The 122,294-nt window shown below is 39.3% G+C and overlaps 2 protein-coding genes across 6 annotated transcripts; one reads left to right on the forward strand and one right to left on the reverse strand.

The window, feature by feature from the left end:
- The first annotated feature begins 26,021 nt into the window (after window positions 1-26,021).
- On the forward strand, window positions 26,022-104,906 carry TNPO3 (transportin 3). The gene is made up of 23 exons (XM_079149820.1): window positions 26,022-27,944; window positions 51,729-51,929; window positions 53,062-53,135; window positions 54,613-54,769; window positions 64,215-64,358; window positions 66,715-66,890; window positions 67,485-67,623; window positions 69,554-69,700; window positions 71,920-72,027; window positions 73,978-74,069; window positions 75,949-76,088; window positions 77,290-77,481; window positions 80,396-80,487; window positions 82,512-82,588; window positions 84,721-84,781; window positions 86,376-86,516; window positions 88,243-88,359; window positions 89,524-89,618; window positions 91,786-91,942; window positions 93,223-93,390; window positions 95,097-95,209; window positions 101,858-101,949; window positions 103,780-104,906. The coding sequence occupies exons 1-22, from the start codon at window positions 27,825-27,827 to the stop codon at window positions 101,916-101,918; spliced, it is 2,772 nt and encodes a 923-aa protein (XP_079005946.1). The 5' UTR covers window positions 26,022-27,824; the 3' UTR covers window positions 101,919-101,949; window positions 103,780-104,906.
- Window positions 104,907-110,107: 5,201 nt separating this feature from the next.
- Window positions 110,108-121,333, reverse strand: IRF5 (interferon regulatory factor 5). 5 transcript variants are annotated; one of them, XM_079149800.1, is made up of 9 exons: window positions 121,198-121,333; window positions 116,278-116,483; window positions 113,241-113,430; window positions 112,835-112,890; window positions 112,393-112,426; window positions 111,944-112,213; window positions 111,314-111,706; window positions 111,105-111,223; window positions 110,108-110,897 (listed from the first exon to the last, which is right to left on the reverse strand). In XM_079149800.1, exons 1-9 carry the CDS (start codon window positions 121,238-121,240, stop codon window positions 110,652-110,654), a joined length of 1,557 nt encoding a protein of 518 aa, XP_079005926.1. In that variant the 5' UTR covers window positions 121,241-121,333; the 3' UTR covers window positions 110,108-110,651. The 5 variants fall into 5 exon arrangements, with proteins under 5 accessions (XP_079005926.1, XP_079005927.1, XP_079005928.1 ...); XM_079149801.1 differs by lacking the exon at window positions 121,198-121,333 and adding an exon at window positions 120,905-121,123; XM_079149802.1 differs by lacking the exon at window positions 121,198-121,333 and adding an exon at window positions 120,732-120,864.
- Window positions 121,334-122,294: the final 961 nt, after the last annotated feature.

Consider the following 122,294-nt stretch of genomic DNA (forward strand, 5'->3'; position numbering starts at 1 on the left):
ACCCCAGCCCCTACTTTTTGAGGAACGTGGCTGCACTGTTACGTTTTACAGTGCTGGGAATTGAACCCAGGTCCTCATGTATGCTAGGCAAGCGCACTACTACTGAGCTACACCCCCAGCTGTCTTTTTTTTAGTCATCCTAATGAGTGCACAGTGGTATCTCACTGTAGTTTGTTTTTGGTGACAGCTTATTGAGACACAATTCACATAACATGTACAATTCACCTATTTAAAGTACATGCAATAATGTGGATGAATCTCAAAATACCAACTGAAATAAACCAGACAAAAAGTAAGCTGTATTATTGCATTCATGTAAAAGTCTAGAGAAGCTGGACCTGGTGGCATACTCAGCTCCTAGGGAGGCTGAGGCAGGAGGATCACAATTTCAAGGCCAACCTGGGCAACTTAGTGAGGCCCTGTCTCAAAATAAAACAAATTAAAAAGGTGGTAGGGACTTGGAATATAGCTCAGTGATAGAGCACTTTCCAACACAGCCAAAAAAAAAAAAGAGAGAGAGAGAGAGTTAATATATGTAAGATACTTAGATCAGTTCCTGGCACTTGGTAAGCATAGTTAAGTGTTTGCCATTATTTATTTTTGGAGCAAGAATGGGGATTTGCCAAAAACTGGGCAAACAGCTATTTCTGGGGATGAAAGAGCTTTCGAGCTGTTCAGGAAATGGCTTGATCATGTTTCCTCTTTGTAGTAGGACCTATTGCTCCTGGCCGTTGGGCCCTTCTCTTGCTACAATTCTGGTTGCTTATTTTCCTTCATTGTGTATTTCTTTCCATGGTACCTATAGATATTGGTGGCTTGACCAACCAGTTGTTAAGGTAGATTAAAAAAATAGTGCAGGGGCAAGATTGATTGCATGGAATTGAAATAAGCTCTGAGGCTTTGAACATTTATTATGTGGACCTGAGGAAGGAAATGGTTTTTCCAGCCATTGTCTGGTCAGAAATTTGTCAACTCACTTCTCCTTGAGTCACCAGTGATGTGAGCAGACTTGAAACCTGGGGTCTGAAGCACTGTAGGATCTTAAACTGTGGCCAAGAAGTAAAAAGTAAAGGGGAATAAATACCATGCATACTAGTTAGGATTGGGTTTGGGAGTAACTGAAAAATAACTGGAACCGTTAAGCAAGTCAGAGTGTATTGCTTTCTGTTACAAAATTCTAGAAACTGGTGGTTTCTGGTAGTAGGGTACCACACAGAATCAGGCACCCAGGCTGCCTCTAGGGCAAGGGGTCTTTTTTTGTTTTATTTTTTATTTGTTCTTTTTAGACACACATGATGGTAGAGTATATTTTGACTATTATACATACATGGAGGAGAACTTCCATTCCTGTGGTTGTACCTGATGTGGAGTTACACTGGTCATGTATTCACATATGAACAGAGGAAAGTTACGCCCCATTCATTCTACTGTCTTCCTTATTCCCATTCTGCCCCCTTCATTCCCCTTTATCTAATCCAGAGAGCTTCTATTCTTCCCTCCCCAGACCCCTTTTTGTGATATAGCATCCTCATATCAGAGAGCTCAGTCTTTCTTTTGGGGGGGAATTGGCTTATTTCACTTAGTGTGATAGTCCCTAGTTCCATCTATCCAACAAATTCCATAATTCATTCTTCTTTATAACTGAGTAATATTCTATTGTGTATATGTACCACATTTTCCTTTTATGTATATGTACCATTCATCTGTTGAAGGACACCTAGTTTGGTTCCATAGTTTAACTATTGTGAACTGAGCTGCTCTAAACATTGATGTGGCTGTGTTGCTGTAGTATGCTGAATTTAAGTCCTTTGGGTATGTGCTGAGAAGTGGGATAACTGGGCAAATATCCACTCCAGGTTTTCTGAGGAGTCTCCATACTGCTTTCTGGAGTGGTTGCACCAATTTGCAGTCCCACCAGTACCTTTTTCCAGGGCAAGGGGTCTAAACCTTGAGAGTGTCATGACTTGACACTTAAGGACGACTTTGGCAGTCTGGACCCTTTTTCAGAGTAATGGCTTAAAACACATAGCCTAAAAGATATGGGAATAAAAAGAAAGTCAATTATTTATTTTTAATAATGGTTTTTAAAGTATGATTTAAATTATGTTTTTTTTTTTCAATAGAGAGAACTGAACCCAGGGGTGCTTTACCACTGAATTATATTCCCAGTCATTTTTACTTTTTATCTTGAGAGGTCTTGATAAATTGCCAAGGCTGGCCTTGAATTTACAGTTCTCCTGCCATACCCCCCAAACAGCTGGGATCATAGGCCCAAGCCACCACGCCTGGCTGATTTTAAATTTTGATACAGTGCTTCGCTGTTAACATGTGAAATGAGTTCTGTAGCTGATCTAATAACTACCATATTTTCAAATAATGATGATCATTAGATATATCATGATAACTACAATTGTACTGTGATATGGAAATGTGAAATTTACTGGTAATACACCTTCAGTTTTTTTAATGTTGGGAAAAAAATGTGTATTTAGAATTAGCCAGATGGACTCAATTATCCCAATTTTGAGGGCAACATCCAAAGCATCATAATCAGAAGCCAGCAAAACATATGCTGCCTTCTCTCCATCAGGCCTGATCAATGTCATACAACTTCTTTACCACCTGTTCGATCTGGTATTTGTTGGCCTTGACATCCACAGCAAACACAAGTGTGCTATCATCCATCTTCCTGGCCCACTCAGTGATCAGGAGGAACTTGACAGTGTGGTGGTCAACTTGTTCCTCCTAGGAGCACTCTTCCCAGGATATCTGGGCTCCCTCTGGAGCCCCTATGTCTTGGGCCATGAGGAGGTGGGTGGCAGCATAGAGCTTCTTCTTTTTGTGACTGTGAACCCCTTTCAACACTTCCTTCTTTACTTTCAAAGTTTTTGCTTTGGCTTCAGCCTTGGGAAGGGGCAGGCACTTCCTTCTTTGCTTTTGGTGCCATCTTAGTGAAAGGCTACTCCTTGGTTTTTTGACGACATTCATAACTGAAGAGCACCAATTTCAGTTAAAAATTAGTGAAAGTAATACCATGTAAGTTCACAGACCTCTTTATTCTACCCAGAAGCTCCAGGGTTAGAATCCCTGTTCTAAATCATTGCTCTGCTAAGCAAACCTACATTTCTAATGATTTGAGATAGCCATCAAATCTGCTTTCTGGAAGCAAGATGGAAGAAGGCAGGAAGAAGGAAAGACGTGCACAAGCCAGATGTCTTTTTTTTTTTTTTGGTACCAGAGATTGAACCCAGGGGCACTTAATCACTGAGCCACATCCCAGGCCTTTAAATTTTTAAATTTGAGATATGTTCTTACTAAGTTGCTCAGGGCCTCACTGAGTTGCTGAGACTGGCCTTGAACTTGCAATCCTTTTGCCTCAGCCTCCCAAGCCAGTGAAATTACAGGTGTGCAACACCTCTCCCAGAAAGCCGCAAGCCAGATATCTTTTTTTTTTTTTTTTTTTAGGGTAATGCTGTCTGTTTCATTCTATTATCTTTCCGTCCCCCATTCCCTCCTATTCCATTTTCCTCTATACCATCCAAAGTTCCTTCATTCTTCTCTTTCCCCTGCCACTTATCGGACATATCGTCATCCATTTATCAAAGAAAACATTTGGCCTTTGGCTTTTTGGGCGTGGCCTATTTCACTTAGCATGGTATTTTCTAACTTCATCCATTTACCAGCAAATGCCATAATTTTATTCTTCTTTATGGCTGAGTGATATTCCATTGTGTGTATATTCCACAGTTTCTTTATTCACTCGTCAAATGAGGGGCTTCTAGTTTTGGTTCCACAATCTAGCTATTGTGAATTGAGCAGCTATGAACATTGATGTGATCAGCATCACTGTAGTATGCTGATTTTAAGTCCTTTGGGTATAAACTGAGGAGTGGGATAGCTGGGTCAAATGGTGATTCCAGTCCAAGTTTTCTGAGGAATCTCCACACTGCTTTCCAGAATGGCTGTACCAATTTGCAACTCCACCAGCAATGTATGAGTGTGCCTTTTTCCTCACATCCACGCAAACACTTATTATTGCTTGTGTTCTTGATAATAGCCATTCTAATTAGAGTTAGATGAAATCTTTAGGGTGGTTTTAATTTGCATTTCTCTAATTACTAGGGATGATGAGCCCTTTTTCATATATTTGTTGATCACCTGTATATCTTCTGTGAAGTGTCTGCCAGTTCCTTAGCCCATTTATTGATTGGGTTCTTTGTATTTTTGGTGTACAGTTTTTTAAGTTCTTTATAAACTTTGGGGATTAGTGCTCTGTCTGAAGTGTGTGTGGAAAAGATTTTCTCCTACTCTGTAGGCTCTCTTTTTACATTATTGATTGTTTTCTTTGCTGAAACAAAAGCTTTTTAGTTTGAATCTGTCCCATTCATTGATTCTTGCTTTTATTTCTTGCGCTATGAGTGTCTTGTTAAGGGAGTCTAAGCCAGATATCTTTAATGAAGGATTCTAGAAACTGCTGCAGAATACTTCCACTAACATCCCAGTGGCTAGAACTTACTTTACCTTGCTACACTCTGCTGCAAAGGAGACTAGGAGATGGTCTTAGTTGTGTTTGTTATAAAAATGCTAAAATTCTCTTACAGTTCTATATTAGAAAGGAGCGCATTGCATCATAGAACGGTTAGCAATCTCAACCACATAATTATAGAAAATTAAAACAGTAAGACTTAGTTAGGCACTATGGCACATGTCTGTAATCCCAGTGGCTAAGGAGGCTGAGGCCAGAAGATTGCAAATTCAAGGTCATACTCGGCAATTCAGCAAGACCCTTAGCAACTTGGTGAGACCCTGTCTTGAAAAGAAAAGGGCTGGGATGTAGGTCAATGGTTAAGTGTCCCTGGGTTCAATCCCTAGTACCAAAAAAAAAAAAAAAAAAAAAGAAAGAAAGAAAGAAAGAAAAGAAAAGAAAAAGAAAAAGAAAAACAAACAAAAAATCAGTAAGATCAATAATTATTGAAGCATAAAGGGGAAAAGACTGGCTCCTAGGATTTGATTGATTAATTAAAAGATCTAAATAAATATCTGCTTGTCAGAAGGAGCATTGCTTAGCCTGGATTCTAGGAAAAGAGCACTTCTAGGAATCAGACATAGGTAATACCCACCATATGCTCTCTAGGAGTAGGGAAAGCTCAGTCTTTGGTCCTGACAAATGTTCTCATAAGAACGTAGATGGGAAGCAGGGGGTATAACCAACAGACTGTGAGTAAACCAGGTCATGCTGGTAATACCACCTCTATTATTGGACGACAGCTGTCTTAGACTACTCTGTTGTCATTGGGCAGTGACTTCATCTAACTCCTCTGGTGCTTTCCATGGCCACTAGCAGGCAACCTGCCTGCCGGAGAGAGAGTGTTGAAAGACTTGGTGGGGAGGAGTAGCTGACCTTGCCACAGGTCCATTTCTCACTGACTGTGAGTGAATTGACAATCTGGTGCTGCTCTCTGCCTCTTGTGTTCTTTTCCTGGTGTGAGTCTGTCCTACCACTGGGCATTGCCAAGGGCAGGCCTCTGGTCCCTTAGAGTGGAAGTCCTGATCCTGGACTGGGGTCATTGTTCCCAAAGGGTCTTTCCCAGCTCCAGAACATTTTGCTGAGATGAGACTGCCATCAGCTCTCAGCATTTCTAGAATATATGGAAGACAGTGTTTCGTTACCCATATTTTATTTTTTATAATGATGTGAGAAATGGGAAGAGATACTGTGAGTCCTGGAACAGATACTAGGTTTCATATCAAGAGACTTAGGTCTAAATTGCACAACTGTCAGACTGTACCTCTCTGAACCTCATTTGTAAAGTGGGCATAGCAAGAGGTGTCTTGCCTACTGAAACCTTTGCTGCACAGAGTGAAGCTCCTCCCACAGGCAGATCGCCTCCATGAACACATATGGCATTCAGAGCTAAATATGCAGTAATGTACTGGCTACCCATCATAGTGCACCTTATCTGTAACTTTCAACCGTAATGTTTAATTCACTACACTCTCCCACACCTGTACTATGTCAGATAGTCTACTCTACCTCATTGCATAGAAAACAAGATCTTCATCCTCTGAACTTATGATTTTTCCCCCTAACATATTCTTCTTTCCAAAATGAAAACAACTTTTAAAAAATCTTAAATATAATATATACTTGCAGAGAAAATGCATGCAACACAGAAAAGTAAAAAGAGAATAAGAATCTCCCTAAATCCCATTACTCAAAGGTAATTACCAGGCACACCTGGGAGCTCTCCCTCTAGCTGGCTCTGCCTTTATTGACATCTTCAAATATAACAAAGGGCAGAAAATCATAATCATGGGAACACAAAAGGGCAAGTCCTATACTCCTTTGTGTATAGTATTTAAATATAATTTATTTTCTTTTTGCAGTAAGGAAAGGTAACATACGCATGATTAATAATTCAAACACTAAAAAGTATACAATACTGTAAAAGGTCATCTTTCTCCCATTCATTTTTCTTTCTTTCTTTTTTGCAATACTTGGGACCTTTTTATTTTCTAACTTGAACAAGGTCTTGCTAAATTGCCAGGTCTGGCCTTGAATTTGCAATCCTCCTGCCTCAGCCTCTCAAATCGTTGGGATTACAGGCTCTGTATGCCTTTCTGCCTTTCTTGATTTACATCATCATTCCCTAGAGGGGTCTATATTACTACGATCTTCTGTATCTTCCTGGAATTTTTATTTATTTATTTATTTATTTATTTATTTATTTATTTATTTATTTTTGTTGTTGTTGTTTAGCACCCTATGCCTTTGGAAGAACAATTTTTAAATTTTTGTTTTAGAGGTCAGTTGTGGTGGCTTATGGCTGAGGATTGCAAGACTGAGGTCAGCCTGGGCCAATTAGTGAGACCCTGCTCAAAATAAATAAAAAAAAAAGAAAAGAAAAAGAAAAAAAGGTCTGGGACATAGCTCAGTGGCAGAGAGTTTGCCTAGCATATGCAAGGTCCTGTGTTCAATTTCCACTACTGTAAAAAATTTTTTTTACAAACTAACAAACAGCAATATTGGTTTTTGTTTGTTTTGTCTTGTTCTACAAGTTTTTTTTTTGTTTTTTTTTTTTGTTTGTTTGTTTTTTTGTTCTACAAGTTTTAACACATGTACAGATTCCTGTAACCACCTCCCCCATCAGGATGTGGAACAGCTCCATAGCCCCCCAAAACCCCTCCAGGGCTATCCTTTCATAGTCACATTCTCTCTACCCCATGAAATCACTGGTATGTCCTTTGACAAGAGTTTGTCTTTTCAAGAATATCCTAAAATGGAATCAGCCACTATGTAACTCTTAAAACTGGCTCCTTACACTCAGTGTCATGCCTTTGGAAATCTACCAAGTTGTCACCAGAGTCAGTAGTTTGATTTTTTTCTGTCATTGGATAGATTTATCAGTTTGTTTATGGTTTTAGCCAGCGAACAGCATCTGGGTTGTTTCTAGTTTGAGACAATTATATCTTTTAACTTGTGTGTGTGTGTGTGTGTGTTGCTGGGGATTGAACCCAGGGCCTTGTGCTTTTGAGGCAAGCTCTCTACCAACTAAGCTATATCCCCAGCCCTTGAGACAATTATGAATAGAACTGCTGCAAACATCTGGGTGTGGGATTTTGTGTGCATGTTTTCATTTCTCTTGGTAAAATATCTACGAGTGGGTTTGCTGAGTCATGCGGCAGGTGGTAGCTTTAAGCTGCCAAACTCTTTTCCAAGTGGTTGTGCCATTTTGCATTCCTGCCAGCAATGTAAGGGAGTTCCAGTTGCTCCGTGTCCTTGTCAGCACTTGGTATAGCCAATATTTTGGTGTATCTGTGGTACTGGGAATTGAACCCAGAGGTGCTTTACCACCGAGTAACATCCCCAGCCCTTTTTATTATTTTTATTTTTTGAGACAGAGTCTCACTAAGTTGCTGAGGTTGGCCTTGAACTTGTGATCCTCTTGCCTCAGCCTCCTGAGTCACTGGGATTACAGGCATGCACCTACACCTGGTGGGATTGTTAATTTTTTTAAAAAAATTTTGCCATTCTGTGAAGTATGTAATGGTAACTCATCATGGTTTTAATGTCTATTTCCCTAATAGCAATGATGTTGAGCATCTTTTCATGTGTTTGCCTTCTATAGATCCTCTTTGAAGAATCATTTGTTCAAGAATTCTGTCCATTTTTAAATTGGATTGTCCATTTCTTACCTCTTTTGAGAGGTCATTATATATTTTAGCTGCAAATTCTTTGCCAGACATGTGATCATTTATCATTTTAACAGTTATCATTAACTGTTAACTGTTATCATTTTAACAGTTTTTGTAGAGTAAAAGTTTTAAGTTTGATTAAATCTGAAAGAAATATATATATATATATATTTAGGATTCTGGGGATCAAGCCCAGGTTCTTGTGTATACTAAGCAAGCACTTTACTGCAGAGCTATGCCCTCAGCCCTGGAAGAAATATTTTAGTATAAGTTTGGTTTAGAGGTAAAATCAATGTCCAGTGTAATATCCAGTGTCCCTGCTCTGTTGATTGGTGATAACCAGTGGGCACCTGCTATGGTTGGCATGTAGTTTGTCTTCCAAAGATTCCTGTGTTGGAAACTTGTTCCCCAGAATAGCAGTAGTGAGAGGTGGTGGACCTTTAAGACGTGGGGCCTACTGGGAGGTAATTAGTTCATTGCAGGCAGTGTCCCCAGGGGGAATTAATGATGTTATCACAGAGTGAGTGTTTGTGAGATGGGTTGTTTTAAAACAGGGAGCCTTACCTGCCAAAACTGTCTGACTTCCTCTTTTGCCATGTGATCTTTCCCTCTCACATGCTTCTGCCATGTTGCAATCCTCTATGATGTTATCATACAGGAAGAAGCTGACCAGAGTTGGCATCATGCTGTTTGGATTTTCAATCTCCAAAACTGTAAACTAAATAAACCTCTTTTCTTCATAAGTTACCCATCATCAGGTATTTTGTTATAGCAACATAAACTAACATAGCACCTAAAAAGACCCCTTTTAAGTGCCTTCTCTAGCTGTCTCAGTGTGTTACTTTTACACCATGCTGTGTCCCCCACAAAAGACATAGGTTGACACCTAATCACCAATGTGATCATATTAGGAGGTAGAACTTTTGGGGGGGTTATTAGGTCATGAGGGCAGAGGCTTAATGAATGGGGTTAGTATCTTCATAAAAGAGCCACCAAAGAACTGTGTTGCCCCTTCTACCATGTGAGGACACAACAGGATGGCATCATCTGTACATCAGGAAATAATCCCTCACCACATACCTAATCTGCCTGTATTTTAATTATGTACTTCTCAGGCTCTGAAACTGCAAGCAATAAAATTCTGTTGTGTGTAAGCCACCCAGTCTATGGTATTTTTTAATAGCAACTTAAACAGACTGACATACTACTTTATCAAACATTCTTTATCATGGTTTTAACAACAGTCATGTAACTTTTTGCCTTAAGACATGTTTCAAAGTTGACATTTTGGGGAATGTGCCCCAGACGAGCAAATGTTCCTGAAGCCAGGCTTATCTCCTGAAGCCTACAGGTGAGATGAAGAGAGGAAGCTCTACTCCTGTGAGGAAGGAGCGGAAGAAAGAAAGAGGAAGCTGGCGAAGGGAAAGTTCTGATCGTACCTGTGGCCATTCCAAATAGTCACCAAACATTTCCAGAAATAACTCATGAGTGCTGCGAGTGATTCTGTTGAGATGGTTCTAGTGATGGTGAATCCCACATGGAATTCCTTGAGAGCAGCTCCCAAGGCAGCCGTGAAGGAAATGAGAAAGGGAACTCTGGGAACTGGCAGAACCATGTAGGGATATTCTCAGATTTCAGTAGACTAGGACCTAGTCAGAGAATCTGTGGAAATTCTTCCAGATCCTAAGAAAGTGGGAAGTTCCTGCTATTTCTGGCCGGTACATACATGTGTAAATACCAACATATTATAAAATTCACAGCAACTGGAAGCACACTACATATAATTAGGTAACTCATTTTTCACACTCAACCATATATTAACAAATGTATAATATCTTATCGAACATAATATTCTATCAAGCTGGGTGTAGTGATGCATGCCTGTAATTCCAGCAACTTGGGAGGCTGAAGCAGGAGAATCACAAATTCAAGGCCATCCTCAGCAACTTAGTGAGTTCCTCAGCAACTTAGTGAGATCCTGTCTCTAAATTAAAAAACAAATAAATAAATAAAAATAGGGCTTGGATATTGCTCAGTGGTAAATCACTCCTGAGTTCAATTCCCAGTATCTGCCTCCCCACCAAAAAAAAAAAAAAAAGACATAATATATTATCACTTATAAATGTATTATACATTTATTTTATTTTGATTTTTTGTGATGCTAGGGATTAAACCTAGGACTTCAAGCTTGTAAAGTAAGTGCCCTACCACTGAGTCACCTCCCTTGCCTTATGTGCCATAATTTTAGATGTAAGAAAGTAATACGGTTTGGATCTGGAATGTTCCCTGAAAGTTCACATGTTGAAGACTTGGTCCCCATTGCAGCAATGTTCGGAGGTGGGGCTTTGGGAAGTTTTTGGCTCATGAGGGTTCAGACTTCATCAATGGACTAATCTATTGATACCTGAATGGACTCCAGGGAGGTGGTGGAAACTGCTGGTAGGTGGAGCATTTTTGGAAGAAGTAGGTCACTGGAGGCATGCCCTTGGGTACTATAACTGGTCCCTGCCCCACTCCCTGCCATGAATTGAGCTGCTTTTCTCTGCCACCCTCTTCTACCATGAGTTATGGTCATGACTACATGTAATTAGTTACCTATCAATAGGTGACTGTTTATGTGGGCAGTGTATTGTCAAAAAATTGCTCACTTGGATTATGTAGTTGCAATAAATTTCTAGGAATTTAATTTATTGGACAAGGGTTATAGATATTCAAAGTGTTGGTATATGTCACCAGAATGCCCTTCAGAACTGCAAGATGATGACCTTTCCCTCATGATCTTGACAATATAGAAAAATCCTTTCTAATATGTAAGACTTGGTCCACTTTACTGCTTTTATTTGCATTTCATTGACTACAGGTGAGGCATAACTATTTTCTTGTATTTATTAGTAATTTATGTTTTTGATAGCTTGTTCATATTCCTGTAAACCTGGTTTTCTAAAATGACACAAGACATAGACAGTTATAGTAGGTGAATTATTGATTCTTCAAGGAGAAAGGAGCAGAGAAATAGAAAAACATAACATTGCATAGTACAAAAGTGTCTTATATATTTATTTTTTAATTTGGAAACTGTGGTGAAATTAGCATAATTGCCCTGAAAAGTTTGTTCAAGGTTATTTGGACCAGCCAGCTGGAACTGTGCCGACTCTGGTAGAAGGATCTGTAGCAAGCTCCACCTCCCCAGGGCTTCCTCCTCCTACAGGGTGACTGCATCTTCCCACAGGTCTCAAAGTCTCCAAATACTGGGAACTGGAGTTGTTGACATCTCCCCTGAATACCAGAAACCCCCATCTGGACTGCCTCACACCCACACAACCCACATGTTCCCTAATCACAGATACTTTCTTACATTTGCTCCATAACAAAGTAGATCAGAGAGGGCCAATGTTCCTTCTGTAAAGGATAGATTTATCTTGTGCACCCAGCAGGGTACCTGACCCCCCTTACCTATTTGGGTAATGAAAGGGTGTGGTTTCCCCTGCTTTCTCTTGGCTTGTTGACCCAATGCTATCGTTTGGATAAGTGTCCCCTGAAGCCCATGTGTTAGGGGCTAGGTCACTGGCCTGTGATGCAACCAGGAAGTGGTAGAATCTTTAAGAGGTGGGGCCTAATTTGAGGGCGTTAAGTCACCATGCATGTGTTCTTAAAGAGGATTTGGGGACCACAGTCCTTCCCCTCTCTCTTTGCTTCCTGGCTGCTGTGAGGTGAGCAGCTTTCTTTGCCATATACCAGGCCAAGATGTACTGCCTTGCCATAGGCCCCGAAGTATGGAGCTAACAAACCATGGATTGAAACCTCTGAAAACATAAGCCCAAATAAATCATTCCTCCTTATAAGTTGATTCATCTGAGGTATTTATTATAGTGACAGAAAGCTGGCTAACATAACCAGCCTTGAAAGAGTTCCTCTTCTTTAATGAAGCTTAATCCATAACCCATGCCGAATGACATATTAGAAGTAATTCTAAATCCTGAACACACAGGCGATGACCCAGAAAGGCTCATATGCCATGACAGAAGCACAATGAGAGTCACATGATCTACTGAGCAGATTATTAAACAGAGATATATAAACATTTATATAAATTAAACCTAGGAGATGTATTAAACTCAGCTAAACCTAGATACCAATTGTTTCCTCTTTTTAAAAATCTATTCTAGTTTTCTCTCTTTGATTTCAAGCCACCACAAGATGAGCTGTTCTGCTCCCCACCATGATGTAAGTTTACAAAATAAATAGTAGGTTATCTACTGCTATGAGACAATATTTCTTTCCATGGACACTAAAGGAGTCCCTACAAAGATGTCTTCCCTTCCCATAAGCTCTAATTCTTTTTGTTGTTGTTTTTGTTGGGGACATTTCAGGTTAAGACACTAGAAATAACATTATTTCATGTTTTCCCACCAGGAAATCTAGGGCTGAGATGCCCAGTACTCATGCCCATTCATGCTGAAGGAAAAAGTCAAGCAAACATCCCAAATAAAACATTTTGGAAAGAGTTATATATTTATTACTTCCCCCCAAAGCATCAAAGTCATACTCATGGAAGGGGAAATATTAGAATTTGATTGAATTTCCTTACACTTATTTTACAGACTCTTTTTGTTGTTTAAAATTACCTCTAGTGGATTCTGCTTCCTTCTTGTCCTGAGCTCCTTTCCTCTGTCATGCTCTTCCACCTTGATTTTCTGCCTTATCTTGGGCCCAAAGCTATGGAGTTGACTGCCTATGGATTTAGACTTCTAAAATCATGATTCAAAATGAACTTTTCCTCTTTATGTTTTTCTTGTCAGGTCTTTTGGTCACAGCAATGCAAATCTAACTAAAACAGAGCAGTGGGGTCTTTTCTATGACTAACCTGACCATGTGGTTCAGAAGCCTTTGCAGCTGATTTTTGGGTTAGTGTCTGAGAAGTTTAAAGACACAAGATGGAAAAGCTTTAGATTGTTGTAAGAAAACTTAATGAGTGATTCTGGTGGGAGCTCAGAAGACCAGAATGCCAATAGAACTGTGGACAGTAAAAACTGGCTCATGAGATTTCAGAGGAGAAGGAAGATTCTATTGAAATGGGTCTAGAAGCCATTCATGTTATATCATGTCAAAGAACTTGTCTACATTTTGCCCAGGTCCTGAGACTTTTCGTGAGACTGAATTTAAAGGTTATAGACTAATCAATCTGATGAAGGAAATTTCAAGGCAGCACAGCATTCAGGGGGTTGCATGGATATTGCTTGTGGCTTTTAGTTAAGTTTACTGTGATAATCAGTAGCAGAAAGCAAAGCAGAAAAATTTGAAACACATGCAGTTTGACTTGAAAGTATGAGTAAAACTGACCTAAACAAGTTGTGGTTGATAAAGACATTACAGTCACTAAAGAGATGCTAAGTACTTTGCACAGAGATACTAGGAAATACAGCCTGAGGGCATCTCAGGAATTGGAAGATCACACCTGTCTCAGACTCAAGGCTGTAAAAGAAAAAATTCATTTGAGAAGAGACCAAAGGGGCACCCTGCTTGCACAGAGGTCCTAGGAAATTTTTTTCACCACGTTCAGACACTCAGGGACTCCAAGACTGCTACAACCATGGTCCCAGGAGACTTGGCTACTGCTTGAGATGGTAGCAGACCTTGGCATCAACCAAGTGGTGCTGGTTCTGTAGGAATGCAGGATGCCAGGGTTAGGAGATTATGGAGATTTCAAAGGAAGACCTGGGAGGCCAGGTAAAGTACAGCAGGTTCAGAGTCCCTGCAGGTTCTCCCTGAAAGGGTGATGCCTAAAGAGGTAAGGAGGCCAAAGCTTCAGTGGAGACCCCTGAGATTAAGAGATGCCAGTAACACAGGGCATCTGTGGGAGAAAGGATTCCAGCAGAAACAAGCCAAGAGAGGGCTGCAACCAGTAAGATCATAGAGGCAGAGCTACACAAACCCTTTGGAGGCACACAATGCCATGTGGCCCAGTTGCTGGATGTGAAGCTACAAGACTTGTTTGCTCAGCTGGATTTTGATCAGGATTTGGTCCTTTTCCTTCTTTCTATGTCCCTATATCTTCCTTTAGGAATAGAAATGTTTAATATATGCCATTTTTATATTGGATATATGTAACTTGCTTTTGAAAAGAGCTAAGAGTTTGTCTTGAGTCTCAAAAGAAATTTTGGACTTGGACTTTTGAGTAATGTTGGAACTATTAAGACTATGGGGACTCTTGAAAATAGATTAAATGCATTTTATTTTGGTTCCAGGGATTTAACCCAGGGTGCTAAAATGACTAATCCACATCCCCAGACCTTTTTCTTTTTCTTCTTCTTTTTTTTTTTCTTTGTTGGTACTGGGGATTGAACTCAGGGCCTTATGCTTGTAAGGCAAGCACTCTACCTACTGAGCTATATCCCCAGGCCCCTTTTTGTTTTTTACTTTGAGACAGGGTCTCACTAAGTTGCTTAGGGCTATACTAAGTTCTGAGGTTGGCTTTAACTCACAATTCTCCTGCCTCAGCCTCCGGAGTTACTGGGATTACAGGCATATGCCTTTGTATCTATACTAAATGTGTTTCAAATTGTGAGATGGGTTTGAATTTTAGGGGATCAAAGTGGAATGTTATAGTTTGGATACAAGGTGTTCCCAGAAGCTCATGTGTAAGACAATGCAAGAACACTCAGAGGAGACATTTAGATTATGAAAGCTTTAACCTAATCAATGAATTAATCCACTGATATGGATTGGGTGTTTCATGTAGGCAGATGGGGTGTGGATGGAAGAGGTGGGTCACTGGGGGCATGACTTTGGGGTTTATATTTTCTCCCTGGTGAGTGGAGCTCTCTCTGCTTCCTTGCTGTCATGTCCTGAGCTGCTTTCCTCCATCATACCCTTCTGCCATGGTGTTCTGCCTCACCTGGGGCCCAGAGCTATAGAGTTGGCCATCTGTGGACTAAGACTCCCAAAACTAAGCCAAAAATAACTTTTTTTCTGCTCTACGTTTTTCCTGTCAAGTCTTTTTGTCACAGTGATGCAAAGCTCACTAAAAAATTATGGTTCATTGGTACATTGTTCTGAGTAAAAAATTTAAGGTCAAATAAAGGAACAATAAAAATGTTGGTGTCTGATTGAAGAGAGAGATTGGTGGAGTAGAGGAAGTGGATAGATGGGGAAGGAGGAGCGCTGGGAAAAGGGAGGACTTGTGAATGAAACTGATCAAACTATCCCATGTACATGTATGACAATACTGCAGTGAATTTCACCTTTATGTGTATCTATAAGCCACTAATTTAAAAAGCTATAAATAAATAGAAGGAAAAGTAGTAGAGGAAGAAAACAGGGTGAGGGAAGAGGGGAGGGCAAAGGGTGTACTGGCGATTGAATTACAGTGGATTATGCTTTATGCTTATATGATTATGTCAAAATGAACCCCAATAATATGTATAACTATAATGTACTAATAAATTTAAGTAAAAACAAAACAAAAATTACCTCTAGTATGGGGCCAAAATACAGTGGGACATGGCATTTTTAGGTTAAAGTCCTATAGAAACAAAATATAAATAGGGCTGGGAATATAACTTAGTGCTAAAGGATCCTTGGGTTCAATCCCCAGTACTTCATTAACTAATTAAATTTTAAAATATTTTAAAATCTTAAATAACTTTTTACTGTGGTAATAATGCAAAACATGAAATTTAGTGACTTTTTCATGTCTAAGTATACAACTCAGTAGTGCTAAGTGTATTTATATTGTTGTGCAATGAATGTTCTGAACTTCTTCATCTTGTAAAACTAAAACTCTGCACCCATTAAACAATCCTCCATCCCTCATCCCCATCCACCCCAGTCCTGGCAACCATGGTTTACTTTCTGTTTTTGTGAATTTGACTACTCTAGATACCTCATATAATCTGAGTTATATAGTATTTGTCTTTTTGTAGTTGGCATATATTGGGTTGAACACTAATCAGTGTCTAGGGAAGCTTGCAGTGAGATAAGATCTAAACAATCTCATAAGGGAAGGAGTGGAGAGGGAGGGTTGGCTACTTTCCTTATCTCCAATGTTTTGTTTTGTTTTTTGATACCAGGGATTGAACCCATCCCCAGCCCTCCCCACTCTTTTTTTTTTTTTTTTTTTTGAGACTGGGTCTCGGTAAGTTGCTAAGAGCCTCGGTAAGTTACGGAGGCCAAATTCAAGCTTGTAATCCTCCTGCCTCAGCCTCTCCAGTCACTGAGATTACAGGCATGTATCACCATGCAAAAGCCCTTATCTCCAATATTTAGGTGAGGATCAAAGCAGAGTGACCCTGATTGAAAATGAAAAGAATGTGCTCATAAAACATCTGAAGGACTCCACCTGCACAGTGAACATGCAACCGGTCCTGTATATTTTCCCCCTGCTTATAGGTGTGAGGTGGTCCTCTTTGTATTCCCACCCACCATTGCTGAGGAGCATGTGAGTAATAAAATATCCAAAACCTCTCTGTTGAGTTGTCCTAGTTCTTTCTTTGGAATGAGTAAATAGTATTCTTGGAGCGTGTGCAGCCCTGGGGTTGCACAATTGGCTTGGTTGGCAGGATCCCAGAAGTTCACTCCAGAGTTGGGAAAGGGCATGGAGTCTGCAGGCGCAGATCCCAGTCTGGCCACAAGTGTCAGTGTGCCTTGAGATGGCGTCTCTGTTGGAGGAGTGGGAGCAGGGCGATGCCCTGAACATGCCAAGAGGGGTGCTGCAAGTGCTGGAAACCAAAAGTCACCACCTGGAAGTGAAAAACAAGTGAGAACAAACAATGTCACTGTGGTGGTGGATGACCCTACTAGGTGCCTTAAAGTTAGCCTCGACATGGAGTTAGCTCAGTGCCACAGAGAACAGGCAGAGTTCAAGCTAGAGAGGCCCGTTTTGCACAGGTTGACAGCAAGGGTGGGCTGTGGAGGCATTTGAAACTTACAGATGACCGCCTCCAGGTCGTGATCCATCGCCATGCTAAACCAAGGGAGCATCGCAGGTCCAGACCCCATGTTAAGGTGCAGGTAACCAGCGAAAACTCAGATGTGGGACCCACTCAGGGAGTCCACTATCTCCAGTGATTCAGAAGTCAAGGTAGAAGACAAAACCGTAGTGGAGGCAGGAACTATAATGGTCCAAAGGTTAAAAATGCTCCTGAGGGAGCCGATCCAGATCTGCTCCCTTGCCCAGAGAGAGATTTACATATTTACCACCATGAGACCATGAGATCATATATCCTAGGAGTTTGTGGAACTGGGGTCCAAGTTTGGGCAGAAAACAAAAGAGTACCTGAATGGCTGCTGTGCTTGTGGGAAACGGAGCAGATGGGATAACGGTGAATGGTGTAGAATTATCTAAAGTGGCTTCAGGAATCACTTACCTGCTTACATCAGCGGCTTTACACCAGTGCTGCCGATGAGAGTGTGGGGTCATTATGAGCTTGGATGCTCCTTTCCACTCACAACATGTGGCCAAATTCAGGAGATATTGCTATGCTCAGAGGTACCTGGGCCTCCATGGAAGCTATTTGCAGGAACTGGGAACAAAATATGCTATGTATGTGCAGCCTCTTTTTTAATTTTAACTTTTTTTATTTTTATAGACTGCATTTTGATTCATCGTACACAAATGGGGTACAACTTCTTCATTTCTATGATTGTATATGATGTAGATTCATACCATTTGTGTAATCATACATGTACATAGGGTAATGATATCTGTCTCATTCCATCATGTTTCACACCCCTGCCCTCTCCCCACCTCATTTCTTTCTGCATAATCCAAAGATCCTCCATTCTTCACTTACCCCCACCCCCAAGCCCCATTATGTATCATCATCCATTTATCAGGGAAAACATTCCGTCTTTGGTTTTTTGGGATTGGCTTATTTCACTTAACATGATATTCTTCAATTCCATCCATTTACCTGCAAATGCCATAATTTTATTCTTCTTTAGGGCTGAATAATATTCCATTGTGTATATATACCACAGTTTCTTTATCCATTCATCTGTCGAAGGGCATCTAGGTTGGTTCTACAATCTAGCTATTGTGAATTAAGCTACTGTAAACATTGATGTGGCTGCGTCACTGTAGTATGCTGATTTTAAGTTCTTTGGGTATAAACAGAGGAGGGGGACAACTGGGTCAAAAGGTGGATCCATTCCAAGTTTTCTGAGGAATCTTCATACTGCTTTCCAGAATGGCTGCACCAATTTGCAACTCTACCAGCAATGTAAAAGTGTGCCTTTTTCCCCACATCCACGCCAACACCTATTATTGCTTGTGTTCTTGATAATAGCCATTCTGATTAGAGTTAGATGAAATCTTAGGGTTGTTTTAATTTGTATTTCTCTAATTACTAGAGATATTGAACACTTTTTCATATATTTGTTAATTACCTGTATATCTTCTTCTGTAAAGTGTCTGTCTAGTTCCTTGGCCCATTTATTGATTGGGTTCTTTGTATTTTTAGTGTAAAGTTTTGTAAGTTCTCCATAAATTTTGGAGATTAGTGCTCTCTCTGAAGTGCATGTGGAAAAGATTTTCTCCCACTCTGTAGGCTCTCTTTTCACATTTTTTATTGTATTCTTTGTTAAGAAAAAGCTTTTTAGTTTGGCTCCATCCCGTTTATTGATTCTCGCTTTTATTTCTTACACTTTAGAAGTCTAGTTAAGGAAGTCTAGTCCTAAGCCAACATGATGAAGATTCCGGCCTACTTTGTCTTCCATTTAGTGCAGGGTCTCTGGTCTAATTCCTAGGTCCTTGATCCATTTTGAGTTGAAGTTTGAGCAGGGTGAGAGATAGGATTTTAATTTCATTTTGCTGCATGTGGATTTCCAGTTTTCCCAGTACCATTTGTTGAAGAGGCTATCTTTTCTCCATTGTATGTTTTTAGCTCCTTTGTCTAGTATGAGGTGACTGTATTTATGTGGGTTTGTCTCTGTGTTTTCTATACTGTACCATTGGTCTACCCGTCTGTTTTGGTGCCAACACCATGCTGTTTTGTTATTACTGCTCGGTAGTATAGTTTAAGTTCTGAAATTGTGACACTTTCTATTTTGCTCTTCCTGCTCAGGATTGCTTTGGTCTCTTATTCTTCCAGATGAATTTCATGACTGCTTTCTCTATTTCTATGAGGAACATCATTGGGATTTTAATTGGAATTGCATTGACTCTATATAGTGCCTTTGGTAGAATGGGCATTTTGACAATATTAATTCTGCCTATTCAAGAACATGGGAGATCTTTCCATCTTCTAAGATTATGTGCAGCCTTTCTGAGGACTGGACAGTATGGGATGAGAGATACAGTGTCATGAACAGTCTCTCTGTCCATTTATGGTGCCATGGTGTCAATATTATTCCCTCCAGTAAGCAGCACAAGTGATAGTGGATCTAGGGGAGATGGAAAGATTGTGGCAGAAAATATAAGTCTATAAAATCCAGCCAAAACTGGAAGGACTTCCTCAAGCCTCCTGTAAATAGATGTGGGTGGACTTAGCAGTGGCAGGGGTGGATAAAAGGAAAAGAGATAAATGGCACCCCAATACAATAATGGAAGTAATTGCCAAAGGACAAGAGATTTTAGCTATTATTTCTCAATAAGGAAAAATAAGGGAGACAATCAGAAAGGTAGAATGGACTCCTACTCCAAAAAGAGACAAAGACAAGTCTTTCCTCTTAGGAGATGTAAGGAAAGCAGAACCCTGGGCTCCTCCTGAGGAATCTTTGTGCCCTTAGGTGTGGGACACCTGGGAAAGGTCAAGGTCCAGGGATCTGAGCCATGTCTCTGGACCAGAGGCCTTATATAGAATTGGCAATATATTGGTCTTCCAAAAATATTCAGAGAGTAGCAGCATTTGTGGATGCAGGAGCTGAGTTTACGTGGATATATGGTAATCTGACATTCTCCGGCAGTTAACTGCTATCAATGCTATCAGGCGAAAACAGTGAGAATCTGGGCCACAACATTGACTCTGCTGCTTGGATGCCTTCCACCCACCCCCTACCTGAATATTTAGCAGGTGGTGATATCCTGTGGGGTTAATGCCTCAGACTACAGGAGGGGAGTTTTGTTTGAGTTGCTGGGAGATTGAGCATGTGTCAACTGTAAAGCCAATATTAAGTAGGCATGCTAGACACCCCCTGTTGTTTTGCCTGCACCCTGTGGAATTGTTGCCACTAAACAACATCAGCTCCCTGGTAGCCATCAAGAAATAATGGAGATCCTATGTGAACTGGCCAAAGTAAGCATAATTCATCCAACCCACGGTCCTTTTAACTCCCTTGTGTAACAAGTAAGAAGACCGAATGGAACTTGGTGCATGACACTGAATTATGGGAAATTGAACAAGGCGATCCCTCTGCTTTATGCAGCAGTTTCTAGCATAACCACTGTTCTAGCAGAGCTAAGTATGCAACTGGGAACATATGACTATTTGCTGGACCTTGTTAATGCCTTCTTTATCGTAGATAAAGCCCCTGAGAGTCAAGACCCATTGCTTCATGTGGGAAGGCCTACAGTGTATGTTATGGTGTTACCTTAAGGATATCTCCATCACCCCACTTTGTGCCATGGTATGGCAACAAACCTGGTGCTGACCTTCACTGGTAAAAACGTTCACATAACGATCACATCCGATTCTCTTGCAGTGCTCAGCAAGGCTACTGCCACACTTTTGACTCATTTGCAAAGGAGAACCTGGGCTGTAACCCCTGACAAAGTGCATGGCCCTGGCTTATGGTGAAACTCTTGAGTATTGTCTTATTGGGCAAGATAAAGCTCGCACCTCAGGCTATGATAAATAAGGTGCTTTTGTGTTCCCAACACAGTAAAACGAACGTGAAAACTTGTGGGACTATTGGGTTATTGGAGGGCTTTCTTCTCTCATCTGACCCTTACATAATTTGTGTTAAGAGTATGGAACTGGACTGACCAGCATGCTTTTAATCAGTCCTAACATTCAGTAAAACAGGTGCAAACTCTTGAGACACTAGACACATGGAAACCTGATGAGCTTACCATCCATGTTGCCCTGGATGACTTTGGATGGGGTTTATGGCAGCAGATTAAGAGACTTAAGACTCCCCCACTCCATCACATGGGGCCCTGGGTTTGGTACAAAGCACTGAAATAAAAAGTGGCAGGCATGGTGGTGTACACCTGTAATCCCAGTGACTCAGGAGGCTGAAGCAGAAGGATCACAAGTTTGAGGCCAGACTCAGCAAATTTAGCGAGTTCCTAAGCAATTTAGTGAGACCCTGTCTCAAAATAAAAAATAAAAAGATCTGGGGATGTGGCTCAATAGTTAAGTGCCCCTGGGTTCAATCCCTAGTACCTGCCCCACCCCACAAAAAAGATCATTTTATTCTATATGTATTTGTTGGATTACTTTCCTGAAAAGGGAGCTAAACCGCGGCCATGACAGGCTGCATTTAGGGCATGAAAGATTTCAGGCCTAGATAGCCGATACCAGGAAGGCTACTAGATTAGGACTGGCCTTTGGCAAACAACCAATCGGGAGCTAACAAGCCAATGCCTAACATTCCAAACCATATATGTCAATATGTTAAGACCTGGGTACCCTAAGCCAATGGAAACATGCCAAACCTCACATGTTGGAAGATCAGCCGACTGTGTACTTTGCTTTGTTCAAATTTCCCGCTCTACTGTGGAGCTCATAAAAATCCCACTGAATCGAGACTCTCAGCCAGTACCTGCTGTGTCAGTGAATGCTGTGAGTCGGAGCTCGAGCTTGCAATAAAGACCCTTTTGCTTTTGCATCGGAGAGGGCTCTCTGGTGGTCTTTGGGGTTCGCGATCTGGGCACAACATTCCTTTCTCTCTCTCCTTCTCTGCCCCTCTCTGTGACTGTGTGTGTGTGTGTGTGTGTGTGTGTGTGTGTCTGGGGATTGACACAGATCCTTTCCACTTGCCAGGCAAGTGCAAGTGCTCTACCACTGAGCTACATTCTCAGCCCTGAATTGCTTTATAGTTGTTTACCCTGAACCGATTCCCAGGCACATCCACTTTATCTTCACTGGTCTTCCTGTACATGGGGTGAGTAAATATTATGAACCTTTTTGCAAGGGAATGCAGCTGAGGAAGGTAGTTCCTTGGGTGGAGTCCCATGCAGAGGTCGGATGTTTGGGAGAACCCTGTTCCACCATGCCATCAGACAGAGAGAAGAAAGGTCATTTCTCTGCCAACAGCCCCAGTGGCGCCTTTTGCATCTTGTGAGGGAAGTGCACTCACTCACTTGTCTCGATTGTTGGGCAACAATTTGGCATTTATCACCCCAGCACCAAAGCAATGCTTCATAACCTGAAGTAAACTGGGGGAAGTGTCAGTAAACTGAATATAATATGAATTGCAAAAATTAATCGTGGGCTAGGTACGTGCATCTCAGTGGTACAGCATTTACCAAGCATGCTCGAGAGCCCTAGGTTCACAAACACACACAATTAATCTTGTTGGAAAAAAGTTGGTTTCCCCCTCCTCTACATCAGTCTTCTAAAGAGAAAGGCTCAACTGAAGAGGAAGAAGATCTAGAGTGAGAAACTTAGAAGGTCTAGGGAAGAAGATCTGTGAGTGACAAAGGAGGAGTCAGGGGCACGATGACTGAACTGTAGGAGTTCTTCTTCATTTTCCTTAGGTTCTCTGTATCATATATCCTTTTCTGTTAATGTTCTGAAAAATTCAAACCTACCCAGTGCTTTTCCACGAGCATTTCAGAACATCTTTGAGGAAGGCTGCTATTCTAGTCAGCTTTGGGGTAGCTGTGAACAAAAGACCTGACTAGAAACAATTCAGGAGGAAAAGTTCATTTTGGCTCATGGTTTCAGAGGTTCAGTCTGTGATCGGCTGACTCCATAACTCTGAGTCCCAGAGAAGCAGAATATCATGGTGGAAGGGTGTGGAAAAGGAAAGTTGCTCAGGACAGGCCAACCAGGAAAAAGAGAACTCTGATCACCAGAAACAAAATATAAACCCCCCCAAAGCCATGTTCCCCAGCGACCTCCTTCCTCTAGCTACCCCTATCTCCTTAGGGTTACCCCTCAGTTAATCCATATCAGTGGGTTAATCCACTGATTAGGTTGTAACTCTCATAATCTAATCATTTCTCCTCTGTACATTCTTGAATTTTCTCATATGTGAGTTTTTGGGGGATACCTCATATCTAAACCATATATGCTGCTTTTGACTGAAGGCAATTAATTCGTACTCTCATTATTCTACAGAAATTCACTGTTTCTATTCATCCTCCTCCACTCCCAGCCCCTCCCGCAGTTTGAATTTGCTTTGCAAATGAAATCTGGTGAAAACCTGGCTGTAACTCTGGGCAGCTCTGAGTTGGAGAGACAAAGGAGGATGCTATCCTGAACTTGAGAGTCTCAAGTGTGGGTTCAACTAAGGAAAAAAAGATTTGTTCCGTTCTGGGTTTACAGCTGTTTCAGGTTGTGCAGCTGGAGGAATTTGGTCCAAAGTATGTTCCCTAATTAGTCAGAAGAGGAGAGGTTGTGTCTGTGTGGTCTTTTCTTAGCCAACATCAACCAAGATTCAGTTAACACTGGCCCCTGACAGGTATGACTTCTTCAAGCATATACTGTATTGTTTAAAGGACAGAGGAAAAACAGCTATGTTGTTTTTATAAAATGTGCTTGTTGAAAATGTAAATAATCGTTATAAATAAAAATTCAAATCATATAAACATTATTAATGCATTCAAAAATATTTATGCCAGGTACCATTCAAAGCACTGGGCATATGGTAACAGCCAACACACTGCCTGGAGCTTACACTTTAATGGGGAAGTCACAAAAAATAAAAAAGGTATGAAATGTGTCATGTGGTAATAAGTGTGATGAAAAAAAAAATTGCAAGTATAAAATCCTATCACCAGAGATAACCATTGTTAATATTTTGTTGCCCATCCTCCCAGATACCTCTCCTTGCCTACATGCAAATATAGACATATTTTTATCCCAGTGGGTATTTTTACATGCTGATTCATAACCTGTGTCTTTTTTCCAATGGCCAGGCATCTTTTCATGACAATAAACAAAAAATTTTGTTTGTGTTTCCAGTTTTGAACTTTTTTAAACTTCGAAAATTTCAAACATACATAAAAGTAGCAATGATGGTAAACACTTACTTATCCCTTGTGTACATAAAAATTGTTAACATTTTGCTGTGTTTACTCTAATTAATTTATTTTTGCATATGTTAAACTCAATTACCTGTTCCATTTCCATCCCAACTGGGTGAATTGCAATTAAATTCTGACACTGTTTATCTGACTCCACTGGTTTAGGGCTCAGTCCTCCACAAGATTCTCCTAATTTCAGATATTGGGTGTCCCCAGACCATTTGCACTTTGACCAACTGACTGCAAATTCAGGGGTTTCCACAGCCCCTAATATCAGGTAAAATTTGCTAGAATGATTCAGAACTCTGGAAAGTACAATACTTATGGTTCAAGTTTTGTTATAGGGCTGGAGTCATGACTTAGTGGTAGAGTGCTTGCCTAGCATGTGTGAGGCACTGGGTTCAATCCTCAGCACCACATAAAAATAAATAAATAAGTAAAATAAAGGTATGGTGTCCATCTATAACTAAAAAAAATATTTTATAAAGGATTCACACTGCAAGGTGAAGCCCAGGAGGAAGGCAGTTTCTATGTCTTCTCAGGGAATCAATATGTTCGTCAACCAGGAAGTGCTATAGAGCTTTGATGTCCAGAGTTTCTGGGTCTCTCTCTTTTTTTTTTTTTTAAATCTGGGTGTGACTAGTGTTGGCATGATTGAAAAAATCAGTGTCAAGGGACTGAATCATCTCCATTTCCTCTCCCCTCTTGAAGTTCTTCCCAGAGTTCCCTTTGGAACTCTGGCTTAAAGTTCCAACCTTCTAGTCACATGACTGGTCTTTTGTGACCAACTTGAAGCTACTAGGGTCTCTCCAAGAGTTACTTTATCACCATAACAAAGACATTGCTATCACTTTGGAAATACTCAGAGAAGTTTTTTTTTTTTTTTGGTCTGTTTTTGTTTTGAGGTGGGATCTCCACCAGAGTCTAGTCATCCTGTTGCCCTGATCTTGGACTTACAGCTTCCAGAATTGTGAACAAATAAATTTCTGTTGTTTAAGCCACTAAGTTTATGGTATTTTGTCATGGCAGACTGAGCTAAGGCAGCAGAGTATTCATCAAAATTCTTTTTTTCTTTCTTTTTTTGTCAAAATTCTTGATGGCAGTAACAGGAATTCAATTGGAATTAGCTTAGGGGGAAAAAGTTCCTTCAAGAAACTCTAGAAAGTTTTTTGCTGTTGTTTTTTTATTTTTATTTTAGTACTGGGGATTGAACCAGGGTGCTTAACCACTGAGCCACATTCTCAGTCGTTTTTGTTATTTAGATACATGATCTTGCTAAGTTGCTGAGGCTGGCACTTTGATGCCTGGGCTGGTCTCAACCTCCTGGGCTAAAGCAACTCTCTTACCTCAGCCTCTCAAGCAGCTGGGACTTTAGGAATGTGCTATCATGCCTGGCTCATGGCAGTTTTGATTTGCACTTCTCAGGTAACCATCATTTTAGTGCAGTTGCCTATGTTTTCCAGAGAAATGCCTATCCAAATCCTTTGCTCATTTAAAAAAAAAACAACAAAAAAACTGTGTTATATTTGTCATTTTATTGTTGAATTGCAAGACTTCTTTATATATCCTGGATACTAATCCCTTAGAAGACATATGATTTTCAAATATTTTCTCCATTTTTATGGATTATCATTTCAATTCTTTGAGCATGTACTTTAACACATCATTTTTAGTTTTGATGAAATAAAATTTATCTATTCTTATGTTGATTGTGTTGGTGCCATATACAAGAAATTATTGCCTAACCCAAGGTTATGAAGATATACTCCTGTTTTCTTCCAGTTTTGTAGTTTTAGCTCTTACATTGAGGTTCTATGATCTTTTTAGAGTAGGGGTATGAAGTCCAACACCATTATTTTGTTTGTGGATATTCACAGAACTTTTTCACTACCTTGAATTTCTAGTTTCTGTTTTGCTTCTCCCATCCTGGAGCTGGGAATTGAACCCAGGGCCTTGGGCATGCAAGCCAAGTGCTCTACTACTGAGCTACATCCCCAGCCTTGAATTGCTTGTTTTTCTTTGCAATTAGATTGTAAATTCCATGAAGGCCAGACCAAGGTGGTCTTATTAAAGATTAAGGTAGATTAAGCATGAACCAAGTTTCTTTTCTTTGTCTGAAATTACATCAACTCTACAATAACAGTTTTATTTATCACGGTGTGGTTAAAATTCGTTGACAATAATTTGGAAGAAAACGACCACACAGAATGATAGGAATTGTACTACTTGACAGTATTTGAAGGGAAACTGATCTAGATTTGAATATTTTCACTTAAAAATGTGTGACCTTGGGCGAATTACATTACCCTCGTTCTCTTGGCCTTTAAATTCTCACTCTTTAAAATGGGGATTTGGCAAGGTTTTAGCTATCATAACGACAGTGTTTTACACATTGTAAGCATTTATCAAATAGTGCAAGGGAGTAGGAGCAGTGTTGGGGAACCCTTTACCATGCTATTATTTTTCGTGCCAAATTTCTCCATAGTGTGGGTTTTTATTTTCTTTTGTGAACTTGAGAATTATTAGACTACTGATTTTGGATTCAGAAAGAAAGGCATACACGTAAATACAACCCAATGTGATAATGGCCCTGCAGATGGTGCATATGCTCTGGAGTTTGGAGAGTCACGTTACAAGGAGTAGAATGAGACTCCTTTTGGGTTGAAGAACTTAGTTGAAAACGAAGGCTGAACATAGATTGTAGTCGTTTTGGATTTATCAATGTGGCACGTTTTAGGTTCGTAAATAATTATTGGGTTACAAGTCTCCACTAGGGTCTGAATAGGAATCGTGTTTTAAGTCATCTCAATCTCCGGTACAGTGGACACCACAGAGTTGAATTGACGCGCCTTGGTCACCGACCCGAAGGGATTCTCAAGAGAGGGATGAGGAAGTTGGGAGGGAGAGAGATGAGCTCGGACCCATGCCAAGGAGGAAAGAACGGCTGAGGTACGTGACACAAATCAATCCTAAAGCTCAAGGTGGACGTAGAAAACTACACTGTACCCCTTCTTCCCCACTCCTTGCCTGGCAGGATCACTTCCGGGAGGGGGCGGGGAGACAAGAGGAGGCGTGCCGGGAAGGAGGCCGTTTGTAGAGCACCAGACGGAAGTGTGCCAAAGGTACTGGGCTGTCGCTTCCGGTCCGGTTAAACGCGGCTTAGGTGCGCAGCGTGGCTGGTGTCGTGCGGAGATCGGCCTCTGAACGTAAATGAGCAGGTGAGGAATCAAGAATCAGCGTCCGGATTGAGGAGTCTGGATACCGGGGAAAAGACCCGAAAAAAGGCCAGGAACTTGAATACAGTCTGTCCGCTGTTTCCGAGGGGGCAACTTCCACGGTGAACCCCTCTGCCCTGGTAACGGCCAAAGAGGAGGAGATGGCGCCAGTCAGGGAGCGGCTGTGGCCAAGACAGTAAGGAAGCGCGAAGGCGGAGCAACCGGGAAGCCTCCTGAGAAGAATCAGAACCGTCGCTGTCACCACTGCCGCCACCACTATGGAAGGAGCAAAACCGACATTGCAGCTGGTGTACCAGGCAGTGCAGGCTCTTTACCACGACCCGGATCCCAGCGGAAAGGAGCGCGCCTCGTTTTGGCTTGGGGAGCTGCAGCGTTCGGTGAGGGGCCCATGGAGGCCGTTCTGCGTCGCGGGGCCCAGAGCGGGGTGGGACCTAGGCTCGAGGGGAGAGCCTGAGTCGGCGGTTGCCCTTGTGAGGTCCTCCTTGGGGAGGAGCTGCTGTTGTGGGGTGGGGCTGCGAAGCTACATCTCTGTCGCTTTTCGGAAACTAGTCGCAGCTGATCGGTCGCGAACTGGCCCTTTCCTCACCCCGTAGAATGTGGTTTGTAGGTCCTGAACTCGCTTGTGGCGTGGGTCCAGCCCTCTTTAAGTTCTGTCCTAGCTGTTGCTCCTTAGACCATGCTTTTCTGTTTTGTTTTCAACCAAATCAAACCTCACAGCTTCTCCACTTTCCACTTAAGGATGCTCTATCCGTCTCACCTCCACGTCCAAGTGTTGTATGTGGCAGTTCTTCCCAAACATGGTAAGGTAGCCACACACCTCACTACTCCTGCCAATTTTCATTCCAGTTCTGGTCCATTCTCGAAACTTCTCACGTTTCTGGATTCGAATACATGGGAATTTTCTCTTTGCTTTGGGGAGTGCAACATAATACAGAGAGAAAAATACCAATTTTGGTTTCAGAAAACCTTTGGAGTTCTCATTTTGCCTCATATTAGTCCTCTAACCTTATTTCTCTTTTAGTTTTTTTTTTTTTTTTTTTTTTTTAATTTTCATTAGTTGTTGTTGAACCTTTATTTATCTGTATGCGGTGCTGAGAATCGAACCCAGTGCCTCACACATGCAAGGCAAGCTCTCTACCACTGAGCCACAATCCCAGCCCCAGGTTTTTATTTATGAAATGGACATCGTAGCTATCTCTGTGTGAGCATCTGGTGGAGTGTTCATTTGTCTGTTACATCTATTATATTGCCTTGTTCTTCGACTCCCATATTTTATGCTTCATCCCCTAATTTTCAAACCCACTTGTACTGTGCTTTATTTCTATAAGTATGTATAATTGGTGATCTTGCTGACGTGGGATTTACTCTGAGTTGTGAAGTACCTTGAAAACTGATGAGGCTGAGAAAATGCTCACCGTTACTTTTTATGTTTGTGTGTTGCTGGGAATCAAATCCTAGGGCCTCACTGCGTGCTGAGCAAGCAAGTGTTCTACCACTGAGCTACATCCACAGCCTCCTTCATCTTTCCCTTTATTTTTGTGTTTTATACTCCCAAGCATATTTTTTCTCTTTACTATCTTCCTTTGTATATGTTTAACTCATAAATGATATTTAAAGGTGTCCTGCCCTATTATTAAGTAAGCCAGTAGGCCGGAAGTGCATACTACATATTTTTAAATTTGCAACTTTTACTTTGAATATGACACTTAAAATTTGGGGATTAAGTCCTTGTTTACTTTGTGGGAATACAAAGAAATAAGGCTTTACTGTAGACAGCATGCATAAGGAAGTTGTTCACATATGTGCACCTTTAGAGTTTAGTTTCTTTGATTTGGAAATTCACAATTCCTTAACATCCGTATAGTTTTCTAAAATATAAATAATAGAAAAGTTAAATAGTATTACAAAAGGGATACTAAATACTATCCCTGCCAAACTTGCATATTGTTGTGTGTATTTTAAATCAGTATTTGAGTCCTTATCTTGAACCAACAACTGTGCTGGGTATTTGTATTTTTAAACGAACCAGAAAATAATCAGTGCTTATCCCATAAGGGTAATTGTTATGATTAAACGAGGTTATATCTATAAAGAGCTTTGAAAAGTTCTTCAGTATTGCTGAGCACGGTGGTGCACCTCTGTAATCCCAGCAGCTAGGGAAGCTGAGACAGGAGGATGGCGAGTTCAAAGCAGCCTCAACAAAAGCAGTGCTAAGCAACTCAGTGAGACCCTCTCTCTAAATGAAATACAAAATAGAACGGGGGATGTGGCTCAGTGTTTCACGTGCCCCTGAGTTCAATCCCTGGCACACCCCCCCAACCAAAAAAAAAGTTTTTCAATATAGAGTTTAAATTATGTTAGCAGTTACTATTTAAATATTAGTAACTTTTCTTTCTGCTATTCTATTATCACCATCATTATCATTATTACTATTGTTATTACTTGGGTCTCAACAGGAACAGATGGCACACTTGACAAGATAATTGGAGGAGAGTTTACTTTGTAAAGGTACTATTTGTAATGTTGCAGGTATAATGATACCCAAGAAATAGTGTAATAATCTGTAGTCAAACTGTCAACATCACTTGACTGGAGTGATTACTTGGCTGCCTTGAGAGTAATGGTGGGTGATTTTCAGGTGAAGGGATATGACTAGTTTAATGTCCCTTCAGGGACAGAGTCGAAGGATTGAATTTCTTTACTTTATTCTTCTAATTTCCTACTGGGATTCCCTATTGGCCAAACACAACCAGAAACCAGGGGACCTGGCAACCTGTTGATAACATATATGTAGGTCAGCCGAGTGTAGCAGAAATGATGGTAGAGAAAGGGGGAAATACCAGCACAGTCACACACCAACATTTTTAGGTACCTTTAGCATCTAGATTGACAGTGCGGCTAATACTTGGGCCTTTTTTGATTCTTTCTTCATTTTTTTAGTGACCTTGTCACATAGTCAAACCCTGGATCTTGCCATTACTCAAAAGTCACCAACCCTCCAAATCACTTTATTCAGACGTTCTGCTCTGTTCACAATTCACTGATTTTCCAATTTTCTGGCTCAGGAATCTCAAATATTGGAATTATACAAAATTTTAACTTTTATCAAAATTTAAATTTTCTTTCTAAAAATTAAAAATTTTGCATAACTTTATTTTCGTGGTGATGAGTACCTTTTTTTCTTTTTCTTTTTTTTTTAACATTTGTTTTGCTTTCTGTATATCTAGAGTAGTTCATCTCCAAATCCCTGTCAGTAATGTAAATATCTTCTTTGTGTATTCAGGCTGGCAATCTGTTCTTTTTGGCTGAAGGAATCATCAAACCTGAGAACCCTCTGTCCCCCTGCTCCAGTAAGACTTGGTTTTTTTGTTGCATAACTATTGTCCTGGGATCCCTGCTTAATATTAGCCTAGGGAATTTCCTTCACTTTTTTTTTTTCTTTTGCCGTAGTGTTGATTGAACCCAGGTGTGCTCTACAACCGAGCTACATTCTCCATCCGTTTTTGTATTTGTTTTGGAGCATAGGTAGGCAAGTACTCTACCACTGAGCTCAGTGCCTCTAGTCCCTTTTACTTTTTTTTTTTTTTTTTTTTTTTCAAGATAGGGTCTTGCTAAGTGGGTCTGCAACTTGAGAATCCCTGCCTCAGCACCTTCAGTTGCTGGGATTTATAGGTACCACCACCCTCCTGTATACTTTTAAAAAATTAGTTCTTCCAGTCTTCTCATTCACTTTGCATCCCAAAGTCTATCATCATAGTCGCTTAATTAAATGTACCACCAGCCCTTTCTCTATGATTTGGTAAAACACTAGTGTGGGTGTATCTAGCTGCTTGTCCTGTCATATCTAGGTGCTTTGCACATCATTGTCTCAATTCTGCGGGACCTTGATTTTTTGGTTTATCTTGTGACTTACCTGCAGCTTCAGATTCCCCCTTTATTGAATCCTTTGCTATTCAAATAGTTGTAATATCTCTCATAGTAAGCACGTTTTTAGGGGGGGTTGGGATGTTAACTTTTGCCCAATTTTATTTTTTCTTTGATTTTTTTTTTCCTCTATGCTTTTACCCTTTCCCAATCCTATCATCAAATGTAAAATTCATCCATCTTTTCGAAGCCCACCTTCCAAAATTTGCTGTCTCCTTGAGGTCTTCACTAATTTTCTTCAACTGAAAGTCTCCCATGCCGCTTGTCTAGAGCACTTAATTTCATTTACCAGTTTTACCTTTTTAAAAATTTTCTCTTTCCCATTGGACTGTGGGATCCTTGTCACATTCATTTATATGTGGTCTAACATCCATAGTTGAATGAAATAACCATGTTTATTAAGAAAGAGGTGATTATGGGCTGGGGTTGTGGCTCAGTGGTAGAGCAATTGCCTGGCATGGTTCTATTCGGCTGAGAATAATTAAAATATAAATAAGACATGCGGCATGGGAGACTTTGAGTTAAAGAGAATCAGTGAAGACCTCAAGGAGACAGCAAATTTCAGAAGGTGGACTTTGAAAAGATGGATGAATTTTACATTCGATGATAGGATTGGGAAAGGGTAAATAAAACAGCGTACAAATAATTAAAATAAAGGTCCATCAACAATTAAGAAAAAGTATTTTTTTTTAAAAAAAAGAACATTATAATATCTCTTGCACAACTTCTTTTTAAAAAAATTTTTTTGTAGGTAGGTGAACAGAATGCCTTTTATTTTTATGCAGTGTCATGATGGAACCCAGTGCCTCACACATGGTAGCAAGTGCTCTGTCACTGAGCTACAGCCCCAGCCCCACACACAAGTTCTTTAAAATGTTTGTTGAATAAATCGTTGCTTTAAGCGTGTCTAAAAAACAGTTGGTAACTCAAATTTGTCTTTTTAAATTTTATTTGTTTTTGCTATCTCTTCATATCAGTGGTTAGTTGAAAATAAACAGCGTTTCGCTTTAAGGGTGCAATTTTCAGTATTTCCATTTTTTAAAAAAACAACAACAAAAACCAAAAACCTTTGTAAAAGCTGGGCTTGGTGGCACATACCTACAATCCCAGCTACTTAGAGGGATCTTTGTCTAATAGTAGCCAGCTTGTTCTGAACACCAAGGTTTGCTTTGTCTATCCTCTGTAACCAAAATTAGTAGACAAGTTAGGAAGTTACAAGAGGAAAGACTGTCTTTTATAGGGCTAGTAATTATGCTGCTTACTTGTTCTAAGTTTCTGCTTTTTGCAGAGATGATCTGTGGGTAGAGGTTATCTCAAAAGTTTCCTCATCCAGTCTGGAAACTGAAAAGGCATGATGAAAACCATAAATCAGCTGAAATAAAATCATACTTTGATGGACTCAGTTGACATCATCATGTAAGGATTTGTTATACATTCATGGAAAATTTTTCTTAACTATCATCTCAGCAAGATCTTGGGCTATGGGTATCAACTTCCAACTTCTTTCCTAAGTGCTTTTTCCTTTGGAATTTCTAGACTATTTAGTTCTAATACATGGGGTCTTTGGTTTTTCTCTAGCAGTTGTAGTTATCGATTTAATTTGTCTTTTTTGTGCTTGTACTCTCATCCTCTGGTCAAGCGACCCTAAAACAACTTGCTTTTGAAAGAAAAGTCTTCTAGAAAATAATTTCTGTTCACCTTCTGTGGGCCGGTTATTTCAGTGAACATAGGAATACTATATGCTTTGCATTGGTAGAAACTGGTAGTATATAAGCAAACAGTAAAAAGGAAAGACCTTGTACCTAAAGAGTTTCTTAATCTAGCTGGATCATTCAATATGGTGGACACTAACCAGGTATGACTGTTTAAATTTAAATTAAAGTTAAAATTATCCCCTGATGTTATCTGTGTTCTTGGTATTAAGTAGTGCAGATATTGGACATTTCATGTCTTTGGAATATTGCAGCCTTTATGTGTGGATTTGTGACAGTACTTCTATTGACATGTTGGTCTCTTACCTAATGGCATTCCTTCTTATATGGATTTATTTTATTTCTTTTTTTTACTGGACCGTGGGCCAGTTGATGGTTCGATTCAGGGCACTGTTAAATTTTCTAATTATAATAGAGTTTTTCCAAAAGACTTCCAAAAATTTCATCAACTTTCTTCATTGTGTTAATGATTATGTTACTGTTTATGGGGGAAATGGAAAATAGATTTTGTAGATTTTTAAAAAAAATTATAGTGAAATATTCAAAACACAAGTATTTACCATTTTAGCCATTTTAAGTGTATAGTTTGGTGGCATAAATTACTTTTACATTGTAATGTAACCATTAACACCATCCATCTCCAGAACATTTTCTTCTTGTAAAACTAAAGCTATGCTCATTAAACACAATAAGCCCGTTTCCCCCTTACCATAGCAACCACGATTCTGCTTTGTCTATTTGAATTTGACTACTCTAGGAATCTCATGTAAGTGGAATCATATATTATTTTTCCTTTCTTTTTGGTACTGGATTGAACCCAAGGATGCTTTATTACTGAGCTGCTTCTCCAGCTCTTTTTGTTTTTTGAGACAGGGTCTCTAAGTAGCTGAGACTGGCCTTGAACTTGCAGTCCTCCTGCCTAAGCCTCACTGGTCGCTGGGATTGCAGGTGTGCACCACCATGTCTGGCTGATATTTTTTTGTGACAGGTTTTTCTCACCAAACATGTCTGTTCATTCTTGTAGTATGAGTCAGAATTTCCTTTTTATGGCTGAATAATATTCCATTGTGTGTATATACCACATTTTGTTTATCCATTCGTCCATTGATGGATACTTGCTTCTAAGAACTTTGGCTGTTGTGAATAATGCTACTATGAACATGGTTGTACAATGTCTCTTGGATTCCCTGCTTTCAGTTCTTTTGGATGTATGCTCAGATGTGAAATTACTAGATCATATGGTAATTGTCTTTTTTTTTTTTTTTTTTTTGGAACTACCGTACTGATTCTCAAATTTTATAGAATATTAAGCTACGTCGAACTTTAAAACAAATTTAATTCATAGGAAGTTGTGATTACTCAGACTCCCTCTCCTGTGTTTCCCTAGCTTGCACTGTGGTACTAGGATGTTACCAGGGTGTCTTAGGCTTGTACAGGTGAAACCCTGAGAGAAGCCTTATTTTTATTTATTGGAAATTTACACTTATGCCAAAGGGGAATTTTGTAGTGTTCATCTTGCAGAAGCTCTTTTAAAGTACTGTCTTAATTTTTGGAAATATTAGTAAACAATTATTTTTTCCCCTTTTGGTGAGTTTTCTGTTAGCAAGTTTACATTACGATTTTTACTTATTTTTTTCTCATGCCCATAGCATAATTCTTTTAGCTTTTCAGTGTTTGTTACTTACTTGTATTTTCTATTTCAGTCATAGTATAATATCATTGAAACAGTTTTCCCCAAAGTAAGAGAATATATTTAGAATTGGACTTGAAAAGTAGACATTTTTATATGAGTATTCAGTCTTCTAAAACAATGTAATATGTTTTATAATTTAAATCTCTCGTTTTACATTTCTTATCAGTTTGAAAAATTTGATCCTTCAACATTGTGTTAGCATGTGCTTAATATGTACAATAAAATTTCCTCTGAAATCAGGCATGGTGGTACATGCCTGTAATCTCAGCTTTTGGGTGGGGAGCTGAGGGAGAATCAAAAGTTCAAGGCCAGTCTGGGCAATTTAGTGAGACCCTGTCTCAAAGTAAAAAAGGGCTAAGGATGTAGCTTTGTGACATCACCCAGTCCTTTTTAAATTTTGAGACAGGGTGTTACTAAGTTGTTTAGGGCCTAAGTTCTGAGGCTGATGTTGAACTTGTGATCCTCCTCCTGCCTTAGCCTCTCAAATACTGGAATTACAGGCGTGTGCCACTGCACTTGGTTGGTACTTTCTACTTTTAAGGCAGGGCTGCCTTAGTATAATTAATAAATCCCTCAGCAAAATGATCATCAGGGAATGCATGCTTCGTTACTTCCAAATGGAGTCAATTTTATGGATCCAAATTTATCTTTTTTTAGGGTCATTCTTGAGGTCAATTCACATACATAGGTGATTAAAGATTTTTAAGATAGGGATTCTTTAAACTTGTCATGAATATTTTGGGTAAAGTATTTAGTACCATTCCATGTGTGACTGATAGCTATAAATTCATTTGACAGAGGTCCTTGTGTTTAGAAGAACTGGGATTTTGTCAGAAACTAGGGATACTGTGGTGTACAGTGCTGTCATTTGGTTTGATTCCTTCCTTTGAGATCAGGATAGGACGGTGTATATGGTCTTAGAAACATTTGAAGAGTGTTCTGAGTCTTCTGAAATTTTAGTGGCCATGATTTAAATACTTGGTTTTAGCTAAGAATCTCTTACCTCATAAGAGAAATAATTTTTTTCAGTTGAATATTCAGTTATTATGGAAATGGTTGTGAATTGAAAGTTACCTAAATTTAGTGCTATAGAAGCTTTTTTGTTTATAGACAAAAATCATACAGGAGTATTTTGTGGGCCTGGAAGTTTGCCTTCATGGTTTTTTTCTTTTACAACTGCTTTTGGAAGTGGAAGTCTTTTATTTATTCATGATGAAGATATTACCTCTGTTTATTTCCCCATGGTTTCTGTATTTCAGGCTCTCTTGCAAAATTTGAAAAATATTTTTAGGTAGTGGTAGTTCAGCTCATCTGCCTTTTCTCAGATTATATTTTTCTTTTTCCTTTCCTTTTTGATAGTATTGGAGATTGAACCCAGGCCATACACAGGCTAGAAAAGCATTCCAACACTGAGCTGCAGATTCAGCTTTTTATTTAAATTTTACTTTGAGACAGGGTCTCATTAAGTTGCCCAGACTGGCTTCTAATTTTCAATCCTCCTGCCTCAGCCTTCTGAGCTGGGGATTACAGGCATGTGCCAAAATGCTTGGTGCTTATTATTTTTCTTAAATAATATCCCTTCAAAACCATTTTCTCTCCCATTATCCAAGATAAATGTCAGAAAATAATTCATTGTGACAAATTAACAATTTGTCTCATTTGTAAATTTCTCATAAAGGATTGTATATAATAAGACTTAAGATAGTTGACGGGTTGGGGATATGGCTCAGCGGTAGAGTACTTACATAGAATGGGCTTGATCTACAGCACTGCAAAACAAAGCGGGCGGGGGATAGTTGATCAGCTTTCACATTTTTTTCTGTTTCTAAATTAGAGTTGTTTTTTCTTCACCTATCTCATGAAAAAAAATTTTTTTTTTTTTTTTTGAGAAACCCATTTTCTAGCTCTATACCACATTGTTGCAGGGCAGCTATCTAAAATGTTGCTTTGTTGATGGATAGTTTTCTTTATATGATTTTTTTTCTTTCTTATAACATCACACCTTTATTTCAGATGTAACAGCAGTGTTAAAATTGACAAGTTTAATTCTTTAAAAAAATTTTTTTTGTAGTTGTAGATGGACAGTGTGTCTTTGTTTGTTTTTAATGCAGTGCTAAGGATGGAACCCAGTACCTCACACATGCTAGACAAATGCTCTGCCACTGAGCCACAGCCACAGCCCGACATGTGTATTCTTTTGTGTGTGTGTGTGTGTGTGTGTGTGTGTGTGTTGCTGGGGATTGAACCCAGGGCCTTGTGCTTAACAGGCAAGCCCTCTACGAACTGAGCTATATCCTCAGCCCCAGAAGTGTAATTCTTAACTTCACCATTATGAGTTCTTTTTATTCAGCACTGTGAGATAGTTCCCTCTTCCCTACAAACCTCCCTCAATATACTATAAATCTTTGAAAAATCTTCCTTTAATAAATATATCATTCATTGATTGATATGCTTAAAATTGTAGCAACTTGATACTTTTATGTTACTTTCAACAGACCTGTCTGTTGAAATTATCTGTATTTCCAGAATCTCATTTTCTGTTTTCCAGATCTCTTCTATTCTCCATTAAGTGTTTTAAAAGGTTTTTGTGTAGGATTAAGTAGCAGCCCAAATCTGCTTCCAATTCTTGGCAGCTAATGACTCCTTTGGCTCCTAACCGGGTGTGTGCTTGCATTGTTGAGGACTATGCAGTGATTTTGGTTGATTTGGCAGTTTTAGAAATGTTAGTGTAGACGTGAATCTTGGAGCAACAATGCACTATTAAAAAAGAAAAGGGGCAAGTACTTTTCAGATCCGCTGTGAAGTATAATGAACAACTTGGAACATATTAGTGAAAGGATTGCTGGGCCATAGCCTGCCCCATATTTATCACATAGTCATGGAAATATCTTTTGAAAAGACTGATATAAAGGCCTGTTCTGCTACTGCTTTGTGAAATGGAAGACTGGAATTAGATACTTAAATGGAAAATGTTCTCTTGTTGCAGCCTCTTTGAAATGTGCTGCTAGTGGGAGCTGCAGCTTCCTCCTGCTGACTCGGAGCCCCAGGCTTCGGTTGAGATGGTCCTTTCAGAAATGTGGAGCTTAGTCCAAGCCTGGATTTCAGTGGGTAGCACCTGGCATCTGTGGCTAGAAAGTCCTATGAAGTGTAAGTGCTTTATTCTCTCCTTGAAAAAAAATCTCTTTTCCTTTCTTGATTCTCTTCCTTCTCTTCCTTTCTGTAGCTTAGCAGAGGGGAAGAATGATGAGCAACGTACTATAGTGTCAAGGATATCAGAATTTGGTTGCCTTTTCTTTGATTCAGTGACCAGAATAAGATCACTTCATAAGTTTTAGATGTCAGTAATTTCTTAAACTCTCCTAGAATTAAAATAAATCAATAAGTGGTCTCTTTAACGTTTAGTATTGGCATTATCATGGGTAACTTTTTTACTAATGATTTACTTAATAACTTTAAAAAATTTTTTTTAGTTGTAGATGGACATGATTATTTATTTATTTAGTTTTATGTGGTGCTGAGGATTGAACCCAGTGCCATACACTTGCGAGGCAAGTACTCTACCACTGAGCTATAGGCCCAGTCTCCTTGGTAACTTTTGATACTCTTTTGCCTAGTTTCTTTAGGACTCACTCTGATAGTTAGTTCTTTTTCGAAAAAACAAGATATTTGATAGGAGGGCACTTTCGACTAGTGAATCAGCTTTAAGATTAAAAAGGCAGCTGGGGACATAGCTCAGTGGTACAACGCTTGCCTAAAGTATACAAGGAACCCAGGGTTTGATCCACAGCACTGTAAAGAACAAAAATTAAAAATAGTTTGTAAAAAACAACACCCGTCCCCACCTAGATAATAATACAGTGAGCATTAGAAGATAGACATTTTATGTTTGATTTATTTGCCTGGGCTGTTCTCCTTTTTTTCTATTTCAGAAATAATATATATAGTTTAAAGTAAGCCTTATTCTAGAAAGGTTGTCTCCACATTTTCTCCAGGTTTTTAAATCTTCAGGTTTTAGTTAAGAAAAACATCAAGTTTCTTCTTACTGCTAAAATAAGACAAAACCAAGTTTCTATCCTGGCATGGCCAGTGCAGTTTTACAAATGAGTACTCAAATTCTCATCTTCTGAGGGCTTTTGTGTTCCTTATCTGTAAAGAATTTACTGGCTTATTTCTGTTGCCTTGCCTTTTTTCTCTAAACATTTTATGTTCTGTTCTGATAGGTGTCCCCAATGAAGTATTTCACCTACCTGGTGAAAGGATGGGCTTCATGTTTGGGAGAACAAAGAGGTGTCAGAGACTTATGAGATGGTGTTATCATTTTGCTTCATATCTAACAATTTAATAAAAACTACTGCCGAGTGCAGTAGTCTCAGGAGGTTGGAGCAGGATGGTTGCAAGTTCAAGGTCAGACTCAGCAACTTAGTGAGATCCCCATCTTAAAATAAAAATAAAAAGGGCTGGGGATGTAGCTCTGGTGGTAAAGTGCCTCTGGGTGCAATCCCCAGTGCCACCCCAACCCCCCAAAAAAGTTAGTACGAACTTTATAAAGTGCTTTATATAGCATAAGGACTTATCTGTGGATTTTGGGAGTTGCAAAGATAATTAAGGTTGTTTCCTTACTTTTGAAAAGAATTTACGAGGAAAGATGAATAAGGCCCAAATAATTACAGCATAAAATTCTGTAGTTTAGCTGTGACCGTCAAGGATACCATGGTAATAAGTAAAGGATTCATTTATTCCTGCTAGAGACATCTTTTCTGAGTTTTGTTACATTAGATTTATTTAGAGAACAATTCAAATTAATATTAGATTTTTTTCTGTACCATGAAGTCAAAATAAATGTGATTCTGTTTGCTAACTTTTTTTTTTCTTATGTGTAGTTAGACATATCTGTGCATACCACATTAACTTTTCCCCCTACTTTGGTGCTGGGGATTGAATTAAGGGCTTTGTACATGTTAGGCAAGCACTCTACCTTTGTACTCTATCCCTGAGCCCCCATATTAGCTTTTTTAATTAGACTGGAATAATTTTGTGTCTTCCATAGTGTACAGATATTAACATGAGAAGTGTTAGGCTATGTAGAAATTATAACCTGTAGCTTCATCAATTTTTCACTTACAGAAAAACACTTTTTTATTTAAAAAATACTTTTATCAAAAGATAATTTACTTACATATACTGTAGTGTAAAGTGCACAGTTTCTGGGTTTTTTTTTTTGTTGTTGTTGTTGTTTTTTTACTTATGTTGACATATAATCACTAATAGCATCAAGGCATAAAACATTCCAATATCCTAACAGGCTCCTGAATGCTTCTTCCCAGTAAATCATTTCTCCCATTCCATAACAACCACTATCCTGACTTACATCATAAATTTTGTTTTTTGTTTTTTGTTTTTTTGGTACTGAGATTGAACCCAGGTGTACTTTACAACTGAGCTACATCCCTAGTCTTTTGTTTTGAGACAGGGTCTCACTAAGTTGCTGAGACCGTCTTTGAACTTGGGATCTTCCTGCCTGAGTCTCCAGAATTTCGGCTGGGATTATAGGCATGTGCCACCAAGCCTGGCTTGCCTGTTTTTTAAATAACAGCTTTTAGTGAAATTCAAAAAATTGTAACTCACCCACTTAACATGTAGACATTTTTAGTATATTCATGGAGTTGTACATCCATCACCACCATCAAGTTTAGAGAAGTTTTATCACCTTAAAAAGAAATCCATACCCCTTGGTTTACTCTCTCCTTCCACCCCATCCCAGCCTTAGGCAACCCACTTTTTGTCTATAAAGAGTTTCCTGTTCAAGACATTTCATATAAATGGGATTGTGCACTTCATAGTTCTCTGCAACTGACTTCTTTCACTTAGGATAACATTTTCAAGGTTTACCAATGCTGTAGCAGATATCATTATTTCCTCCCCTCCTTACTCGATTTTTGTTTCCCCCCTTAATTTAAAAAAAATATTTTTTTGTGTGGTGTTGAGAATTGAACTCATGTGCATGTTAGGCAAGTGCGGTACCACTAAGATGCATCACCAGCCCACTTCATTCTTTTTATGATTGAACAACATACACATAGGCATGCACACGCAGTGTGCGTACACACACACACACCACATTTTTATCCATTCATCAGTGAACCAACATTTGGGTTCCATCTTTTGACTGTTATAAGTAACATTGCAATGAATAATTATGTTCTAGTGTTTGTTGAATTTCTGAGTAATATAACTGTTTTTAACCTTTCAAGGAAGTACCATCTTGTTTTCCACATATTCACCTACACTTATGTCTTTTTGATTATAGCTATCCTGGTGGATGTGAAGGGATATCTAATTGTGATTTTGATTTATATTCCTGATGGTTAATCATGTAATCTTGGGTGGTTGTTTTTTGGGGGGATGGTTTTTTTTTTTGGGTGGTCCTGGGGATTGATCCAAGAGCCTCATGCATACTCTGCAAGTACTCTACCACTGAGTTACACCCCCAGACCCTTCACCACCTGTTTGTTAAATTTTGAGACATGATCTTTTTAGTATATATGTTTGGGAATGAGGGAGTGGGACAGGAACATTTTCTTTAGTCCTGATCTAAATCTTTTTAATATTCTGCTTTCTGCTAACTTTGGGTTTAGTTTGTTCTTTTTCTAGTTACTTAAGTTAAAATGTTAGGCTATTGATTTGAGATTTCTTTTTTTCTTTTAACACAAGCATATACAGTTGTAAATTTCTTTCTTAGCATAACTTTTGCTGCACCTCATAGGTTTTGGTATATTGTGCATTTGTCTTAAGATATTTCCTCATTTCCCTTCCTTGGCCTTTTTTCCCATTCTTAAACAAGAATGTGCTCTTTAATTTCTACATATTTGTAAATTTTCTGGTTTTTCTTCTGTTCATTAATTGTTATTAGAAAAGATGCTTTTTATGGTTTCAGGCTTTAACTTTATTAGGACTTGTTTTGTGGCACAACATATGGTCTATCTTGGAGAAGTTTCAGGCTTTTTGAGAACTGGTGTGTAGCTGTTTCCTGACACATAATGGAATTTGTGACTTGTGATTTATTATCTTTACCATGGTGTGAAAGCACACTCATGCAACTGTTCTATTTTTCACTTTCAGTGCAGTTTTCAATAAACTACATGAGATATTTGGTACTTTATTATAAAATAGACCTTGTGTTAGATGATCTTGTCTTACTATAGTCTAAAATGAGTATTCTGGGCATTAAAGGTATAGTACATGAAGTGTGATATTTGGAATGTTAACTGTATTAAACACGTTTTCAATCTGTGACCTTTTCAGTTTATGAAGGGTTATCTGGACATAACTCCATCATAAATTAAGTAGCATTTATATTTAGTCTTTCCTTCACTGGGTCCAGACTGCAAGCTTGGAGTGTTTATCAGGATTCCTCTTTCTTGGCATCTGAATTCCAATTTTCAATTCAGTTTCATATTTCAGTTTTATCATTGTTGTTTTGTACTGGAGTGCTTAACCACTGAGGCACATCCCTATGCCCAGCCCTTTTTATTTTTTATTTTGTGACAGGGTCTCCAAAGTTGCTGAGACTGGGCTTGAACTTGCCATCCTCCTGCCTCAGCCTCCCAAGCTACTGGGATTATAGGTATACACCACCACACCTGACCATATTCCAGTTTTCTGAAATCAGTTTTTTCCCAGTCTGTTGAAACCTCCCAGAGTTCTTCAGCATCTCATACTCTTGTCTTCCACTTTCAAATTGGATACCTTGAGGGAAAAAGTGGAACCAAATATTGGACTGAACCCTGTGTTCCATTCTCTCTGGGATCTGTGGCCTCATGTACAAGCTATTTTAGTGTCTACAGAAAGGGCCTTTTTTAAGTACCTAATTAATATTTTCTGGTTGTTTTTGGCTGGAAGATTGAAATAATACCAGGTATCCTGTTATAATCAAAGTTGAAATGTTTAGTAAATGCTATGAGAGAGATAACTTTAGGCCATTTAGGGAGCATATGGGGTACAAAACTTTTTTTGTTAAAAAGTTTCATGCCTTTTATAAAAAAATTTACAGGAAGAATCATACAGCAAGATTTATTTCACTTTATTCTCTTGCTGGATGCTTGGAGTATGTTTCCACTCTGTATGAGACAGTCAGTTATGGGGTATCAGGAAAGTTCTTATTTCTCGGATAGTAAAGAATGAGGCCCTCTTGACTTCCTTTTTGTTATTTAGTGTTTTAATATAAAAGAACCCAAATGCAGTGGGGCGCAGTGGAAAACATGTAATTCTGGTTACTCATCAGGCTGAGGCAGGAGGATTACAAATTTGAGGCCAGCCTCGACAACTTAGTGAGACCTGTCTCCTAATGAAAAATTAAAAGAGTTCAAATGTAACTCAGTAGTAGCAAACCCTTCAGTTCAGTCCCCAGTACTTGGGGAGTGACAGGGGAGAATGCAATTGCTTCTGTGCTTGACTTCTGTCTTGTCTACCAGATGGGATTAGGATGGGATAGGCTGGATAGGGCTCTAGCTGCTAGTGTCTCTGGAAACCTGAGGTTGGTGGTAGCCACTCAGATCAGGATGGGGCCTGGCATTGGCTTTCTTTGGACTGGCTGCCAGGCTGCTTTCTTGTGGCTTCCCAAGCCAGGCCACTAGTGGAAGTTTAGAGGGATTCCAAGTACACTGGGTTGGGCACCATGACCACAAATGGGAGAGTGAGCATCCCAAAAAAGACGCTTGCCCTTTAGTGATGCTGGTCAGTGGGGGGAATGACTAGTGTGCAGTACTTTCACAGAAGCCGTTCTTGACATGGAACCCAGGTGGAGTCAGTAGAAGTTGTGGGTGGCCTTGAGTGAGTCCCTGGAGGGGATGACTGCCATGCTCTTTGGGCTGGTGAAGACCTTCCTAGCCCCTCAAAAGGCTATAATCACATAGGGGGTTGGGGGCTAGGCCACAGAGCTTCTTTATAGAGGAGATCAGTGGATGTTCCACTTCCAAGACATGCACAGGATATATCACTATATATTTTTAAAAATACGTATCTTGGAGATTTTTCCATATTAAAAGTACAATTTTGAGGCTGTGGATATAGCTTAGTTGGTAGAGTGCTTGCCTCACATGCACAAGGTCCTGGGTTCTAATCCCCAGCACCACAAAAAAAAAAAAAAGTATAATTTTTTTTTTAAAGACAGTTCTAATCTAGGTGTGGTGGCACACCCCTGAAATCCCAGCGACTTGAGAGGCTGAGGCAAGAAGCTTGCAAGTTTGAGACCAGCCTGGTAATTTAGCAAGACCCTGTCTCAGAATCAAAAAGTATCAGAGATATAGCTCAGTGATAAAATGTCCCTGGGTTCCATCCCTGGTGCTAAATAAGTAAATAAATAAATAATTCAAAAGAAACATATTTGCTGGGCAAAGTAGAGGCAGGACCTTCACAAGTTCAAGACCAGCTTCAGTAACTTGGTAAGACCCTAAGCAACTTATTGAGACCCCTCTCAAAAATAAAATGGGCTGAGGATGTAGCTCAATGGTAAAGAGCCTTGCCTAGTAGGCTTTTGACCCTGGGTTTAATCCCCAGCACCACCCTTCCACCCCCCCCCCCCCCCCCCCCCCCCCAAAAAAAAAAGAAGAAAAAAAAAAAAAAAAAACCAGAGGAAAGGAAAGAAAACAAACAAAAAATTCAAATATCACTGGAGGTGCTTGAAAAGTATATCTCCTTTATATCTCTATTCCCCACATTTACCAATTCACACCTCTAACTTGTAAGTTTACCAGTTTGCCCAAGGTAAATAGTTTTAGTTTTGTCTTTTGATTCTGCCCTTGTTTTTTTTTTTTTTTGTTTTTTTTTTTTTTTGTAACTGGGATTGAATCCAGGGGTGCTTAACTACTGTGCTACATCCCTAGCCCTTTTTATTATTATTTTTGAGGCAGAGTCTCACAAAGTTCCTGAGGCTGGCCTTGAACTTGTGATTCTCCTATCTCAGCCTCTGGAGTCACTGGGATTATAGGGTTGTGCCAAAGTGCCTGGCAGTGAAATGTCAACTTTTAAGAAGATAGAAATGTTTAAGTCAAAAATACAGGTAACAGCTTGGTGCACCATCACATCCGTTTGATCCTATCAACTTAGGGTACTGAGGCAGGAGGATCTCAAGTTCAAGGTCAGCCTGGGCAATTTATTAGCAATATCCTATCTCAAAATGAAAAAGAATTATTTATATATATATGTATGTATGTACTGGGGATTGAACTCAGGGGTGCTTTACTAGTGAGCCACATCCCTAGCCCTTTTTAAATTTTATTTTTGAGATGTGGTTTTGTTAAGTTGTCAAGACTGACCTTGAACCTGTGATCCTCCTGTCTTAGCCTCTTAAGTAGCTGGGATTATAGGCATGCACCACTGTGCTGAGCTTGAAATAAAATTTTAAAAAAGGTCTAGGAATGTAGCCCAGAGGCAGAATACTCCTTGGTTTAATCCCTAGTACTGGGGGGCAAGAGGCAGAGTTAATTGTGGGTTGAGGGTATAACTGAGTGTAATTTCAACTTCTAAATAGCTGGAATTACAAGCATATACCATGGTGCCTGGCCCACAGTGAACTTTTTACAAGGGTCCTGACCTAGTGTCTTAACAGATTTTACTAGGGAGAAAGACTTCATACTAGTTTAATTTAATTGGCAATATATAGGGTTTGGTTTTGTTGTTATTTTGTTTTTTTAAACATAGATGCAGAAAATGACACAGTACAAATATACAGTTTGGTGAATTACTATATATGGATGTCCTTATAGCCACAACACAGGTCAAGAAATAGCACTTACTGGCCTTTCCTAAGGTCTTCCTTGTGCCCTATTTGACTTGACTTCTTTCTTCTTCTTAAAAGTAACTGTTGTTTTTTGTTTGTTTGTTGTCCTTCCTTCCTTCTTTCCTTCCTTCCTTCCTTCCTTCCTTCCAAGGGATTGAATCCAGGATTGCTTAATCACTGAGACACATCCCCAACCCTTATTTTTTATTTTGAAACAAGGTCTTGCTAGGTTGCCTAGGACCTTGCCTAAATTGCTGAGGCTGAGTTTGAACTTTCGATCCTCCTATCTTGGTCTCCTGATCTGCTGGGATTAGAGGTGTGCGCTTTTGTGCCTAGTCCATTCTTCTTTTATAGTAATGTTTTATTTTTGTTTCTTTATAGTTTTTTCAACAGGTAGACATTCTCACACTTTGTGGTAGAGTCTTGCCATTTTTATTATTACTTTAAATATGCTTTTTGAGTGTCTTTTAATCTGTAGATTCTCTTTGTAGATTGTTTTTCTGTTGAGGAGGCTGGCCCGTTTGACCTCTGCGGGTTTCCAGGTCTGGATTTTGTTGATTGTGTAATCATAATGCTAGATTAATCTACTGTGTAAATTGACCATTTATGTCCGTGGGTTTTTGCATCTGAGAATTCAACCAACAACAGATCAAAAATATTCGTAAAGAAATATTGTGTCTGTACTGAACGTGTATTGACTTTTTTCATGTCATTATGTCCTAAACAATACATTACAGCAGTTGTTTACATATCATTTATACTGTTACATGTTGCAAATAATCTATTGCCGATTATATGTGACTTATGAGTGACAAGTGTAGATATGTCTGTTATATGCAAGTTCTGTATCATTTTGTATCAGAGTCTTGAGCATCTGCAGATTTTGGTATCTGAGGGGTTCCTGAAACCAGTCCCCCAAGGGTACTAAAGGATATCTGTATACTGGCTGCTGGATCTAGAGGCTTGATGAGAGACAGTCAGATTTAATCTTGTCATTTTCATTAGGAGGCACATATCTGGTTGTCTGTTCTGATTATCTTCTACTGTGAAACACCCCCAAAATTTAGTGAGTTAAAAACCATTTTATTTTATCTCATAAGTTTGTAGGTCAGGAATTTGATCAAAGTTTAGTAGTTTATGATTATGCTCTTTGAGGCATCCATTTGGTGGTTGGCCTGGTCTATGAAGGTTCTACGACAGTTTCATACACATGTCTGACACTGTGATTGGAATTCCATAGGATGCTGAACCCAGCTGGTCCTCACTCACTTTCCAGGTAGTCTTTAGGGCCTTTTCATATTCTTTCCAGCAGGGTAGTAAGGAATTCTTATGTGGCAGTTCTCTCCTTAGAGTAATGTGGAGGATACCAAGGCAAAAGTCCCAAAGCTGCTTTTGATCTAACTTTGCAAGTCCCAGAATGTTGCTTCAGCCACTGTTTGTGGGTTGCAAAATAGTAACAGTATATTCTAAATATCTTTTCTTTTTTTCTTATTTGATAGACTACTTCTATAAAGTATTCCTTGTCTACCATTAGGTTATTAAAAGTATGGTTTATATAGGAAAGGCAGAATAAATGCTGGATTTCCCCCTTGTAAGATACTGAGTTTATATCTAATTATAATGGTCACCATGTCTCTCCATGTGATAATTTAAATCCCTTGCTGAAGCCTGTTGGTCCTGTTTGTTGGCCAGTTCCTCCTAAGTACTTTTGAAATGACTCTCAGTAGGTAGCTTCCTTGCTTTCTAGTGTCACAAATTGTATCATAGGCTCATTCTTTCTTGCTTCCTTCTTCAGACCTTGAATCTGCTATTCCTTCAAGAAGGAATAGTTTCTTTTAGTGGGAAATTGAATTTAAAGACCCCAACATGAGCACTAGGGATGCACTTGTGATTGGGTAGGATAGTATATTTAGGGTTTTCAGTGAATAGAGTAGGGAGTTTAATATATTGTATATATGAAATTAAAATACAGATTATATATATTGGCATGTACATGCATATGTGTGCATGTATCTGAATGGAAAAGTAGGTATATAAATAATAGGCATATAGATAATATTCATTTAAAGATAATACCTTATGAATTCATACAGATATTTCCTACCCCACCGCCATGCTTTTTTTTTTTTTTTTGGTGGGGCGTGCTAGGGATTGAACAACTAGGGTCTCATACCTGCTAAGCCCATATTCTACCACCAAGCAATACACCAAGTCCCATATAGATATTTCTGATTCAAATTCAGCATAACATGATTTTTATCTGAAAGCCCTTCTATATGACTTGTATATATTTTTCTTCCATTGTAAAATCCAGATTCTCAAAGACACAGAGGGTGGTAGAAATAGAATATCCCATAATTATTCAGTTACTTTATACCATTAGAATTCAATGCCTGATGCCTCAGATTAACCATACTAGTACTACTACCACCATCACCAGTCATCTACACACTGAAAACAGTTCTGTTTGTTTAATTTTGGTACTGGATATTGAACCTACGGTGCTTAAGCACTGAGCTACATCTCCAACCTTTTTTTATTTTCTATTTGGAGACAGGCTTTCACTAAGTTGCCAGAGATCCTTGCTATTTGCTGAGACTGGCCTTGAACTTGTGATCCTTGTGCCTCAGCCTTCTGAGTTGCTGGGATTGTAGGCATGTGCCACTGTGCCCAGCAGTTAAATTAATTTTTGCATCTACCCTCTTTTTCTCCTCATTCTCTTTTTAAAAATTTTTGTTGGTGTATTAAAATTGTACATCATAGTGGAATTCATTGCTGCATTTGTATATGCACACAACATGGTTTCATCAATCTCATTCCCCAGCACTTTCCTTTCCCCCTCATTCTTTAATAGTTATGCTATAAACTGTCAGGGCATGCCAACAATATATACCTCTTCTCTTCCGGTCCCATCCTGTCCTTTCTCTCTCCTCCCCTCCCCTCTTCTCCTTTCTCTTCTTTCTTTTTTTCCCTTAGCAGTGCTAGAGATTGTACCCAGCAACAGTAGGTAAACACTCTACCACTGAACTACATCCCCAGTCCCACCCACTTCTCTTTCTTTTGGGTCTTCATTTACTTTTAGTTGTCCTTAAACTCAATGTGTAATATTCACCATCAGTCCTTATGTTGATGACAAACTCTGTAGTTACTATGATTTTCTGAAGTTCTTTATTTTACAAGATTTTTTAAGAAGGACTCATGGGAATAATAATCTTTGAATTTTTGCATGTAAGAGTTTGTGACTTTCACCAGATTTTGACTGAACATCTTTGTCAGATTTTCTTAGTATCTTCAGTGCATTCTTCCATTTTCTTTTTTCAATTGGGAATTGAACCCAGGGGTGTTTCATCACTAAGCTATATTCCCAGCCCTTTTTGTTTTTTTTATTTTGAAGCAGGGTCTTGGCTAAGTTGCCCAGTGTGGCTCTGAACCTGGTATCTGAGGGGTTCCTGGAACCATTCCCCAAGTAACTGGGATTACAGACATGTACCACTAACTGTTCTTTTCTTCTCTTTTTGGTTAAACACAGCTTTGCTTTTTACTTATCTGCTGTGTTTGGTCATGCTTATAAAATTCCTCCTAATTTAGTTTTTATGTCTGAAGTGATTTTTTTCTTTAATTTCTCATTTTTTTCCCTGAGTGTTTATCTCATTTCTGAAAATTTCCTTTCCATTTGTGCTATTTTATATCTTATATCATTTTCTTAATGTCTTTTAGCGCATTTTGAAATAGTAACCTAGTTTTTCTGGTCTTCATTCCTTGTAGGAGTTGTTTTCTGCTCGTTTCTCCTTTTTGTTCCCACAGCAGTATATGTCATTTGACTTTTGTTGCTTATTTTTTGTGCAGTTAGTTTTTCTGAACATGTAGAATAATCTTGATTAAGTATAATATTTCCAACTTCATAGGGCTTCCTTTTCTGTTATTTTTAGGGTAGGAGTTAAAATATGGTGGCTTGATTTCTGAGATTTCCTTTGTTCCCCTTTGTTTTTCTTCCTTCATCTCAAACTTCTGTATAATTTTGATTATTCTCTTTACAGTAATTTCTTCTTGGTTTGGGTCACTTTCCTGACTCTTCAGTTTGTAGGTTTTATAAAGACTAGATTGTTCATTCCCTTTTAAATCTTTTCTAGGTCTCTTCCATTCACCTGCCATTGGATTTGGTAGAAACACTTTCATTTTCAACTGCAATGCTCAAATTGGCTCTCTGTACTTCCCAATGAATACCCTGTTGGCTCCTGAATCCAGTAGATACTCTGTTGTTTGACTCTGCTTCTGTTCTAACTGAAGCTGAAACTACAAAAGTCTTATAGATATCACTGGCTGGTTTCCATCCACTTAAATTTTGGGGTTCTTTAAGGTAACTTTGGAGATGACAGCTAGTACTTAGTTTTGAAATATTTTTTGCTGTCTAATTTGCTCTGTTTGAGAATATTTGTAGAGATTCCAAAGCTTCATAGACTCTTTTTGCTATTTAAAAAATGAGTTTGGGGGAAAATAAGTATATTTTGATGCATATTAAATCATAGATATGCTTGTGTTACTAGTTAGATAATGAATGGCTAAATATATTGTGGCTTGAAAAAGTTTTACCTGAGGAAGGACAATTGTTGTTAACAGTGAAATATCAATGCATTTAAACATTTGTTGAGTATTTTGTTCTAAGGGATTAAAAAAAAATGCCCCAAAATTAATAAAATAGCTGTGTCTTGAAGGAAGTTAATGCTTCATGTTTACTTTCCACCCGTTTATGTGATTAAAAGCTAAATTTTATGTTTGTAAACCTGGAGTTGTGGAATTCAGGGGCTGTTTTCAATTTACTTTAGGAATTTGCACTGCCTGTTTATTCTGCCCATTTCTGATTTTGACTTGCTTCTTATCTCTCTTTGGAAAGATCTTGAAGAATGTATTACTTGTGAAGTGCTCTATATTCATAAGAAATTGACTAGAAAAGCCATATGATCTTCATAGTTGGCTCTGTTCCCACGTTGAGATTGAAAATTTTTTCAGTCTATATTGTCAGTTGGTTTTAGCCCTCTCCTATGAAGAGGCATTTGTGTTGAATTTGGATTAGAATTTATCAGCCGGCAATTAATTGCCGCCTGTGCTGCATGATTTATTTCCTAAAGTTATCTTTAAAATAGGACTCCCTTTTATAATTTGTGAGTAGATATTAGAAACCAAATTCTTTACTTTTGTTCTTTATATTCTATAGATAAACTTATTTTATTCTGTGAGATAATTACTGAGCAACACATATAACATTTTGCCAAATGTAAATACACCAGAAAATAATTGAAGTGTATGAAATATTTACTTCGGGCAATATTTTTTTCTGCTGTTTTTCAGGCACTAAAGTTTGAAATGTAGGCATATTGAGACCAATAGGAAATATATTTCCTTTTTTATAGGTATACTAACAAAACAGCTTCCAGACTCATTTTTCAGAGTGAGCAAAACTTGTTTATGTGGAAAAAGAGAAGCAGCAGCCAACCTATAGGTAGGGTTAGAAGTTACATAGTGACATTTTAGTTGTAGTAGAAACTTTTAGGACATTTTCTTCATATGCTCCCCCCTGCACTGTTAATCTCATCAGCAAGATTATATTTGCTGATTCAGTTGATAGCTTTCATGTTTTAGAATTCAGAGATCTTAGACAATTTTTGTTGAATAGGGCCTACAACAATGTAGTTTGAAATATTGGCTGAATTAGTGGGTAATTAGTTTGTCAGATTTTTCTTTGGTTATACTTTTGTCTAAATATATTTACATATGTATTAAAGTTGTATGACATTAAAATTATTTAGAAAAGTAGTTTTCTTTTTTGTGGGAGTGGGTGGGTACTGGAGATATAACCCAGGGGCAATTTACCATTGAGTTACATCCCCAGCCTTTTTATTTTTGAGGTAGGGTCTCACTAAATTTCTTAGGGCCTTGCTAAGTTGCTGAGGCTGACCTTGAACTGGCTATTCTGAGCTGCTAGAATTACAGGCATGTGCAACCATACCTGACAGAAAAGTAATTTTCTTAAAGGTATCTTTATCTGATTTGCTTTCAGGTTCATGCCTGGGAGATTTCTGATCAGTTGTTACAGATCCGACAGGATGTGGAATCATGCTATTTTGCTGCACAGACCATGAAGATGAAGATTCAGACCTCATTTTATGAGCTCCCTACAGACTCTCATGCCTCCTTAAGGGACTCATTGCTAACCCATATCCAGAACTTGAAAGACTTATCACCTGTCATTGTAACACAGGTAAATCCTGTGATTCTCATTAGGGAAATTTGTAAAGCCATTTGGATTTATGAAGTTTATTTTGATTATCATTGTTGATCTGTGTGAGGTAATGTTAAATTTATTATAGAGGTATTGGTAAAGTCTTATAAAAATGACAGTTTCAGTCTTTTGCATTAGTCTTGGAGTTCATTAGGTTTCAAACTAACTTAAATACTCGAAGTGGGGAAGTTGAATGTGTTTTCATAGGTATTCATGTGCCCTGTGCTGTTAAAATTGCAGATGATAAAAAAAAAAATTCTGTACTATGCTGGTTCCGAGGTGTACAGAGTTATTACCTTTTTAAAGGATCCTTTCTGGGCTGGTTGGCTCATGCATAAATTGATTAACTTGAGCATTTGGTGTTGACCTGCATGTCTCCCAACCCTGCCCCCACCCCCTTTAGATAGGGAAATACATTAGGAAAGAAAACTAGAAGCTTCTGTGAATACATGCTCCCATGTTTTCTCTGCCTGATGTAAAAGTGCCCCTTAAGAGGAGGTTTTTTTGCCTAAGGCTTCAAGATGAGAAGTGGAAAAAGAAGGGAAATGGCAGGCTGTTACTTGAGGACTCAGTCAAATATCTGACTTTTTTCTATAGCTTTGGCCCTTTGGGAAAGTATAATTTATTTGCCCATGAAGTACTGTGGTATTGCCAAATAAAAGTAAGTATTGATATATTGTAAAGAAAATCTATAGTCTACATTTTTTACTTTTGTTGTTTTTGTGTAGTTTTGTTTTTAATTTTAAATTTTATTTATTGTGGTGTTAGGGATTGAACCCAGGGCCTCATACTTGGCAAGCATGGTACCTCAGAGCTACAGCTCCAGTTTTAAACTTTTAAAGACTAATCTTTAATTTCAAGAATTCGCAGCTAGGCTTAAGAAGTACTGTGTATATGTGTGTGTATATATGTGTACATATATATGTATATATACACACACACACATATCCATATATGTGTGTGTATATATGTATATTTATTTATTTGGGTTGGGGGAGAAGGAAGGTGTCAGCCTTGTCATATTATCTGGAAGAAATTTAATCAGTGTTTTCCAGTTAACATTAATGGTAATTCTGTTTCTATTCATTGTTCTTTAATCTCTCTTCTTCAGCTGGCTTTAGCAATAGCAGACCTTGCCCTACAGATGCCTTCTTGGAAGGGTTGTGTACAGACATTGGTGGAAAAGTAAGTAATTTGTATTGATAATATATTAGCATTAGGAATTATCATTAAGCTACACAAAGATATTTGTTGGCCGTAGCTAGACATTTGATTATTTCCCTGAACTGGTAACATAGTTATATATTATTAATCTTTGTTAAATTGAAGAAAATCATTTAAAATTTAAACTACAGAAATAGATCATGTAGGATATAAAAGACTCATAATTTACACTGACATTATCTTTTTCTCCTTGAATCAACTGTAGCAAAGTCTTTCATTGCCTTGTAGATTACTCCCACTAACAGACATATTAGCAGTTTTGTAAAAATAGTTCAGTGCTTTAGATTGTATTAAACTGAAGGTTGCCTTGAATATATATTATTACTAATTGAGGTTTGTTTCATGTTTGTCAAGAGAGACCTTGTTATTTTTAGACATTTGGAGCCTACTACTTTGTTTTGTTTTGTGTTTTTTTGGTACCAGGGATTGAACCCAGGGGCACTTAACCACTGAGCCACATCCCCAGCCCTTTTTATTTTTTATTTTAAGACAGGGTCTTGCTAAGTTGCTTAGGGCCTCACTAAGCCTACTATTTTGGGTAAAATATTTCCTCATGGATCTTGTCAAGATAATCTTTTTTTTTTTTTTTTTTTTTGGCAAGGCTCAAACTTATTCCGTGCAAATGCTAGGCAAGCACTCTTTATACTGAACTATATCCCCAGACACAGATAATCTTGATATCTGGTTGCATTTGATTGGGAAATTATTTGAACAAAGTGGATATCCTTTTTACCTCCAAATAGCGTATATCATGAAAGCCCTTACGTGGATAATTTATTTATTCAGGAAAATTTTTATAATGTGAAATAACACATGCTCCTTGATAAAAATTATAACAGTATAGAAATTTTCAAAGCACAAATAAACGCTGTCCTTTTATCCTATCCTATATTTTTTAAGTAACCATAGTTAATGATTGGCCACATAGGCCTTGGCATTTAAATATATATATATTTTAATATGTTCTTGTGTATTTGCTCAGCTGTATTTAATGTTTCATATGTTTTGTTTAATACATTGTGATCATCTTTTCATGGTATAATGTATATTACTTTCTTTGTTAATGGCTAAGTATGTTCTATTGTCTGATTATCAAAACCCTTTTTATTCTAATTATGGAGGACATTTGTATCCCCCCCCTTTTTTGCTATTATAAGTATGCTGCAGTGCACATCTTTACATACTTATCTTTGCCTGTATATGTGAATTTTTTCATGAAACATAAATCACTAAAAGTGAATATGCTGAGTCAAAGACTATGCAGCTTGAAATTTTGATTGGAAGGTCTTTCTAGATACCTTTCCAAAAGATTGTATCTTTTCCCCTTAACAGTAATAGGAATGCTGCTTTTCTTGGTATGGTCTATTCTGATGGCTATTATCTTTTATTTTCTGGCTTTCAATAACTTGTGATAAATCTTCCCCCTTTTCTTTTCTAGATATAGCAATGATGTAACTTCTCTGCCATTTTTGCTGGAGATCCTCACGGTGTTACCTGAAGAAGTACATAGTCGTTCCTTACGAATTGGAGCTAACAGGCGCACAGAAATTATAGAAGATTTGGCCTTCTACTCCAGTACAGTAGTATCTCTGTTGGTGAGTAAGTTTGGAATACTCATTTGCTGCCAAGGAACAGAAAATCATAAAGGTCATTTTGGAATCCAATCACATTTATTTATTTTGAAAAAAAATTTTTTTCTTTTGAAAATTTGATGGTAATAGTACTTTGGTGTTTATATAGCACTTTCAATTACAAAATACTTTCAGACGCTATGGTTCTTGCCAGGCATGGTGGTGCATGCCTATACTCCTAGTAACTTGGAGGCTAAGGCAGGAGGATCTCAAGTTTGAGGCTAGCCTCAGCAATTTAGTGAAAGCAACTTAGTGAGACCTTGTCTCAATATAAATTTTAAAAAGGACTGGGGATGTGACTCAGTGGTTAAGTGCCCCTGGTTACAATCCCCAGTATCAAACAACAACAAAAAAAACAAACAAAAATGAGAAACGATCTCTCTTGAGCTTCTACATAATCCTTTGAGGGTGATGTCTGTGTTCTATGAATGAGAATTGACTTTACAGTTATGCAGCTGTTAATTCAGAATTTTAACTCAGGCCTTCTGATTATATATCCCATGTTCTACTTTATGCTGCAAGTGGTGGGCTCTTGAAAAAGGACCATGCTTAGGAAGTATGCATAAACTTACTTTACTAAGGAAAAGTTTCTCTGATAAAGAAAAATTGAAATTTTGATAGGAAGGTAATTTTGATACCTTCAAATACCTTCAAATTTATCAAGATAAATTTTGATAGGAAGACTTTACTTGATCTTTGAGCAGTATTGCAATTATACATTAGATATTATCTCATTCTTTTTAATGGTATTAAATGTGATTATATCCCTTGTGATCATTTAGAATGTTAATGCTTTAGACCAGAGGTGGGTAAATTTAAGTTTCATGAGCTGACTGCCTGTTTTTGCAAATATTAGAACACAGCTAGGGCCATTTGGTTACATATTGTCAGTGTCCATTATTTTGGACTTTACCAGTAGAATTGAGCAGTTTTCAGAAACCATGTGACCTGCAAAGCCTAACATATTTATCCTTTGACCTTTTACTGGTTATCTAGCCCATATCTCATTTTTAGGTCTTTCTGATCCAATTTAATTTTCTCAATGATGTGGTTATAGGGGATTATTTTTCAGGGATTTGTTTCAGTGCTTCTGCAGCATTACAGATCTTTTTGTTTGAGAAAACAAAATTTTGTTAAAATTGTGGTCAGCTTGATGTTAGAAATTCATTGGGAAATTATTCTTTTAAGCTAAAAATGTGTAATTTTTCAGTTGACCATTTATTTTAAATAGCACTATAGAAAAAATTTAGAAAATATAGATAAGGCAATTACATTCAAATCATTTGGAGATCATAGCCTTCATTTTTGTTTATTTATTTATTTTGTGAACCCAGAACCTCATGCATATTCAGTCATATTTAGACAAGTGCTTTACCATTGAGCTGTTACTCCCAGCCCTCACAAGCCCCCCTTTCTTTTGAACTGTGTTCTCACTATGTTTCCCAAACTGTCCCTGAACTCCTGTGTTCAAACCAACCTCCTGTCTCCTTCTCCTCTTGAGGTATGCCACTGTGCCAACAACTGTTAACCCTTTAAAATGTTATTCTCTGGGCTGGGGTTGTGACTCAGTGGTAGAGAGCTTCCCTAGCATGTGTAGAGGCTCACTGGGTTAATTCTCAGCACCACATAAAACAATAAAGATATTGTGTCCACATACAACTAAAAATACTTTTTAAAAAAGTATCCCCTATGAACATTTGTATACATATAGTTTTTAACCCCAAATGAGGTTGTATTCTACCTGCTCTTCTATAACCTGGGTTTTTTTAGTCATCTAGCTTCAACTTTACATTTCAGTAAATTCTCATATCTAAATCTTTCAGACGATGCTCATATATCCTCAGTTGATTCTAAAATTTTCTTTACAGTGAAGATTTTGTAAATCAGTGTCTGGTATAGAAACGTCTTGTGAAGAAGACAGTCCCCCATCTTCTGCCTTTTTCAAAATAATATTATTTGTTGAAAAAATTGGAACAGTTTTTTAATAGTGTAACTTCTGCATTTTATGATTGCTTCGTTTGTTTTGTTTAGCTTCTTTTTCTACTACTTATTCCCTCGAATTCAAAATTAGATCTAAAGCAGCTCTTTTCAGTAAGGTTTCCTCAAAATAATTAATTCCTAATACCCTGAGTAATCCACTCTATGTAATGAGTTTTCTACTCTTCATTCATAATGGTACTGGCCATATACCATACTTAGGATAATTGAGGAAGTAGTCATTCTGATCCTTTTTTTAGGGTTTAATTCTTTCCCAGGATCCTAGCTGAGAAAAACAGAGAAGGTGTAATGGGTTAGTTTTAAGAAAGTTGAAACAGTTTTGGCTAGAATACATCATAGGTACTTTATTCTGCATCTTATTGACCACTGGATCAGGATGGTGACAGCCTGATTCTTCCACTTACAAAGTTTGCTTTCCTAGTCCAGGGTGGTGGCACAGGTCTATAATTCCAGTGACTTCAGAGGCAGAGGCAAGAGGATAAGTTTAAAGCCATCCTCAGCAACTTCACGAGGTCCTAAGCAACTTAGTGAGACCCTGTCTCAGAAACAAAAGGGCTGGGAATGTGACTTAGTGGTAAAACACTTGGGTTTAGTCCCTGGAACCAAAAAAAAAAAAAAAAAAAAAGGAAAGAAAAGTTTGCTTTCCCCACGTAATACGATTATAGCTTGTTATTTTATGAATGTCCAGCTTTTATCAGCCTTTTTTCCATTTTAAATTCCTGTTGGTGATCTTTAATCATTTTCATTATGGTTTACAAAATGATGTTTTGCTAATTCTTTCATTCCTTCTATTTGTATATAAGTTGACTTTCTTATGAATTTCTGCTAGAAAGATAGAATAAATCTTAATTTTAAAGTTTCCCACTTACAAAATAAGACTTTGTTTTCAAACTGCCTCAGATGTTACTTTTTTCCCTTGGACTTTTGTCAGGGTGGGGTGGAGTGCTGGGTTTGAACTGCAAGGTGCTGTACCACTGAGCTACATCCTGAGCCCTTTTATTAAATTTTTAAAAATTTTATGTATTAATTTTTTCTTGCTCGCACCTTTGGGGCTTAAACTTTGTCAAGGGACTCAATTGTCCTAGGCCTCACAATTGGTGCCTGACCTATAACAATCCAGCCCCAGGCCTTGTCCCCGTTGGTCCACTCCTTCCAGGCCTCTAGGATTCTTCGTGGCCCTACCTCTATGTGGAGGATTGAACTCCCAGCCTTGCCTTGCACATGGTGGGCAGGGGCTATACCCTGAACTAAACTTGTCCTCTCCTCCATCTGTGCTCTCCGGGCTTGGTTCTCTGCCATACTCCTTGGCCTTGGCTCCTCCCATGACCCACCTTTCGGGCTTGGTCATCATTCTCCAGCCATGCTTTCTGACCTGGCCTTGTGAGAGTAAGGGCATCCTCTCCTCCCCAAACTGTACCTTGGGTGCTTGGTTCTTATCCACCTTGCAGCCTTATCCTGCCCTAGCCACCCCATCCAGGAGGACTAATCCCTAGCAAGCCACCACCCTTCTCCAGATGATCCTGTTCCAGAACCCAGTCACATCCCTACCAAAGAAAAGTGGGATGTCTTGCTGCTAAGCTCCACAGGGAGTTAATTATTTTTATTTTTGAGCAGAGTCTCTCCAAGTTGCTGAGGTTATCCTTGAAATTACAATTCTCCTGCCTCAATCTCCCAAGTTGCTGGGTTTATAGGTGTGCACCACCATGCCCAGCTTGACTTTCTCTATGAAGTATTGTGGACTTATGGACTGTTGTTTATTTGAACAGGAATGCTTAATATAAAGAATTATTATTATTAATTTTAATGGGTTTACAGTAATGAGGAATTATTTAGTAAGAAGTAAAGTGAATTCTAAAGGATACAGAAATAAAGTATAGCTCTAGGGTTGAGATAGAGCTTCCAGATCAATAGAGATACCCTCTACTACCCAAAGCTGAGATCTAGACCTTCTTGGAGATGGCATGTGGTATAGAAGTCACTGGTGCTACATGCTCCTGGAAATCTGTTCTCTAGAATTTTCTGGTAATCTGCTTTCCAAAAAAGTTTTTCAGGTATTTTTTACTTTTGTTTTTCTTTGTTGTCTTTTGTGGTGTTGGGGATCAAACCCAGGACCTCACGTATGCTAGGCAAGCTCTCTACCACTGAGCAACATCCTACCCCTGTTTTCAGGTTTCTCATCAGATAGTTCTGCCATCTCACCGGAAGCACTCTGCTGCAAAAGTGTCTTCAGTGTGGGAAATCATGGGAAGCCCCTGGCCATTGTGCACTGAGGACACTGGAAAAACTGAGTGCTATAAGGATCTGGGACTGAAAAAGTTGTTCATTACTCTGGAGCCAGAGGGACTTTACTATAAAACCATTGGTAAGGCCAGGTATGGTGGCACATGCCTATAGTCCCCGCTACTCAGAAGGATGAGACAGGAGGATCACAAGTTCAAGGCCATACTGAATAACTTAGCAAGATTCTGTCTCAAAACACAATAAGAAGAGCTGGGGATATAACTCAGTGTAAAGTGGTCCTGGTTTCAAATCCCATATCAATAAGATAAAACAAAAAAACCAAAATGCATCGATGAGGATGAAGGGGAACCCTGGAGGAAGATACTGATCAATGTACTGCAAGAACTAAGTCCCAGGGAAGCTAGGAGTCTCACGCTGGAGAAGCTGCATATTGTGCAGAAGGTTATACATTTGGATCAGGAGCAAAACACTTTTTTCCTCCTGGTTTGTCTCTTCAATGTCCTCTACTAGCAAAACTTTAGTGCTGACACAGAAAAAAAAAAATATGTAAGATCCAGATCTATTTTCATAGGGAAGTCTAATAAGGTGAATTGGAGTTGGGAGGCACTAAATCTGTACCTGGCCACAGTTGTCCTCCATTTGACTAACTCAGCATCTATATGCACCCTTTTGTGCACATTTAATCTCCTGTAGAGTGACATAGTTCTTAGAAAAGGTGCAAAGCTACTCCATTGTTCATTTTATATAGCTATTCATAGGCTATAATTGATACATGGTTTCTTCTTCAGTGCTTTTTCTTTTTCATGCCTTGGTTAAAACCTCAGCTGGTTGGAATTCTTCACCTGCTGAAATAACTCAAACCTTCATTTCTGAAGGGTCTGCACCTCAAGTTATCCTGCTTTGTTGTTTTCCATTAACCTTTGCTGTTCGGCAGGGAAATTTGAGGAGTCCTGAAGAATTCCCTGGATTCCAGACTGAGTCTTTCTTGCTTCCATTATGTAGAAGCAACCCAATTTCTCTTTAGTACTTGGGATCAGTCAGTTCAACCTGTAGATTATCACCTTTTTCCCTTATAGCTTTAATGCCATAGGAAACCCATATTGTTTACTTGGTAGTCTCACCTTCCAGTTCATTGGGATCATTTTGGGTTTCCTGGTGAAAGCATTCCTTTCTTTACTAAGATCTCAAAATCACCAGTTTTTTGAGTTGCCCATTATTGTACTTCTTTGTTCTGATGTGAAGTCATTGATTAGCTATAATGCTTTGAGAAATATCATGACTGCTAGATAAGGCATTCTGTGAGACCATGGATGAAAAATGCTGACAGAAGCTTTTTTCGGCAGGGAAGGCAAATTCATATCCAGAATATGAGTCTACTTATGTGAGGACTGATCTCTGTTTCTTCCAGAATAGATGTTCCATATAATCAGTCTGGTCCCTGTGGGGGATGGTGCCATACTGGTCTCTCCTGTCAGCTGGTTAGATATTCAGTGGTAGTGTTAACCTTGGTAATTGGAAGTCCATGTTGTTGGTCCCATGCATGGTTTCTATCCCTGCCACTGTGGCTACTTTCTGTTCATAAGCCCATTGAGCAAGCCCTTGTCAGTTGGAACAGAGACTGACATCTGTAGAGTTGATTATTTTGTCCATCTAATCAGTGAGAGATTCTTCTATAGTAGATGGATACCTTTTGGAAAGATATATCTCTTCAATCTGTGCCAAGAGACATCAGTATGTTTCTTCCTCAGTCTTCTTGTTGCTAACCTACAATCCAGTTTCTTCCAAGTCCCTGACCATCTAACCCAACCATTGATGATTTTCCACGAGTAAGTATAAATTCATATTTCTGACTGTCGTTCACCCCAGACATGGTAGATAATCAACTGCTATACTCGAAGTTTACTAGAAGGATTTTTCTTTACCATTGCTTTTCACTAAAGCCCTTGAGTGACCTCTAATGCTATAGCTATCTACCTTCAGGTGATAACCAGCATATTATATGGATTCACCAATAAAAACAGGCTTGAGTAATTTTCTTCTTCAGGTATCTGGTCCTAAGTAACATGAATCAAGAGGCAAAAAGCAATAAAAGATGAATTGGTTTTAAAGGAGTTTCAGCCAACTGCCTGTGCATCTTACCTTTACCTTCCAGACCTTACTGAATTCAGTCTTTCATATGGTTAGGAGTTTGAGATTATCAGTTTCATTTGAGTCTAACCTTATGTCTCCATTTTGAGTTTCAGAATTGTATTCTTTACCAATCGTTTTCCTACCCTTGAGAGATTTGGCGAGACAGAATTCAACTGTTGTTGTAATGCAGTAAGCCACACAACTAAGTTTTATAGATGAGTTTCAGCGATATCAGCTCTGTAACTACAAGAAAAAAGAGCTGCTTTTAGATCTATCGTGGAAGCCTGCTCTTTTGGTTCTCAGACCGTGAGTTGAGCCGTGATTTAATGAACCTGACCTTGTCATTTTCTTTTTGTAAGCACTCAAGTGATCCTAAAAGAATCCAGGCCATCACAGTCCTTTATAATCAACCTTAGTTGAGGTGGTCTGAAAAATATATTGCTCTTGGTTATTGAGTTTTCAGATTCTGTCATGTAGCTTATCATATTATAGAACCCAGGGCATGAATTGTGTCCAAATTGCAAAGAAAAAATAGGTATTTGGCCTCTTAAAACCTTTCTCATTCAGTTTCCCCCATATTCTCCTTTAATGGTTATATTCTATCCTGTTTCTTAATAATAGTATATTTTTTATGATTTATGTGACCCATTTCTAAGCAGGGCGTTTTCTTCCTTTCTTTTTTTTTTTTTTTGAGGTGGGATTTTGCTGAGTTGCCCAAGCTGGCTCTGAACTCCTGGGTTTAAGTGAGCCTTTGGCCAAAGCTTCGTCAGTAGTTAGGACTACAGGCACATCCCGCCACACCAGGCAGTATTTAAGGTTTTCATAATACTCTTCTTGCTCTTACAGCTGAACTAAACCTGGCCTCAGTTTTTTCTCTCTCCATTCTCTATTTTCTTAATCCAAAATGTCAATTCTTACTTATCCTTGCTATATTTTTATTGATGAATTCTTCTGGGCTCTGTGTGGCATTTATCTTGCAGCTTTTGAGACCTCATTTTAAAAGACATGTATGTAGTAACATAGTACTCAAGAAAGTGAAAATACCTCTTAATTGGTATGTGGGTTTGATCTAATTAGCAGATTTTCTTTTTATACAAAGCAACTAGTCTTAGATGTAGGTATGGTTTTTTTTAATTGTTGTTGTTTCTTTTTTTTTTTTTTTTTTTTCCCAGAATTCATGTACAAGTAAGCCCTTGCATTTGTAAATAGGGTACCCTTGCATTTGTAAATAGGGTACCTTATTAAAACCTGAAGTCATTCAGGAAGAAGGCCTAGCAATTGTGTAATGAGTTTTCATCAAGGTCTTCAAAGATTCAAGAGGAAGAGACTGTGTGTATTGTTATATATCAGTGCTAAAAGAGGAACCACTCAGTGCCTCCAATTCATGTTAAGGAAATTTAATTACTCTTACTATTTGCTACTTTGGCAATATACTAGTTACTATCATTATATACTACTATATAATAATATTCTACCTAAGATCATTGCTGTATTCTGCCTACATTTTAGTTGTTTTTGAAATGTAGGAAGTTCTGGATTACTGATAGGATATTCTGTACATACAAGCAAATAGAGAAATTTGGGAGGTAGCAATAGTGTTGAAGTTAAAATCATAGGCTTTTGAAAGCAGACTTATTAACTTTGAGTCCTGCCTGTGCAGTATCATAATGAGCAAATTACTTATCTCCTCTGCCTCCATTTTCTCATCTATATAATTAGGATATAATACCTATTTCATTTTGTGGTGATTAAGCTAATAATATATGCAAAACTCTTAAAACTGCCTGGCACACAGTGAAGTCTCAGTAAATGTTATTATGATGGTCACTCTTTTTATTAGTTACTGTGTTCCTCTCCCCCTGAAATGTAACAGCAAGGAAGAGGCAGAAAAATAGAAGGAACCAAATATATTCATATCTTTATACTTCCTTTCTTTCTGTCTTCTTAGAAGAAAAGTTTGGTTAAAGAAAGTTTTTTAGCTCTCCAGACCTAAATCTCTTAAGTAGTATTATGTGGGAATGAAAGTGGTATATAGTCATATCCAAACCCCTCACTTCTCTTCATCTCTGCATACAACCTAGCACTTCTGGGAGGACAGTGATAAAAACAGTCATCTTTGGAGTATCTTGTGAGATAGATGAAACTCTGAATCTGGAGAATTTTCCTGTATAGTTTATATCTGCAATGTAAACATAAACACCAGAATCTTATTCTTTAGCTCATGGTTGTCATAGACTGAATTGAATCATTTCTTTCTTTTTTTTTTTTTTTCCTCCTTCAATTCAAACTAATAAGAAGCATGTAATCATTATTGCCTGATAATGCAAACAGGGCTATTTGGAAGTACATGCACCAGAATTGAGATCTGATTTGATAGCATGTTGTGGAATTCCACTGTCCCCTTATCCTGTGCCTCCTGAACCCCACTGCAGTTTTGATGTTTTTAACTCACTGCTTACCAGTTAATCTTGAAACATTCTTTATCTAGAAAAAGTTGCATTACACTTTACTTTGGTAGAAATATAACCCCAAGAACAGGTTGCTAAGAAAAAAATGGTGTTGAGTTTTGGTCTGACATCTGTGGCATCTGTTTTATGATATCCTACATATAGTAGTGTCACTTTCTGTGGAATGACATATTTACTAGAATATTCAGGTGCTGAAGCTGAAGCATTGGCTTTTCATGTAGGAATATATGTGGTATGTCTAGTTCACTTGTTCTATTAAAATCAGGTGTGTATATAGCTCAATCAGTGTTACTTTTAACACAATTATTAATAAAACTACATTAACAGGGAAGTAGGAACTAAGAAACCTAGTAAGTTATTTCTGAAAGAGCTCTGCTTTTGAAACATGTCTCTAATCTTTCTGTATCTCAGTTTCCCATTGAGAATTTAAATGGGGATTAAATGGCTTAGTGATGTTAAGAACAGTGGTACACACAACGCACTTTAAACTGTTAGCATTATTATTGTCCTCCCTCATTATGCTTGTAAGGTGATGGACATTATTTGTTTTAACTTTTTTTCCTTCTATTCAGATGACCTGTGTAGAAAAAGCCGGAACAGATGAGAAAATGCTTATGAAGGTCTTTCGCTGTTTGGGAAGTTGGTTTAACTTGGGAGTTTTGGACAGTAACTTCATGGCTAACAATAAGTTACTAGCACTGCTTTTTGAGGTTTTGGTAAGTAATAGCTCTATCATAGTGTTCCTACCACATTCACTTTTAGTCATCTGGGACATAACAGTGTTTCCAGATTTCTTCAAAGAGCCTGGAATGTATATTTTAGGAAAGTGGCAGTGTCCTTTCCTTGCTGTCAAGTACCAAATTGAAGGTATCGGTTTTAATACTCAGAATTTAGAATAGAATAAAGTAAGAGCAGTCTTAAATATAGATAAATTATTTGTATATTAAAATCCAAAAAAATTATTGGTCTCTTTTTTCTTACTACAGATATAATCATTAATGGTCATAGTGTTTTTGACATTATCATGACATAATTACCTGTATATCAAAAATTTAGGAAAAAAAAAAAACGGGAGAACCCAAAAATCATCCTTAGTGCATCCAGAGATAATTGTGGATCAGAGATTGACTTTGTAGTTTGAGGTAGTTTAGTTTTGTTTTAAAAGTTTCTAGTGGGGAAGGGAAGGGAGATGGGATTGGAAAAGACAGTATAATGAATCAGACATGACTTTTCTGTGTTCACATATGACTTCTTGACCAGTGTAACTCCACATCATGTACAACTACAAAAATAGGAAGTTATACTCCATGTATATATGATCTATGAAAATACAGTCTGTTGTCATGTATAGCTAAAAAGAACAAATTTAAAAATTTTTTCTAATTATAAATCCAGCATTGTGGCATCACCTGTAATCCCAGCTACTCAGGAAACTAAGGCAGGAGGATCATAATTTCAAGACAAACCTGGGCAACTTATTGAGGCTCGGTGTCTCGAAATAAAATGAAAAGGGCTGGAGATCTATTTTAGTGGTAGAGCACTTGCCTACTGTGTGAGACCCTGGGTTAAATCCCAAATACTCAAAACAAAAACAAAAAAACAAAGCAAAAAAATATGTAAGTTTGATTTCATACGAATGGAGGAAAGTCTAGAATATATATACTTCAGACTTAATAGTGGTGACTTCTGGGAATTGGGATATAGGTAAGGAAGATGCTCAGTAGTGTGCTAGGATTTTATTATCTACTCTACTGATCTCATGTCAGGACCCCACTGCCACTTAGAAATAGAATATTTCCATAGTCAGGGTCAAATATATTCTCATTTTTACGTATTATGTTGAGTGGTTGAAAATCATGCCACATTTTAGTTTGCTTTATAGTGAGACCAAACTTTCTTGTGTAACTTCCCCTCTATAGTTCTTCCTTTAAAAAACAAAAAACTTAAAGAAACAAACATGATATATACAAAAGAATAAATTTGAGTATTTACCTAACTTTTAATGCATGGTTATATAATGAATATCTTTGAACCATCATTCAATCTTAAGAATAAACTAATGAATAGTTTACATCTTAGTGCTCTCCTAACACTGCTTATTTAGCTTTTTCCCTCTTGGTGATTCTAAATGTCCTGGGTTTTTGTTATTAAAGAAAAACTAATATACCTTCACTAAATTTATCCAGCCTCTCATCTGTACTGTCTTAAATAGGAACCCTGCAGCTTCCCTTCTTGAACCTTCTGAACTGTTATAATTTGTATCAATTGTTCTTTAGATCAGCTTCCCAATGGTCACCTTTGGAGTTCCCTTTACTGTACTTTCTAGGTTGGATTAAATAATTTTTTAACTCCTCAAATAACTTCCTCAGAAAAGATGCACAGAAAGAAAGTAAAATCAGAGTTTTTGCATGCCCAAGAAATATTTTTGTTTTGTTTTCATACTTGATTGTATGTTTTGGCTAGGTATAGAATTCTAGATTCAGTATTATTTTCCTTCAGAATTTCAGCAACCTTGCTCTCGTTTTCTAGCATGCATCATTGTACAATGAATCAAAATGCAGTCTGTAAAATAAATAAATAAATAAATAGTTAAAAAAAAAATTGTTGGAGGACTCTTTTGATTTTTGCTCATAAGTTACCTCCTCCTTTCCTCCCAGTAAGTTTGAAGAACTGGTGTTTCATTTTGATATTCTGATTTCATAGTGATATGTTTGGAAGTTGTTGAGCCCTTTCACTTTTTGTAGTACTTGAATATCAGAAAGAATATGGAAAAGATTTCCAGAGATGATAATAGGGCAGAACACATGACATTCTGTTTGGAGGAACTGGAGACACATGGAGACTAGAAATTATGTGACTGTGACTGAGGTACAAAATGGCTGATTTGCTTGACATATAAGGAAATAGAAGCATTGAGAAGAGTGGTTGATGTTGTTTTATACAAGGCAACGACTACTAGGCTATTAGATATTTAAAGTACATTACATCTTTAGAAGGAAGCTATAATTGTTCTCCTGTTCCTTGTATTAAAACAATCATACTTCTTACTTTGCTGTTCCTGCTACCTTCTAGCAACAGGATAAGACCTCATCCAACCTACACGAAGCTGCTTCAGACTGTGTGTGCTCAGCTCTTTATGCCATTGAGAACGTGGAAACTAACTTGCCATTAGCCATGCAGCTTTTTCAGGGAGTCTTGACATTGGAGACTGCCTATCATATGGCTGTGGCACGTGAAGATTTAGACAAGTGAGTAATTATTGGAGCCCTGGATTTGCCTAAAGTTGGATGTTCTTTTATTTTTTACTTTTGTGGTGCTAAGGATTGAACCTGGAGCCTCACACATTAGGAGAGGAAGTACTGTATGATTAAACTTCATCCCTAGCACCACTGAGTCACTTTTCATTATTCATCTATCATTTGTGATTCTTAGTGGTTCTGTGTAAAAGCAGAGTATCCTAAAGATACTTTGATTCTCATACAAACTTAGAGTGGCAAGTTGGATGCAGAAGAGGTTGTAGAATTATTAGGTATGGAAAGTACTCATTTTTTTTGCACAAAGGTAAGCCTGTAAGAATTAGGGAAAAACTTTAAAATATCAAGTGTAATTTGATGATTTTTTTAAAAAAATGTTTTAGTAATTGAGAATTTGAACTGACTTATGAGTTCCTTGCATATCTGTGGAGAAGTAGAAAACCTAAGTAAAGGTAGCTACAATAGAGATTGTAATACAGCATAGCAAAGAATCACTACATGTGTCTTAAGCCGAGGAGTGAGTGTGTGTGTATATAAACCAATAACCAGATTTCTGACTTGCTACTCTCATTCTTCTTTTTTCTACAGAGTTCTGAATTACTGCCGTATTTTCACTGAACTATGTGAAACTTTTCTTGAAAAAATTGTTTGTACTCCAGGCCAAGGTCTTGGAGACCTACGAACTTTGGAACTGCTTCTTATATGTGCAGGGCATCCTCAATATGAGGTAATGTCTATAATGTGCTAAGACAATCATTCTTCAAGTTGTGTATTGCTTATTGTTTATATTCCATGGCCTCACCCCCACCTTATATTTTGAGAAAATATATTTTTATTTTTAATTTATGTGATATGGGAGTTTCCTCTATTGAAATTTTTCATTTGGATTTGGATTTGGATTTCTACTTTATATCCTTTTCTATTTTCTTACCTGGTTAGCTGTGTTGTCTATTGCAGGCCCCTCAAGAAACCTATTAGAAAGAAAGCTTATTGCCTTTCCACTGAGATTCCTTTTCAGCTGTGTTTATTCTCTAAAGCTTTACAGTTTAAAACTACATTGTTCATCAACTTTCCATTCCTGTAACAAAATACCTGAGATAATCAACTTTTACAAAAAGAAAAAGTTTACTTTAGCTCAGTTTTGGATGTTTTAGTCCATGTTTTGTTGGCCCTATTGCTTTGGGGGCCTGTAAATTATGACTGGTAGTATGAGTATGTGCAAAAGAGGGAGGAGGGCTGGGGGTCTCTACTTCTAGGGGCATGCCCTCAGTTACCCAGCTTTCTTTCATTGGACCCTTCCTCCTAAAGGTTCCACCACCTCCCAGTAGTGTCATGGAATGAATGGAGAACAAGCCTTCGTCTCTAAATCTTTGGGGGACATTCGAGATCCATACTATAACATACACTGAATCTTAACTGTATCTCTACATATCTTTGCACTTCAAATTTTTCTGCACATGAGGGATGTGAATGAGAAAAGGGATTGAAAAGATTAAAGAGTTTCCTTCATTTAAAAATCTTTAAGACATCTGCCTTGCCTTTTGGTGGGAATGGGGTGATACTAGAATTGAACCCAGGAACACAATGCCCCTGAGCTATATCCCCAACCCTTTTTATTTTATTTTGAAACAGGGTCTTTCCAAGTTGTCCAGGGTAGCCTTGAACTTGTGACCCTCCTGCCCTAGTCTCTTGAGCGACTGGAATTATAGCTGCTGCACCTGGCAAAACCCTGCTCTTCTAAGTTTGGAGTTTAAAAATGTTTTCATCCATTTATTTGAGAGGTTTTACCTCCTCTTTATAGTATAAGAAATGGGAAAGAAGTGCTTCCAAGTTGTTTATTGTTTTGAGTATTTCTATCTTGAATTCTTTTTATCTATTTATTTATTTTTACAGACTGCATTTTGATTCATTGTACACAAATGGGATTCATTGTACATCATTTTGTTTCTGTGGTTGTACACAATTTAGATTCATACCATTTGTGTAATCATACATGTACATAGGGTAATTATGTCTGTCTCATGCCACCATTATCTTGGATTCTTGATGAGAAAGGAACTGTAGGTCTGCCTCTTAACTATGATTACTCTTAGGCATAGTAGTTCTGCGAATCTCCACCCTTTTTCTTTCATCACATAAGAGATAATGTTTATTTGTTTAATATAATTGCATGAGGATATCTAGATTTAAATGAAACCCAGATCATTTTGGAGAGCAATGTAGCACTACACATATAATGACATTAGACAACTCAGTTATGTTCAGAGAATTACATGGTTTGACTGGTAAGAATTGCTCTAATCTCAAAAATATAATGAAGTAATTTTATAGTTTGGGAAAAATACTTTTAAAAGGACTTCATTTCTATTTCTATATCTCTTTCTCTAAATTCAGAATTCAGTTTAACTTTAAAAGCAGTTTTTCCAGGAGTAAATAGGAAAATATAAAGCCAGTCAGCCTAAATGGAGTTTTGGTCCTAGGGGGAGGTATTTGAGGGGATAATAGTCTAGAGAAAAGGGGACTTATTGACTGGTTCTCATATTAGGTAAATTTTCCTTCTACAAGAAGGAAGGCCATGTAATGGCCTTGGAAATAATAAAATAGTCTTAATTCATTTCTTTCCCATTCAAATAATCTTCTCTCTTTTAATCTGACAGGTAGTAGAAATTTCCTTTAACTTTTGGTACCGACTAGGGGAGCATTTGTACAAAACTAATGATGAAGTTATTCATGGCATCTTCAAAGCTTACATTCAGAGGCTGCTTCATGCCTTGGCTCGACACTGCCAGCTGGAACCAGACCATGTAAGCTTTCCTTCTCTACTTCTTTATATCTTAATTTTCTTCTCTTTTCAGTGCTAATTTGAAAAGGAACTGAAAAGATAAGAGAACAGAGCTGATGAAATCTTCTGATTTTTGTCACTTTAGGTTATAGTGACAAAGTCAATGGCAGTATTAATAAAGACAAATTAGGCTGATGTTCAAAAATGTTGCTCTTGCTGAGCCAGTAATTCTTTTCCAAGGACTTTATCTTTAAAAAAAGAAGAAAAAAATAGCTATTTGATGTACAAAGCATTATCTGTAAAAGTAGAAAATGATAAATCATGAATAACAGTATAAGAAGAGTGATATAAATTATAGCAACTTAATGGAACGTTATAAAATAATGACAACTGAAATAACAAATATGGTATGCTAAGTTACAAAAAATCAGAATGTAGAACTTTATACTTTTTTTTTTTGCTTTTTTCCTCCATCTCTTTATTTTTTAATTTGTTCTAATTAGTCACATGATAGTAGAATGCATTTATGCATTTTGATAAATCATACATAAATGGAGTATAATTTCTCAGCTTTAAAAAAGAATGAAATTATGGCATTTGCTGGTAAATGGATGGAGTTGGAGAATATCATGCTAAGCAAAATAAACCAAACCTAAAAAACCAAAGGCCAAATGTTTTCTCTGATAAGCAGATGCTAATTCACAATAGGGGCAGGCTGTGCTAGGGAAGAATAGAGTTACTTTAGGTAGAGGGGAGTGAAGTGGGGGAAGGAACCATGGCAGTAGGAAAGATAGTAGAGTGAAACAGACTTTATACTGTTTTTAATTGTGTAAACTGTATGCTTAGAGTAACACAAAAGGGAAATATTTGTGAAGGTATTAGAAATTTCATGACTTCTCCCCACATACATATTTTTATTTATATTATTTATACTGACTTATAATGTAAGAGAAAATATAGAAATAATAGCTTATAAGAAAACATACTAGAAATATTACCAGGTAGTACATTGGAAAACTCTTGAACCTTTATTCTTAGTCTCTCCTAAATTTTGCCTTATTTATTTCATTTGTTTGTTTGGTTGTTGATTATTTTAATCTAGGACCTGGAGCAAGTGTAATTGATTATCATTAAATCAGACATGCCTTTTTTTTTTCTTTTCTTTTCTGGTTTTGTGTGTTTGTTTGTGTGTGTGTGTGTGTGTGTGCGCGCGCGCGCGCGCGCATGTGTGTACATGCTAGGGATTGAACCCAGAGCCTTGCCCGTGCTAGGCAAATTTTCTGTCACTGACCTGCATCCCCAGCCTGAATTGTGGTATTTTGTATCTACATAGAACTTTACTGATGACCTTTTTGGTTTTCAGATTGTTTTTTTTTTTTTTAAACCAAGGAATCTTATCTTTACATCTTACTTGGAAGACTGACATGTAAATAAAAAGCAGGGCTGCTCTGGTTTGAATGGTCTCCTTACTTGATCCTCTTCCCTTTGCTAGTTCAGTGGCACCAATTCCCTTGCAAATATTTTCTCCTAGTTGTTACTATGTAGTGCCTTATAATGTTATCCAGTATTTCATCTGAGACAGTCATCATTTCTTCATCATTCCCAACCTTAATTTTTTTACATGAATGCAAGAAGGTTGAACAAGATCAACAATTCTTAATAGAACCAAGGAATTTTTCCAGGTATTCATGACCCAAGAGTCTTATACCATGCCCTTAACCATCTCAAAATTAATTGGTAACCCTTTATTTACTTATAGAAGTGTGTTGGGATAGGAAGAATTTAAAGTCTAAAATTCTGTTTTCTTTGGGAAGCTATTATGATAATGGTTGATTTTGGAAGATCTTGAACAATAAAGCTGCAGACAGTAGTTCAGTGCTTGAGAGCTGACATTCCCTGAGGCTTATAACTCTAAATTTACCACTTCTTCCAGGTCACTTCTGATTATCCCTACCCCCAACCCCTCCCACATGCAAAACAAAGTGTGTCTTAGGAGTACACATACGCGCACACATACATAAATGGAAGAATTTCTTCTTGTAGTAAGGGTAGAGGATAAGTTATGTTGTCTTACCATTCTTAACAATTTGGGAAACTATTAGTAAAATACCCTTGTGATTTAGGCAACTTTGGTTCGTTGGCACTTGACTACCTAATTACTTTTTCTTCTCTATTGATTTTATAGACATCATTGAAAGCCTCAGTGAGTTTAAAATAATGCTGCCTGATTTGAAATTTCAGGAGGGGGTTCCTGAAGAAACTGATGACTTTGGCGAGTTTCGGATGCGGGTATCAGACCTGGTGAAGGATTTGATTTTCTTGATTGGGTCTATGGAGTGTTTTGCTCAGGTAAGCCCATTTGGAGATTGTTGAGCCAGTTTTACTGATCTCCTTAGTTGTTTTCACTTTATCTTATTTCTTCAAGCTTAATGGCTAAACGAGATAATAGTTATACAGGTGCCTAGCACATTGCCTGGCATATAGTAGCTATGTTTATTTAGTGTCTAACAAGCCAGCTGCAGTCTGTGGATAATTCAGTTATGGATTATTCTATTACTTTGGCTAATAAGAGCTATTCCACTTGTGCAGCTAACATGGAAGATCACAGATAAGCATTAAAGCCTCTAGGATATGTATACAGAATTTGGACTATGGACCAACTCCTGGCAACTCTTTTAGTTATTTGGCGTTTCCTTTGTCCACACTTAAGGTTAGATTTCCTGTGCAGTTTCATCCCAGAGGATGACTTGTAGAGTAGAAGATTCTGTGGTTTTCCTGATAGTGAGTAACATTTTATCTCATAAGGTTGAAATCATCATCATTCCACATCACTTACCATTAGCATAATTTCAGCTGGTTCCCTTATGGCTGGATCATACTCTAATGAACTTTGAAGTACTAGTTTGGATGTTTGGCCACAGCAGTATCAAACTAACCTAAAGAAATTTTACAGGAAAGGTGTCTCAGTCATTTTGTGTATATTTGACCATAATCTAATCTAGGAAGTGTTAATAAACGTATAACTATTCTCATTACAAAGCATAGTTTTTGATTCAACTATGAAGGGTTGGAGATGCTTAGAAAGGAGATTTAGTGAGATCCCTAGACTGTAAGCAGATGACCTGTGTACAGATTTTGGCTCTTTCCTCACTGGCTGTGTGGCTGTAATCAGTTCCCTTGATTGTCTCCGGACTTAAGTTTTCAAATTTATATAAATTATCAATGTTGCCAGGATGTGCTCTGTGGAATACCAGCCCTATGAGATGTTGTGTGTGTGTTTGGTGGGGGAGGGAGGGAGTTAAATTATCAAGTAAAATTGGGAATTGATTTAATATAGTATATATTCCCATATATTCTTGGGGAGGGGAATATTGAGGATTGAACCCAGGGGGGCTGTACCACTGAGCCATATGCCTAACCCTCTGTATTTTTTGAGACAAGCCCTTGCTAAATTGCTGAGACTGGCTTTGAATCTCTGCCTCAGCCTGGGATTATAGGTGTGCACCACTATACCTGGCTAATATAATATATTAAAGGGTTTCTAAGGTCAGACAAGAGAATTGTTTAATTTTGTCTTTCCTAATAGTATCTGTTATTTGACCACAGAAATCTTACTTAGGCTAATATCTAGTCACATTTCACAGGTGCATATTACCTGGAAAATTCTGGACCAGAAGAACATCTCTGATTCCTTTTAAAAAAAAAAAAAAAATTCTTCTTGGATATGGTATTGCAATAGGTCCTTCTAAATAAATGCTTTCACAGGAATTTAGCCTCTATTATCAGTGTTGATGCCAGTAGTTAAAACAGTAGAAAGGTAAAGCCAATATATGTGCAGAAGATTTATATTGTATCTCCGTCTTGAGTTTGCTTATGTATGTATCAATTATCAAGAGCAAAAAATAGATGCTAACATATTATGTTTTGTTTTTCCCATTATACTCATTCTCTGGAGTCAGATGATTTTTTTTTTTTTTTTTTTTTGCAGTGCTGGGAATTGAACCTAGGGCCTTGTGCTTGCAAGGCAAGCACCCTAACAACTAAGCTATATCCCCAGCCCCAGATGATAATCTTGATAGATTCTTGTGGGGGGTCTAAACGAGTACATTTCAAATATTAAAATAATAGTTCTAATGGTGAGGATGTAGAAAATGAAAATATTCTTGCCTGGCTATGAGAAATAACTAGATTTAGAAACAAGGAGCTGGATTTCTTTTAACTAATAGTGTTTTTTGTTTTATTTGCTTTGGTATTCTGTTTTCCTTTTAATGGATCCATAATCCACCTCTTCTTCTCTAGTTGTATTCTACTCTGAAAGAAGGCAACCCACCCTGGGAGGTGACAGAAGCGGTTCTCTTTATCATGGCTGCTATAGCAAAGAGTGTTGATCCGTGAGTGTCTAATAAGTCTTTTGCTGGGAATTCTAAATATCAAGAGGAAGGAAAATTACACCATTTCTCTTTTATTTGGTATATGTTTGGAAACTCTTAGAACTTCTTACTTCTATAGTGTTGTCTAGTGTTCTGACTTGTAGAGCTAGTCCAAAATGGCCTGCATTGCTGCTGCCGTGTTTTAACCACATTTCCTAGAGGTGAAGTTATTTTACTCTTGATGCTAAGAATAGAATGCCAATTTATTTTTCCAACCAAGGCTCCCTTCTTGTGTAGATCTAGAATTCGTTAGACTGTTAAGTTGTTGGTATTTGCCTAAAGCAATTGAATAGGTGTTAATTTGGATCTCCTGCTTTTGTGATCTTGAGTAAATTATCCTTACAAATATTTAATTACATTGTATTCCTTTTTTGTCTTAGAGAATCATATGTGAGTTTCAGAGAGACAAGGCACTGGGTACCATTTCATCTAAAAGAACAGCTGTTGTTATTTTTATTATTGCCATTGAAAACTTAAATTATTTAAATTTGATTTCAAATTTCTTAGTATAGAAAATCTACTTATGATATAAATTTGTAAAGACAGTTTACTTAGTGCCATAAATTTACACATTGATGTTAGTATCTTTCAAGTTACCTTGTCTTTTGATCAGAGAACTGCACTCAAGCTCTTTATTCAGGGCCTTGATTAGAAAGATGGTTAAGGCAGATATTTATTAAAAGCCCAGTGCTTCTTTCTTAGTTGCCTTTCAGGACCTAGTCAATGATATCTTACATTGTTTCTGTACCATAAATATTCAGAGACATCAAATAGGTTTATTTTTCCATATTAAGAAGTTCTAGTCCATAATTATGTATTATACTGTTTGCTCTTAGAAATCTGTTTTGTTGTCTTTTGGTACGTTCTGTGATAATCTGAAGGTTTTAAAGTCATCAATTCTAACTGATAGATGTTTGTTTGAAAACGATAGATAGGTAATCATCAATAATTGGCTTAGTGTCCCTGGGAAAAATAATATGTAAATAAGAGATTTTTCTATTTGTTTACCTGCTTGTCAAGCCAACTGCATAATTATAATTTTTTAGTCCATTTAAAGGACCTAATAGACCAAATTGTCAGTAGGGGGTGCTCTTGGTCTAATCCAGAATATTATTTACATTTTAAACATCTTCATTTCTCGATTAAGTTCTGCCACATTGGGTCATCTTCCACTTTGTTTAAAAGAACTTTAGTCAGTAAAATTGGACAGGGGGTGAGGATAAATTCATGTAACTGTAGAAAGTGCCTGACTTTCATTTTCCCATGTGTTCCATATTGGAGCACCTTAACCTATTGCTGTGTCTTGTTTTCATGTTCTTTCAATTAGTGACCTGGTCTACCCATACTCTCCTGTTCATAAAGTTTCCAGTATTTTGAAGAATAGCAAGTAATAGAAAGTAGTCTATGAGAGTTATTTATTTAGCTATTCAGCAGTATTTATTGTGTGCCTACTATGTGCCAGGCACTGTTCTAGGTGCTGCAAATATAGAAATAAATGAAATAGATTCTTTAAGACATTCATCCCCAATGAAGGTCTGCCTCTCCCCCTGGAAGACAGCCTCTCTTTCATAGCATGATGAGGCCTTAAACACTTTCCTAACATTGAGAAGATGAAGGAGCAGTATGCTTTTCCTGAAACAGTTATCTTTTTATTTCTGAAATTTCATTTTATTTCTTTTGTGAGGATTTGAGAAACATGCATACCCAGTGTTAAAACACCTTTATTTGAATGGTTATTTATTTAGAAAGAAGCTCTTTAGCAATATGTTTCACTGCAGCCTATTATTTGGCCAGAACATAACCTATAGTCAGTAACTGAGTGTTTGTTTTCTGTATTCAGGGAGAATAATCCAACACTGGTGGAGGTCTTAGAAGGAGTCGTCCGTCTCCCAGAGACTGTCCATACAGCTGTGCGATACACTAGCATTGAATTGGTTGGCGAAATGAGCGAAGTGGTTGATCGAAATCCTCAGTTCCTTGGTATGTATGAACTCTCCCATGTGCTGCTGCTTCTGATTTTCTTTTCCTCACTTACTTTATTCTTTTCTTGCTTTCTTTTTTATTGATAAATAGAATGTAGACAGAATAAATATAAGTTGTGTAGTTGACACAATGTTTGTAATTTGATCTGGGCAAAGGACCTTTGAGAAATTAGATCTCTAGACAGGGAAAAGGTCTGGTACTCTGCTTAAGCATAAACATTTCTGTTTTTGCTAGTCTTTGGCAAAATGTATGAGCTAATCTGTCTGTAGTACTAACCTACTAATAGACTAAAAGAAAGGGATTTTCTGTGTTAAATACATGCTCCATTTAAAACTTAAGAATTATTCAAAACAAAATAAATACAAGTAAAAATGAAGAACATTTATTGATTGGATTATTTGTACTTTGGGTGTTGAGTTCTTTATAAATTCTGGAGATTAGTGGTTTAAATGAATTTATCTAGAAGTGCAAAAGTTTCATTTGCATAAATTTAAGACTTTTTATAACTAGAAATAAGCAAATATAAAAGTGTCAGCTTTAGACAACTATCATTGTCCTGATTAGTATAGGCTGTTTTACTATGTGTTTCGTCTTTTGGTATAATGGTAATTCTCTGAGCTTTGCATTCTTTCATACATTAACATATTTTAATAATTAAATGGCCATACATGCTCTGAAATCAGTGGTTTTCAAACTGTTCTTCACGAATCCAGAGGGTTAGAAGGAACATTCAACTAACATAAGGGAAGAAATGGAAGAAAATAGATAGGACTCAGGGCTTCCTGACACTGTGTCATATCACAGCTCTATTTTTATGCTTTTTAATTAATTTTCTTTTGATTGATTGATTGGTTATTTGATGCTGAGGACTAAACCCAGGGACACTTAACCACTGAGCCACATCCCCAACCCTTCTTAATTTTTATTTTGAGACAGGGTCTCACTAAATTGCTTAAGGCCTCGCTGTGTTGCTGAGTCTGCTCTTGGACTTGTAATTCTTCTGTTTCAGCATCCCAAGTCTCTGGGATTACAGGCATGCACCACTATGCCCAACTTCATGCTTTTTATATTGGGGATTCTGTACATACTCAGTTGTTTAAAAAGTATTCTTTTACTTAAAAAATTGTAAACCTATGCTCTATCTAGAAATTTTCCTTGAGTTTCAGATTTGTAATCTCTGCTTGGCTTTACTTTCCAGACCCTGTGTTGGGCTATTTGATGAAAGGCCTGTGTGAAAAGCCTCTGGCTTCTGCTGCAGCCAAAGCCATTCATAACATTTGCTCTGTCTGCCGAGATCACATGGCTCAGCACTTTAATGGACTCCTAGAGATTGCTCGTTCTCTTGACTCCTTCATGTTTTCTCCGGAAGCTGCTGTGGGCTTGCTAAAAGGTATTTATTTAATAAGGCTAACCAGTAAACCATCTCCTGTAAGCCTCTATTTGGGGTTATTTTACATCCACATTAAAATTGTTTCTCAGTTGTAATAAACTGTGATGGTGAAGGTAACTTTTCCATTCAGGAGAAGAGTGTACATGCATTGTTTTCTTAAGATAGTTTAAGACCATATAATTAAATCATACTAAGATTTTGGGTGGAGACAGCATATTTGAACTAACACAGTTACTTTTTAAATTGGAGAGACTAAATAAAGACACAGTGCTATTAAAAAGAGTTAAACAGATATTGAAAGTTAGTGTTCATGGATGAGTGCCATAAGTTGAAGCCAAGGGTTCTGGTCTCTTATTAGTCCCTATCATTACTGATCAACTTACACTGAATGTCTGCCTATCCAGAGTGGTTAGGAGGTTAGGCTAATAGAGTTAGAGTTATTAAGATTAGGGAAAACAGGGAACAGTGGCTCATACTTGTAATTCCAGAGGCTTGGGAGGCTGAAGCAGGAGGATTGCAAATTCAAGGCCAACCTCAGCAATTTAGAGAGACCCTCAACCACTTAGCAATACTCTGCCTCAATATAAAAAGAATTGGAGATAGTTGGGCGTGGTGGTACATGCCTGTAATCCCAGAGGCTTGGGAGACTGAGGCAGAAGGATCTTGAGTTCAAAACCATCCTCAGGAACTTAGCAAGACCCTGTCTCAAAGTAAAATTGACTGGAGATGTGACTCAGTGGTCAAGCATCACTGGGTTCAATCACTAGTACCAAAAAAAAAAAAAAAAAGATTAGGGAAAAATATAGCATAACTCAGGAGGCTGAGACAGGAGAATTGCAAATTTGAGGCCAGCATGAACAACTTAGTGAGACCCTAACTCAAAATATAAAAAGGGACTGGAGTTGTGACTCAGTGGTAGAGTGCTCGCCTAGCATGGGTGAGGTACTGGGGACCATCCTCAGCACCACATAAAAATAAATAAATAAAATAAAGGTATTATGTCCATCTACAACTAAAATAAATATTTAAAATAATAAAAAGGGTTGGGCATGTAAAGTGCCCTGAATTCAATACCCAATTAAAAAAAGAAAAAAGAAAAGAAAACATTAGGGGAAAAATATTTAGAATAGATTTTTAACAGGATGGTTATTTATAAACATTTGCAAGATTACTTTATAAAAAATGGATCATGTTTATTTTGAGGAATTATCAACTACTTCTGTATCAGCCAATACATACTGGCTCCTAGAAAGAAAATAGTTTCTAGCCATTCTTTCTGAAGATAGATCAGGTACCCTGTGGGGTAGTAAAATCATTATAATTGGTAAATTAGAGAGGGTTGGAGTATATTAAATAAAGAATTGGATAATACACCTATACAGTGTCTTCTGAGTTTCTGTGGGTGTCAAACAGCCTTTGCAGGGCTGTAGAAGACCTTATGCATGAACTAATTCTGTTCTATTATTTCTGTGACCACGTTCCTTACCAACTAGTATGACTACACATTTCCCACAGATTTTATTTTCATACTGTGGGTTTTGCCTTCATGGGCATAGATAATAAGGAATTGATTAAATCAGTCAGCGATTCTTTCTTCTTGTTTTCTAGTGAAATTTATGATACTGAAGAGATGTCTAACCTATAGTAGATATGGCCTCTAGTTGCAATATCTTCTAGATGTAGAGGAATTTTTATTTACATTCTTTTCTATAAAAATGAATTTAAAAGGAAGAAGCAGGCATGGTGATATGCACCTATTATCCAAGCAGCTCAGGAGACTGAGGCAGGAGGATCTCAAGTTTGAGGCCAGCCTCAGCAATTTAGTTAGACTCTGTCTCAAAAAATTAAAAAGGCTCAGTGGTAAAACATATTCAAGTTACACCTTCCCCAATACCTCCTCAATTTTAAAGAAATGTCTAACCCATCCATGGCTCATAGACTGCTAGGAACAATCACTCAGTTTTTAAATTCAGACTTGAGGATTTAGGGGTTATTGTTATATTGAATGAAACTTAAATGAAAAAAATACCAAAGGGTTTTTGACTTAACAGGGACTGGCTGATATGTAGTTCTTGGGATCTGGGGAGAATATTTCAGTGGTTCATGGGGTTAAAGAGGTGTTTGAATCAGAGGGAGGCTGACTGGGAAGGGACCAGTCTTCCTTCCAGCCCTACTGAATTTAAACATGGTTTCTTGTGGGTTTGTAAGGTTTTTTTTGTTGTTGTTTTGTTTTGTTTTGTACATTCAAAGGTATGATTTTATTTGGGGAGAAAATGTGAGAGGGAGGCTTTTGTAACTATTTTCTTAAAATAAAGGTAACTTGATTATTAATTTTCTGTTCAAATCACTTATTTCACACATAAAAGAAACAAGACTTAGAGATAATGTTTCACAAAGCTCACAGAATATATTATGGTGAAATGCAAATGAAATCTTTGACTTCAGCCCATCCTTCCTAAAAGCATTATGTCAGTATTTCTCAAACTTCTGTGATAGGTTTTGCCTGAGGTACTTAGGAAAAAATAAAGTCTCCGCTTAGCCCAATAAATCAAAATCTCTGTGAAGGATGAGAAACATTACATTATAGTGTATAAAAATAGCTTTGTCATTGGCTTTTTAAAGTCTTTGAATAATTGAACGAGAAGGCATATTTACACCTTCTTTAAACCAATACACTGCTAAAGAGAACATTAACAACTTTGGTTATAAAACTCAATGTGAAAGTTGGCTTGTGGTCTTCTAAGCCAAACAAAGAAAAACCAATCATAAATAGCAAAATGTTGCATCTTAAAAAACAGTGCTGATATTTTTAAAAGAATGAAACCAGTCCTTTTTTTCTGTTAGCCTATCTGATGTAGACTGATTGATTGAATTACTTCAATTGTTTTCATTTGCATCTTCCTTTGTTTTTCAGGGACAGCACTTGTCCTTGCCAGATTACCGTTGGATAAGATTACTGAATGTCTTAGTGAGCTGTGTTCTGTTCAGGTTATGGCATTGAAGAAGGTGAGTCCAATTAAGCAAGGGAAGAAACAAATATAAGATTTTAATATGTTAGAAAATAAGACAAAATCACCTACTTACAGATTGTCTTTCATCTACCTAGAAACACCAAGAGGATAAACTGAAAATTTATTAAAATTAGTATGTATCAAAGTAACTGCATATAGCAAAAAAGTACCATAGTGCATTCCTTTACAACATGGATATGTTCTGAGAAGTGTCCTGTATTTGTATGTACTAATGAGTGTACTTAATATAGACCTAGATGGTTTAGGTCAATCACTCATGTGGCCTCTTGATACAATCAAGAGATGGAGGCTGTTGATGGTATATCCATGGCATGCTATTTTAAGTAATTTTTTAAAAATAAGTAAGAGTACCCCTTTCTCTCTCTCTCTCTTTTTTAGCTGTTGTTTTGGGGGTTTTTTTTTGTTTGTTTGTTATACTGGAGAGTGAACCCAGGGGCATTCTACCACTGAGCTATATCCCCATCCCTTTTTATTTTCAGACAGAGTCTTGCTAAATTGTCAAGGCTGTCCTTGAACTTGAGACACTTCTGGCTCAGCGTCCTAAGTCACTGGGGTTATAGGCATGTGCAACAGTGCCCATCCAGGAGTAGTATACTTTAAAATAATGATAAAAAGTGTATTATAGCAAATACATAAACCAGCATTGGTCATTGTTATCAAGTTTTATGCATTATGCATAATTGTATGTGCTATACTTTTTGAGGGAGAAGGAGTAGTATTGGTGATTGAACCCAGGGACATTGTACTTCTGAGCTTACATCATAGCCCTTTTTATTTATTGAGATAGGGTCTCAATAAATTACCTAGTTACCAAGTTACCTAGGCTGGCCTTGAACTTGTGCTCCTCCTGCCTCAGCTTCCTGAGTAGCTGGGATTACAGGCATGTGCCTCCAAGCCCAACTGTTATGCTTTTATACAGTTAGTAGTACAATAGGTTTGTTTATACGAGTATCACCACAAAACCACATTAGTAATGTCTTGCACTCTGGTGTTAGGACAGCTAATGAAGTCACTAGACAAAAGATATGTTTCAACCCTATTACAATCTTACAGTATCACCATCATATATGTAGTCCCTCGTTAGCCAACACACTGGTTATATAGAACTGACTGTTTTTCAGAATCAAATAGATTCTTACTGTATCAGTATTAACCAGTTGGAAGATCAGTGGGTAACCATTCAAGTTAGCAGTGAAAGCCATAATCTACCAAAATTTCTTGAAGAATGTTCTTTTAAAGCTAGTATTAGGTATTTATTTAGTAAGTACTGGGCATTGAACTCAGAGCCTTGCACATGCTATGCAAATATTCTACCTCCAGGCTACGTTCCTAGTGCCCTTGAAGAATATTTTAAAGATATCTACTCTTAATTACATTTTTAGCACAGTAACTGTAGACGTACAGTGGAGTTTTTATAACTTGATGTAATGATCCTAGAATTCATCTCTAATGATATACTGGTAGAAGTATGTAAGAAATTTTAAGAGGACTGGGAATGTTGCTTGTTGTCAGAGTATGGCCCATCAAGTGTGAGGTCCTGGGTTTGATCCCTAGTGCTGAAAAAAGAAAAATAATAATAATTTTAGGAAAGAAGAATAAGAGGCAACTTGCTTTGAAGTTTGTTATAAAACTATAATAATTTAAAAACTCAAAACAAAATATAAATATATTATCTTACATATATTTAATCATAACAGTCTACATTATAACATATAATATGGATAATATCTTAACCATATATGGGAAGGGAAATCACATGATACTGTTTTCTGCTCCCTGTTATCTGAGAGTAAAATGTAATATGCAGTCTTAGGATACAGGATGATGAATAAAAATATTTGACAACATAAATTAAGTTGGCAGTATTTGAGTAATTTTTAAGACCCTGTTATAAGGAGATAAGCAGAAATTGAGACAGAAGTTGATGTTTAAGGGTTCATGGTGTTTGCTATAGGTTTGTACTTTTGACCACTGGATAATGTCTCTCTGTCTCTTCAGCTGTTGTCTCAGGAGCCCAGCAATGGCATATCCTCAGATCCCACTGTGTTCTTAGATCGCCTGGCAGTGATATTTAGGTAAGAAGGGAGACTGAATTTCTCACTTGGGTTAAAATTCCAGATGAAACCATTATATAAGATGAAGTAAGCAAACATTTTTTTCTTATACTTTGAAGTACTTCTATGATGCCCTCTGGCAGGAGACTAAGCCTGTTACTTAAGTTTTAGTACAAAGTCAAATTCTAAGAATTCATTCTTGGTTTAACTCTGTCAAAAGACCCTTTAAAAATATAATTGAACTAGTTATGGTGGTACACACCTGTAATTCCAACTTATTAGGAGGTGGAGACAGGAGGGTTGTAACCTCAGCAACTTAGCGAGACTATGTATCAAAAAATAAAAAGGGCTGGATATGAAATTCAGTGGTTAAGTGCCCCTGGGTTCAGTCCCCAATATTAGGGGTCTGGGGTGTTGGGGAGGAAAACACCCCACACACACATATACACACACAAATTATTTTATCATATTTTACATATATAAAATGTAATAATCATAATATAAATAATATATAATTATTATGTGATAATATGTATAGTGTACAATAATAGTTTGTGTGTATAATTACAATAATTTGTATATATGATTATGCAAATATATAATAATTTGTATGTATAATTGTATATAAATATGATTCTTTTAGTGAAAGAATACATTTTCAGTGATTCTTAAATTTTGGCATGTATCAGAATCAACTTAAAAGGTTTATCAAAACAAACAAATGTTAGATCCCATCCCCATAGTGTCTTTGATTTATTGGTTCTTGGGTAGTACTCCAAAATTTGTATTTCTGGTAAGTTCCTAGTGATGCTGCTTGCTATTCCAGAGCCCACACTTTCAGAACCATTGCTGTATAGTATATGGGTACAAAATAAATCAATAAATAAAATTGTCTTCAGTAGTCAGATGAAATTAATCCTTCTTTGAAGAGGAGCCCAGTGATTAAAAAGGCATTTGAATAACATTCAAAGTGTGATCTTGACTAAATTACACAGTTTATAAATTCACAGACCCCATAGATGTAAATGTAATGTCAGAGTAGTAGTTGCTTAGAAAAACCTATGTAGGATAAGTTAAAATAAAGACATTGTTTTTGCTTATTAGCTATTGTTAATGAATATCTTTCTCTGGGTTGGTACAGTGCTCTCCTTGTGTAATTAGGAAAGCCCTATTGCATGCCATTCTTGAGAACCTATTGATAATAACCATTATTTTACATTAAATGAAAGAAAATTTGTGATATAAATACTTGAGTTAAAGAAAATCAGATTTTTACCAAGTCATGGTTGAGCTTTTTAAAATGAAGAGTAGGGCCGAAGATGTACAGATACAAGGCCCTGGGTTCAATCACCCCACTACTGCAAAAAGAAAAGTATTTAAAATTAAAGAGTAGTGTAGAGTTAGTAATCATACCACTTTTCTATCTTACTTTTCTTGAAATTAGTGGACTCTAAAATAAGAAATAGAGGAGTTAGATTTGACTTATTATGGGTGGATCTATAATGTGTATCACTGGTTTCAGAATAGAACTACAAGGATGGGGAAACAAGAATGGAGGAAGGATGGATTATATAGAGGAAAGTGAGGGGTGGGGAAAGAAATATAATAGAATGAGACAAACATCATTACCATACGTACATGTGTGATTACACAAATGGTGTGACTCTACTTCATGTACAACCAGAGAAACAAAAGTTGTACCCCATTTGTGTACGATGAATCAAAAAAAAAAAAAAAAAAAAAACAGAACTATAAGAAACATCTCTGGCAGATGATCAGAAGGACTAAAGCTTTTTGTCTTTTAATGCTAGCAGCACCCAGTTTTTCATGATAGATTCAAACAGCTTGTGTATATTTTTTATTAATTTGGAAGAAACTACATAGTAATGTTTACAAAAGGGATGGAATATGGGAAAGGTAAAAGTAGTGCCCCATAGCCCTAGTGATCAGAGTTGAATAGAATTTGCAGTAGAAGTGACTTAGTGGTGCCAAAAAATGATAGGATGGTTTAAAGTATATGCTTTTTTGGTTTGAATGGAATAGGAGGAAGAGGTATTGTGGAAGAATCCTAAGTAAGCAAACAGGAATCAAGACTTTGGGTCCTCAGTGAAATTGCTCTTCTTTAACTATTTTGGGCCCTTTTCTTTTCTCAGACATACCAATCCCATTGTGGAAAATGGACAGACTCATCCATGCCAAAAAGTCATACAGGAAGTAAGTGTTAATGGATGCCTATAGAATCAAGACTTTCTTCTGTTCTTTCAAGGCTTTGGGTAACTGGGTTCAGAAGGTGCTATCATCTAGATTCATAAGGAGGTTAAATTTGTGTATATGGTTCCGATTTCAGTGAAATGAGGGACAGGGCCATCCAAATACTTTAAATTTTAGATTTGATAACAAAACCAGCTGTGGAGAAATACACTGAAAGGCCAGAGAAGAAGTAGAAAGAGATTAACTGTGTGACTCCTACAGTCACATCTTAGCACAATATTTTTGACAAAGCTAGAGGTTTTAGTTTCCCTTATACTTTTGTTCACTGAGGAAAATGTGAAAATCACGAGTCATAGTTGTAAGGAATGCTTTTTAGACTTGGGGAAATTGTATAAATCTTAAATATCCTTAATTGTTTATTCTATCAAATGATGTCATTTCTTTAACCCTACTCTTTTGTTCAGGGTCTTTGCCTTCCTGAAACTACTTAAGCATCTCTTCCTCTGTAATGCATTCTTTTCATTCTCATTCAAGAAGGTTGTAATTTAGGAAATTGTGACTGCATTTTAGTGAAGTTAGACATATTTTTGGGCTGGGGCTGTAGCTCAGTCTAAGAGCATTTGCCTAGCATGTACAAGGGCCTCTGTTCAATCCCTAGCACTACACACATACCAAAGGGAAAAAAAAGACATATTCTTCCTAAAGAATCACTGTAAGCTATAGTAGCGTACATCTATAATCCTAATGAGTGGGGAGGCTGAGGCAAAAAGAAAAAAAAGGTCTGCAAGTTCAAGGCCAACCTCAGCAACTCAGTGAGACCCTGTCTCTAAATAAAATATTTAAAAGGGCTGGGGACGTGGCTCACTGGTTAAGCACCCCTGAGTTCAATTCCTAGTTCCAAAAAAAATCCAGAATCACTGTGTTTCTCCTAAGAAGCATCAAGGGGGCTGGGGTTGTGGCTCAGTGGCAGAGCTCTCATAGCATTTGTGAGGCACTGTGTTCAGTTCTCAGCCCCGCATATAAATAAATTAATTAATTAATGTATAAATAAAGGTCCATTGACAACTAAAAATATTTTTAGAAAAAAGCAATCAAGAAAATGAAATGTGACTTAGTGGTAGAACACTTGACTAACATACATGACGTACTAGGTTCAGTCCTTAATACTGTTAAAAAACAAACAAAATTTAGCTGGGTGCAATGGCGTACACCTTGAAATCCCAGAGACTTGGGAGGCTCACTTAGGTGGGTTATAAATTTGAGGCCATCCTGGGCAACTTAGTGAGACTGCATCTTAAAATATGAAAAGAGCTAGGGATGTAGTTTAGTGGTAGAGGGCTTACCTAGCATGTGGTAGATCCTGATTTCAATTCCCAGTACCAGGAAAAAAAGAAATAGAAAAGACTGAGTTTTAGTGATGGGTATTGTGTTGAACCTGTGCATATGTGCACACTCTGGCTAAAATCAGGCCATGAATATTCCTATAAACGAAGTTTTATCCAAATTATTTAAAAACAAAATCAGATGTTACCATCTTAGGAGCACTTTTGAACTCTTAGATGTTGATTATTTTCTTTCCTGTATTCTTTTGATTCAGATATGGCCAGTTTTATCCGAGACTCTAAACAAACACCGGGCTGATAATCGGATTGTAGAGCGTTGTTGCAGGTGCCTGCGCTTTGCTGTTCGCTGTGTGGGCAAAGGATCTGCAGCCCTGCTACAGCCACTAGTCACACAGGTAAGTTTTCCACAAGAGCAGAATGTTAAGTGCACAAAATTCGAAATAGGAGCCTTTAGATCACAAACTTTTGCTGCCAAAATGCTTTTGATTTATTAAATGCAAACTGAAAAAATGTTTGAAAGAAATAAGTGCCTATGGTACATATGTTGGCTATAACAAAAACAACTTGTAATCTCTTCTGTGTAATTGTAGTCTGACTACATTCCAGTGTGAAATTATGTGAAGAGAATGACTCATGCTCAGCCCTTATATGCCAAAGCTAAGCACTTTTAGATATGGATTTTACTTTTTTAACCTTAAAATCAATATGATGTCATGACTTTCAGTATGAAGTACTCACATCTAGAGCTATTCTACATGAGATACCTGAGCTTAGATCACTCAGTAATTTGGGTTGATGTTAATCTCAAAGCAGGGCCATAAACTTTGCCAGTGTATCACATTTTAAGTATTATCTATTGACTTTTTTTGTGTGTGCTACACTGGCAAAGTTGTTAGAAGATGGGATAGCCTGTTAAGGCGTACACTTTTTACTATGTGGCCCTTTAAAATAAAAGTTGGGCAACCCTGATTTCAGTCATTCATTAGTAGTGCATGTAGTTTTGAGTTTATAACACTGAATAAATTCATAGCTCTTATCTTATGCTTGCTCATTCCATGGCATATGCTGATTGAAGAGCTGCTCACTCAATCCTTCAGCCCCCACCAAACTCATAGTTGAATTTATGTACTAAGATCAAATGGCATTTTAAATGATTGAATGTGCTGTTGCCTCTTAATTTTTGGAGGATAGTGGAGTAAAAAAATCCTAAACAAATATTTTAAATGTACATATTTATTAAGATTTTATTTTGTTGAGATCAAGATATCTTTATTGGAAATAGTTTTTACTTAAAGGTTAAAATAGATGAGTTTCAGATCACTCAAAATTTCAAACAGTTCTTGCTTCTTATGGATGTAGCTCAGTGGTAAAACACCCCTGGATTCAATCTCCAGTACAAAAAATAAATAAATTTAAAGAGTTCTTTTACTGTCTTCTCCAACATGAGGGCATTTGATATCTTTGTTACTACTGTGGCTATTTATGGTCTTAAAAAAATAAGACTTGTTGATATTACAAATAAAATTTGAGCACACTGTGCTATAGTTTTACAAATATTACATGAGTGCCCTCATAGCTTCCAGTTCTCTTATAACATTTTAACAAAATAAAAGGTCAGAGACTAGAAAGAACTCTAAATAGAGAACTTAAAAATGAACTTGAAAATTATGGAGAAATTGAGCCCTGTGTTTACTGTATTGTCTTAAAGAGACCAATCTACCTCTGAATTTCTTCCTGGAAAATAGCTACCTACGTTGGTGCTTTTTGAAGGGTAAAAATTTTAATCAATGGTTTTGTTTTAGCAATTCTGGGGGTTATATAGTACTCTGTGCTACTGAGTTACAATCCTTAGCCTTTTTTTTTTTTTTTTTTTTTTGGGGGGGGGGGGGGCGGTGCTGGGGATTGAACCCAGGGTCTTGTGCATGTGAGGCAAGCACTCTACCAACTGAATTATATTCCAGTCCCCCTCAGCCCTTTTGAATTTTTATTTTGAGACAAGGTCTTCTTAAGTTGCAGAGGATAGCCTCAAACTTGATATCTTCCTGCCTCAGTCTCTTGAATCACGGAGATTACAGGTGTGTGCCACCACCCTCTGCAAAACTGACTTTTCTCCCTTCACAGATGGTGAATGTATACCATGTACATCAGCATTCCTGTTTCCTGTACCTTGGCAGTATCCTTGTGGATGAGTATGGTATGGAAGAAGGCTGTCGGCAGGGACTTCTAGACATGCTCCAGGTATGTGTTTCCTTGGGACAATAGATGGCATCAGGTCTAAAGGACCTAAAGGCCTAGCATTGTATTCTTTACATGTCTTTATTTCTGTTGCTCTATGTTTTCCCCTCTATGCATGTTGATTTCCTGATAACAGGAATGTAGACATTTGCTATTTGTTTTCTGTACAGTCTTGCTGCAGGTGTGGGGAGAGCATTTGGCTACATGAGTATAGGAATCATTATAAATATTACTGCCTGATTTATGTTCTCATGTGATAGAATGGAGTTATTTTCAGGGGAGTATGGAGAGCATAGGCTCTCCAAACTCAAATATAATTGCATGTTTAATTTCTTATCTGGAATAGCCAATGAACTAGTTTAGCAACAGAGTTTTAGAGTTCATAGCAGGTGTTCAAAAAGGCTCCTAATATACTACTTTTTCCTCCTTTCTAGTCACCCTGGGGGCAATAGATAAGGGAATTAAAATGTGCTGCTCCTTTTCCCAAGATAGTATTTCATGTAAAATTGACATTTCAGTGTTACTATGAAAACTTCATCTACTCCCTTAGTGGACTGGACCACATCTATAAGTAGTGTCTTTGCTTTCAGAAATTTCTAAAACTTTGAGATGACATTTTTCTGGTTTCATCAACTGAAATCTACACCTTTAATCTCTTCCGAAATGTAGATTTCACATGTGAAAACTGTTTCAACCAGAAAAAAAAAAAATTTCTCTTGCTTTTATTGACTCATATTCCATCCACATACCTCTCTCTCTCTCCTTCCCTCTTCCTCCTTCCAAGTGAGCGCACGTGCTTGCTTTCTTGTGCTCTCTGTCTCTCTCTCTCTCTCCTCTCTCTCCTCTCCCCCCCACCCCCTCTCATCCCAGTACTGGGGATTGAACCCATCCAGGGCTTTACCACTAAACTACATGCCCATGGAGTCTTGCTAAATGCTGAGGCTGGCCTCAAACTTAGAATCCTCCTGCCTCAGTCTCCTAAGTCACTGGGATTAGAGGCATGCTTCACAGCACCTGGCTCCCGGATCTGATTCTCATGACAGTCTTTTCTTTTCTCCCTTGTGCTTCCCTTCTTTGTTCCCTTTGTATTTGTTGTGCATTTGGTAAGTCTGAATGCTGTAGCTTTTAAGTATAAGCATTTCTTTTAAAATCACTGTTCTGCTCTAGGCACTGTGCATACCCACCTTTCAACTCCTGGAACAGCAGAATGGTCTCCAGAACCACCCTGACACTGTAGATGACCTGTTCAGGCTAGCTACCAGGCAAGTCCTTCTGAAAAACAAACCAAAAAAAAATCTTTTTTTTTTTTTTTCATTGCTCATCTCCATCACTGCTTAATCTTGCCATCTGACACTTGGTTATTTCCTTCTCTATAAAATGAGATCAATGGAGAACAGAGATTAATGATTCATAACCCATAGGTAAATTGTGAGCTGGTATATCCCTAGAGGTTAGGAGGATATACCGGGTGGGAACAGGCAGATCTGAGTTCCTACCATGAAAAAAAAGAGAATGTGGACAAGGCAAAAATGTGGTTGGTATGGGTTGGGAGTGTAGCTCAGTGTAGGCCCTGGGTTCAATCCCTAGCACCAAAAAAAAAAAAAAAATGTCTGGTATGAACATTTGACTAGATAATCTCTACAACCCCCATAGTGCCTGTGCTGCTGTGATTATTTCATGCTTCATCCCAGCTTTTTCCTTGAGATGGTTAGCATCCTTCAGACTTAATCATATCTCAGAACAAAGAATTCCTAGGATTTTAAAATACCTTAGAAGTTATCTGGTACCACACCAGCTCTATCCTTACCAGCCTGCCATCTCATGTATTCATTAATTTCTTTTACTAGTAGCACTGACAAAATTGTTACTGACCTTCTGCTTGAATTCCTTCTTGGTCCCTTGTTAAGAAATTTGAACCAAATCAGTGAACAAATTTAAGTACATTATTTTTTTAAAAGAAACTTTTTGAGGTACTGGGGATTGAACCCAAGGCCTCATGCATGCTAAGCATGTACTCCACCACTCAGCCCCACTTTTGTCTTTATTTTAAATTATTGTACTGGTAAAAATTTGAAGTCTTATTGACTTGACTATTTCATCTTAGAATTGAATATAGAACACTGCTTTTGCTGGTTTTTGGACAGATTTTTTTAATAAAAACCTTTGTGTGAATTGATAAGAGAACTGTTGGACAGGCAGTCAGCCTAGGGTGTCGTCCTTGGAAAAAAACTGCACATGGTGAAATAAATTCAGAACATACTATATCCTTAAAAAATTATCTCTGTACAAGAAAGAATCTGAAACAACAGGAGATGAGGAGATGTAGCTCAGTGGTAGAACACTTGCCTAGCATGTACAAGACCCTGGGTTCAGTCCCCAGCATCAGAAAGAAAAAAAAAAAATCATTTCTACTTGATACTTTTCATCTTCTATTAGCTGGAGCAGGGAGGGGTGCTCACATGTAATCCTAGCTACTTGGGAGACTTAGGTAGGGGAATCTCAAGGTTAAGGTCAACCAGGGAAGTTTAGTGAGACCCCCATCTCAAAAACAATTGATGAAATCCTATAATAGTTTAAAATAAAAAAAAAAAAAAAAACAAGCAAAACTACTTTTAAAATTAAGCGTTTTACAAACTTAATTGAACACACAATTTGTTCTTTAAGGAATTCATGTTGACATCCTGGAAATTGGTGTTCTATGGAATGTAGTTTAGGAAATGCTATTCTAAAATGTTGAGGCTCTTTAGGGCTAATCTTTGAAGCTTCCTCACTTAATTTATAAAGTCTTAATTGGAAATTGAGTTTGGCAACATGTCTCTTCATTCGCTAATCTTAAAATATTGTACCTTTCTTGCCCTTTTGTTTAATTTTTTTTTAGATGTTGATAGACCTTTATTTTTATGTGGTGCTGAGAATCAAACCCAGTGCCTCACATGTGATAGGCAAGAGTTCTACCACTGAGCCACAACCCCAGCCCTGCTTTTTGTTTTTAATATTTTTTTAAGAGCAGTTTTAGGTGTACAGCAAAACAGAGTAAATAGTATAGAATTCCCATATTCCTCCTGTTCCCCTATCCCAAACAAGCATACACAGCCTCCTGTGTTATCTGCATTCCCCTCTAGATGGACCATTTGTTATGATAAGTAAACCTATATTCATGCATGATTGCCCAGAGTTCATAGTTTACAATAGGGTTTACTTTTGGTGTACACATTCTATGAATTTTAACAAATATATAATGACACTACCCACCATTATAGACAGTATTTTCACTGCCTAAAAATCCTCTATGCTGTATTTATCCCTTCCTCCCTATAATCATAGCAACCACTGATCTTTGTAGTAGAATCTTCATGGTTTTATCCTTTACCCTGCCTGCTTTTATAGTCTAATCTTGTCATTTATAGCTGGCCTCTCTTTCCATAACAGATTTATTCAGCGTAGCCCTGTCACCTTATTGAGGAGCCAAGTAGTAATTCCAATCTTACAATGGGCTATTGCCTCTACTACCCTGGATCACCGGGATGCCAATTGTAGTGTCATGAGGTTCCTACGAGACCTTATCCATACAGGGGTAGCCAATGATGTAAGTATAAACATTGTACCTTTCTTACTTAACCAATCGTTATCTCTTCCTCACTCTTTAGGAGGAAACCAGTATCCTAGTAGGTCCGTATTTGATCTGTATTACTAGATATATATCATAGACTATCATTCACCAACTGGATTATTAACTTGTAGTTCTAAGGCACATGTACTAAGTACCTGTAGGCATTTCGCAGACAAAGCAGTCTAAAACTGTCCCTACCGAAATATTTGGTGTCTAGTTGAAGAGATACATACACATAAAAATGAGTGATAAAAGTCATGGTTGCTGTTTGTCAGAATAGGGAAGGTTCTGGACAGAAATAATTGAGATAACTGTCTTAAAAAGGAGGAACTTGAAAATAGAGCCATAAGACAGAGGTAGAACTTTGATGGATTAGAGAGAGAAGGATGGTCTAATTGGTGTGTAAACCATGATCAGGGGAAGTCAGAATAGCATGAAGTATGTTAGTAGATGATTAAATAAACCTGTTTGTAGTAGTGAAGTAGTTCATAAGATTTTCAAGGGTAGATTTGTCTAGATGTATAGTAGAGAAGGTAAGGAAGGGCATTTGGAGAAATATGTGAATGAACTAATTATAAGAAAAAAGTAATCAAGGTCCATTTATATATATTAGTTGTAGATAAGCACAATATTTTTATTTTATTTATTTTTATGTGGTACTGAGGATCGAACCCAGTGCCTCACACATGATAGGCTCTACCACTGAGCTTCAACTCCAGCCCCTCAAGGCTGGTTTTGATTTTAAAAAGATACCTGGGGCTGGGGAGATAGCTCAGCTGGTAGAGCGCTTGCCTCGCAAGCACAAGGCCCTGAGTTTGATCCCCAGTACCGCAAAAAAAAAAAAAAAAAAAAAAAAGATACGTGATAAAAGTTTCAATTCTTATTTCATTTGGTTTTTAAAAAGGAAATAGGCAAGGAATGGGACAGGGAGGCAAGCATGGGAGGAGAAAACAAGGACACAAGTTATTTTTCACAGGGGAAAAAAATTCGAACCTTAATCCTTAACCATCATTTCTCTTCTGCCTTTTAATGAAAAATCAAATCATTAATATCAGTCTCATCAGATACCTCTGCCCCCATTTTCCTGATATTAAATTCATATTTTCTTCCTAATGACAAAACATTTAATGATCTTTATGAATTCAGCTGTGACATGATATATATACTTTTATCCCCAGGAATGGGGGTTGAGTTCTTTGTCCTTTGGAAAGTAGAGATTAGAATCACAGTCATCTGATGCTCTTGCTTTCTTGCAGCATGAAGAAGACTTTGAATTACGGAAAGAACTAATTGGACAGGTGATGAACCAGCTTGGACAACAACTTGTAAGCCAGCTGCTCCACACATGTTGCTTTTGTCTCCCTCCCTATACTTTACCAGACGTGGCTGAAGTGCTGTGGGAGATCATGCAGGTTGACAGGCCGGTAAGATTCTTTCATAAGTAACCTATTCTCATAGTCCTTAAACCTAATAGACTTTGGTTTCCTTAAAGCCTACCATAACTTTGAAACAAACTCTGTTGTATGTGTCTTTGGAACCAAATTTAGGCATATTGCTAAGTTTAATTGGTAGTTGAAAGGACTCAGAGAAGACCAATAATTTATGGCATTTTTATGTCACTCTCATGGGGTTTATACTGTGTATTACCAGAAGTTAAGTACAAAGCATTGAATTCAGCTGTGCTTAATACACTGATTAGGTTAAGATTCTCATAACCTAATCATTTCACGTCCACACTTTCTCACATTGTCTCACACATGAGCTTTTGGGGGACCTAATATCTAAACCATAACTATCATTAAATTTTTGTGTACATACTACCATAGCAATAATCTTTTTAAAAGAACATTTAAATTGACCTGGTATAAGCAAATAAAATTTAGTTGACTGTGTAGTTTTAGCATACTCCTAATTGTTTCAGTTAATGCTGATGGCAAAAATATACATGATGCATAGAGTTAACAGTCCATTTCCTCTCCAAATGTTAGGCCATGACACTATTATGAAGATTTCAGAAGGAAAAAAAAAGTTTTTTTTTTGTACTCAGGATTGAACCTAGGGGTGCTTAACCACTGAACCACATCCCAGTCCTTTTTACATTTTGTTTTGAGACTGTCTGGGTAAGTTGCTTAGGGCCTCGCTGACTTGCTGAGGCTGGCTTTGAACTTGTGATCCTTCCGTCTTCCCCCAGAGCTGCTGGGATTATAGGCATAACCACCATGTCCAATCAAAAGGAAAAATTTCTTACTTACTAAATTCTCAATTCCAGATTTTTCAGTCAGCTCTTTTGCTTTAGAAGTGTAGATACTTGGGTTGGGGATGTAACTCTTTGGTAGACCACTTACCTAGCATGGTACTAGGAGTTGATCACCAGTACCACAAAGAATAAAAGAAATAGCATCCTCCTTCAGCAGCCCTATTTGGAGGTTCCCAGCTTTTCACATGACCTTGCATTTTATATAGTGCTTTTGCTAGACATTTCTGTCAACATTTCCAATTATAGCTTGTTTGTAAAGCCCATAGAATTCTTTCAGTTCTTCATTAGTCTTGTTTTCAGCTTCCTCATGTCTTCTGCAACCCTGTCAAATTCAGCCTGCAATGACATGATGACACTGGCCTGACTGCTGCTGCTTTCCAGGCACTGTGTTCCCTGACTTACTTCATATACATTTTGTCCCTACCCTTTCATATATTTGAAAATTTATTTTGATTTATATATATATATATAATATATATAATATATATAATATATATATATAATATATATATATAGAGAGAGAGAGCATATATATATATATGCTCTAGAATTTTGTGACATCTGTTTAATTTTTAATGACAGGAACAGAACAATGGTTTCGTCCAGGAAAGACTTCACTTCTAAAGTGTAGAAGGACTTCATCTGAAATCATGCCTGCTCCCCACTGAAGGGAAGTTTAGGCCTACATTTGCAGACTACATCAACCCAGAGCAATTGAGGGCATAAAGATAGTGCTCAGTTAATTCCTTTACTTGTTCCAAGTCTAGGGGAAAAAGTGCTACAGAAAACTTGTGGGATTTTGCTAACACCTGTAAGTCCCAGACAAGTAAACCCTGGCTCCTTTTAAGATTCTTATCTTTCTTCCTTATACAGACCTTTTGTCGATGGTTAGAGAATTCCTTGAAAGGTTTGCCAAAGGAGACAACCGTGGGAGCTGTTACAGTGACACACAAACAACTTACAGACTTCCACAAGCAAGTCACTAGGTGAGTGATGCTAGAGTCTTTTGAAACGTGTGAATAGCCTGTGTTTCTTCTGTGCTATTTTAAATTCACAATTTAGTTTCTGTTTAGCCTGAAATTGCACAAATTGGCATTAAAAACCAATCTGGGGAGAATATCATCATACTATATACATCTACATCACTTACATCATATCAGCTAAACTGGTTTAAGAATAAGTGGAGCCAGGCACGATGGGGCTCGCCTATAATCCCAGTGACTGGGAAGCTGAGGCAGGAGGATGGCGAGTTCAAAGCCAGGCTCAGCAAAATTGAGGAACTAAGTAACTCAGTGAGACCCTGTTTCTAAATAAAATACAAAATAGAACTATAGAACTGGGGATGTGGCTCAGTGACTGAGTGCCCCTGAGTTCAATCTCCAGTACCCACCCCGCAACCGCCAAAAGAAAAAAATAAATAAATAAAGAATAAGTGGAGGCACTACCTCTCTCAAAAGAAAAATGCAATCAGGAGATCAGTATTAATCTTTCCAAGTCCCTTTTAGTTCTTATCTATGTTCAGGGATCAAGAATACTAATTTTGAGTTGGTGATGTAGCTCTGTGGTAGAGTGCTTGCCTAGCATGCCTAAGGCAACTGGGTTCAACTTATATGTTTAGAAAGAAAAATGCAGGGGCTGAGGAGATAGCTCAGTCGGTAGAGTGCTTGCCTTGCAAGCACAAGGCCCTGGGTTCGATCCCCAGCACCGCAAAAAAAAAAAAAAAAAAGAAAAAAGAAAAATGCAGATGCCTGAATAGGTGAAGCATTAATAAAGCATTAGCAGGTAATGTAGCCTGTGGTGAATCAGAATTTTTTCCATACCTAAAGATATTCAAATTCTAATTTCACATTTGTACACATAAAACATCTCTATGGGATGATGTTTAGGTCCCTGAGCCAGCGACTTGATCACAATTTCTGTATTATAGCTTAGTTAAAGTGTAAAGTTTGTGTGTGTGTTTTGATTGTGAATAGTAAGAATTTTAATAGTCTTCCTAATTACTGTCGTATTAAAAAAAAAAAAGCTGTAGCATTTTTCTTCCTTTGAATATTTTCAATAAAATGTAATCACTGAATCAAAGTCTATGAGAGTTTTTATGGTCTTCACTAATATTAATGGCAGCAATTTAAATTAGATTATAACTGTCTTATCTTGCCCTATACTTTTTTTTGTATCAAGAGTCTTTAGAATTTTTAATCAGGCAATGACACAGGTATGGAACGATAAGGTCAGAGAATAAGTTGCAGTGAGGTTGGTAATTGTGGGAAAAAAATTGGAAATATTCTGACTGCCATGTTTAATAATTAATGGTATGACTGTACTAGTAAATAGTCACTAAAAAGAATAAAAAGTACATGTGATGGTATAAAAAAGTATACACAATATTTAGTAAAGGAAGAAATAATAGTATCACATAACCTAACTTGAACTTCTGAAACAATTTTTGTAGTAAAATATACATAACTTAAAATTTACCATCTTAACCATTTTTAAATGTGTAGTTTACTATGTTCATATTGCCAAATGTGGTGGCACACACTTGTAATTCTAGCAGTTTAGGAAGCTGAAGCAAGAGGCTCACAAGGCCAGCCTGGGCAACTTAGTGAGACTCTGTCTCCAAATAAAAAACAAAAAGTACTGGGGATGTAGCTTAGTGATAACATTCCCCGGGGCTTAATCCTCAGTTGCCCTCCCCCAAAGAAGAAATATGTTTATATTATTGTGCAGCCTATCTCCAGTGTTGTTTGATCTTATAAAACTGAAACTCTTCCCTCTTCTCTGCTTCCCCCAGTCCCTAGCAACTACCACCCTATTTGATGTTACTTTGATTTTGACTACCCTAGATACCTCAGGTGGCTTATTATTTATGTCCTAGAGTTCAGCCATGTTGTATGTACTAGAATTTCCTTCCTTTTTTAAGGCTAAATAATATTCTTTTGTGTGTATGTATTTCATGATTCCATTCTTCTGTCAGTACACATTTATGTTGTTGTTTTGGGTGTATGAATAATCTTGCCATAAACAGGTGTAGAAATGTCTTTGAGACTCTGCTTTTATTTCTTTTGGATTTATGCCCAGAAATGGAATTGCTGTGTCCAATGATGAATTTATTTTTAATTTTTTGAAGACCCATTATATGTGTCATAGCAGCTGTGCCATTATTCATTCTTACCAGCAGTGCTTTCAGCTTCTCCACGTCCTTGTCAATGTTTGTTACTTTATTTTTTTGATAGCAGTCACCTTAGCACCTCACTTCTAGTATGACATAAATATCTCATTGTGGTTTTGGTTTACATTTCCATAATTATTAATGATGTTGAGCACCTTTTCATGCTTATTAGCCATCTGTATGTCTTCTTTGGAGAAATGTCTATTCAAGTTCCTGGACCACTTTTAAATTGGGTATCTTCTGTTGCTAAATTGTAGGAGTTCCTTATATATTAGGGACATTAACTCCTTATCAGATATATCAGATTTGCGTACATTCTGTTGTTTGTCTTTGCACCCTGCTGATTATGTCCTTTGATGCATGAAAGTTTTTAATTTTGATGTAGTGCAATTGATATATTTTAAGTTTTGTTGCCTGTGCTTTGTTGTCACCTCAAACTTGTGAGCCTCTTGCCTTAGCCTCCTGAGTTGTTACAAGCATGTGCCACCATGCCTGGCTAATGTTTTTAATTTCTTTCAGCAATGTTTTGTAGTTTTTTATTGTTGTGTGTGTGTGTGTGTGTGTGCGCGCGCGTGCAAGCGTGTGCATGCTATTTTATGCATAGTAAATTTCTGGGAAATTACACATGGGACCAGGATAGAAGGGAAGGAAGACTTTTATATGTGTGTGGTGCTAGGCATTGAACCCTGGGCCTCATACATGCTAGACAAGCACTCTACCACGGAGCTGTACACACTTGGTCCAAGAATTGGTTTCTTAATGTCATTTTCAAAATGGTTTGCTTTTTCATCCTTTGTTATAACTCAACAATTTTTGATAATGTTAAAATCCCAAACCCTGGAATGCTGTTGTTATTTGTAGCTTATTAAGTGGCTTAACTTCATGCCCTAGAAGTAAGTGATATTTAACTATGATCAAGTGACATGCATGACTGAAAAATAACATGACTGCCTTTGTGACACATTTTGCCAGAGTGGGGCTTTTCCCTTCACCAGATAGGCATGTATTGACTGGGATGACCTTACACAATTATTTGATTCTTTTTAACTCCAAGTCTTCCCAGTAAAAGTAGTATTCTACCTATAAGCTATTGCAGGTGAAAGTAGTATAACAACAGTTGCTTCTCTCTGCTTCTGTTTTGCTTTATTCCATGTAGTACTAGTCAGTAAAAGGGCACGATCATATTGGCTCTGATATCCAGGCAAATGAGAACCTGGGGGAAAGCCTCAAAGGATTGGGCTTAAGAGTCAAATATGTTGTTTTGGATTTTGCCACTACCCTGTTCTTCATAATTCAGTTAATTCTATAATATCAGGTTAGTACCACCTAGCACATAGGTTATTATGAAATAGCAAATGGAAAACTACAGAAGAGCCTGCACACAGTAGGTGATCAGTGACTTTTAACTCCTTTCTTCTTGAAAAAGAAACTGCCAGAATGCCATTATGTACTTGCAAAACTAGCTGAGGCATGTCTCTTGCCAGCTCTAAGACAGCCACCCACACATTCTGGAATAAGTCTCCACCAAACCCAAATTCTCTTGACAGCGCTAGTATGTGACAGAACAATAGTTTAAGTTTGAAATCAAGGTCATGGTTATCATTCCCTTGTTTAAAGAAAGGGGCAAGAAAAGTGCCTAAATAAAACAATGCTGTGAACAAAACAATCTGTAATCTTGGCCCTGTGATATGGGAAAATAAAATATACTACGAACCTAGCCTACCTGATCTTTCATTGCAAAACAAGTTTTACAGCTCCTGCTGTAGTAGACTGTGACATAATGGTGGGAAATGAAGAAAAGTAAGAGGTGATGTCGAGGTACTAGAAGGAGGGTTTGAGATGGCTCACCTCCTCTTAGTAATTCTCTTTCTCTGGTATGCCTGTTGCCCTTGAACCTATGCATGACTCAGTCTCCCTCTTGGTTTTAAGGTCCTGTAAGTCCTGCCTCAACATGCTGCTTTGTTTGCCATCCTAACAGGGAGGGTGAACTGGTTCAGTTTCATTTCAGCAAGTCCAAGCCTGCTTTTAAGTGTTACTGGTAATTACTTCCCTGGCTTTTTTAGTTGGTCAACCTGAAGAAAGATGGGACCTTTCATACTAGAATATTATCCTTGTTTTCCAAACACCAGATGAGCCTATCTCTAAGACTAATTGGGACTGAAAAAATCATGCCATCATTTCCTTTTATCTTAGTGTGACTATTTACCATTTACATGTAGGTCTTCAAAGCTAAAAGATGTTGAACATGGAAAGCATTGACAGTGTAATAAGAGGCCAGTATGAGGTGTCTCGCTGGTCAGGTCATCAGTGAGAGGTTGGTTGTTCTCCGTACCAGGACATCAGATCAAAAGGATTGTATTTCTTAGCACAGTCTTGAAGTGATGAGACTTGAGAAATAGTGATTTTGAAAAATGTTCAGAAGTATAGTAGAATGATTGGAATTGTGGGACTAGAAGCAAGAAAAAAGAACCTAGAAAAAATAAAGGCAGTTCAAAAAATAAATAAGATTAGAAACCAGGAACCTAGTCAGAAGGACTGAGGCAGGAACCAAAAAATAGTGCTAGCATTCAAGTTTTTTGGTCCATTTTTGTGGGTTTACTCACCAAGGACTCTTTAAGTTCAACATTTGGCTGAAGCTCTTGATATCCATATTGTCACTGATAGGGCCAGGAATAGAAGTAGAACTGATTTAAGACACTGCGACCCATCCCTCATTTTGCTCTGTCTTACTACAGTTCTCCTATACTTGTATTTTGGTTTCAATACTCTTTTTCATGTACCACAAAAGATGCTAATGAGAAGCCAGGCCTGGTGGCACATGCCTGTAATCCCAGCAACTCAGGAGGCTGAGGCAGGAGTATCACAAGTTCAAGGCTAGCCTCAGCAACTTAGTGAGACTCTGTCTCAAAATAAAAAGAAATAAAGACTAGGGGTGTGATTCAGTGGTTAAGCACCTCTGGGTTCTATCCCTGGTTTAAAAAAAAAAAAAAAGTGAATGATGGAGTTAAACTTTTCCAGATTAAACCAAGATTTTGGGTTGAAAAGGGGAAAATTTTTAAAACATGTAGGATATTTGGACAGCAAAAGAATACTGAGTCTCTAGCATGTCAGGGTTTCCTGTTGTCATAGCCCTGGGTAATAGGACATCACACAGCAGCCTCACTTGAGTTATAATTTCATTACATTCTTAGGATGGAGAGAGACTACAGGAAAGTTTCTAGAATATTATGTTGGATCAAGTCCTGAATATTAGATCTAAATCAAGGTTCTTAACCCATTAAGTCCCACTTTCTATATAGGATTGAAAACTTGGAACTTAATGGGTTATGTTTCAGACCAACCTACAGTTGGTGGGGAAATAGGATGGAGGCACTCAAGGGCATGTCTTGGATTTTGTCATCAGCTCTGTTGGATCACTATAAGCAGTTCTCCCCTCTGGTATTTAACCATTATGAGATAGAATTGAATCCCAGCTATAGACTCTGGTCCCTGAGCTTTCAGAACAGGGAATAGCTCCACAGAAGGATGGACATGTTAGAAAGCGCTGCCTTTTTCTTTTTTCACTGCTTTAGCTTAATCTGAGATTTAGTTAGCAAAAACTTATGAAAATATGTCACAGAAAAATAAAGCTGGCATCAGTGAGTTTCTTGGTGACAGCTTTGGACAAAGGGAAACTTTTGAATAAAAGTCAGATGGATATTAGGCTCTTCATACTGTTTGGCATCCCAGTGGTTGCCTGAGGACCAAGTCCTACTCCCTCCTTCTCCCTTTCTACATACCTTAAACCTTTCCACCCCCTCTCCCCCCAATAGGAGGAGAGACTGAGCGGCCTGTTCAACAAGAAAATCCATGACTGATAGAGACTTAGTTGCTGGACTGGTCTTTGTAAACAGAATCTGCCTTTGGGAGAGAATGAAGAAAGCAGGGTATCTAACAGTGTAGCTCAAAGTTCGGGTGACCAGAGCCTTAGTGAACATGCTTACTGTTTTATTTTGGGGGGGGGGGGGGGGGGGGGGGGGCTAACTTTCTTGTATGTCAGGGACTTCAATAAAGTATTGATGTAGCAGCCTATTATTGAATATTCTTTTTTTCACCATACTTTCATAATAAGTGCTTTACCTATGTGAACAGATTTAATCCTCTGGACAGCATGAGGTAGATGATAGATGAGAAGACCGAGACAAAGATTAGTAACTTGCCCAAGGATACAGCAAAACCAAGATTGAACCCCAGGCAGTTTGTCTCCAAAGTCTGCTCTTCAAGGACCACCAAGTTTTTAGTTGTTCTCATTTATAATATCTGTTTTTACCTTGAGTTACAGAAAGATCTGAAGCAGAGTCAAGAGATAGTATGGAACACTCCTCACAGAGTTGGGTCCATCCTCAGTGTTCCTCAGTGTCATGGTTAATTCTCATAGATTATGTCTTTCTCCTCAGTCAAAAAACACCTACCTTTTCTCTTCTAGTGCTGAGGAATGTAAGCAAGTTTGCTGGGCCTTGCGAGACTTCACCAGGTTGTTTCGATAGCTCACACTCCTGCACTGTGCCTGTCACCCAGGTGAGTAGTATGAGCTTCCAGCTTTTCCTGAGCTGTCAGGGAGCTTGGGGATGGGGAGAGATTTAATGCCCATCTTGGGACCAGTCCTGTAGCTAGAGTTAGAAAAGGACTTATAGTTTAACTGTGCCACACAGCTGGTAAATGCAGGGCTCTCATTTTTTGGACCTTGGCAGCTAGATAATTGCCAGTGTATTGGGATGACATTTTTACCTCTATAACAGAGTTACTACTGCAGAATGTAGCAAAAAGATTCCTTCCCTCTTCCCCTTAAGACACTTCTAAGTGTCTTATAATGATGAATGTGTGTGGTAATGAATAAATACTTTTAATGTGGCCGCTTTGATGGAAACAGTGCTGGCCTGAAGTTGACTGTGATATGTGACACCACCCTCCTAAGACTGATAAGACTGACCTTCCAGATATAATGAGCTCGGGTCTTGTTCTTAATGCTTGTTTTTGTTTTTTTTTTTGTTTTTTGTTTTTTTTTTTAATTGCTGAAATGCCATGCCTTGACCAGCAGGTGATATAGGAAAGAAGTAGCATCTTTGGTGGGCTCCTTGTTTTTCTCCCTGTGCTTCCTGTCTAAAGATTACAAAGCAAAGAAAGAAGCTTAGCTGAGGAAAGAAAGAACTTGGTAGTAGAATTTGGGTGCTAATTTCTTGACTGAGAGAAGAAAGGCAGTTCTCCTCTCAGTCCCCACCCTTTAGCTTTTTTTTTCTTTTCTTTTTCTTTTGGGGATTGAACGCAGAGGTGCTTAACCACTGAACTGCATCCCAGCCCTTTTTAAATTTTATTTTAAGACAGAGTCTTAAGTAAGTTGCTTAGGACCTCGCTAAATTGCTGAGGCTTGTACTCGTAATCCTTCTGCCTCATCCTCTCAAGTTGCTCGTATTATAGGGGTACGCCACCACAATGAGCACCCTTTGACATATTAAGGAGAATTTACTGTCCCAGAATGAATCTACATCTGTGGCACTGACCTGTAATTTCTGTGATAAATACATTAATAGGTCAAAGTGCCATTCAGCAGTGACTTGACACACTGATATTTATTCTAAACTTGGATTTTTTAGTGAGTAGGAATATCATCTGGGATCATCAGGTTTTACATGTGTCTGTGATAACACTGATGCACTTCCAGGTGTTCATGGGCAAATATAGATGTTCATAGCTGCATTCATTGAGCACTTCCTAGGTATCTCATATTACTCTTCATTCTTTATATGTATTAAATAAGAAATCCTCATTCAACCCCCTAGGTTAGTTACTATTATTCTTTTTTCATTTGAGGATCTGAAGTTCAGAGATGTTTAACAGTTTGCCTTTAATCAGTTGTTTAATCAGTTAGTAACTGGGGGAGCCAGAATTCAAGTGTAGACATTTTGGTGTTCAGAGTCCTCACTTTCAGTCATTTCATTTAATGCTTCCATAGAGTCTAAATCAGAGGTAGACAAAGCTACCTTTCAAAATAAATCTTACATGAAACCTCAATATTTAAAAGTGGAAGTTTTCTGGTTCATTTGAAATGGAAGGCCTGGGCCTTCTGGCTCACTCCTGACCCCCAACACATCCCTCATTTCCACAGTTCAGTCAGCATTGGAGATGTACTTAGGCAGCATTTCCTTAAAGTAAGTCACTCCCTTTAGATCATGGGTTTTAAAAAATTCAACTTTTTATTGTTGTTGCTGGTTTTTTCCTTAACAGTTCTCATGACAGAATCCAGAATGTGGTGCATGAGCAAGTATAGAAACCCTGCCTTGAGGTTTATTTTATAAAATGCTCACGATCTTCTTAAGCAAAGTTATTGACTATCTTCTCTCTTTTTGTCAGGAATGTCTTTTTTAATTAGAAGACAAGAAGAAAACAAAACCCAGACTGTGTCCCACAATCAGAAACCTTCGATGCGGCAGAGGGGCCTTCACTGCCCCCAGGGCATCCACCCAGACAGGGAGAGACTCCGGCCTTCCCAGGCGTCCTGAGGAGTTCCTGTTTGGGGGTGTGAGGGAAAATCAGCGCGGTTTAAAAAAGATGGCTGCAGCCTGTCCGGCGTGGTGGGAGGGGAGCTGGTTTCCTGGTGAACTTGTTTCTAAAAGGAAAAACAATTTTGAGGAAATAAAAAAGGAAAAAAAGAAAAACTAAACTGAAACCAGAACTGAAACATTCGCCTGGTAGCAAATGATATACACTAAGTGCAGTACACACAGAAAACAAAAGTGAGAACATGATGTGAAACAAAAGTATTCACTTAGGGAAAATGTGGGAATTCAAATGAATTTTAAATATTTACAGTTGGAAGTAAAGGGTCAGGGTCATCTCTGAGAGTTTTCTATTGTTTTATCTTCTTTTCCTCTCCTACTCCCCCCACCCTTTACCACAGTGAATAGAAATATCCCTCCCTGCAACTATTTCTTCCTGCCATGAGCTGTTATGACAAGAAGCCTATTCTGCTATAGGTCATGGTCATGTTGGTGATACTCAGGACCAGCCAGGGTCAAAATTCATATTTGTGTATAACTCAACTCTGACCCTATTCAGTCTCTAAATCCACTACCAATCCCTATGAGGTTGTTTTCAGCCTTGGGGAGAAGAGCCACATTGAGGTGGGTGGGGTAGGATATAAATGTGTATTTTTTTTTCCTTTCTTTTTCCCTTAGCGAACTATTTACCCACAGATGTGAGGAAAAAATGAGGGTGAGAGTATGGAGCAAGTGTTTACAGGGCTACTTGTATTTTACTAAAAAGTGTGGAAACTAATTGACTTTGTGGGGGTAAGGGCCAAAGTGGGGAGCCCAAAACAGATCTTAATGTTTCAAAGGAGTGCAGCCCTGCATAGTCATTAGATTTGAGGGCACTGTTCTGTCTGGTGTTGTAGCCATCTCAAGAACAAATCAACAGCAACAAAACAAACAAAAAATTTAAAAAAAAAAAAAAAAAAAACAGAAAAAAAAGACAATAAATTTTTAAAATGTAATCGGTGTTTCTTTGTTTTTACTTCCATTCACTACCTCCCAGTTCTGAAATGTTTTGGCCAGAGCAGCTAAGTAAGCAACTTTGGTTGGTACTCATAGACAGCTGGGGTGGAGTTGGAAGGTCTGGCCCTTGCCCCATACCAGAGACTCTTCAGTGAAGTCTCTCTTTCTGCAGCCTTTATTCTTGTAGTTTATCCTAAATCTCCCATTCCACCCCTTTCATGTCACCCAGTGGCAAAGAGTAGTCCCCTCCTTCATTTTGTACTAGAAGCAAGCTTTCCTTACTCCACCATAGCCCCCTAAGTAGGTTGTTTTTAACTACAGAGTTGCTGGTCCTTTAGATAGATAGATGATATTTTTGTTTATAATGATATGGCTTTATATATATATGCTTTATTGAAGTATAATCGACAATAAACCACACCTTTTTGGCAGGGAACTACTGTGGATTGAACACAGGGACACTTTGCACCAAGCTACATTTCCAACCTTTTTTTTTGGAGACAGGGTCTCACTGAGTTGCTGAAGCTGGCCTTGAACTTGTGATCCTCGTGCCTTAATATCCCGAGTCCCTGGGGTTATAGGTGTGTGCTGCTTGCTGTGCCTGGCCAAACTGCATATATTTAATGTATACAGTTTCATAAAGCTTTGCCATGATAGACCTATGAAACCATTGCCACAGTCAAGATAGTGAACATACCGGGCCAGGCATGGTGGTATATACCTATAATCCCAGTGACTCAGTAGGTTAAGACAAGAGGATCACAAGTTCCAGGCCAGCCTAGGCAACCTAGCAAGAGCCTGTCTCAAAATTAAAAAATATAAAGGGCTAGGAATGTAGCTCAGTAATAGAGTGCCTGGGTTCCATCCAGTACCCCACCCAAAATAGTTAACATATTCTTTACCCTCCAGATATCCCTTGAGTCCTGAGGAGATCTCTTCCTGCTACCTCCCACCCCAGCCCCCATCCTCAAGTAACCAGCAATCTGCCTTCTGCTACTGTAAAAGTTAGTTTATGTTTTCTTGAGTTTTATATATGTGGGATAAAACAGTACGTTACGGTAATTAGACTTTGGGCTAATATCCCTCACTACTGAACTGTCTGTAATTGGATAACATCTGGCAGTGTTTTGGAACTGAAATTTCTCTGCATTTTCCTTAACCTTGTCACTTTTAACTTTTTCACTCCCAGGCTTGACTCCTCAAGCTGCAGAGTGATATTTGGAATCAGTGAAACAGGCCTTCCTGCATAACTTGAATCTGGTATTTAGGGTCTTACTCTTACTTAAAGAGATGTTATTAAAAGGGTCTTACTTAAAGAGATGTTATTAAAAGGAGAGCAAAAAACTTAAACGTGAAAGAGTGGAGTGAGGTTGTCAGATCCTGGGGATCAGCACAGTTCCCTAGGCATCCCTATCATGTTCTGGTTAAACAATAAAACCTTTTAGACTAGTCCAACTGTATGTGCCTGAACAACCAGTTGACTTTGCTCTGTTTAAGGAATTTGGCTTTTTTCACAGAATTTGCATGTTGAATTAGAAAATGTGGAATGCTTAATTCAGCCCTCCCTAGCCACTGAAGAATAGCACGTGGAATGCATATTCTAGTTAATGTCAAGAATGTCTTCTTTACAGCTGTGACTTTGAAAACTGAACCCTGTCGCCAATGGCTCAGGGCCTCACAGAATACTTCCTTATGAGCCTTACAGATTTAAAAGAATTACTCTAATGTAGTCATTACTTTGTGTTCCTACATGGCATTGTCTAGAGGAAATAGAATGACTTCTTCCATATGTGCAGGTACAGTTAGGTACATAATTTTAGTTATGATTATGTGAAACACATATCACCCACTGGGACTATTTCCAACAAGACTACTAAAAAACAGCTTGCAATTTTTATGTACACGTTCAAAGGGAATGGTTATAAAGATCAATAACAATGTAAGATACATAGACATAAGGCACTTGTGCTTTTGAATGACATCAACACCTCTTGATTTAATGTGCATGTCCACCTTGTGTAGCCCTGGTTTAAGTGAATCATTTTACTAGAATGAGAACCAAGGTCTGGAGCGTGCAACAAAGGGCCTGATTTGGGGGTTGGGGAGTAATTTTATCAGCAAATTGGAAAGTGTCTCCTTCCAAGAACAGATCTTTAGCAAAAATAGGAAAAACCATCAGTATCCTCTCTACAAAGACTGAAAAGGCTGTGTTCTTGATGTCAACGAAGAGCTGGTAAGAGGAATGAGTCTTGAATCAAAGGAATATTTAGTTGCATACTAGGATGAACTTGGTGGAGAAGGAGGTACTGGAAGAAGGAAGAGAGACTCCTATGTATTAGGGACATGATCATTCCCAGGACCATGAGCATCAGTGTTCTCTGGATTCCAGCCTAAAACACCAGCACTGGGCACAAGAGCACTCAGGCCACTAACAAGAGGAACCCAAGAAGGGAATGGCAACATGTATGGACCTCCCTTTACCTCTGGAGCTCATTGTGTCTGTCTCATCTTTTAGATTTATCCAAAACTGACTACAACAGAAATCAACAAGTGATGGGTTTTGTGTTCTCATTTTTGTTTCAGGAAATTGAAAAGTAAGTAGAAAGCCAAGGAAAATTATAAGTAGTACTGTACCACCAGTGGTCATACAGTACATGGAGTTCCTCCAAGCTTCCTTGATTCATCTCTCAGTCTCCCTGCTCTGTGAGACACCAAGGGCTTCAAACTTAAATGCCTTCAAGGACAAGAACTACATTGAACTGGGAGAACATTCTCTGACTAAAGCTTAGCCGATTACTGCCATTGGGGATTGCGAGGCAGTATTTCCATATTTGCCAGTTGTTTGAGAGAGGCTGGCTTAAAGCTTGACAACTAATTTCAGTGTCAAGAGGAAATAGAGGGTTGGGGTTGCAGCTCGGTGGTGCTTGCCTGAAGTATGAGGCACTGGGTTTGATTCTCAGCACTGCATATAAATAAAGATCTATCAACAACTAAAAAATTTTTTTTGAAAAAAAAAAAAGGAAATGGAATTGTACAGAACAGTGGGCAGTAAAGATGCTAACCTTTGTAAATGAGATCCTAGTTGGTAAAGTTTCTTAAGGGGGTATAGGTTAATAATTCTGAAAATACTGTATATATGACAGTGTAGAAAAGCAGGGGTTGGGGATGGAGTTCATAGTGGTGGAACTGCTTCAGCCAGGTGGCCAAAGTCAACAAGCAGCAGTGTAAATCATGTTAGTAGTATGTACTCTTTTGAGCCACATCCGCAGCCGTGTACTCTTGATGTGATAAGGCGAGAATGACACTTCACCTGTGATCTTCCTTACAAAAACTGAAGAACACATCAGATAAATTGACATTGAGGGACATTGTACAAAATACCTGACCAGTACTCAAAACCATTAATATCAAAAACAAGAAAAGTCAAACTGTCACAGACCAGAGGAGGTGAATATGAGATAACTAAACAAGGTATCTTGGATGGAATCCTGGAACAAAAAAGGATATTAAAGAAAAACTGAAGAAATCTGAATAAGGTTTGGAGCATAGTTAATAATATATATCCATATTGTTTCTCTAATTGTGATACATGGACCACAGTAACATAAGATGTTAACAGTTGGGAATACAGCATGGGGGACACAGGAACTCTACTATCTTAGTATCTTTTCCATAAATTTAAAACTATTCTAAGATTGTTCTGTTTTCTAATATTTATTTACTCATTTAATGGTACTGGAGATCAAACCCAGGGCCTCATGCATGCAAAACCCTTGCTATACCGCTGGGCTATATACCAAGTCCTGTTTTTTGTTTTTTTGTTTCTAATCTACACAGTTTAATCATGTGAAAATCTACCCATCCTTGCTTATAACGGGGAATGGCACATGTCAGGTTGGCAGAAATCCAGTTAACATTACACTTTGTTGGGGAGACAAGACAGTTCTGTATATTTATGGAGGTTTTATCACCATCTAGCAAAATTACATAAATATTTATCCTTGGCCCAGAAATCCCATTTGTAGGGATCTATCCCAAAGATAATTGGCAAAAATATGAAATACAAAAAGCCTATTTATTCACTGCACTATTTACAATAACTAATGTAGACACTCAAATGCCCACTAAGAAGTATTCAAAACAAAAACCTACATCCAGTTAAACCTCTTAGAATCCAGAGATTTGACCTAAGTAATAATTTTATGGGAAAAATAGGAAATGAAATATGTTAACAGAATAGATGCAATCAGGAATGTGCAGTTTCATCAAACTGGAAGAGAATAAAATTTCTCCAATTAAAATTTTAAACACTGGATATCTGATAAAAAATGAATTTGTGCAAGGGCTAGGGATATAACTGGTAGAGCATGTGCTCAGTATTCATGAGGCCCTGAGCTCTATTTCCAGCACCATAAAAAATTAATTTTTTCATATTAAATATGAAAACAGTTTTGTGGCCTTTTTTTTTTTTTTTTTTTTTAAAGAATGTCTTGGCTGGGGGTGTAGCTCAATGGTAAAGTGCTTGCCTAGCACACATGAGGCCCTGGATTTGATCCCCAGCACTGACAAAAAAAGAAAAGGGGAAAAAAATGTTCTCATCTTTTAAAGACACATGCTGAATATTTACACATGGAATGTTATTTCCAGGATTTCCTTCAAAACAGGTTTTAGAGTAGGGTATGATTAATTATAAAGTGATATTCATTGAAACAGTTACATGGGAATTTTACCATCCTTCCATTTTCACAAATGTTTAGAATTTTCCATGATAAGATAAAACAACAAATTGTTCAGGCCAGGAAACTATACTCATGAGCCATATTCAAACAATGAACACTAATTTACATGCATTATTTTAATATATTTAATAGCATGTGAATATATATGAGGATAACAGACCGTAACTGGTCCCAAATGTAGCTAGAATCCCAGGTCTCCCTTTTTCACCACTTCTTAAGGGAAAGTTGGTTGGGACAGGTGTTTAGACTGCACATACTTGTCTCAGCAGCTTCCTCCTGGAAAGCAAAGCTAGTCCAATGAGTCTTAGTGGAGGCCCAGCTGACTCACTGGAAAGCAGACCATCCCATGCCAGCATGGGCCAAAGGGCAGGTGCTGGGGGGAGAAAGTCAGCTGGCATCCAAAGAACAGCATGGAAGTCAGACACTAGAAAAAGTAAAACATCTCAGTCTGTTTTTAACATTTTTTAATCCAAAAATACATAAAACTCTATTTTCTACCCCAGGTTCTTAGACTCTGAAAAAGGGGGTAGCTGCCAACATAAAGGCTCATCATATCCATCTCAGGAGAAAGAAGAGGAAGCAACAATCAAACTAAGGAACCCCAAATCAGGCCCATGCCCAGCAGAGGCCTTGCTGAGGGACTTGACCCACATTACTTCTTGGCTCTTTTCCAAAAAAGTGGAGTAGGGCAATCATAACTAGGCCCCAAGTTTGGATGTGTCCCCTTCCTGCTGTCTCAGCTGCTGGCTGAGTTTCTTCAAAACCAAGCAGACCAGAACAAACTCAGAGGTAGGCCCAAGAAGATGGAGCCCTTAAAGCAGAGCTTTGCAGGGAGAACCTGGTGCTTAGGCCTTTCTTTGTACTTGACTCAAATTCAGGAGACCCAGAGGTAGCACCCTACAGCCAGCCAGGCCTTCTGGGGCTACCACATTGCCTCATCAGTCCACGCAGCCACACAGGAAGCCTGGGCCAGCCAGGATTTGCAGCCTTGTTACTGCATGCCGACTGGGTGCATGGGCCAGGGCCCTTGGTCAGCACCAAGGCCTGCCACAGGAGGGGCCTGGGCCACAGGCTGCAGCCGTTGCTGGGACTGCCAGATGTGATGGAGCTCCTTGAACTGCTCCACCATGTGGTCTTTGAGGTCTGGGTTTGAGATCTGTAGGCGAATGCTGTCAGCTGACCAAGAAAGCTCTCCAGAGAACATCTCCAGCAGCAACCGGGCTGCGACGGGCACCACCTGGGGAACGAAGAAGAGAGAAAACAGTGGCAGGGCTGCCAGATTCTGCTGGGCATGAGAGTGGTAGACTGCCTCCTCCAGCCCTAAGCCGTGATTATCTCTTGACAACCAAGTTCTTCCCAGAGAGCCCTGACTGCCACCCTGGGTCAAGGGCCCAGCCCTGTCTCTGCCAGTTCTCAAGCCAAGGCAGTGGGGTGGAGGGCACACCTGTACAGTAATGAGCTTCTTCTCTCGGGGTTTTCGATCAGGCCACTCTTCCCCAAAACAGAAGAAGATCTCAAAGGGTGGTGGGGCATTGGTCTGGCCCTTCTGGAACAGGATCAGCTCTGCATTGAGATCGAGACCCCTAGTCAGTCAGAGGCTAGAACCATGGCCTGGGGGAGAGGCAGCCAGGAGGACACAGTGTGGGGTCTCACCGTTGAGAAACTGCTCCAGGCTGAAGAGCTTGGTCTTGACCTCCCGCTGGATGGGGTTGGGGCTTGAACCATGGGCTGTGGCACAGGGCCCGCTCCAGAACACCTTGCACTGGCAGAGGCGGATGGCATACAGGTCCTGTCCCTGCAACTGGAGGATGAGCCCGCGGTCTAGGACATCGAGCAGCTGGTTGGTGTAGAAGCGTTGCTTGTCACTGGGGATGTCCTCAGGGCTGGGGAATCGCACTTGCTCCAGGCTCACGGGGCCAAAGAGTTCCACCTGCTCTTGGGTGGCCTCCAGTTGGCTGTAGAAGAGCCGGCAGCCTTGTGGGTTGCTGATGGTAAGGGCACAGGGTGGCCGCCCCCGGTACTGGAACTTGATCTCCAGGTCTGTCACTGTGGGGCAGAGGGGAAGGCCACCCCAGCCATGAGCCCCACACCTCCTGTTCTGCAGTCAAGTAACAAGCCCAACCTCTTCAGCTCTCTCACTTTCTCCCTCCCCCATTCCAGGGGGTCTGGCATACAATTCTTCTGTTCTCTTTCCCACCATCCTCCACCTTCCTTGCCAACTGTGCCACAACTTCCAGCACTTACTCACCCACCCCGCACACCCAGTACACCCAGGCTCCTTACAAGGCAGCATGTGGGGGCTGATCAGCAGGTCAGGCAAGAGTTGCTCTCCTGCAGGGGGCAGGTTGGCATCCAGGGGCCCAGGATCCAGGTTTGGCAGGACCCCAGGGAGAAGATGCCCAAAGCCAGCAGAGTCGCCATGGGGAGGTGCCAGGAAGTTGGGGACTGGAGCTGGGGGACCCAGCCCCACAGGTGGCTGGAGAGTTGGTGGCCACTTGACATCTTCTTTGGGTAAAGAATAGGGTGCCATGGTGGAGCCAGGCTGCACTGTTTCTAAGGAGAGTGGGATGGACAGAAGAGCCATTAAAGCCACCTCTAGAAACCACTTCCCAGACCCTCCAGCTCCCACTCCTGCCAACCCCCAGCCTCCTTTCAGTCCCCTCCCAAGTACTGATGATACGTGTCGCTTCTCCTTACACTAGACCCCCAATCATACCACCTCCCAGGCCCACCTGTGATGCTCAGGCCTGGTAACATCTTCTGGAGCTAAAGGGAAGACATGGGCAAAATGGGGGCAGAGAGAAAGGAAAACAGGTTATTAGATTGTTCTGATGCTGAGAAAATAAGGCTGGAGAGGAACAAGGCCGTCCCCTCCTCTCTTCAGCTCAGTTAAGGCCAGACCCCTACCTCAAGAGAGTTCAACCTTCGTGAGGGTCAACTAGTCAATGCGACATGCTGTGTAACAACAAAGCCCAGAAAGGGACAAAGTAGGCACTCTGTTCCTATCCTTCAGATCCCCAAGAGGATAGAGAAGAGCTGCAGAGGGCCGTGGGCTCCAGAGGAAGGGACCACCCAACCCTGAAGCAGGGCAGGGCAGCAGAGCCTGTCTCATCCGTCTGTGGTCAGTGCAGGCAGCTGGATGCAGCCCCTCCCCACTACCCTGCCCCCACACACCTCTTCTTCCTCCTCTTCTTCTGTACACACATTATAATCCTCAGGGGGCTGGGACTCTGCACAGCAAGGGAGAGAAAAAGACAGGAGGGAAGTCAGTGGCAGTGCAGGAGTTGGGCCATCCAGGCTCCATTTGGGCAGCCTGAGAGGTTTCCTGAAAGTCCTGCTAAGCCCTCTGCCCTCCCCAAAGTTATCCAAACACCAGGTGAGGTGACCTGGTAGGGACCTCCTCCCCTGATGCCAAGAGCCCAGAACAAGGGCAGTGGTGAGGAAGAAGCATCCGGGGCCCTGACTCCATTCCAAGCTTGCAAAGCCCCGCAGCATGTCCTGGAAGGGCCCTGGGCCTTCGTACGCTCAAGAGGTCACTGCGCAGCCTCCCAGGTGGTCCATACAGGACCAGGCATGGTACCTGTCGGAGCAGAGCCATTGGAGCAGACCTCGTAGATCTTGTAGGGCTGAGGCGGCATGTCCCGGGGCCCATCATAGATGAGGCGGAAGTCACGGCTCTTGTTAAGGGCACAGCGCAGGTTGGCCTTCCACTTGGCTGGATCAGCCTCGTCCACCCCCTCAGTATACTTCCCCGTCTCCTTGGCCCAGGCCTGGGATAGGAAGAGAGGACAGCTGACTACAGAGAACCTCACCCCTCGAAGCCCCAGCTGTCCTTTTCTCGCCCCTGCTGTCCTATAGGAGTCATTGCTGAGACCTGCAGCCACAGGCTGAGCCTTGCTGAACAGAGGGTCTCATCTGCAAAAGGCGGATATGCAAAAGTCCTTCTCCAGCTCTTGGGGTTCCAACAAGCTCAACGAATCCCACAAGCTTTAAGAGGCATCCATGAGTCACTGCTCCTGGCAGGGCAAACAGGTACAGTCTCTACAGAGGACAAAGTTGCATGGTGGATATGGGCACATAACCTAGAGCCAGGCTGGCATTGAAACCAGAATGTGCCACCTGCCAGCTGCATGCCAGGCCATGTCACTCTGCCTCTTTGCTTCACCCTCCTTCTCACAATACCTACTCACGGGATGTCAGTGAAGGCTCCAGAGGTCAGTGCCCATAAAGTACTCAAAACCGTGCCTTGTATAGAATGGGAAGGGTGCGCTTCAGCTATTGGTATGCTGCTGCTGCTGAGGATGCTGCTGCTGCTGAGGATGCTGCTGCTGCTGAGGATGCTGCTGAGGAGGCTTGCTAAGGTCTATCACTGAACTACACCCCCAGCAGCCATTATTACTTCAGATGGCAATTTGGTGACATCAGGATTACAAATATTTCTACTCTAACCCAGCAACTGGGCTTCTACAGAATTATATAGACTAGATAGGCACAGGTGCATGCCTGTAATCCCAGGGGCTCAGGAGACTGAGACAGGAGGATCACAAGTTCAAAACCAGCCTCAGCAACTTAGCAAGGCTCTGTGCAATTTAACAAGACCCTGTCTCAAGAATAAATAAATAAATAAAAAGGGCTGAGGATGCAGCTCGGTGGCTAAGTGCCCCTGGGTTCAATCCCAGGTACAAAAAAAAAAAAAAAAAAAAAAAGAAAAAGAATTATAAAGACTATAAGAGATAAGAGGCATCCACACAAAATTTTATACATACAGCTTAGTCACTGTAGCACTATTTGTAAAAGCAAATGATCCATAATATACAATGTTCATAGCATAGCAAGGGACTGATTAATTATGAACAGCTCATAGAACTGAATATACAGGAGAAGAAAGAAGGGACCTTTTTATACACTAACTTGATCTTAAAGAAATATGAAGTGCAAACAGTATGAATACCTCTGGCATTTTTATGAAAATTTGGGGAAGGATAGGTGGTTTTTTGGCTTGTATATGCATAGAAATCTCTCAGGAAAGAAGAATCTGAGGCTGAAGCAGGAGGATCACAAGTTCAAAACCAGCCTCAGCATCTTAGCAGGTCCTAAGCAACTTATCGAGACCCAGTCTCTAAGTAAAATACAAAAAAAGGGCTGGGGATGTGGCTCAGCGGTTCAGCGCCCCTGGGTTCAATTCCTGGTGCGAAAAAACCAAACTAAACAAATCAACAATAGCAACAACAAAAAAACCCAAACAAGCAAACCGAAGAATCGATGACACTACGTTCTCTAGGGAGGTGAGTGGATAGCTGGGGATAGGGCTGCAAGGGAGACTTTGCTGTAAACCATTTTACACCATTTTCATTTTCTTGAATTATGTGAAAAATAAGAAATGGATTTGAAAAAGAACTCTGAAAAGATAAGATTTTGTGCAAATACTAAGAAACATGTACTCAAAGTTTTAAAAATAAGCATTCTCTTTGGCCCAGCTATTTTTAGCTCCAGGAACTATCCCCAGAGAAACCATTTAAAGGGTAGGACTTAAGAGAGTCTAAGTGACAATGTGGTTTTCAACACTGGAACACTCACGAAAAGCAGCCTGCAGAGTTCAAAAATTGGGGTTGTGTGCTAAATCCTTCCAGAGGAATATTCAATAGTCACTACAAGTGATGTGGGTATATTTTGGAAAGGAAAACTGGCTCTGATGTTGGGTGAAAATGGTCCAGGTACTGGGCGCTCTGACCCATGCCTATGATACCAGCTACTCCAGGGGCTGAATGAACATTGCAAGTCAAGGTCAGCCTTGGCAAAGGCCAAATCCTGTCTCAAAACAGAATTCTTTTGGGGGGATAGAGCTCAGTGGTAGAACACTTGCCTAGCACACCTGAAGCCTCGGTTAAATTCCCAATACCACCAAAGTAAAATAAAATAAAAAGAAAGAAAAAAAGATATGTAAGTGATAACACAATGTATGACTTGATTCTAATCTTGCATTCCAATACACACATAAAACTGAAAATATCAGCAATTATATTTTCTATTATAAAACTATGATAAAGGGGACTTCCTAGCATTAGGATTATGGCGGAATGGGAAACTTCCTTTATTCTATTTATTACCGAATGTGTGCTCCTGGGTAATGGGTATGAGGCAAGAACCAGGGGTAGGTAGAAGTCACTAGAGGATCTCCCAAGGACTTTTAGTTCCAATCTTGCTCTGGGGTGCAGGTTAAAAAAGGTAACCCTATGGCTATGTTCCCATGTGATCTCCTCTTTTTTTCTTGTGGTACTGGGGATTGGACCCAGGAGCACCCTCACACTGAGCTTCATCCCCAGCTCTTTTATATTTTTTATTTTGAGACAGGGTCTCCCTAGTTGCCCAGGCTGACCTCAGACTTGGGATTCTTCTGCCTCAGCCTCCCAAGTTGCTAGGATTACAGGCATGTGTCATTATGCCAGCTCCTGTGTCCTCTTAGTCTAGGCCTGATGTCAACTTGGCAAGGCAGCTGGGAGACTAGCCAGCCGTGTGTGTGTGTGTGTGTGTGTGTGTGTGTGTGTGTGTGTGTGTGCCCCTTTCCTAGGGGTTGTGGTGGCTTTGGAGGTCCAGGCAGCATCCTGTCCAACCCTTACCTTGAAGATGGTGTTGTCTCCGTCCTGGCTAGGGCCATGCCTTGTGGCATGGCGCCAGGGGATGTAGAAGAATTTCCTTTCCCCGTTGACCCATTGAAGCCCTGGGTACTGGCAACTGTTCACCTGGGCCACCAGCCAGGGCTTCAGCCTCACCCGGCGGGGCGGTGGGGGAGCCCCAGGGGCCGGCTGGTTCATGGCAAAGGGGTCTGCAGGAGAAAGCAAGGGGAGCTCAGCAGATCAGCAGCTGGACACTCCCTGCCCCAGGTGTGGGAAGCCTGGAGGAATAGTCTCTCCAGTCCATCTAGGTGTGTAAGGCCAATTCTCCTTTCCAACCCTCAGCTTTCTTGTCACAGGGTCACTGAGTCTGTGCTTTGTGTCGGGAGGGAAGGGAAGGAAGTGATTTCCATGCTAGGGGATGCTGTGGGCACCCTCACCAGACACTCTGTACCCAGCCGGGGCTTCCCTTCTCCAACTGCTAAGGGTACCTAGCTGCCCCTTGGCCGTCAGCCCACAGGTTAGGCCACCCCTCATTCCACAGTCAACAGCTGTCTGACACCTGGGGCAAAGCCTGGCTCCCTTGCTTCCAGGTGGGCCAACAGGTGTGAGTGCTCCCATAAGATCTAGCTGTTTCCACCATGACTGACCCATTCCACCCTGCCCAGCTGCTCCCCCTCCCTGTTCTCACCCTCTTTCCTCTAGGAAGCCCCTCAACCAATCCTCTAAACAAGAGTTCTGTCCCAGGTTTCTAGGAAATCTGGCCTTAGACAAAAGTAGAACATATGAATGGAAGAAAGATTTCCACACCTAGTTCTTAGAACATCTGTTCTCCCTTGGCTTTCCTCAGGGATGAAGGATCCCCTCACCCTGGTCTCTTCAGAGAAATCCCATCAACCTGCTCTATCTACCTCCAGAAAGGATGGTGGCCACAAAGCTTCCATCTTCCCCTCGAAAGTCATCCATTGCTGCTTCCTGCCCCTTCTTCCACTGGACACACATTTGTTCAGTATTTAGGAAGTCCCTTGGGTGTGCAGGCTTGTGCTGCACACAGATACAGGAAGTACAAAGTCAAGATCTCACAGTTCCCCACGGGGAGTGAATCTCTACCTGGGTCCCATCTTTGCCTCACTGGAGTCATGTCAGCAGGACACATGAGGCCCTACACCCTCCCCTCCACCTGCCCATACCTCTCCAAACCCAGAACCTGAAACTCTTCACAGTCTGGAGCCTCTTCCTGCCCCTCGCCACTCCTGGGCAGTTTTTTTCCTTCCCTGGCCCCCATTCCCTAACTCTGTAACCCTAGGGTCAGAAACCAAAAGGATAGAACCATCATATCAATGGGTCCTCAGAGGGGAACGCCGCTCAGCAAGTAAGAAATGAAGGGCTGAACTGGACCCTTTGGCATTCCAGGCTGCTTGGGCCTTGTGGTACAGAGCCTCAGTTTCCCCTGAAGTTCTCATCTGAGCACTGTTTTGGGTTGCAGCAGCTGCATGCTGTCTTGAGGCTGCCAGAGTGTCTTTCTGCAGGCTTCAGGGCAGTACCCAGCTCAGCTAGGAGGGACCCATGCAGAGTTAGGACAGACCAGGATAGGGAGGATAGGAAGGCTCCCAGCCCTTCCCCTAAGGCCTCAGAAGACTGTGGCTCAGTTCCTCTTTCTATATCAGCCTCCACCCAGCCCCAAGGGAAATGAAAGTGGTCTGATGGGACATCTCAGACACCTGACTCACTCTGCCCTGAGGGAGGGAGGGGATGCAGAGAAAACTTATAAGTGGGTCCCCAAGACCAAATTTCCAACCACCCCTCCCTAGCCTTTTCCCCACCTCCCAAGCCAGGAGACGATCACAGCATATTTGGTGTGATCCTCAGTGCAGGGTAGCTTCACTCGCCCCTGTTTTTATTGGTAGCCCCAGAGGCCCTGGTCCTAGAATGGAGGGGTAACTGTGACCAACAGCAGGCAATTCTGCTCTGATGCCAAGTTCGTGGGCAAGTTACCCTGTTGACCCCCACATGCATGGTCAGGTCTGCAGCTGGTCAGGAATGGTTTCGCTGGAAGACCAGAAAGACCACCTTTGCCCTCTGTTGCTGGGGCCAAGGAGCAGCCAGGGGTGAGTCCTGCCATCCGGCTCAACCCAACACTAATTCAGAGCAAGGTTTTGAAAGTATTAGTCTGGCCTCAGTGTCAGAAAGCTGCAGTCCCTTAAAGTGGTCTAGGCACAGGGTATGGAGAAAGGGCTTCCACAATAAGCTCCACCATAGCTAAGAAGGTCTGTCCATCAGAACTCAAGAGGTTCTGACAGCTGTCAGGTCCATGAGGTCCTTTTCCCTGAACTGGATCAGGCTCAGCATACATCTCCCCAGAAGTTTCCCCCTGCCCCACAGTGGGCTGAGATCTGATTCAGATCTTCCAATGCCTGTGAGCTCCGATTTCCAGTGTCTGAATACATCTGCCTTGTGGTGGGTCTGAAGGCTTGAGGTGAAATTTATGCAGCCCCCAGACCTATGTTTATGGATTTGAGCCTTGGAAAGGAGGGTAAACCAGAAAGTTCCTCCAATGTCTTCCAAGGAAATGTCCAAAGGGGTGTGGCTGCTGAAGTCCTGAGGAAGCCCCCAGAAGTAGGCAGCCCTGAAGACTCTGCTGGGGTGGAGAGACCCCACAGCCCACCCCAGGGCCCTGCTGAAGACCCAAGAGAGGCCACTTGAGCAGGGGGGTACACGCAGGCACCAGGGAGTTGCAGGGGAGGAAGCCAGCAGTCCTGGTTGTAGTAGTTGGCAGAACAGCTGGTCCCCCTGCTGCCTCCTGAGGTTGTCTGGTTCACATGCCTCCTTGCAAACTCCACACTCAACTCAGGGAGAAGGCAAAGGTTCCCTCAGCAGGGGGAACCCAGGAAGTCCGCTCTCTCCAGGTGAGCCCACACACCCTGGACCCGGCCCCCCTTCAAGTGCAAATAGGCTGAGACTCCGGGGCAGCAGGTGCGGCAGGAAGGGTTGGGGGAAGGCCAGGGTTCCAGGGGAAACCCCAATTTAAGGTCTTTGGGTTAGAAGGGGTGATTTCCCACCGATTCCCCAGTCACTAGCCGGGATCCTCCGGCTCCCAGAGCCCCAGGCCTGAGAGCTAAGGGGCGGGGACTGAGACTCTGCCTCTGCCCCAAGGCTCTCCCCTGCCGACCTCCAGCGTCCTTCGTCCGCCAAGACCACCTCCTTCCTGGTCTTGCTCACTTATGACCGCTCTGGAGTTCCAGCCAGGCCTGGCTCTCGCGACTTCCCCCGCAGACTGGGTGCAGGGCAGACCAGCTGCGCCCCCGGGGCAGCCCACAGCGCCGCTGTACACCAAAGTACCCGCTGTACCTCCTCCAGCCGGTGGTGCCCCCGCTCTTTCCACGCCCTGCGGTGCCAGGAAAGTCCCCTAGTCCCACCCCCCACTCCTGAGTACCCGCTCCGGCCCCTCCCGGAGATCAGGAGACTACCGCGGGGTTGGGGGGCCGGCTCAGGTCCTCGCCATCTCCTCCCCGTACCCCGGTCACACTTGTCTCACTTTCCCTCCACTTTTAGACTCGTTTCTTTCTTAAGTTCGGGACATGTCATAAAGAACTGCCCCGCTGCTAGAGGGGGTCAGAGTCTACTTTCTGAGCCTCAAGTCAAAGGACTGATGACAACTCCATCTGACACCATCTTCTCCCAAACTCTATACCGACAAATGCCTGTCATTGGTTTTAAGAGCCTGGGTGGGTGACTTTTTACCCGAAAGGGCGAGTGATGGCCGAGGAAGAGGGATGAGGAGCGCGCCGGAAGGGTTCATGGGGTGGGGCTTGGGGTCGGGGTGCCGCTCCACGGTGGCCCCTGTTACACTCCTGCCAGGCGCCAGGGTGCTCCCACTCCTTGGCAATGGCGAAACGAAGCGAGAGACGCCACAGAGCTGGCGCCCTCGAAAGCGGTGCCTACTTCTCCGCTCAAGCCTTGGGGCTCTCCCCGGGACAATGGCAGCCAGTGCCCAACACCCAAGCTGATCCAGACGTGGGAGGCACCTTGGAGGCCGACCGGGCGCGCCCTGCAGTAGGTGCCCACCCGAGCTCCGGCACCAGGAGGAGCTGGACGCGAACCTCACCCGCCCTCCCGGCAGGTGTCCCGGAGGTGCCAGCCATAGTTGAAGCCGGGGAAGTGGATTGGCAGCGACACGGTACCGCTCTCACTGCGCTCAGGGTGCGCGGGGCGGCGGCGCGTAGAGAGAGCGCTGCGGCCGAGACCTACCTGCCTGCGGTGAGCCGGCTCGGCTGTGCCCACGAGCACCGGCCGGGCGGCGGGGCCCAGCTGCGCGCTTCTGGAGCTGCGCCTCCCGCGGGTGGATGAGCCAGCCTGGCACTTCCGCATCGCGCCGCCCCCGCCCCTGGGCCGCCGCTGCAGAGCCTCGGTGAGCGGGCAGCGCCCCGCCCCCCGGAACCACCCCGAGCCCCCGCACTGACCCGGCGACCGCGGACCTGCGCCGAGCACCCGGCCAGGCCCAGCGCCGTGGGGGAAACTCCAGGCAGCGCGGTTCCCTGGATCAGCCACTGGGCTCCTTCAGGAATCTGGAACCGCAAGACAGTCAACCGACAGTCCCCGCACCTGCCGCAATGCTCGGGGACACAGGGCTTACCCGGCCCGCGCCCTCCAGGAGCCGGAGATCGGCTGCACACAGGTTGTCACTGGCGCCACATACCAGGGCGCCTGAGGCCGCAGATAGCCTCCCCAATGCCCGATGGCGCCCCTTGGTAGCGTGGCCCTAGCCCTGGACCCCGACCCCCAGGCTTGCAGGGGAGGATCCCTGGGCCATTCTCCGTTTCTCATCTTCAACCTACACCTCCCTCGCCCCAGCTCCTCTCTCTCCTGCTTTGGTCCTCCTAGTGTCAGTGCCACCAGCTCCAGACCCGCCTCTTCTTTCACTGCTACCTTTACCATTGGTTTGCCATTCTGAACGTTGTTTTGGTTCCATAAATGGGCCTCGCTGCCAGCCTCAACTTTCACATATTCTGTTCCTTCTGGAACATTCCTCGCTTGCTAAATCCCATTCTTCTTCAGATTTCCTGTCAGCATCTCCTTCCTTAGGAATTCCGCCTGATTTCCCCTCCTAGGCCGGGTTCCAGAACTTGGAAGGTCCTCCTCTGTCTGCTGGTGATTTTAATGTCTGATATCCACTCTAATCAGGGGTCACTCCTGTCTTTTCATTGTTGTTTTCTATAGTAGTTTTTATTTTTACTTTGATTAATTTTTGTACTTGGGATATGCATGCTAGGAAAGAGCTTTACCACTGATGAATACTTTCTCAACCCTGTAGTAATTTTAAACTTTTTTTTTTTTTTTTTTCTTAAAGTCTTGCTGTGTTGCCCAGGTTGGGTCCAGCTGGGCTCAAGAGATCCTCTACAGTCTCCCAAATAGCTAGGATTACAGGTAACACCACCACTCCCAGCTTAAAACTATTTTTAATGAAGGCAAGTTCAAAGTAAATTGTTTAATTTTTAGATAACAAATAAAATATGAAAGTTCTAGATAATACTTTTTGCCCTTTAAAATTTAGAGCCTTGTATTTGTAACAAATGAAGTAGTATAGCTGGAGAACTTTGACCTCCCCTCTCTGCTGGCTCTTGAGGAATACCTGGTTGGTCTTTAACAAGTAAAAAGACTCCATATCTTTTTACTTCTGTTCTGTATTTTTCTCCCTCTCCCCTTTTATAGCCTTGTCGGGGTAAAATGGAAATATATGTATATGTCTTTTTTTTTTTTTTTTTTTTTTTTTTTTTTTGCAAGGGGGATGGAATCCAGGAGCACTTAACCACTGAGCCACATTTCCAGACTTTTTTATATTTTATTTAGGGACAGGGTCTCGCTAAATTGCTTAGGGCTTTGCTAAGTTTCTGAGACTGGTTTTGAACTTGTGATCCTCCTGCCTCTGGCTCCTGAGCCCCTGGTATTACAAGTGTGTGCCACTGCACCCGGCTTGTATTTTATTATTTGTGTCTGCCTAGCATTTTCTCAAAATTTAAAGTGTG

Source organism: Sciurus vulgaris, assembly GCF_902686455.1.
Source record: "Sciurus vulgaris genome assembly, chromosome: 8".
Classification (NCBI taxonomy): Eukaryota; Metazoa; Chordata; class Mammalia; order Rodentia; family Sciuridae; genus Sciurus; species Sciurus vulgaris.

Bases quoted from the DNA above. Each gene is read 5' to 3' on its own strand.
- IRF5 (XM_079149800.1), bottom strand. From the start codon at position 121,240: ATGGAACCAAAACAACGTTCAGAATGGCAAACCAATGGTAAAG. The intron at 112,214-112,392 runs GTGGGCCTGGGA...CACTCTCCTTAG, and splicing joins ACCAGGCCTGAGCATCACAG to AAACAGTGCAGCCTGGCTCC. The intron at 111,707-111,943 runs GTAAGGAGCCTG...TCTGCCCCACAG, and splicing joins CAGCCCCCACATGCTGCCTT to TGACAGACCTGGAGATCAAG.
- TNPO3 (XM_079149820.1), top strand. From the start codon at position 27,825: ATGGAAGGAGCAAAACCGACATTGCAGCTGGTGTACCAGGCAGTGCAG. The intron at 66,891-67,484 runs GTGAGTAATTAT...TTTTTTCTACAG, and splicing joins GCACGTGAAGATTTAGACAA to AGTTCTGAATTACTGCCGTA. The intron at 91,943-93,222 runs GTAAGTATAAAC...GCTTTCTTGCAG, and splicing joins ATACAGGGGTAGCCAATGAT to CATGAAGAAGACTTTGAATT.